The sequence below is a fragment of the Nelusetta ayraudi genome, unplaced genomic scaffold (genome assembly GCF_046127955.1).
Source record: "Nelusetta ayraudi isolate G7.1 ecotype Tasmania unplaced genomic scaffold, CSIRO-AGI_Nayr_v1 ptg000017l, whole genome shotgun sequence".
In the NCBI taxonomy this organism is placed as follows: Eukaryota; Metazoa; Chordata; class Actinopteri; order Tetraodontiformes; family Monacanthidae; genus Nelusetta; species Nelusetta ayraudi.
Genome location: NW_027466067.1, coordinates 7713884 through 7852917, shown reverse-complemented (window position 1 = coordinate 7852917; position 139034 = coordinate 7713884). Strand labels below are relative to the sequence as shown.

The 139034-nt window shown below is 42.2% G+C and overlaps 12 protein-coding genes across 24 annotated transcripts; 8 read left to right on the top strand and 4 right to left on the bottom strand.

Moving 5' to 3' along the window:
* Positions 1-3422: 3422 nt before the first annotated feature.
* Positions 3423-21253, bottom strand: nisch (nischarin). Its single transcript, XM_076025162.1, has 28 exons — positions 21013-21253; positions 20203-20286; positions 19744-19926; positions 18764-18812; positions 18235-18398; positions 18035-18130; positions 17607-17702; positions 17369-17521; positions 17186-17254; positions 16511-16696; positions 16077-16205; positions 15726-15854; positions 14961-15171; positions 13680-13795; positions 13087-13169; positions 12459-12791; positions 11984-12300; positions 11133-11341; positions 9751-10184; positions 9134-9309; positions 8958-9021; positions 8417-8555; positions 8109-8259; positions 7529-7648; positions 7278-7439; positions 6535-6707; positions 6262-6452; positions 3423-4866 (listed from the first exon to the last, which is right to left on the bottom strand). The coding sequence occupies exons 1-28, from the start codon at positions 21091-21093 to the stop codon at positions 4539-4541; spliced, it is 4626 nt and encodes a 1541-aa protein (XP_075881277.1). The 5' UTR covers positions 21094-21253; the 3' UTR covers positions 3423-4538.
* A 2002-nt stretch (positions 21254-23255) lies between these two features.
* LOC142887478 (uncharacterized) lies at positions 23256-25099 on the top strand. Its single transcript, XM_076025158.1, has one exon. It carries the CDS (start codon positions 23766-23768, stop codon positions 24444-24446), a length of 681 nt encoding a protein of 226 aa, XP_075881273.1. The 5' UTR covers positions 23256-23765; the 3' UTR covers positions 24447-25099.
* Positions 25100-34134: 9035 nt separating this feature from the next.
* Positions 34135-39481, bottom strand: hgh1 (HGH1 cochaperone). Of its 5 annotated transcripts, none has more exons than XM_076025155.1 (11): positions 39345-39481; positions 38140-38265; positions 37603-37741; positions 37374-37511; positions 37124-37275; positions 36848-36948; positions 36564-36662; positions 36246-36337; positions 36037-36159; positions 35045-35349; positions 34135-34934 (listed from the first exon to the last, which is right to left on the bottom strand). In XM_076025155.1, the coding sequence occupies exons 2-10, from the start codon at positions 38247-38249 to the stop codon at positions 35107-35109; spliced, it is 1197 nt and encodes a 398-aa protein (XP_075881270.1). In that variant the 5' UTR covers positions 38250-38265; positions 39345-39481; the 3' UTR covers positions 34135-34934; positions 35045-35106. The 5 variants fall into 5 exon arrangements, with proteins under 5 accessions (XP_075881270.1, XP_075881271.1, XP_075881269.1 ...); XM_076025156.1 differs by having other exon boundaries at positions 38140-38262; positions 39345-39466; XM_076025154.1 differs by having other exon boundaries at positions 38140-38297; positions 39345-39453.
* Positions 39482-40142: 661 nt separating this feature from the next.
* LOC142887476 (transmembrane protein 263) lies at positions 40143-45487 on the bottom strand. Its single transcript, XM_076025152.1, has 3 exons — positions 45160-45487; positions 42448-42535; positions 40143-41507 (listed from the first exon to the last, which is right to left on the bottom strand). Exons 1-3 carry the CDS (start codon positions 45166-45168, stop codon positions 41221-41223), a joined length of 384 nt encoding a protein of 127 aa, XP_075881267.1. The 5' UTR covers positions 45169-45487; the 3' UTR covers positions 40143-41220.
* A 1891-nt stretch (positions 45488-47378) lies between these two features.
* rbbp5 (retinoblastoma binding protein 5) lies at positions 47379-53892 on the top strand. 3 transcript variants are annotated; one of them, XM_076025151.1, is made up of 14 exons: positions 47380-47528; positions 48239-48264; positions 48415-48587; positions 48815-48955; positions 49120-49282; positions 49644-49753; positions 49901-50020; positions 50378-50531; positions 50661-50732; positions 50883-51000; positions 51291-51360; positions 51484-51719; positions 52061-52138; positions 53491-53892. In XM_076025151.1, the coding sequence occupies exons 1-14, from the start codon at positions 47510-47512 to the stop codon at positions 53541-53543; spliced, it is 1533 nt and encodes a 510-aa protein (XP_075881266.1). In that variant the 5' UTR covers positions 47380-47509; the 3' UTR covers positions 53544-53892. The 3 variants fall into 3 exon arrangements, with proteins under 3 accessions (XP_075881263.1, XP_075881266.1, XP_075881264.1); XM_076025149.1 differs by having other exon boundaries at positions 52061-52288; XM_076025148.1 differs by having other exon boundaries at positions 47379-47528; positions 52061-53892.
* A 1589-nt stretch (positions 53893-55481) lies between these two features.
* Positions 55482-72787, top strand: ippk (inositol 1,3,4,5,6-pentakisphosphate 2-kinase). 2 transcript variants are annotated; one of them, XM_076025145.1, is made up of 15 exons: positions 55482-55704; positions 57365-57424; positions 61219-61314; positions 62867-62933; positions 63170-63288; positions 63498-63587; positions 64107-64165; positions 64437-64509; positions 65030-65182; positions 65339-65459; positions 66049-66184; positions 66482-66584; positions 67807-67898; positions 69663-71500; positions 71557-72787. In XM_076025145.1, the coding sequence occupies exons 1-14, from the start codon at positions 55624-55626 to the stop codon at positions 69904-69906; spliced, it is 1494 nt and encodes a 497-aa protein (XP_075881260.1). In that variant the 5' UTR covers positions 55482-55623; the 3' UTR covers positions 69907-71500; positions 71557-72787. The 2 variants fall into 2 exon arrangements, with proteins under 2 accessions (XP_075881260.1, XP_075881259.1); XM_076025144.1 differs by having other exon boundaries at positions 69663-71504.
* On the bottom strand, positions 70803-124526 carry cenpp (centromere protein P). The gene is made up of 9 exons (XM_076025146.1): positions 124371-124526; positions 123816-123974; positions 123505-123656; positions 123339-123427; positions 120779-120864; positions 118827-118923; positions 73848-73927; positions 73679-73770; positions 70803-72982 (listed from the first exon to the last, which is right to left on the bottom strand). The coding sequence occupies exons 2-9, from the start codon at positions 123971-123973 to the stop codon at positions 72840-72842; spliced, it is 897 nt and encodes a 298-aa protein (XP_075881261.1). The 5' UTR covers position 123974; positions 124371-124526; the 3' UTR covers positions 70803-72839.
* ecm2 (extracellular matrix protein 2, female organ and adipocyte specific) lies at positions 74025-88971 on the top strand. Of its 5 annotated transcripts, XM_076025139.1 has the most exons (13): positions 74025-74765; positions 75990-76190; positions 79117-79251; positions 79490-79651; positions 81951-82139; positions 83782-84552; positions 84736-84851; positions 85022-85154; positions 85538-85695; positions 86394-86533; positions 87126-87238; positions 87383-87596; positions 88481-88971. In XM_076025139.1, the coding sequence occupies exons 3-13, from the start codon at positions 79119-79121 to the stop codon at positions 88647-88649; spliced, it is 2298 nt and encodes a 765-aa protein (XP_075881254.1). In that variant the 5' UTR covers positions 74025-74765; positions 75990-76190; positions 79117-79118; the 3' UTR covers positions 88650-88971. The 5 variants fall into 5 exon arrangements, with proteins under 5 accessions (XP_075881254.1, XP_075881256.1, XP_075881257.1 ...); XM_076025141.1 differs by lacking the exon at positions 74025-74765 and having other exon boundaries at positions 75328-76190; positions 83821-84552; XM_076025142.1 differs by lacking the exons at positions 74025-74765; positions 81951-82139 and having other exon boundaries at positions 75331-76190.
* Positions 93678-100566, top strand: aspn (asporin (LRR class 1)). The gene is made up of 8 exons (XM_076025134.1): positions 93678-93955; positions 96351-96673; positions 96769-96881; positions 97549-97762; positions 98444-98554; positions 98740-98833; positions 98979-99117; positions 99408-100566. The coding sequence occupies exons 2-8, from the start codon at positions 96394-96396 to the stop codon at positions 99603-99605; spliced, it is 1149 nt and encodes a 382-aa protein (XP_075881249.1). The 5' UTR covers positions 93678-93955; positions 96351-96393; the 3' UTR covers positions 99606-100566.
* ogna (osteoglycin, paralog a) lies at positions 112359-117333 on the top strand. The gene is made up of 6 exons (XM_076025147.1): positions 112359-112618; positions 113573-113639; positions 114247-114411; positions 114669-114871; positions 115512-115604; positions 115833-117333. The coding sequence occupies exons 1-6, from the start codon at positions 112463-112465 to the stop codon at positions 116001-116003; spliced, it is 855 nt and encodes a 284-aa protein (XP_075881262.1). The 5' UTR covers positions 112359-112462; the 3' UTR covers positions 116004-117333.
* A 357-nt stretch (positions 124527-124883) lies between the features above and the next one.
* On the top strand, positions 124884-132532 carry nol8 (nucleolar protein 8). Of its 2 annotated transcripts, none has more exons than XM_076025135.1 (18): positions 124884-124996; positions 125459-125601; positions 125729-125791; positions 126229-126307; positions 126508-126664; positions 126827-127125; positions 127373-127632; positions 127896-129154; positions 129302-129511; positions 129686-129802; positions 129934-130033; positions 130216-130354; positions 130473-130553; positions 130915-131228; positions 131307-131445; positions 131847-131908; positions 132053-132135; positions 132395-132532. In XM_076025135.1, the coding sequence occupies exons 2-18, from the start codon at positions 125481-125483 to the stop codon at positions 132452-132454; spliced, it is 3543 nt and encodes a 1180-aa protein (XP_075881250.1). In that variant the 5' UTR covers positions 124884-124996; positions 125459-125480; the 3' UTR covers positions 132455-132532. The 2 variants fall into 2 exon arrangements, with proteins under 2 accessions (XP_075881250.1, XP_075881253.1); XM_076025138.1 differs by lacking the exon at positions 124884-124996 and adding an exon at positions 125068-125190.
* A 362-nt stretch (positions 132533-132894) lies between these two features.
* gpr37l1a (G protein-coupled receptor 37 like 1a) lies at positions 132895-138464 on the top strand. Its single transcript, XM_076025133.1, has 2 exons — positions 132895-133924; positions 137276-138464. Exons 1-2 carry the CDS (start codon positions 133316-133318, stop codon positions 138305-138307), a joined length of 1641 nt encoding a protein of 546 aa, XP_075881248.1. The 5' UTR covers positions 132895-133315; the 3' UTR covers positions 138308-138464.
* The last annotated feature ends 570 nt before the right edge of the window (positions 138465-139034 follow it).

Below are 139034 nucleotides of genomic sequence, written 5' to 3'. Positions count from 1 at the left end.
TCGCCCTTCTAACAATGACTCACATTAAATAATTACATGCTGAGTACCATGCTTATACTACTTACTACTCTTCTAACAAAATTTATACGATTCGACTTTATTTAAAAAAAATAAAATAAAATAAAAAGTTTGAGGACGCTGTGGACCATGTTTGTGTTTGCCATCAATAACCTGAGCTGTTTATGGCGAAAGTTAAAGCCCAGTAGGACAAACATCTGAGCTCTGATCATGAGGTCTGTTTGAGAGCCGGCGAAAGAGGGGGGGGGGGGCGAGCTGTGAGGAATCCGCCTTCTTCCTGACAGGAAGTTGGTGGCGGATTTCCCAGTGGGGCGGTGTAATTTGGACGCATTTCCTCGTCAGCTGACACAACTCCTGATTCTTGGAGTGAAAAGGGGTTGGGGGGGAACAAATGCGAAAGCGGGTTTTCTGTCCTGCTTTAATTCAGTCCGACTTGAGGAGCAGCACAGGACAGACACAGCGAGTTCGGTCTGGTCGGCCGGGGAGAAGGTCAGAGCAACAGACAGGAACAATAGCAGGAAGCCAGCGAGCTGCAGCTGTGCTCAAGGCTTTAGTGCCTGGCTCACTGGAGCACCAGTTAAATATATTGTCCCAAAACAGTTTTTTTTTCTCCTTCTTCCGCTAACACTGCCTGTTGATTTTTATCAGCAGCATTCCATTTGGACAAGGAGCCCTGCTCCTATTTTCAGCCACAATCTATTAAATCTTTGTACTGCCTGACAAAATGTGATTCGTATTTTCAGTGTTTTGTGGAAATATTGTCTGAAGACATTAAGACAACAACTGTCATACATTCTCTCATGGGAATGAAGCAATTTTAGACATGGCTGAGACTCAGCAACTTGAGCAACTGACCAGCTCTGTTTGCTAGCACGACGTGTTAATTAATGCGTGATTAATAGGCGCTATAACCAAGAGGTGATGAGAAAATAATAAAATAACATTTTTCTAATTTCCTGTTTCATTATCCCTAATTCTGCTTCTTGGGTTTGTCCCGTATTTCTGAGATGTCTTGAAAGTAAATTTGTTTTTGAGGCAAACGTTTCCATAGTTTGCGTTCAAAACCGTAATCTACGTAGCTGCAGGCAGTACCATTGCGCAATCCATTCACAACAACTGCGTTGTGAATCAGGATCGCTTGTTCTTTTCAGCTTTACTTATTCAATTCCTTTGTAAAAGCCATCCATTCCGCACCTTATTGATTGTTGTCTAAAATATGTTCAATGGAAAAAAAAATGTCATTACAAATTAAACATTTGCATTGGTAAGCAGTTCAAACTATGTGAACCATGTACTTTTTTGAAACGCTATTTTAAGTTATAATTTACCTCTACTGGCGGAGGGGAGGGGGGCGTCCTTTATTTTTCTGAATGAAACTCGGCAACACTAGCAGCATATGAATCCACCTCCATCTGTGAGAGCTGCAGTAAACAAATGCTGTAGGTTATTAAATTGTTTAGCATTGTAATCAAATCAGTAATCAATTCAAATTGAAAATAGGGGCCACATACTTATGGTGTTGAATTAGATTTCTTAGGGCAAGGGACACCTACTGGATAATAAGAGATCCAGACTCTCATCAACTCTCTGTGAGGCAATAGTTGTGGCGACAACGGCACTCAACAATAATAGATGATCGATTATGTATCCCTTACTACTGCGTTTCCCAACTGGTGGGTCACAATCCAAAAGTAGGTCGCAGAGCTGTTTTGAATTGAGAGAGAGACAGAGAGAGAGAGAGAGTGAGAGAGACAGTGGGAGAGAGATAATGTTGGGCATTTATTTTGCAAGACACACAATTCAATTAAATCATTTCAATATTTTATTTACCAGACAATGATAGAAATTGGGCTCGCATTTTTAGTTTTCTGGATTAATTGGAGTGGTAAGGAGTAAATTTGGGTCGCAACTTCGTGATGAGGAAAGGAATGTGGGTCCTGAGATTCTACCCGTTGAGAACCACTGCCTTGCTAAATAGATAGATGAATAGATTGGGTAAAACGGATATTTTGTGACTCCTGAGGGATGACTGCTGCCCTTGACCTTGGAGTCTCACATTCAGCGGAAGAGGACGCACTCACTCTGTGGAAACGGAACCTGCACAATGAAGTGAGGACAACAGATAGAGAAGACCAGGACGAAATAAAGACAGAAACTTTCAAAGAAATCTAAAGGCTGCTAGACTGATTGAACCTGACCAAGGTGAAAACAGGGAGGAGAGAATTGGGTGAGTCAATGCGGTGTTTTCCACAGGGGAGGAGTTGTAATGAGTTGAATTCATTACCACACACATGCTGTCATATTCGCTTTCACATCTTCTCCAACAAATTCCTGACGTTTATCTGATCCACTCTTTGCTCCAACGGTTGAAAAGTCAGCAAAACCTTGAGAGAGTGCAGGCGTCTCCGTGTGTTGCTCACACACACACACACACACACACACACACACACACACACACACACACACACACACACACACACACACACACACACACACACACACACACACACACACACACACACACAGGATGACGGCTCGCGGACTTGTGGAGGAAAAAGGGGTGGAAGGAAAAAAAAACACTGGAGAACAAAGGAGAGATGACCCCCGCTGACCGTCTCAACTGCTCCAAACAGCACCGGTCAGCATTCGGGAGTCAGAAAACAGCTGAACAGGCATGAAAGAAAACATGAAAAGATAAGTGGAAGTGCGAAAGGATTTACTATCAGTGTCACATCCCCGGTGTGTTCCTGGCATCCCATCTGTGGCAGCTGATTACAACAGGAAACCCTATTTAGCAGAATATCCTGAAAGACGGTGTGAGAAGCCATGAGAAGGCCAGGAAAGGTCTCCTGCTGCAAAGTTCACATTTCACTGCCACGTAAAATGTGACGTGGCAAATAAAATCTTTGAAATTTTGAATCATTTGGAGCATAATGTGCTATAATGTGTTTTGAGTTGTGCGACAGTTCAGACATTTCCGCGTGAAAACTTAAGTCGCGTGATCACGAACTGATCGGCAGGGTCTAAAAGTGAAATTCTTTCCCATCAGTTGGCACACGAGAAAAATAAAAATCCCATCGGCCAGTTTTGCTGATGAAACGCTTCCTGCTACAGTATCTCTGTCCTCAGTGTGTTTAGGTCCCCCCGCAAAAGGAAATCAGCTAAATTTCACGATGAGCTGCGGGGACAGACAGGAAATAGAGGAAGTCAAACAAGTTGAAAGGTGACAGTGCGTTTGGTGGCGGCGAAGCGCCAAGTCATCGAAAAATTCACGGCAGCGACATTAAACTGCTGACAGGAAACTCGCAGCACATCTGGACCTTCATGTTTTGGACAAAGACGTTTGTTTATCTGTTTTTTACGGCAGTGAAGTCTGCTGCTAACATGCTTTATAGAAATGATGGTAACGTGTGTTCATATTTATTTAAACAGTGGCATTCCCCATTTAGATGACAACAGCATAATGTAAACAGTAGCGGGGATGTGGCGGGAGGTCTCTTTTAAAAGAACAAAGAAAAGAACATTTAAAACAAAAAAATGACATGACATGATAACAACAGATGTGACATTTGAGAGACTTTACAGCTTTCATGTTTAGTACAAAATGTGCTGCGGGGTGTGAAACATCCCTCTGCACCGAAGTAACAATTAATATAGCATCAATAACAATCAGTAATACTGCTTTTTAATTACAATGTGCAAGAATAAAATGTTTACACATCAGACTATGCAAAGCAATGTGTGTGTACTTGAAGAAACAGAAGATTTCTTTGCCCCGGTTTACAAGGAAACCTTCAAAAATACTCAAAACTGCAAAAAAACAAAACATACATTTTGGTTTTAAGGATAACAAAACATAAATAACGGGTAAAACGGACAACTTTGGATTGGTGAGTGAAGTTTGTATCCCTGTTTCTTGCTTTCTTGCTCTGTGATAAACTAGTCGAAAACGTGACGTTGCCGAACTGATATGCATCTTTTAAAGTCACAATTAAGAGAACAAAAGGATTTTAAGCAGAAAAGACTTAGAAAGTTCATTAAAAAAAAAAAAAGTTGAAACTCCTGTGGACAATCTGCAGCGCCCCCTGCTGCCAACAAAAAGTAAAAGCGGTCTGCGTGAGACTCTTTGCGAAGGGTACCGCTAGTGCGAGAAAACTTGTGTTTGTGAGATCAGCTGCTGTTCCCTCCTCCAGACTGTGGATGGCGCTCTGGAGTCTCCTGGTTCCTGGCGGGCACCGACATCACGTGTCCAGAACTTCATCCCTTTCACTTCTGTGAGACAAAACACTAACTAGGCCCCATTTAGAGTTTGATGGCTGAGAATTTCAGTTGTAGGTGACGCAGCTGTGAGAAAGTGAAGGTTCGTAGGACGCTCAGTGCACGAACGTGTCGTCGACAACTCTGAAGGGCGCTGAAGGTCTCCAGCAGTGCTCCCATGAACTCCATGGGCAAATGATCCCACTCAAAAGCGCCGACCCCTCTGGCCAATCAGATCGCAGCGACCGGCAGTTAGTCCGTCCTCAGCCAGTGAGCTCCACAGGAAGCTCCCGGCTGCACAGCGCCTCCCACTGGCGGGCCAGGAGTGAGATGAGCCTCTCCCTGCTGTCCGCCCCGGGGACGAATACGCACCACTGCACCTCACCCTCTGCGCCCCCGCTGGCTCCGACCCCTCTGAGTGCAGACTCCTCCCCCGCCGCGGCGAAGTGGTCCATGGTGAGGTGGCAGAGCAGGTCCGGCCCCGGCAGGTCGTCAAACACCAGGGTGAGGGCCTGAGGGTAGGTCTGGTATCCAAGCAGGACCCGATCTAAGTCGCGGATCCTGCGGGCCTCACGGAGCTGGTAGCGCTCCCTGCAGGCAGAGCCAATAACCAATCAAATTGACTGAACAGCCTGGGCACCGAGGGAAAGTACCGGTTTGAGACGTGAGACGCATCGCACAAATTCACACTCAAGCCCAAGTCTGCAGCTCAAGCAGAGATTTTCAACAAATTAATTTTCACTAAAATTTCGCTAATTTTAGTGAAAATACCATCCATTTAGCTAAAATACCATCCATCCATCATTGGATTAAATGTATTGAGACCAATTAAAACACCCTCGGCCCTCTATGTGATGTATGCCACTATATATTATTCACCAGCTCTCCATCCCGCTGAGCTCATCTGTAGCTTGATGCGGAACAGTGTGCAGCCGCCTTTGCGGGGCATTCAAGGTGAGCACTGCAGCTGAGTGCGCAATAAAAAAAAAAAAAAAAAAAAAAGACTGTGTGGGAGTGAAGTTCCAGCCCGGCAGATCAACGAGCGACGCTCGCTGTTACTCAATCAACAGTGACTCTATTCAGCTCCACTATGCTGTAGAGCTGCTGTCGCCAGAGTTCAGGTATTGCAGCTCCTGCGTCCTGATCATCGTCAGTGACCTGGCTGATGTTCTGCCTGTCGTTTGAGTGAATGCTGTGTCCAGGAGAGACAGTAGCTGCGTTGCAACCACCCCTAGAATTGCGCAAAACCTAAATATCGCAATGGAATGGTAATGGAAACGCCTAAACTACGAAAAACCTCTCAAATAAGGCTAAAAGGTTTTTATGCTCTCATGAGGTGGTTTTTCAGACAGACTGATATGGAGGTATATCGCAAAAGTGTCATGGCAACACTTTTTTCGCATTTACACGTCACCAGCCGTGACGTACGGAGGTCACGTCACCAGTTCACTTCAAGTGAAAATGGCGCGTCATGTTTGGATGGAGGAGCAGACAGAATATTTTTTTACAAGCAATCAAAGAGAAAAATATAACAACCATTCTTGACAACAAGCAAACGTAAACAAACATAAGCAAATGCAACTCTCATAAAATCTCGTGGAATGAGATTTTACGCTTATGCACTTGACACAATTCAATGGAAACACCTGCAGATCGCAATTGTACTTTGTCAAAATGTTGCAGAAAAACTGTAACGGAAACACAGCTAGTTTTGTTATCTAGGACTGCGGCGTCTACATTTCACACATGCGTGCCTGTCAGTCTCATCTTCTTCCTCTTTTCAGGCAGACAACCACAAAACCCTGAAAATTGGTTCCTTATTTTGTTTTCTGTCTGTCCTCTGAACCATGCTTTTCCAGCCTCTTTGTTAATTTCTGGTTAGCTTTTTTTAATATCAGCAATTCTGTTCTCAAAATGAAAGTCGACGTTTCCTCAATCGAGAAAGTTCAAGCTCAGTGTCGAGGGCGGGACTTCCCGGTGGCTCACCTGGAGGGAGGTTCTTTGGCGAAGTCGGGCAGAGGGTAGCTGACGTAGTCCTCGTCCAGCAGGAACACGTCAGTGCCAGTCAGGATCAAGGTCCTGGGCTGGAGTACAGGGGTCGGGTCAGAGCCAGAGGTTAAGGTGGGGTGGCTGAGGTGGGCAGCGACTTGGCCGGGAGGACTGCAGGGGATCTGGACCTGGCGGGGATGCAACAAGAAAAGTGATCAAGCACGTTCGCTGCTCGCTAAAATTAAAACCACAAGACAGCAGAATTCCAACCTGGAAGACCAGCAGGTACAGCAGGACGTTGAAGGAGCGAGAGGACGAGGGCGCCGTGCTGGCCGGAGTCTTCCTCTCTGCCACGATGAAGGTGAGGTCCCCCATCTCCTCCTCGCTGGGATAAATGAACTTCACCCGGCTGCTGTGGACCAACTCGTAGTTATGCATCTTCCCTGTAGGGGGTAATAAACAAATTCCTGTTGTCCAAAATCAATGATCAGGGTGCTACCAGGTTACCAGAGAGACAATGTGCTCTAATTTCACAAATAGAAATATTATTTCAACTAGAGAAAATCTAAAATATGGGGATAAACTATGAACACGACGACACAGGATTCCTAGAGTCCCCTTAAAGTCCCGATAATGCCATATTCTATTAAATCACAGATTTTAGATCATTATTTTTACTCAAGACTTCAGCAAGCAGCTTCATAAACGATAAATTGTGAAAAAAAAGAGACCTTCCTGATCTCCGCACATCATATTTATCTTCATTAGTAGTTCATTCCCATTTGTTTTGACAAGGCAAAAACAAGGCAGTGGCAGATGTGGTCACTAACTTGGGATGGTATCAATGACCTTTGTGAGGTCACACAGGGAAGCTTCACACCACTTTGTATTTTTGAATATGCATGGAACTTGCTAATAAAAGAAAGCAGGGACCTTTTTATTGTGTCCCTGCAAATCCTTTTTTACTGCCCTCGAGTTTCCCTCGACATCCCCAGACTGAGCTGCACTGTTACCCGTGTTTGTGTTGGTGAACTGAGAGTAGAAGTCCTGATCCGACGGCTCCGGCGGCGGCAGCTGCTGCTGCAGACTCAGAGCCGACATCAGCTCCTGGAGGAAAACACCTGTCCCGTAACTGTCGCGGCTCAGGCAGCACACAATGTGATCAGGTGACCGACCTGCGCACGTGAACAGAGAGGTGGTCAGCTGATAGAGGAACACCCACACTGGCATGAAGAGCCGAAGAGGTGTGTGTGAATCTGCTCACCCACGACTCTGAAGTACTGGTCGAACAGGCCCACGTTGACGGACAGCAGGTCGGACAGCCGGATGGACAAGCAGCAGCACATGCAGAAGTCTGGGTCTCCAGAGTCCATCGAGTCCAACACTAGTAGACAAAGATGGAACCGTTACAGACTTACATGGCAATGGAAAAATTGTTGGTTGACAAATGAGAAGAAATTAGTCCACTGGAAGACATTACTAGCTCCAGTGATTTTAGGTGCAGTCTCAGTTACTTGATTAACTGATCATCACTTCATTAAAAGAAAATGTAATGGCAGATATTCTTTTTCATCTTTTGCGCAGCAACTGTATCATCTATCATCTCTGAATTTGGCATTAAGATGTATGATGAAAATTTATGATGAAAACCCTTGAACAGAAAACATGCTTTGTTTTTTCATAATCAGCCATGAGGTTCCAAGTGAAAAATGATCACCACTTACATACATTTACATACTAATCAAAAATACAGCAGGAATCTATTGAAGTCTATTCACGTCATCTATGGACTTTGTTGATCCATGACCTAATGTGACACCGAATCTAATCACTGCTCATCCCACCTGACTGATGGCCGAGTGCGGAGGCGGAGTCCTCCAACAGGAAGTAGATGGCATCCGTGGAGAGCAGCAGACAGCAGGTGAGCTCAGACTCTGGGGACTTGTAGAGGACCACAGACAGCCACAGCACCTGCCTCACCTCCTCCGACTCAGACTGGTGACAGGAGAGTGACAGGAAAATTCGTGGGAATCACTTTCTGTTTTTGAAATGAGGTAAAATACTATAATTTGCTTTGCTGCTCTCGCCCCCTATTCGATTCAAAACAGGGAAATACAAGTGAAGACACAACTCTGCGTGTGCTGTGCGCTACCATGGCTATATAGTTGTGGAAGCAGGCCAACAGTTGCTCCTTCTGGAGGCCTGCCACAATCTTCAGTCCTGGCGAGAGACCAGGGAGGAGGTGAGGGGATGGCTGATTGTCCTCAGCCTGCAGGGGGGAGGAGTCCCACCTGGGGGGGGGGGACGCGCCAAGCAACCAGAAGAGAGCAGAAGTGAGCGGATGATGTGCATCTGTTTGGTTGCAAAGACGTAGCTGCGCAGGACCACATCTGACTGACAGAATCCACTTGTCAAGGTCACAGTGTTTTTCTATTGTTGCTGATATTCATATACCGCTGATTTTCTGTCACATATCATTGGCATTGCTGCTGCTTGAGCAGGGCATGTGTGTGTCCACGGTAAGATACAATCAGCTGACAATCTGATATCTGATATATCTTCAAGGACGTGTGACTCATAAGTCCAATCTGATGAATGAGGGCCATGATATGCTACATTCTAAATCACAATGATCGGAGCCATCGATGATGCAGGAGAAATTCAGTGGGGTTCAACTGTAGAATTAAATCTACCTGCGGGTGTTGTGCGACATCCTCGTGCAAGTACAACAGCACTGGTGTTTGGTCTTGGAATGACCTGAGAGTAACATCAACAAGAAGTCATCAACAAAAAAAAAACTTAAGAAGAAATTAATTTCAATTTCAATTTCGGCCGTTAGCCGCCAGCGAGATCCGCGTGAGGTCTTCACCTGGTCCGTGCTGTCGCTGGTGCTGCTGCTGGGCAGGAAGTGGGACCATCTTCAGACCTTCCAGGGAGGCTCTGCGCTGGTTCAGCTCCCGCAGGAACGAGCCAGCGTCCTGGGCCAGAGGGAAGAGCAGCAGGAGTCTCTGGCCAGCCAATAGCAACTCCACGGAGTGGCGACTCCTGAGCGCAGGAATGAAACGAGGATAATTTTTAGTTGAATGTGTTTATCATGTTATAGTCATTGAAGTTGACGAACTATGTAGTGTTGGTCTTGGTCTCAAGACCACATTTTAAGGGATTTTTTTCTGAGGCATTTTCACTCTTGTCTTGTTTCGGTCTCAGACTGGACTGACTAGGGATTTTTGATCAAGACCAGTCAAGACTCAGCCAACACTGTAATGACACGATAATAACGAATCCAAAAAAGAATCCAGCTGCTGCCGTTTTACGCTCTGTTTGTGACACACAGAGTGACACTCCCCCCATATTCCTAGTTTATTTATTTTTTAAATTCTCGTCTTGATAATGTCTTGGTCTCGGTTGGTGCGGTCTTCACTATAACACTAGAACAACGGCTTCCAAACTTCTACAAGGAGCCAGATCTTGTCGATGAAAAGGTACCTGTAACGGTGTGCCGGGTCAGCACACCGCGAGCTGCCGTCTCCGTCCCCAACGTGGGAAGTGCTCTGGCCGGGGTGAACCACGACAGAGCCGAGGGGTACGCGGACCAGCCTGCACCAGGAGGAGTGATGGACATCGGGGCTCTTTCTCGCTCTGGCCGTTAGCTCTCGAAAGTCTATTTTCAGCACCCACAGGTGCCTGTGGCTGAGGAAGAGGAGCTGAGGGAGGCCGGGCCGTTCTCTCCCGGGTAAGACGTCGTCGAGGAGGGGGTGGGCGTCCGAGCCAGAGGAGTCGGAGGGAAGGGAAGACAAGAAGTGGGCAGCGTAACCACCCCGGGCAGCCTGGCTCTCCTCCAGCTCCCAGGAGTTGACGAGGGAGCGAGGGAGAAGCTGTGGAGTGTTGGTGGTGGCAGAGTCGGTCTGAGATCCTGCAGCCTGAAAAGATTGATTGAAACATTTATTTCGAAAATTCAGGATTTTTTTTTAAAAAACAGCATACAATTAAAATTTCAGAAAAAAAGGTTTTAATAAAAATGTATATTCAAAAAGGAGTGAGAAGAAGCTTTGCTTATTTTTCCCACCCCTTCTCTAATCCATTATAAATTCATATAACGCACATACATATTAACAATACCGACATGCCAACACAGTACATGCACACTCTCTCTCCTACACACACATTGAATATATGAAGCTGAAATTGTATGTTTTGTTTTATTATATATATATGTAACCATCATTTCTTTTAAATTTCATTTTAAACTGTTTCATGTTTTCACAAGCCTTTAATTCCACTGTAAAACCATTCCAAAGTCCTGCCCCTGAATTTGTGAAACATTATTTTGGGAATAACATATTTTTTGGCTTTGAGCATTATTTGTGCAATTTGGTAGTCCACAATGTCTGAACATTTTTAGCAAGTTTGGCTGTAAAAATAAGGAATTTGAATGTTCCTGGTAACCAACATTGTTTACTGTACGTGATAAGAGAAGCTTATCTTTTTTAATTTACCCCCCAGTGCTATTTACTTGTTACTCAAGACATGCATTGTCCTTGACACAATTGCAAGATGGAAAATATGATAAGAAAAGATAGGATGATAAAGTCTACATAATGCAAAGAGGGCTGAGCACAGAGACCAGAGACTGTGCATGTGTGTGTGTGTGTGTGTGTGTGTGTGTGTGTGTGTGTGTGTGTGTGTGTGTGTGTGTCACTCTACAGGGAGCAGACCTGGTTGTACAATCTGACTATGGCAGGTAGGAAGGACCGACGATACCCTTCCTCCTTCACACACACTGTGTGTTAGGGAGCAAATTAATAATAATAACAGTGCTATAGCACTTCGTTCAGGAGCTCTGCAATCCCTTGTTTCTCTTTGCTGACCTGGATCAGCCTCGTCAGGTCTGCTCTCGTCTGCCAGAGCTCCTCAGCGTCAGAGAAGATGTACCACCGTGTCAAACTGTCCAGGACGCCCAAGGCGAGACAGGTGCTGGGGAGCTCGGCCTGGGAGGGCAGCAGGAGGCGGGAGTAGGGCACCGTGAGCTCCAGCTGCAGGCTGGAAAGCACCTTCTCCATGGGAGGAGGACCCTGGTCTGAGAATGACATCACAAATCGTGCTATAATGAGGCTGGGCTCACACCGAATCAACATCCGTGACAAAGGCAGGCAGGCTAGGCAGCGCTGTGTTTTGTGCAGCAGGGGAGTTCCCATGGAACAAGACCTATTGTGCGACACCCAGATGGAAAGTTTTTCCGCATTATGTGGCCGTCAAACTGCTGTGGCATGTCACTGGCAGCCAACAGTGTGCGTGTCATATTTCAAGAAGAAGTGGAATAAATAAAGGCAAGAAATACAATTCTTGCGTTAGTTGTAAAACTCTGTGTTTGGCAGAGATGTCGTCGAGAAGTCGCATTTTGGGCTCCATCAAAACTAAACAGCGTTAAGGTATAATTAATAATAACATTTTATGTATAAATTTATATGTCAGCTGAACAGCTCAGAGAATTGTATAATCATGGCATTGACAAGCATCAAACTTCAGTTCAAGATATGGAAGTACTGGTACAGTAGTCTTCTCTGAGGGCATTGATTTTTCACTTGTTTATTTTTCTCACATTGCATTGTGAATATGTTGTTTATGGTTCTTTTATTGTGTCTTTTATATCTTAATAAATAAAAAACAAAGGTACTGGGTCCTGCACGGTTAACCTTGGCTGGCTTGACTTTAAGCTCACCTGTCCACGTGAAGTCACCTGGCAGGAAGAGGAGGCCGACCAGCTGATCACACAGCACCACACACGCCTCCTTCTGCTCCACCTCCTCCTCCACCTGGAGACAGTAGCACCACAGGACTCTGCAGACCTTCACATCCTCCTCCTCTGCCTCCTCTTCTTCATCCTCCTCCGCCGCTTCCTCCTTGGCACAAAGCTCCCCCTGATGGCCACTGAGGTCGTTTGCAGGAGGAAGTGTGAGGGAAATGGAGGGGGAGCAGACGTTCTCCTTGACAGACTCATCCAGACTCATCTCGAAGTATCCGTCCCTCGAGCCTTGGCTGGAGTAATGAGGAGAAGCCAGGAGCGAAATCAAAAGAGTTGCCACTTTCTTTTTTCTACATGTTAAAGCCAAACAGAAAAACAAGCCTAGGTGTGTCGCATCCACATACAAAAAACGTGTACTTCCACAAATAACCAAAAGGAAATTGATCGTCACCTGTGACTTTCCACCTCGGTGCCTTCCAAATGAGACTGAACCTCTTGAGATTCTAATATCCTCTCTTCTCGTCTTCCCTCCTCCTCCTCCTCCTCCTCCTCCTCCTCCTCCTCCACCTCTTGATCCCTTATATCCTTTCCCTTCTTCCCCTCAGTAGTTCTCTTCCTGTTCTGATCCCTCAAGATGGAGCCGAGGTGACTGGAGAGCCGAGCGACAAAGAATTTGTTGATGACAGAGGCGGAGAGCAGCTGAGCAGAAGGTAGTGGACAACTTGTGTTGAGGCAGAAGAAGCAGGAGGGCTCAGCGGGCCTAGAGGAGGGGCAGCATGTGCAACTAGTGGAGGAGAGAGATTAAAAAGACGTCATCAATGGATGTGGAATCATTTACTTGTGTGCTTGCTTCTAATGAAATATGTGAAAAACTGTTGCCACTGCTTGTGACAGCTGCTCTATGATTAAACCGATGTGATAAAATACATAGCACATTCTAAAAAAAAAAAATACACTGGCATAATCAAACAAGTCAAATGTTATTGTCTGTGTAAACGGACAGCTAATATTGTGGTCGTCTGATACTGATATAAAGTATTTTAATTCAAAATTCCAAATGGTGGCTCAGTAATACTTACCAGAGATTATTAACAGGAGTTGTAGTGATTGTTGTGGAGGTTCCACAATTAGACTGTTCAGACAGACTGGAAATATGTTGGATCTGAGAAGGAAAAATCAATTTTAACCCACAAAAGATATTGATTATTATGCAATTTTTTTATTGGCATTTTTAGACTTAGACTTTCTTTATTGTCATTGAAAAAAAAAAAACACAGCAGTGATTTCTTCTGCAACAAAATGTCGTAGCTCAGCTTCCGGAGTACAGCAATCTTTGCTACGTTGTATAATTTTAAAATGAAAATAGAAAAATAGAAAACATCTGCAGGTAGAATTAAAAAAAATAGAATAAAAAATATAGCACATCACCAGAGTTAAACTTCTTACTAATAAGTTAAGCTTATTTTAAACACGAGTGGAGCTGCAGCTTTTCCCCATCTTCATCAGTCCAGTGTTGGCATAGACGTTATTCTATTCTATGTATTTGATGGGAGTTCAAAAAAGGGGATAAAACTTCTAATAGACTTTCACAAATATGACCATAGTCCACAAAACATATTTCCGCTTCCAACCCAGTGTTGTGGCCAGTGTTCTATGAGAACGCAGGCCTAACCTTGGCAGGGGCAGCAGACGTGAGGTGTTTTCCGGTGTTTGGGGTGACAGGGGGCGGTGCAGGGTCCACAGGAGGAAGGACGCTGGGGGGAACGGTATCGTCTCTGCTTGTCACATCTGGAACATCCAAGAAAAAAAAAAGTGGAATGACGCTGTGGATGCTGATGATACACAAAGACTCAGCAAAAAAAAAAAAAAAAAAGTGGAGGAGGCTTAAACGAGATGGGCCAGCAGAAACAACAGCAGCAGGAAGTTCTGATGTCACAGTATCTTGGAACACATCACTCTGTGGTAGAAGTGAGGCTCTAAGGAACTTAACATCACACTTATCACAAATGGATGACTAATAGGCACTAGACACAGAAACCACTGACGGTGATGGGGGTGGTGGTGGTGGAGAAAAGAACTAGGACCAGGATCCTGGCAATCCTGAATAATGTCAGCCACCCTCTGCACTCTGCCATCGCACAGCAAAGGAGCAGCTTCAGCGGCAGACTGCTGTCACAGAGCTGCTCCACTGACAGACTGAAAAACTCTTTTGTTCCCCGGGCAATCAGGCTGGACAACTCCTCGGGCAGGAGGGGAGGGGGACGGGTGGAGGATGTGGGTCGCTTATCAAGCACTTTAGCGCCACACGTAATATGCACTAAGCAGCTCATGTTTTTACTTATTTATTATAGGTTGTGTCTGTTTCTTTTCATTTTCCTTTTCGCTGTTTGTTTTTTACTGTTGGATGAATGTATGCAGCCGACCACCACCTGAATTTCTTTCGGGATTAATAAAGTTTTTATCTATCTATCTATCTATCTATGGAAAAACCTCTTAAAACTGTGAGAACAACTACAACAAACCCAGCAAACTATTAGTAGAAGCAGCTGCCAGACACAAATTTGTTTCTTCTGACAATAATCTTCAAATGGTTGCTCTTTGGAGGTCTGCCTCGCAATTTACATTTACTTATCTTTAAAGAAGCCAGAATAGCACTAATTCACTGGTACTACAGCTTGGTTACTGCAGGACCACGCAGAGGTTTAAACTATAATCGCTGTAATTGCTTGAATGGCGTGTTGGTTTGTTTTCGGTGCCTCAGCTGGCTAAGATAATTGTGTGCGTCTTGCAGCATCCAACACGCACCATCAGCCGTTGACATGGTGATTCCAAAGAGCAAAGAGCAGGAACAAGTGCTGGGGCGTTTGGCAGCTGCCTCAAGACAAAAGTCCTTTAAAAAAAACACCCAGCCCCTCCCACCCCGGCCCGCACAGCCTGATACATACATGATTACCTTGGCTGGGGCGGGAAGCTTGCTGGGCCGAACAGGAAGAGGAGGAGGCAGAGACAGAGGAGTCGACAGGCGGCAGAGCAACAGCAGAAGCACAGTAGGAGGAAGAAGAGGAAGCGGTTGAGGAGGAGGAGAGCTGAGGAGGAGGAGGAGGAGGAGCAGCAGGAGGAGCAGCAGCAGCAGCAGCAGCAGACAGCCTGGTCTCCTCACTGATCTGACAAGAGGACAGAGAGGGAGGAGGCCTTTAGGGAGCAGCAAGTCACCGTCATCGTTACTCACAGCAGCACCTCCTCACAAAGCGGAGCACCAGCCAGTTACAGAGCTTTCATTTCAACCGTTCAGGTCTGTGATATTAGTATCGCAATGTTACGCTGCTGTGTGTGCGACACTGCAGTCGGCACAACTATTTTAGCTTGTGTCTGCAAGACAACACCACACGACCAAGAGGGACCAAGATCACTTCCTGTGTGGGTGTCTTCAGTGGAACTATGTCGACTCAGGAGTCAGTGGTCACACTTCATCCTTTCTAAAACCTTGCTTATCCCTGCCTCTGCACAACTGACTGTCTTTTGCACGTCTGCTCTTGTTTGTTGTATGTAGATTGACTTAAATGTCTCTTGTAATTACTGTGTTGTTTATTTTTTGCAATGATTTTAGTGCTGCAACACAGTGTAGTTTCCTCATTTGGGTTCAATAAAGTACATCTATTCTATTGTATTCTACATATGACATATAGTGACTTACAGACTGAACCCCAGCAGAGTGTACCTTCTTGCTGCCGCCGCCTCCACCGCCGCCGCTCTTCCTGTCTTTGACTTCTTTGGCTTTCTGAATGGCTTTCAGCACTTCTACTGTGTCCAGCTCCTTCTCTGTAGTCACCTTGCAGTCAAGAAAAACCTGATGACGAAGAGACAAACAGTGAAGAAAAAAAGGCATGTTACACAGTTTGCCAAAAAGTCTGCAATCAACAACAGCAGGAGCTTACGTAAAAATAAATAAATACATAAAACAGAATTAGTAACAGCAAGAGTCTGCTGGCAGCGTTCCTTCTCTGTAATAGGTGCAGCATTAATGACAGTGGGACCTAAGATTAAGAGCGCACTGGTCTTGTTGATGTACCTCTGCTGCACGGTCTCCAAACTGGGCCAGGACTTTGGTCCTGTAATCTGGAAAGATGCACACGGGATTGCTGGACAGGTTGAGTTTCTCCAGACACGGCAGCGAGCCAATGTTCCTGATCTCCTCCAACTGGAGATACACCACCAAACACACACAAGCATTAGGAAATGGGGCTGTGCTTCTAATGCAATAGACACAGTCAAATGATAGTTTTTCACAAACATGCAAGTCACTTCATTCACTTCCTTAAATTAAAAATTTAAATGTGAAATATATGAATCTGTCCCAACAGTTTTAATGTCTTTTTAATCTGATGTATCTGTATGTAGGTTTCCCTTTTTTTCCTTGCAAAAACTGTGCAGGTGGCATCTGCCCATTCACCACAACAGAAAATCTGAATTTGTTCTGCGTGTGTCTTCACCAATTGAACATACCTGTGCCAGCTGGTTGTGGCTGAGGTCCAGGTTGACCAGAGAGTACAGCTTGGTGAGGCCCGTCAGCTGGTCCAGCTGGTTCCCAGCCAGGTTGAGGGTCTTGATGTTGCCCAGACGGGTGTGAGCAGCTTCCAGGACCCGCAGGTTGTTATAGGACAGATCCACATGGACCAGGTTGTACAGGTGCTGCAAACATCAACACAGGCTTCAGTCTATAGTTTATGGCAAAGCAAACAGACAAAACTGGTGTTAAGCTGCATTTTCTTTTTTTTTATAATGGAGGACAAACAGCAAAGTCGTGCTCATCTGATATGATCAACTAAACAGGTTTCTCAAGCTCAAAAATTCAATCAAGAATGCCTGTGTATCATTTGTCATTTATCATACCTTGCTGCAGCTGCTTATGCAGATTATATTCTAAAAAAATGTCGACTATAGTTGGGACATTGTGCTTCAATATAATATGGTGCTACAATACTTTGTGCTTTTGAAAACAACCAGTTACAGTTTTTGTGTTGTTTTTTGGGGGGGGATCATGATTGTGGTTTAAAAAGGAAAAAGAACAAAAAGAAACATGTGCTGGTTGTAAACAACAAAACAAACTCTCACATCTTGTTGTTGAGAACTCCGAGATGATATAATGATATAATTTTTACAGTGCTGACATGGACACACCTGCAGGTTTTCCACCGTGGAGAGCTGGTTGTGACTCAGATCCAGAAACTCCACCTTTGGAATCAGTTTCTTCAACACAGGGAAAAGAAAAACATTACCATGACCACATAACACACACACAGCACACACTAATGCATTACTTAAAAGGAAAAGAAAAAGAAGAGTCGGATGGGTGTAACTCACCACAGATCGGTCAATGGCCTTGATGCTGTTGTGACTCATATCCAGCGTTGTCAGGTTTTTCCACACAGGGATGAGAACTGCAACAGCACAGTCAGACTCCACCCCCTCAGGTTCCCACTGTGACAGCTCGCCTGCCTCCGGGACCAGGATGGACTGGGGACGGTCAGAACACAACGCACTTCTCAATGCAAGAGATAGGAAACTCGCAGTGAAATGCGTCAAAGGAGTCTGACAATACCATCATCGTCTCTGTTGAGTGGCAGATGCTCAGAGTAGCCAGATTGGGCCGGAGAGATGACAAACCCTGAATCTGCTGGGAGCTGCATTCACTGAGCTGAGGACAGAAGCAGAGAAAGAAGATGATGTGACCTGAGGTAAGAAGTAAAAATAAAACATTCACCACTGTACATCCATCAATCATGAGAAAATAGCCGAGCACTGTAAGAGGACTTCCAACTTCAGCCAGATAGATGGCACAGTGTGGTTCCTTTAAAACGAACCACACAGAAAACACTTTTTTTTTTCCACTTCTCAATTTCAATTCGTAAAAAATGTGCGACTTGCAACTCCCAGTGAAAATACCGAAAGAAAATGTTCTGAAATAGGATGAATTAGGTGGCTAAAATGAGGAAGGAGGGTGTTTGACTGAAACGTGCAGCCACTCACCTCGATCTGTAGCAAGGATTTGAAAATTGACAGGTCAAATGGGAGAGCGCTTTCCAGGATGTTACTGGTTCCTACTGGACCTCTGGAACCACACATCTGACCAGCAGAGGAAAAGAGAAAGAAAGTTAGAACATGTACCTTTGGATAGGTGGCTACATGTTTAGTAACTTCATAAAGGGTGAAACAAGGAAATGTATGACCTTGAGGTAGCGCAACCTGCAGGTGAAGTCCAGAATGTGTCCCAGGTCGGTTCTGGCGTCACCGTTACAGCAAGTGGGCTTGGCCAGGCGAAGCTTCTGGGAGACGGCAAAGAGCTGAAGGGGACAGAGTGAAAACACCTCACCGGCCTGCAGCAACTGCTCGCCTGCAACAGACACACAAAGAAAATCAAAAAAATTAAAAGTAGAAGACTAAATTGAACACAATAGACAGTAGGGCTTATTTAATTATTTATTTCTGCACCGTTTTCCAGTTTGTGAAGGTGCAGATTCAGGGCTCCTTTCCTTGTTGATGGTCAGTTATTTTAGTCTTTTTGCAAACACTTTCGGCAGCCCCTTCTGGCCACATAAAATAATTTTTGCACTGATTGCAGTGATATGCAATAGAAATAAAGATTTGGTACATCATGTCCAGAACTGATAATGTCACCTACAGCAACTGACATATTAATTGTTAACAAAGTAAAACCAAGATTAGAGAATGAGGTCAAAGTTCAGAAAGCAAGCAAACCTTTATGGAACAGCTCCTTGGCGAGTGCTTCTGTGATACCGCTGATCTCCTGACAGAGACAGACAGGAACACAAAGGGTCAGTTTACAGCTAAATATCAGAGATGTGCTTGAGGACTGCCGTAATGTAATCATCTCATTTTCAGCAGTGCTCAACAGACGAGATGTTGTGGTTTAAAGTCTCATGTGATGTTTTGAAGTTGTCCTTCTTGACCCATCAAAGTTACTTGTTGTATCCTTTAAATATGACACATTTTTGGCTCATCACAATGCTAAAAATAAATTGAATTGCATTAATAATGCTGTTGAGCTGTGGATTGAACTCAATCAACTTTCACTTGAGGCAGAGTTAGCCTTGTACCCTGATGTAAAGGATAAGCTGAGCTTTTGACTGTGGCTCATCCTACTGCTGATATACACACCTTATAATTGTTAAATGTATATTGCATAATTTCAAAAAAAAAAACAAACAAAAAAAACAGACCACAATTAAGTATGTTCAGTGCTGGTTCAAACTTATCTGTGACAATCATGTGATGATCACTTTGTGTCACATGAAAGGATTTTGCTCTTGGATATCAACCCCGCAGAGCCTCAAGCATTGAGAAACAAAGTGGTCTGTTGTTGCACAGACAGAATCATGTGATCACAATAATGAACATCACAAGCCACAGGAATATTATCATGCAGCGTCTTCCGAATGCAAAGCAAGTTTGCATACAAGTCAGTAAAAATACAACCAAAAAAACCAAGTTGCCGTGTTTAAAGTATAGTACGAGGTGGGTTGAAATTACTAATAGGACCAAATATTATATATTAAATATTACAACATAGAGCTCACTGCTATTTCGATTACTCTCATTGAGCAGAAGATGCATTTTTATTTAATGAGAGTGTAACGCTATAATTAGGTTTTGTTTGCCATCTAATTCAATGTTTCATTTTTCAATCCTGCACCATTAGGCATGCTCTTATCACTCACATAGAGATGAAAGTGCAGAAAGGAGGCAAGCGTAGAGGGCGTGGCCTGAGGGAACTGCTGAAGGAGGGTCTGCAGGTAGAGCTCCAGATCCTTCTGCCGCCGCTCCACCAAACTCTTTGAGTTTTTCCCAAGCATCTTCTTTGGAGGAAGCAGCCCTCGGTCCACCTTCTTCTCCACCACTAGCTGATGGGAAACATGGAATTGACACAGACAGAAAACATCTATGCATCTGCGTGTTAACTGCCAATTTAAATTCTGACCCCTTACTCGTCTGAAGCAGGAGATTATTTTACATGAATGGAAAACATTGAATTCATTATGCTGCTCAATGAGTCACAAATAAAGAGTGTGACGTTAAGTATCTAACTAAGTATCTACACTGTCCATTTAATGATCCTTATAAACATTTATTGACTGATAAGCAAAATAAGCACCAGTCTCTGGGCAATACTCCCGTACCTTCTCATGGAGGTCATGAAAGTCACTGTATCGATGTTTTACTTTCCATTTATGCTCGCCATCTGTCACCTCAATGATATAAACCTGAAAAAAAAAAAACAATCAGGAATGACATACACACACACACGCACGCACACGCACAGTTCGGAAAAGATCTCTTGCCATTGTTGTTGACGTTACAAGAAAACATGTCAAAAACTTTGTACTTTTACAATTCAAACTGACGTTCTAAGGTGATTTTTTATCGATCGAAATCTACAGATGGATCAAGACCGACGCCGGTGTGAACTGCAAATATGAACTAACGCAACAAAACGTAGTTGTTGTTTTTTTAATTAGGAAGAGAAAACAAAATTGCGGCGGATTTCTGTTCACCTTGAACTCATCCACATCGGTGTACTATTTGCTGAGTAATATTATTTGTTTAGGATAGACTGTGAGCAATTGTATTCTTCTAATTAGTCCATGGCTGTCAACAACCTAAAGTGTTGCAATGCAAACGTTAAGAAACTCGAGTCAGCTAAACTGTCAAATGGTTAACACAGGAAACGGTTCAGTGATGAGGATGACAGCTCAGATGTCTCAGAAGATAGCAGTCAGTTAGGTAGCCACAATAACGAACATGAACTTGTGGCCGCAGAAAACGATGACAAAACACGAGTATTAAGTAAAATAGCAAGTGGGCAGAATATCATCAAATCAACATACAAATCATTTCACACCGCTGTTGTTTTTGCACAACAATGAGCTGTGTCACCTAGCTACGAGCTAAAAGCTAACTGGCGCAAAATGAACCGGGAGGCAGCTCACTGTGTAGTTTTCCACAAGCTCGGAACCGACGACAGACACTTTCCTCTCCGGCAACTCCTCTGGGAACTGTGTGGGTTCCATAGTGACATCCGGATAGCCAAGTGATGCCCGCTGTCTTAAAAATACTGTCTTTGAACAGAGAGTAGAAGAAACTACGCGGAGGCTGTCCAGCGAAGGTTTGCAGCAGCTAGCTGCCTGTCGACGCCATGTTTGTTGTGGTGCCGCCGGACGGAGCAGCTGACTGACGAAAACAGTGGAAACTTTATTTACACAAGATGACAAAGTTCAATACAAACAGTACATACGACAAACGGTAAATATACCATGAATAGGAGAATGCATATAATTAAGTGCATGCGCAAAGAACACAAAAAATGTGCATCGTTAAATAATAACTTTACATTAGATTTACCCTCTGTGTCTTATAAGTGGCTATCATTACCTCGGCTAGATCCATACGTTAAAGGGAGACCTTTGTCAAAAGATCACAAGACACGTATTGTCCATCAATAATGAAACTATTCGCTGCAGTGAGTGAAGCTCATTTAATAAGCCCTCATACTTATGTCAATACCGTGTTCACTTAAGGAAACAACTTAAGTGAAATAACATTTTTCAACGATTGTTAGAGCTACCACGTTAAGTCCCGGGTAATATCTATATATTAAATTAAAAACATAATAATAATTAAGAACAAACACAAAAAACAAGGTAAAAAGGAATCCCTTTGTGTCGGCTATGCCGTTTACAATTAAATTACAAAAAACTACAGGACTGCACAGCTGAAACATAAAACTGAAGTCTATGGCATACCAGGGATTCTTTAATAATAAAACTCTTCATTCCATGAACTGTATTTTCCGCTTCAAATGTTTTCAACTCATTGATGTCAGTATAACATGTTACATTCTTCATATATATATATTTGTCGTAGTTTTATATATATATATATATATATATATATATATATATATATATATATATATATATATATATATATATATATATATATATATATAATATTTACAAAGAATTAAAGATAATTCCGACAAAACAAAAACAGTTTTTATTTCATTGTTTTTGTTTTTTAATGAGGGAAAACCTGGGGTGTAATATAAGATTCCGCCACATGGGGGCAGGAGAGCTGTGTGAAACTCACGGGCATGCTATGACATTTTGAAATGATTGGATGTGAACAGACTTTCTTGGTTAGAATTTAGATACCGTTACGGATCTGACACGAAACATCATCCCCTTAAAATACATGTTAGCAGGTTCCCGTGCTGACAGTGTTCGCCCTAATACTGCACTGGTGTTGTTGTTGTTGTTGTTTTGTTTTATAATCGTGATCGCCATTTTCGTTAGCATGCTAACATTCGCTAATTCGCATTCGCCACACTGACCGACCCTAATGGAAGTGTGCACTAATTAGCTATGTTGGATGCCCACTGAAAACAAAACACAGTGAAACATAAAAAATACAGGTGTGGTATGGTGGAAATGTCTTAATTCGAATAGGCGGCAATCCACTAATACGGATCAGCATTGAAAAGCGGCTTTTATATGTGTCGACCTTTTTTTGGCAATCAGAAGAACGATTTTCAGCTGCAAACACCCCACCCAGTACGTGTTTGAGCGGTGTCAATTTGGACATTGTAGAGTTTACTCTGCGAAATGCCGAGGCCACATCAGCGTACTTCCTAAAGTACGTCCGCTTTTATGGCATGGATAGTTTATGCGATGGCACGGTTCTTTGGGTGAAGCAAACGCTGAACTTAAAAAAATGAAAATAAAAAAGTATGTTCCTAGGCAGTATTTTGACGGTGTCTTTTACAACACAGTTGGCATAATATTATCCACCACTACAATATGACAGTTGCCCGCTGATGAAGGGGCTGTAACAGAATGTTGTTGCAGCATGTTGTTGTCAGGGGGGCGGGCAGTCAGTCAGCAGCTGTGGATCAGATTTCAGCTGCTAAAACTGAAGCGGAGTGAACCATCCCGCCATGGGGGGGAACCGTCTCCTGTGTAAACACATGAAAACGACCTGGGAAGTTTACAAACCGATTTACATGTTGCATTATATTATAATGGAATGTAAAAGCGACGCTTGGCAGAAATCAGCCGTGTTGCAATGATGCCCGAAGCCACACGAGAAACCTGCGAGTTCTGGCCCCCTCCATGTGTTAAACCGCTAAATGGACCGTCCCAGCCCTTTATCCAGGCTGCTGGAAGAGGGCAGAGCCACTCTTGAGCTGGTTAGAGGACAGTGTGATACACCTGATTTTTCCAGACACAGAGAAGAGAAGAAAAAAAAAAAACTACTCTAAAAATCAGCTAGAAGGCGCTTGGATCCCCACTGCAGATCAGCTCGGTTCACCTGTCAGAGCTGTGACGAGCTGGTCTGACTTCATCAGAGGTTTAAGAAAAAGAAAAAAACCCAACAGAGATAGATCAGAGCGAGAGGAGGGCGTGACAGGGAGACAGGCGAGCAGGCAAGCTGCTGCTGCAAGGGGTGGAAGAGCAGGCTATGCGTCGGCCAAAGCCAGAGGTCAAGAAAAAAAGCGAAAGGATAGTGAAAAGGTAGACACTGAGCGAAAGCGAGGTCATTTGTGATCTGGGCCAGAGGAGAGAGAGAAAAAAGAAGCAGCAGAAACCAGCCTCTCTTTGTTGTGTGGGCCTCTGAGGGAGGAGGATGTGAAGGAGTGCAGCAGAGGAAGGAAAGGAGGCAACTGCAAGAAAGACGACACAAGATGCTGTCAGAGATGATGTGCAGGAGGAGCTGCCAGCAGCAGCAGCAGCAGCAGCAGCAGGATGGGAAGAGGGCACCGCAGAGAGACCCTTCCAGCCGCAGGAAGCAGAGCTGGTCCAAGAGCTGCAGGCAGCGCCTGCAGGGGCGGAGGACAGGAGGGGGAGGGCAGCAGCCGAGAGGGCGAAATCATCACCAGCAGCAGCACCCTCAGCGTCACCACCCCTACAGCCATCACCACCATCCCCCAAACTTCCAGAGGCAAGTGATGTCACTCAGGCCCGTCAACGTCAAGGGGAACAGAGCAAGGGGCATGCGAGCCCCCAAGAACACCAACCAGTTCCTGATGCACGAGAAGTACCAGATGCTGCACATGCGCTCCGACTCGGTGGGCAGCGACAGCGGCAGCAGCAGCTCCGACAGCGACACAGAGCTCACCGACATGGACTCGTACCTGGGCGTCCTGGAGAACGCCAGGGGAGGCCTCTTGGACAGTCCTAACGCGCACGGCTCCAAGTCCCCGCTGGGACAGTTCCTGTTGGTGCAGGCGGAGCGTCCCGGGGTGGAGAGTCTGCGGATACAGGAGGACAGCATGCAGTATTTCCCCTCCGAAGACGACCTGATCCAGAGCCAGAACTTCATGCAGAAGGACTTTGTCGAGTTCTGTGACATCCTGACACCCTGAGAGGAAACTTTCGGGGAGCCATCTTTTGTTCCACACAGTGTGAAGTTCAGGCCTTGGACTGAACAGGGTCAGGTTTGTTCTGTTTCATGTACACAGACAAAAAGGTGTTCTTTTTTTTAGTCATTTTGCCTAAAGTTGTACGACCAGACTTTGTTGAGTTGGGGCATTTCTGCCAGTTTCCGGTTAAAAGGAACTGGTTTTTATTTTTTATTTTCTTTCTTGTAAAGGTTGATCCTCCATGACTCTAACGACGAGCTGCCTTACTTGTTTTTTTTGTTTGTTTTTTTTTAACTTTGCAATTCTGGCAGTAATGGTCAGAAAAGGACAAAAGTGACATGATGTCACCTTGCTGGCGTTTTTATATTTGTAAGAAAAAAAAATACATTTCAGGGAATGTTACATGACATTCAGATGTGTTTTCACAGATTTTCTGTTCACGTTCCATGTGTCAGGATGTTGTGTGGTGTTGCCCTTCTGTTGTTGTTACACACAAAGGAAGTCGGCCTCGGTGGTGGGAGTGAGCCGCGCCGGCCAATCAGCCTCCAGCTACCTGGATTACACCGCAGATGATTGGCTGATGCGCTGTCATTTACTAAAAGAAAAAAAAAAAAACTTCTCGTACAAAATGGAAAAAATAAAAACAATTGACTGGTTTAAGTGTGATGATTTGTTTTTGTTTTTTACTCCGATATAAATACTGCATGTGAGTTAGACGAGTGTTATCGGGGGTAGTGTGTCACTGAGTCATCGGGGAAGGAGGGGGTGAGTGAGAGTGAGGCAATAAACTGTAAAACCTCATAGGGGGGGAAAAAAGGCACTTGTCAACCGACCGAGAGGTCGAGTGAAAACAGGAAGGAGAAACAAGCAAGTGCTCAGTACAGTGAAGAAATGCAAGAATAAACAATCACATTATAAAGAGAAAAGACAGTGTGACACAAGTCAAAAATAGATTTTGTATTTGCAGCAGCTCCGGGCCAGTTTGGATGATATTTATAGACCGTTGATGTCAAATCAAAGTGTCACTCGGGTTTAAATTTCTCACCTACTTATTAACTAATCATACATGCACATCCTGATGTTTTTTTTGGTAGTAACTCTCCTTGGAGATTCAGAGCGGAGCGTCGTCTATTTTAGGCTGCATTACGATGGTCGTCGGCCTCTGATGTTCTGTCGCGATTCAGGCACGTCGCCAGTGAGACACACACAGTGACGGCGCGGTGCAAAGCACTCAGAGAAACATGGCTAACGGAGGGGAACCTTTGAATGTCGTGTTTTGTTTCAGCTTCGAAAAGCATTTTCCAGAAGCTGCATATTTAACATTTAAGCAGGAGTGTGGGCGAGATTCGAGAGCAGGGGGAGAGAGTGTGTCCTTGGCCTGCAAGCATAGCACTAGATGTGGATTACACGGAGTGAAGGGGGATGTTCACACCCACTTTGAGTTGGCAGGGAGTTGTAAACCTCTTTGTGTTTGAGTGTCATAAACTAATAGTGTTTAGACCAGGCAAACTACGGACTGCCATATGCAGCCCTTTAAGCTTTTTAATTCGGCCCGCCGAACTTGAAGAAATTATATTAATAGTATGTAATTCATAAAATACCTGTATTTCATCCATTTTTCTGTGTTTTAAGAGTCATTTCAATAAAGAGCTAAATACCGTGGGGCTTCAAAGTTGCCCAAAATACATAATTCTGGATGTCAAAACCGTGATAGCTGCATTAGACACTGAAACAATGACAATTGGAAACTAAATAGATTTGGTGTAAGATAATACGCAATGTGGTAATCATGGTTTTATGCTGCTCGTGGACACTTAAATAAAGTGTTTTCTTGCAGGTTCTCTTGAATACAAGAAAGATGGAAAAATGCACTTCATGCAAGACTAGTACAAGCAAAGTGATTTCATTTAGATCAACACAAATAAAAAATTAACAGGCTAAATATTCAAATATGGAGTCAGGAGCTAAATTAAAATAAATGATGGCATGAACTCCATTACATGTGTTGCATTTGAATGAGCGGATAAAGAGAAAGCCATTGCTGCACTGCCAAACCAGTTTCCAGCAAGATCTGCTTGTTTTTGTTCAACTTTTTGTTTGCCTCTGAAAGCAAATGTTAGCAAAGAGTGTGATAAAACCATTTGTATTGTGAACACATTCATATTGACAATATTGTCCAAGAGCTATACATCTCATAGATTCTCATCCTAACGGTTAAACGTTTAAATATGAATCAATGTAAAGCAGAGCAAAGCATTTTTGATACTAGAGCATGTTTAGATAATAGATTAAAACTAGGAGTAAAGAGAATCTTTGCATTGAATTTTAGCCATAACCAGGCCATTGAGATAATATTGTTTTTAAATAAAGTTAGAGCAATATGAATTTGAAACGTTGTGACAGCGAGAAAACAAAGAAATGCTCAATATTTTTCTCTTCAGGCATAAAAATGACTGAGTAGATTTGAGCTTTGTCTATCATCTACACTAGATATTGGCTTTAAGTTTTGTAAATTAAGATGCTGATTAATCAAGCAAAAGGGTTTTTTTTTTTAATTATTTAAAATGAAGACAGGAAAATCAGGTGTCACCAGCTCTGTGGCCCCGGAGCAACACCACACTTGCAAAGGCTTTCTGACACATTTGCAACAGTTAAAATGTGTTGCATTTTGAGGCCTTGTACCTCATTATTTTGAGGCACGATATAACTTTTGCACAAAAGAATGAATCTAAAATACATGGTGGCCATTTCAAGTCCAATAAAATCAAAAAGGGATTGGGATAGTTTGACCTTCATGGAGTTTCTCTTTGTTTCATTCTCTCCTTACACACTGGTACATAGTCTTGGAAAATATATTTTCACTTTTTTCTGCCTTCACAGTCTTTGAGTTGCATTACAGTTTCCTACAACACGCAACACTAGCGCACGGACAGGTGTTTAGTCGTGTGTGCTGAAAGTTACCAAAAAACAAAGGCTTCTACAAGAAGTACAACAAAACCTCTTCAGGAAGACCTGCAACCTTCTGATCTGCAGCAGGAGACGCATGCACGCACACACACACACACACACACACACATACACTGGCCTCCACTGTGTTTGCCCGCACTAACTCTAATCGTATCAAAAGGTTCGTCTGTGTTGCTGAGGACATGGTGGCAGGTCACTCATATGTTTCTGCCATTCCTATGACTATTGTGGGCACTGTTTTTAATTTTTTTCCATCCAGTGGTTAATCTCAGTGGCTGTTGCGCAATGCTTTCTGCGACTGGCCGGCTGACACTCAGCTAGGAACAGGAAAAGAGAGAGTGAGCACATGCGCACACACACACACACACACACACACGCACACGCACACGCGCACACACACACACACAGGCACCCACTGCAGTGTAGCAGATTAGAGAAAGCAGCTCAGACCTCTTCAAGTACTTCCTTTGCGAGCGACTAAACTGTGAGCTCCAACAGTTTTAAGAGTCATCATTTTTATACTACTGCTTGAAGCCAATTCCACGTAAAACTCGAGAAACCGTTTTATTTGGCCTGCGTTACACTGCCCGGACACATTCACTTTTTTTGGAGTGTGAACTGCCGTACAAGACATCTCCAGTGCAGACAGCTCTGTACGATGCGTGCACAAAGTACGAATGAACACAGTGTTGAGGACACAACCGGCCAAGAACAAGCACGGACGGTTACTGCACCAACCACATTTAAAGATCGCAAGCACATACTCGCACACACAACGGAACACACACAAACTAGCCTTGAGGCTTCCTTTAAAATAGGATTTCTGAGTGCACAAAGTTGAGTAAAATGTTTTGAATTTCACTTTTTGGTTTGGCTTTTACAAGGTTAGGCGAGGGCAACTCAACGGTGCAGCTGACTTAGTGATGATAAGATAAACAGGTTTGTAATAAAACTTTCAGTGGGACAGAAATATGTTTCTGCTTGCTCTTCATGTGATTAAAAAGTGCATACCTGACAAGACAATCCATCTATTTTCCTTTAAGTGTATTTTTTTTTTTATGTCTCTTTAGTCACCAATGTAGAGACTGGGTTAGTTTGAAGTCCTATGAATTGTCTTTATTTCCTAGAAACATTAAAATCATTTCTCTCAGTGGTATGTTAGCCACCTCTAAACTATTAGCAGTAATAGCGCCACAGCTGTTAAGACCTGTTCAGCTTGGTCAGCAGCTTTAGTTGCAAAACTCAAACAAAGGAAGTATTTTTTCTGATCTAAGTTACAACAGTTTAGAGAATGTTTGAGTATATTTCATTTTGATGAAGTTCAGGGGGTGCGAGGGACACAAAGACATTGTTTGACAAGGAGCAAGAAGAAGCTTCTGTTTATCGTATTCTCCCTTTCTTCAATCATATCCCATTTACACTTCCGTAATCAAAACATAATTATATCATTGCAGTCTGTATCCACAATATATTTAATAATAATTTAATAATAAAAATAATAATAATATTAATGTCAATAATGTTGTATTTGACACCTCATTGCAATAATTAAGAAGGACAAGCTAAATGAACTAATTAAATTTAATTGCAGTGTTACATGGGAGCGCTTGGTCCAAAATGAAGAACAAGAACAAAAAAAAATTCTCATGTACCATATATCGCTAAATTGTCAATTTCCACTTTAATGTTTGTGTTCCTTTTTACGATTTCAAACAACATAAATTTGATTTTGTTAAACTTTAAATAAAACTAACTTTCTCGGAGTGCTTTAGCAGGTTTGCACTTCACACCAGCGTTGGTTTTCATCCATCTGTAGATTTTGATGGATAAACAATCACCTTAGGATGTCAATTTCGAACTGTAACAGGACAAGGTTTTTGACATGCTATTTTTAATATCAAAAACAAAGGCAATAGTTCTTTTCTCTGACGCAAACAGAGGCTGTCACTGAGGCTCTGCAAACAACCAAAGACTCTGGAAGAAGAAATCCTCATGCCTGACTGTGCGTGTGTGTGTGTGTGTGTGTGTGTGTGTGTGTGTGTGTGTGTGTGTGTGTGTGTGAACACATGAAGTGATGGACGATGGGAGAGCAGTGGGAGTGGACCAAGTTGGGTTGCTCTCTCAGTTTTGGAGTGGAAAAGTACAGCTGTTTGCTTGGGGGGGGCGGAGACATCTCTGCTCAGTGTTGGAGCCAGCCAATCAGGAGGTAGACAAACAGGATGATTGACAGCTGTGCTCAGCTGCTTGACAAATCAGGAGTGAGGCTTCAACTCCTGGACCGCGTCTTCACGTGAACGTTTGAGTATTAAAAACACAAACAGAAATGTTCAGATGAGCTCATGTGACTTGAAAACAGGTCGCTTCATGAAAGCAAACTGTTTGAATAGAGTGAAGCAATAATTCATGATCACATTGTTCACTGATATTTACGTAAACAACACTAAGTGGTGAAGACAGCTCAGACATTTATAACAAACCTTGTGTACAGGGATTTTGTCATATCAACACAATCTTTGAACCTTTGGGCTCTTGAGTTTTGTCAAAGCTGCCAGACTCTTCTCTCCGTTTTGCAGCCGGACCATGGGCTCCGAGTCACATGACTCGCATTCTTGCGGACTCCACATTTGCGTCCTAAGGTTGCTTTAATGAGAATCGCTGATGAATATGTGGAAGTGGTTGAGCACATTTGCCTAAAAGAATTTTCGACGATATTTGCATGTAAACAGACCCAACAGACCAACAGACCAGCAAACTAAATAACTTTTACAAGATTTTCATGCTTAGTAAGTAGATTTATTATCATGAAGATAATAAAATTCAAATGATGATGTTTCAGTGTCTGTCAATAATTGAATGAGTCACTACAAGGTTTGCACTAAGGATAGCATTATTCACCAAGAGTGAGCGGTCACTTGCAGTACAGTGTTTTAAAAAACACATTCAAAACTTGTGTATCTCCTGCTTTTTTGTTTTTATGATTCTTTGTGCAGACATATTCTGCACTGCAAGTTAAAGATGACAGAACCTGCCCGTGTTCCTTTTCACTGACATTAAAAAGTAACTATTGAGGTTTACACCTGTGTCCAATGAACAAAAAAAACAAAACCAACGCCATAATATTTTGTCTGCATATCCACCATCACAAGGCAACATATATGTGAAACAGTGTGACTGCAGAATCTCAGATCAGAGACAGTTTGGAAAGTTGACAACAGAGTTTGTGAGCTTCTTTCTGCTGGTCCACAAGCATGGCAGGCTGCTTTAATACAGACACAGAGTGCTCACACACGCGCCTGCACACACACATACACACACACACACACACGCACACAGGGTGAGTATCGTACAAGGAGAGAGATCCTCTCAGCAAAGTGGTGAATGTTCCACAGGCCTGACAATCCCTCAAGACACACACACACACACACACACACACACGCACGCACGCGCACGCGCACACACACACACACACAGGGAGGGGGGAGAGCTAGAGAGAGATTCCATTGGCTGTGTGAGATTAGCCTAGAGAAAGAAGAAGGGCAAAAGGACTCAAGCCTCTGTATTGTACTTGTATTTTATGGATTGACAGTTAAAATGAAAATTGTCTAAGACTTAAAAATGCAAGAAACAGGTTGACAAGTTTTTATCATTATGTCAAGTGTGAGATAATTGTCATAGTTTATTGATTTATTCTTCCTTTTATTTATTTTTTGAAAAAATAGAAATGTTTTCCAGAAGTTGATGCAAGAACATCCTCACACTTGTTTTGGTTGTTTGCATGACAACACTAGTACAGCCACTTTCAGAGTAAAAGTTATTATGTAATATATTACAGACACACACCTAAATACTGTATGTATGCTTATGTTGACTTTTTCCAAGAATTTAATTTGCCCTCTGGTTAAAACATAACAGGTCGAATTAAGTTTCTGAAACATGACTGACCCTTCATTAAGCCACTCCCTTTAACAGTCATTGTCTAATCCTAAATTATACACAACACTGCCTCCTACAACCAAGTCCACCATGTGCTGTTGCTGAAATGCATTACCGTATCCATTTTACTCTCAACATAATAGAGGAGTTGTTTCTCTGTAGAGTTGTGCACGGCGTGTTGTGCATAGCCTTTACCGAATTCTGTTGATTCAACATCTATCTTCCCTCAATTTGTCCGTGTTTCTCCTTTATTCTACTTTGGACCCTTTTGCACCAGTCTAAATACAGTTTCTGCCTATGCCAAAGCCTGTAACACTGTGATGTCTCAGCAAGACCAGACAGAGATTGTAGTCATCGATCCGACTTTTACGATGTTCGTCTGACAGGTCATCCCTTTACCAACAGATGGCCGCTGATTTGTTTTGGCCAGATGATGTAAATTTCTATACATAGGCACAACCTATTAATATCACACTGCACACTGACACTGCTACTATAAATTAGTTTTAATATAATTCTAAGGAAATCTGACTCCTCGTAAGTGTAATGGCACTTTAAATATCCACTTTACAGAGTAAGCTTATGACTGGATCCCTGTGGCCAGTCTGGTAATGGTGTAATTCACAGTTTCGCCACTGGTTGATAGTCTAAGGGGGGTTGAGGCTCAACAGGTAATAATAATGATAAAGAAGAAACATGACACGGAAAATATATAGTCATCGATCTTTTGGGGGCGGTAATGAAATTCCGTTAGCGCTGACGAGTTGCTAGCAAAACATGCTCTCAAAACGGCGGTACGAGTGTGATCGACGAGCCGTGAGTGAAGCGTGTCACTTCGGCGTTACGTCACAGAGCGCTGCCGTTGGTGTGTAGGTCACGTCCCACTCGTCCTGCATGTGTGTGTGAGCGCGCGCCCGTTCCCAGCGCGTGGACGAGGCGAGGGGGCACAAAGAAGGAAGTGAAACGGGAAACCAGCGGGTCCCATTGGCTGTTTGGGACACACATACACACAAACCTGCCCAGTAACCAAACAGCAACACACGAGTCCATTTACGCAACACAAGAACTTCTGTGTGTTCCACAGACCGACGGAGAAACATGCCAACGGAAGTTGTTGTTAACTCGTTACTTTTAGAACAAGTTGTGTGTCTGGGTTACAACAAGTGAAAATTGTTGTTATTAGCTAAGGAAGTGTTTTTGGTTTTTCACTTTTTATTAGTGTGTGAATTCAGGCCAAAGTGAGTTGAATAACTCAGCCACAAGTACCGACGAACAGTTCGGTCTTTCCGCAGTCCTCGAAGTGTGATAACGGATGTGTTTTGGTTTAAATTTTAGACTGTTTGACCTTGGTCTGAAGTGGAAAAAGAAATAGACACTGATAACGAACTCGTTTGCGCGTGCGCATCACTGTATTTGTCAGGACTTTACATTGATCTCTACTAATGTTCCCGTCTTTGCCTTGCAGCCTAACCCAAACCTCACCCGTGATTAACTGCAGTACTGCCTCACCCAGAGCACAAAAGAACCTCGATTCATGTCTTTCCTCTAAAAGTGAAGTTAAGCAACACAATTTATTGATAAGGTCTGTGAACGAGCCAACATGTCCCAACAAGTTAAAAAAAAAAAAAAAAAAATGTCACAGCAATGACAGCCTGTCAAGAGAATAGAGACGTGTACAAACAAACGCACACGGCCGCAACATTCTCTAAAACAAAACAAAAAAATGCTCAGAGAATTTTAACACGACAAAACCAGGATTGTTTGCAAACATCTCAAGGGTAATTTGCTGGCAGTTATATATATAAAAAAGAAAAGAAAAGCCTCTTAATGCTGTACATACAGTAAGTAAGTTAGTAAGCTCCTCAGGAGCACTTAACCCTTTAAGTCAAGCCTAAAACCACTTCTGAATCCTCTGTCAACCCGTCTTCAATTTCAATACTCAACAAAACAAATTGTCACTGTTACAGACCCAGAGAGAGAGAGAGAGAGAGAGAGAGAGAGAGAGAGAGAGAGAAGTTAAAAGAAAGTTTTCGAGTTCACAGTGATGTGCAATTTGAATCACATGGCCAACGTGTAACAATCGGATTATTTGTCCACACTGTTTACACTGTCACACTAATTTTTACTTACCAGTCAGACTGTGACACACTAAAGTATCTGTTTGGACGGAGGAGGGAATAAGGAACAGCAGCAGTTGCAGTTGGTGACGAGTTTTCTGCCTTGAGAAAAATCTGAGCCGGTCGAAGCCCTGACGCCCCCTTGTGACCGTTTGCTGATATTTATCAAGGAGCCTTTTGATGCGGGCAAGATTATTTCATGTGAACTTGAAAAGGCTCTAGGGAGGATATGAACGTTGCAATAACGAAATTAAAATGCAAATTCATTTGAAAGAAACGCGGGTGAGGCTGAAAAGCTATGTCCCCCCCCCCCCATTACTACAATTATTATTGTATTTGCAGGTATTACACTGATTGAACAAAAAGTGGGTCACCAACTCAATATACAGGATAAACCTTGACCAACCAAGTATCAAGGACTGGACGTCCAACTGCTCTTTGTCATGAAACAGTGACAAGACTAAAGTGTAATAATATTTGCAGCAACGCTACACAGTGAGTCTGTCGCACAAACCTCCGTCCTTAACGGTCTGCAGTGATCTCATGAGTCTCAGATTTCATTTTTACTACTCCAACTCCTGTTCATCTTTAACTGTCTAGCACAGGCAACAATGCTATCACAGTGCTGACTTTGAGTCAATTTTAGTTCAAAAACACACTATTTTAGTTTCAAGTAAATTTTGTACAGCTGTTTATTGACAGAACTCTTGACACATTTCCCACACGGGAATGTAATAACCACACTGACAGTATGTACAAAACAATATTCAGGCCTATTGTCGTTGCACTGAGATAGAGCCACATGACTTCTTCACAGCATTAGCTGCATGGACCGGTTGTCTAACTGAGGCTATTTTTAGCGCCCCATTCCCTTGATTTTACCATATCCGTGAAACAATTATTTTGTCCAATAGCATTGTGGAAATATTGGAAATGTTAGTGAAAAACACGTTTGTACACTTTAAGAAGGAGTGAGGTGTCACAAGAAGGCGAAACAGTCACAGTCTCCCATATAAGTTTGCACAAAACTTTGTATTGACAGTGGCAAATAGACTGTGTTTTAATGGAGGGCTGATATGTGACATGTTTCCTCCTCTCACGTGAAGTCATTCAAAGAGTCTCAGCGGTGGATGGTCTTTCCGCATGCCATGTTTATGGCAACTGCCACCACTTCACTCGCTGCATTCAAACCGTCACCGTCTGTTTCTTTCCTTGATTTTCGACGGTTGAACAACGGCTTCTCAATGATGTTACAGCTGCACTTGATGCCGCTCCCTGTCTCATGGAATCTTTTTTTAAATTTCTCGTATAACTTAAAACAAGTCTCCTCCTCGACTCACATACACCGTGCATTATCATGCGACTTTGTGCAGACCGTCATGTGACCCTTAAGCGAGGATGGGTGTTTTCACTGCAGTTCTGCAAAAATATGTGCTGAAATAGGTCTTAATGCCAGAGTAAAAACCTTTTCCCTCTTTCCCCTCAACTGACACATTTCCATTTGGAGTATTTTTTTGTATTATACCATAAATGTAACTGCATTAACAGGCGGAACATTTACATCCCAACTTAGCGTTGACTGACAGCTCACTCGGTCAAGTGTTGTGATGCCTTGCTGCTGAGTTTGTCTGAAGTTGGGTTGCCATTCAGGATTTATGGCATGAGTTCAGCTTCCTTTCTTTTACATCCGTTTCACTTTTCTTCGTCTCCTCCTCCTCCTCCTCCTCCCCCTCCTTCTTCTCCTCCTGCTGCTCCTGCTCTCTCGCCTCTTTCTCCAGTTCCTCTTGTTCTTGAATACTGGCTCGTACCAGTTTCTCCTCCACATTCTCAGGTATTGCCACCTCCATCAAGTTCTCCATTCCCCGCTCCGGCTCGTCTCCAATCAGCACCTGGACATGAAGATGTTTTTTTTTATTTTATTTTTTTTTAAGTAGTCCGCTGGTACTTTCACCTCTCCTTCTACTGCTCTGGAATGTACTACTGCCCCATGTAAAAGGATCTTAGGTCGGGTTTCCACTGAAAGCGTCTGCCGCAGCCGCAGCTACGCAGCAGATCGCAGCAGATCGCAGCAATTCAAGTCACAACAGGCACCGCAGTGTGTTTCAAAAGCGAGGTGCCGCACTGCTAAATATATTCTACTATTATACTATTTTTCCCGCTCGACACTTGGAAATCACGTCACTTTTAGCAGATTGAATCGATCAGCTGGAAGTCAATCATTGGAAAGTACAGTGGATTCAGTCAATTTTCTATTTAATATTATACTATGAAATATATGTTGTTTGTTTCTTTCTTAAAAGCAGCTTTCAGTGGAAACCCGGGGTCATTGTTGCAGCTGAAACTGTTTTCAGACAGTAACGAGGTTGGAAAACCACCAGTCAAATTTTGATGGTAACTAAACAGATCCAAGTATTTTTCTTTAGTCAAAAAAAAAAAAACATCAAACAAAAGATAAAAGACTAAAAAGATAGATGAACAGAGCTCACAAAAAACGTATAGCCGATAAAACATACAATGTAAAAAATGAAACTTGCACGAGGCCGTAACACTTAAATTCGCTTTAATTTGCGTGCTACCTGGATTAGCTTCTCGCAGGATGCTCCGACATGCACGTCTTTCTCCCATTGGTGGAACTCTCTCATGATTGGATAGACATTCTTTTCCTTCAACATCTGTCGTCCAGACACGGTAGCCGTCAGCTGCACCAGAAACACACAATGAAGACCTCCGCGGGAAAAAAAGGAGTCATCACTGTTTGTTGTGTACTTGTATGTGCTTGCGGTACCAGAAACAGCGATTCCAGCAGCATCTTCCTGATGTCAGGGTCTTCTTCCCTCTCCTTGTCATCTGGGAGATACTGTAGGTCCACAGGGAGACCTGGTCATCACACCAACATTTAGTGTCAACGGCAAAAAAGGGCACATGACTGAACTAATAGATGGAGCTAATAGATCGTTGACATGACAGAAGGTCAAAATACACTCTTAGAAAGGAAAAAACTGAGGTCATAAACAGAGTCAATACCATTTTAATTTAAACCAAGAACAGCGTAACATTCCCAGAAAGGTAAGTGTCTCCCTAACTAAGAAACAAACACTCTCACCATTATTCTCTTCCTCTGACAGCTCCTCCGGTCCAGCCAGCGGAAGCAGCAGGAAGGGCAGGATGTCCACATCATCACTTAACAACCAGGTATGGTGCACTGTCCAAGGTTTAGAGAGATTTCATCACAATTACACTACATCCGAAGTGACACGTTAACCATTGGCAACTTGGACCAAGGTCAGTTTTTTTAGAACTTCATTCAATCCAGCCAATTGCATTTAGTTTACTACATGTGTAAGTAAGGAAGTAAAAAAAGTATGTAAAGAAATAAAAAAATCTCACTGTGGTCAAAACAACAGTTCCGCAAGGTGCCTATGACTCCACCCCTCCTTACAACTGATGCTTGGTATTGAGTAAAGGGCAACAACCTCTGGATGACACACCTGCAACACATGGAGGGGAATGTCAGGTAAAATAGACTGATCATTGATAGATTCAATAGATGGCTAGAATAATGTATCCAACAATGTATCTTTTAAATCATACGAACAACCACAAAAAATTAAAATAATAACGATAATAAAATGTTTTGCCCTTCTACATGCTGTGCGCACACACCTGTCCTTGTCCAACATGAGGTTCCTGGCCTCAGGAAGCTGCGTCAAGTTGGACAGCAGGGTTGCCATATAATTGAGCTTTGCATGCTTGTTGAAACCTTCTGTACAGAATATGTCCACCAGCTTAGGCAGACCAACCTCCTCCTGAAGAACCTGGAAAAGACAAAAATCAGACAATCTGTCAAGATCGCAGCTCCCAAATACGTGGAAGAAATGCCACTGCCCTTGGTTTAAATGTGTGCAATAGGCACCTTGAAAACCGTCTTGCAGGTATCCTCGTTGCGGCTCAGGTTGGAGAAGATGGAGCAGATCTGATCAGAGAACAAATAATCTGGATCCATGAGGTTTTTATACAGCTCCGGCAAAACCTTGAGATCCTCAACCAACACCTGGGTCATAAAGTGAAGAACCAATATCTGTTAATGCCCGTTTCAAACACCTATCACATTGGATCATTGAGGTGATCCGCAGAGCAATCACCTGGTGCGAGGCCTCGACGGCAGACAGGTTGACAAAGATGAAGTAACACTGTTTCACCACGGCTGTAGATGGGTCATGGGTCAGAGCAAACAGGGCAGTGAGTAGGTCGGGCTTGGAGCAGAGGAAGCTGCAGCCATCACTAAAAACAGACAAAAAAGATAACAAAATTTCAAAAGAAAAAAACCTCAGTATGGAAATGTCTTGAAATAAACCATTTAGCAAGCTTTATTTGTATTGTTCACATTTCCTCTGATACATTACATACATCATTAAATATGCTTTGTTTCAAAATATACGTTGTTCTACATGTGAAATCTCACATTTTACAACTTTAAAACTTTAGCTCATTATCAGAGAAAATTGAATAAAAACAATAAATGTTCATATATCATAGATTGGGGAACTTTTTGGCTGCAAAGTGATTATGGAAGGTTTTTTTGTTTGTTTGTTTGTTTTAACTTTATCATGATAAACTCAAAAACCATATTGTTACTAATAATGTTATAACCCCTTCTTTACCATCATCACCATCCTCACCTGTTGCCCGACAGTCCCAAGAGGTAGCCAGTTGCCTCATCTTTAACATCGGCACGCGTCCCAATGGTTAGAAATGAGAGCAGCTCTGTGATCTTCGAATCATTCAGCATCTTCAACCTGTGTCTGCTGAACATGGGCAAAACCATCAGCTTGTATAACTGCATAAATGAAACCAGACGTTGGATTGTCAAGCTACAAAATTATGTTAAATCTCAAATGTGTTTATGGTTATTAGGATACACAACAAAACATAAATGTTGAAAATGGAAAGGATTTCTTTTTAAGAACACACAACACAAGACACGCACACTTGGGATGTACAAGCTAATCCATTTTTGTCAAGTTATAGCAAGTGATAAATGAACTTCAATGTGGCAAATCTAATGTACAGGCCAACTTTTGTGCCACCTAAACCCAATGCAAAAGGTAAGGGAAATTTGTATTATTTCTTTGTTGTGAAAATGCCATTTGCAGAACGAGCAGCAGAGCTGAATGTGTGCACTGCACCAGTGACAGACTTTCTCAGCCAGTGCCAAACAGGCTCTTCTGTCACTGACTTCTTGCTTGGTGGTGAGTCATTTCACAAACAGGAGTACCTGCGGTGTGTGGATGAACCACACTATTTCACCCTCTCCATTAAAAAAAAAAAAAAATCTGGCCCTGTGAGGATGAGCATCGTCATCTTGGAGACTGACACTAGTTGCAGAATCTAACCACACACTGGTCTCTGCTGCTCATCCCACACCTGCATTTTCCTTACAGATGTGGAAACTATTTACAAGAGTATAAAAGTGGGGGATGTCAAAGTGTATTAGTTCAATAGCAATTGTTGGTGCAAAATCAATGTAGGAAAACACATGAGTATTTGCGTTTGGTCTCACGTTTACTTCAAAAGAAATACTGTGCGGCTGGCTGAATGTTGTCCCACTATTCACTTCATGCTATATCAATAGGAGACTTGACAGTAAAACTGAAGGAAAGGTAAAGGTTGGAGCCTTCAATTCAAATGACAATATGACACCACAAACAACAGCCGATTAACATTAGTTTTGACTTCTTACCAAACACGAGGTTTCGGCAGACGCATTACACGGGGGCTGTTGTTGGGGGAAACTTCTGTCACTGTAGCCGCTGTTAGCTCATTAGCTCTTCAACTCGACAGTCGCGTTTATAAAGAACTGCCACCCGGTTTGGAAACGCCTTACCTTTATCTTTAGGTAACAGCAGGACTAACAAAATTCCTCCGTCCGTTGTCGTTACTCGCCTTTCGACATTCTAGGGAAATGCGCATGTGGTTACGGCTCGCGACATTTCTTCCTCTTCGTATTCATGTCAGTTGTTAGGTTTCCTATTTCTGAGAACTACTGCCCTCATCTGGTGCGGAGTCTGTGCCAGGAACAACAAAATGTGAAAATTAAACCGAATCCAAAAAGTAAGAAGAAAAAGAAGAAGTAATAATTAAAATATGATCAATACGAATATAGAATTTATATCTTTGAGACATAAACAATATGGCAACCACTGCTATCTGAACTTATCTGCAAAACAATTATACCATAGTCCAATTTGAAGGGAATGTGGATATTTCCAACTACTGGCCAGTAGCTGTCGCCCTCACCTTGTCCTCACTATGTTGTTCTGGTTGCCACAGCTCTGACACAACCACAGATCATCATTTGAAATTACTTAACTTTTATGAGTTTTAAATTTTTCTTTGGCGTACATTTTGAGTGTTACATTCGCTTCACTTGCGAAAACGGATTTCTTCAATGTATGGCTCATTAGATGGTGATAACATTTCATAACAGCAAGACCTTTAAGCTCCTGCTGTACCTTCTCTTGAAAAGTCTGCATTTTAAGAATCCTTTCCTGCAGGTGAAGAAAAACACTCCTTGTCTGAATGATGGAAAGATGAAGGAAGCAGAAAATCCACACATTAACCTATGAAAGGATTAAAAAAAAAGTGTGGAAGGTGGGGGGTTATAAGAAAGAGGCAACACAACTTTTTGAAGAAAACTTATTTATTAATCTTTCAAACTACTTTATTGAGAAATCCAAAATACAAATACAATACAATTAAACAATAAGGTCCCATCAGCAACAGGTCTCACTCACTCATAATGTTGCATTGAAAAGTTCATATTGCATACAGTCACAATTGTTGCCTGCACAGCTCTTGTTAGTATTCGTTTCCCCTTAGAAGGAACAGTTCAACTGGTTCATACAGCTGCAACAACGGGCACTTTTCTTCTTACAAACAGCAAACACATCTGCATGTTGTTGTTTTTTTTTAAATCATATCTAGAAAAATATTAGCTCATTGAGATCCAAAGCAACATTTTAATAATAAACACGCTGAAAACTTTTTCATCAACAATAAAGCTCTGGAAAAGGCCAGCACCTAGTGTTGACAGAGGAGCACTGTGGATCCATAATAACCTCAGTCTGACCTGATAGAGATTATAAACTTAATGTTTGCCATGGTGGATTTTTTCTTTTAGTTTAACGCACATGGTTCTTCTCACACAGAATTACAACATATTTCAATACCTGCACAAAGACTAAAACATCAGCATGTGAATCCAATAACATTTTTTACTAAATATGTTACTTTTGAATGACCAAAGGGAAGGGGGAGTACTGCTACAGCATTGGTCAGGATTGTAAACAGACAAAAAAAAAGAAAAAGAAAAAAAAATTGGGAAGTCCACCCTGTGCTGAAATGGATCCCAGTCCGTGTATAATCTGCCCAGAGGCACATAACCACTTTCAGACACACAAAAACCACTCCAAGCCTGGCGAGGAACTTTGTACGGAGCTCGTCAGTGACTTGTATTACGCTCTAATAGCTAGACGTCGTTTGTAACATAGCGCTGCGGAATTCTTCGGTGCTGTATTGTTGGATTTTGCGTGTCAAAGTCAACGATCAGCGCAGAGGAAAGGCAACAGAGGGCGCTTTGGGGGTTGGATTTTCAGACAGAGGTCGGCTTTCTCCGTTGGCTCAGGGCGGGGCTGGTCCGTGAATATCACCATGGTCAACCTTCAACATCTTCTTCTTCTTCTCCTCCCTCCTCCTCGTCTTCACTCTGCCTTGTCTTTGCTTTTTTTCGTGAACGGGACCCTGTTGGCTACCGTCGAGCCCACCGTGGACACGCCCCCGGCCACGGCGGAGGCGCCGCTCTTCACTAGCCCAACCCCCATGGAGGGCACCGTGGTCACGGCCGACTTGGTGATCTCCAGGCTCTTGCCGCCTACCCAGGCGACTCCGCCCACCGCGGCCCCGACCACTCCCTTGGTGACGTTGAAGAGGCCCCCGGTGACCCGCCACACCATCCCGGGTGGCGGTGCCTCTTTGTCCTTGCCGGAGTCTGAGAACATGGAAGGAAATGGAAAAGGTGAAAATGAAAACTCCACCCATTTAGGCTGGAACGGTTAGAGATACGTTTTAAGTGTTGCATTGTTCATTTAAGAGAGCAACCAACAGATGTAGCAGAGACATTGTTACAGTGTGTATGTGTAGATGTGCTTCCCTACATTAGTAGTATTGAATAAACTGGGCTAATAGCTGCTCTGTAAGCCATAATAGCCAAGAAACATTTTAAACAACTACATACAAAACAAATGTACAGTAAAACAATACATTTAATTTAAATTCTTAAATTCTAATGAAATAATCCAATATTATCCAATTAATTAGTTTTAAGTCACTGTAAAACGTCTCTCTCTCTCTCTCTCTCTCTCTCTCTCTCTCTCTCTCTCTCTCTCTCCTCTCTCTCTCTCTCTCTCTCTCTCTCTCTCTCTCTCTCTCTCTCTCTCTCTCTCTCTCTCTCTCTCTCTCTCTCTCTCTCTCTCTCTCTCTCTCTCTCTCTCTCTCTCTCTCTCTCTCTCTCTCTCCAAGTGAAGTTTAGGGATTTGGTGCTTTTGGTTGGATGAAATAATTGAGCATTTCAACCACTGAAAGATGTTAAATTGGGCCATGCAAAAGCAAATTGGTGATTGGGGTGAATTTGAGATGACAAGCTTTGGCGGCATGAGCGCATCTTTAAAATCTGGATATTGTTCCACAACCGTCTGACGGATTCTGATGAGTCACCTGGTGAAACACCTTTAATGAGGGCTGTCACTTGCTCTACCGAGACAAGTGTTGTGTACTGGGTGCTGCGGCAGGGGACTAGACGGGCGAAGACAGATTCACACACACACACACACACACATACACATACACAAATAGCAACAGGCAACATGCGAGAACAGATTGCGCCATATTCCCCCGCTGGTATTCTAGCATTTAGAAACAGGCCGACTCACCCGGCGTGGACGGGCTGTTGGTGAACTCTGTGTCGTCTAAGGCCACGCTGGTCCCAGGCTGGGGCTCCACGTTAACGTTGTTCACATTCTGAAACACACAGAAAAACACCCCGCCGACTGCATTTACTTCGAACCTTCATGAAATGTCCTCAAAGCCTCAACCTTCACTGTGGCAACATGTTGAGTAACCTGTAAAAACACACATGGCCATAATTCAGTGCTGAAAATGTTACATTAGATGATTAGTTGCTGATTTTAATCTCAATGTTGTGGCCACAAGACAGGATGACACAACTTTAGACCAGATTGCAAAGGGAGACACGGCTAATTTGACACATCAGTAAAGTGGTCAAACTCGCTCGCAAAAGCTTTAGCTTGAAAAAAAGATGACAAAAGAGGGGACATGTAGTGGGTAGTACAACTTGTCAGAATTAAAGGGTCTTTCGAAAATCCTGTTACATTGTGGTTAACGGGAATTTGGAATAAAATCAAAGAACCATTTTGAGTACTAAAAACATTTTTCTCAAATTTTCAGGTGTGAAAGACTGGAGTGTCCACTGACAACCAAGAGAAGAGGGGAACATGGAAAGAATCCAAAATGGGATCGTGTTGACTCAAATGCAATACAAATATTATGCAAAAGGGTGTATGGGCTTCATTTACATGACGTTGAGTTGGAATACTTTAACACATACTGATAGCACGTTCCTTTTATTTAATCCTACACGTGAAAATCCTGACTGGTGACTCTGGGTTTTGCATCATGTCACAGAAGTTTCTTGACAATGTTTAAATTGTTTCAGTCTTAAATATGTCAGTCTTTGATTTCACGATGAACGACTCGCCATTCAGCAGTCGACATATGAGAAAATTTAATGTATATGTATTTGAATTTAACACATGAATCACTCAGCCCTAAAGCTCTGTAAACATGCAGATATATAATTATCCTCAACAACCTGCACTTATCACACAGCAAAAAGTGACACACATTCTGAAATTTGTGGCCTGGAGAAATCCTGTGGCCTCAAAGTATGTAGGTCAATTACCTGAGTCAAAGTGGAGACCCTGCTGTTAAATATACTAGAATACAAAACATGTATACTGGAATAAAGTCTTCATAATTGATAAAGGCATATTTCAGAAACGCCAAATAAAAAGGAGATTGTATTGAGATTTCTTCAATACAGTAAAGAAAATAAAAATATTTAAGTTTCTTATAATGTTCCCCTTGGTTTTGTGCAGTATCTACAACAATTCTTGTGAAAATTCACCTACAACCTTGAACAATATGATGCAGTAAAATGAAGTATTTTGTGCATCTGGGAAGCTTCTTAACCCTTTCAAGAACTTTGCAACAGTCACACAAACACAGCAGTAAATCCCATTCGACAAATTTGACCCCAGAAGCCCCAAAAGTTCTCGAGAATGTGCAAAATGTCTCTCTCACTGTCAACAACCCCGTTGTTCAGAAGCAGCTTTAGCTCCTTGGCTTAAATAAACAAGCTACCTTTTAGCCACTGGGTGGGTAGGTAGCAGTTTAGCTCTGATTCTCCTCATGGTGCTGCGGGCAGCTTTCTAAGCTCACTGAAAATATTTGCCCATCACAGTTTGAGAGTCTAGTGAACTAGTCCGGCCAGCTCCATCTATAGTTCTTCTGTCTTTTCAGTTCTCTCAATTTTTACAGGTCAATTGTTCTGGAACAGTGAAGATACCTAGACAAATATTACCTCAGAGTTCATTTACATTGCTACATTTTAGCTATTGATTTGGTATTGAGCTTTTTTTTTTTTTTTTTAAATATTTGCTTTACAAATGAATACAAGAATTGACAGGAAACTTACATTTCCATTATCTTTCCTATAATTCTAACAATTTGATAAATACTGCTTGCAATGATGAACATGATCATTGGTCTCGCTGGGCCCCTCGAGGCTCCCACAGAACTTTTGCCCTTCCAACCGCTTGTAGGAAGGGGAGGGGAAGCTGTACAGCTTGACAAAGATTTTCACTCCTATTCTGAGAACATATGGAAGTTGAACCACTAATTTATAAAAACACAATTATTTCATGTGTAAAGAAGGGTCAACGGGTGCCCTCTCCCACACGCAAACCTTGGGCTTGTCCACGTTTAATACACTAGGACAGTCATCAAAGTTGTTGCAGGTTCTCGTTCACTTAAAGCACATCCCCCCTTTTTTCTGTTGTTTTGAGAACCAGATCAAGTCTGTCCTTTGATTTTTGGATGAGATGTTGAATCGTACTATAATGGCTACTTATAGCAAAGCCTAAATTCTGGGATTGGCAAAACAAGAAAGAAAGAAAAAGGGTGGGAAAACTTGCATAAAAATAAGTCAACCCCATATGTTTTTTACAACGTGATCCACTGGGGGAAAAGGGCCCAGATCGTTTAAGTGCTGCAGGAATCATAATGATAAAACAAATAACAAAATCAATCAAAAAAACAAAAACAAACAAACAAACCTCAAACTCTTATATATAAAACAGCATATTAGGGAGCTTGTCCTCGCAATAAGGTGGCATTTTGTTCCAAGTTGGCAGGAAGCTGTGACGCAAACTGCCCGCTCACAAACTCCACATCATCACTTCACTGGCGACACCAAGACAACTTCAAGTGGTCAGAAAACACGACGAGCGCGACGCTACTGTGCCATTCTGCTGACAGATGTCAGGGCTGCGCTCCTGGCTTACCTTCACCATTGTTCTGCGCTTCTTCTTCTCCCGCAAACACGCACCTGGCCTGGCAGTGGAGGAAAAAAACTTAGCTCAAAACGTCCGCTCGGGCGCACGAACCGAACTCTGTTGCACGTTTCTGGAGTTTCGTGCGTGCGTGATCGTGCCTCGGAGCTGCTGCTGCTGCTGCTGCTGCCTTGCGCTCGTTTTTCTTCTTTGGAAAATGCGGCGTTTTTGCAACTTGTCCTCCTCCTCTCGCAGCTCCGGGCGCTCCGTTCACAGCAGGCAGAGCGGCGCTGCTGCTGGTGCTGTTGCTCGCTTTTTCTCCCCGCTGCTTCTGCCGACGTGGCGCACTCACGCGCACGCGCCTGCGCACTCACGCGCACGCGCGCGCACCACGCACACACAACTCAGACTTCCGTTCAGGACCGTCAAAATAAAAGGAGCATGCAAGCAAAAAGTGTCGCGCGTACGATTGTTATTTATTGTTATTTATTTGTTCAATGCTTTCATTTTTGACCTGGGTCCGATGCAGAGAACATTGGGATATCACATGCTTACTTTATGTAGCTCTGTGACAATTAGTGGGACATTCACAGCAAGAAGACAGAGGGTTCGAATTCTGGGCCTGGGACCTTTCTGTCTGGAGTTTGCATGTTCTCCCTGTGTCTGTGTGGGTTCTCTCCGGGTTCTCGGTCTGCCTCCCACAGTCCAAAAACATGCAAGTTAGGTGAATTGATACTTCAATTGATACTTTGCTGCAAAGAAATGTTGCTTTTCCATTAATGTATAGAAGCAAACTTGAATTTAAAAAAAGAAAGAAAAAAAATAAGACACTGGTCATTTGTTCTGCCGTGTCTTTGTCTCGGACCCCACATGTCTTAATCTTGTCTCAATCTCTGTACTCTCTAGTCTTGATAATGTCTTAGTCTCAGTTGGTCCAGTCTTGACTACAACACTATCAAAGCCAGAGTAGGTTAAAACCCACTGCACACTGTCTCTATCCTGTTTGTCTAGTTGGGGCTTTTATTGTGACAAAAGGAAATAGCTTGTGACCGGATCCAGCTCCGGAACCTACAGTGGGTGTTCAGTTACATATGGTGTGTAAACTCTGTGTGACGTGACAGTCAGTATCTCTGAAGTTTGGAGTTGGGGTGGATATGTTCTGCACATCCAGGTGTTCACGCAGGCTTGTAAAAATTGATGCCATGAATGTACGTGAAAGCCATAAAACTGAAGACACTGCATAAGTCAAGGGTCATGTTCTGCATGTTGACTTTGGCAGTAACGATAAGTCACAGAAGCATATAGAAAAGATTAGCCACGTATAATCTGCTACCTAAAGAATGGTTTAGGCGGAGAAGCATATATGATATTTTCAAATAAAAAAAAAGGCTCCGTGAGTCGTAGTTATAGGTTCTAGAAGTAGAGTCAAAATTAGTCCTGACCCTGATGAAGGCTACAAAAAGTTGTGCTCCTTACTACAAGTATTACTGGAGTTCTGTGCACACTCACGTGGACAGGAAGAAAAAAAAAAACCTTCATGATGTGTAGCTGCCGTTTCAGTATTTCAGTGGATAGATATAAATATTCTAAAAGTAGAATCTCATAATTTAGTTCAACCAACACTTTGGAATTTTTGTACCTTAAAATTACAGGTTTCATAGTCCCCCCGATCCCCACCCCAATCCACAGGCTTGGAACAGGGACAATGACACCCGTCCATTTGACACAGCTTGTTGTCTGGAAGTTGGGGTTTGACTTCACATCCCCGAGTCTGCATGGGTTCTCCCCGGGTTCTGCAGTTTCCCTCCACAGTTCAAAGACAGGCACATGAGGTGAATTAGGAACTTAGGTGTGATTGCACACACGGCGACCCTGACTGCTGGAGAAGTGGTGATAGAAAAATTCCATGAGATAAGATGTTTGACTGGCCCTTGAGAACTAGAACAGACACGAGTTGCATAATTTTATATATGTGTAGATAAATATACAATAGACCAATGGATGACTTTTTTGAAGTAGAAAATATTTGGTTTTAATAAGGATAATATCCAGTGGATAAAAATGTATATGAAGAAAAGATTATTATTATTATTATTATTATTATTATTATTATTATTATTATTATTATTATTATTATTATTATTATTATTATATGTAACGGGCAAATCAATTTCTGTCCATCTGTCTTCATTTCATTCAGGCATATTCTTCGGCACATTGTTTGGGGTCCTAACTTAGAGCTCGGCGCCCGCCTGTCAGGGAGTAGAATAGCTCCAGGAATCAAATACGAGTGAAGTTTGGTGGTGTATTTCATTGAAAAAAACCTAATACTGAGGCAGTTTGGATCGTCGATTACATAGCCATGAATCTCGAATTGCTCGGTAATTTTCTAAACACATATATTCTTTTGAAATAAATGTAACTTTTTGTACATCGCTAACATCAATGTCTTTGACTTGTTGTGGTTAGCATTGTGTATTAGCATTTTATGCTAGCAATAACCGTTAGAGTCTGTTAATATATTTCCCACAAAGTAAACAAATCAAGTTTCATTGCTGTAGTCTGCGATAAAATACACTGCAGATTGCATCTAAAAATATCACGCATCTTAAATCGGGAATTTTGATTCTAAACATGCGAACGCGAAGGCAGCGGCTGTTAGCTCCTCTGATGCTCTTTTTGTCTCAATGTTGCGCCTACCATAAAGACGGTTGTTTCGCTTCCCTCGATAAATAACTGCCCCCTCCAGCTTATATCCAGTTGACTTTTAGCTAACTTGGCCAAAGTTCTGCGTAATTTTCCGAATAGTATACTTTTGGCATCATCGCATGTCACGCTTGGACCGAAATGTGTGTTGCAATTTACTAACACATGTAGACGCTATCTTTATTTTGATATCTAAACATCGATTTAAAGCAAACGTTCTAAAAGGTTTTAAAAGCAATTTAAAACCAGTCAGAGCTACTGCTCACCATCTCTGTAATGTGTGCATGTGTTCCCTGAGACCAGCTGTAGCTCGTGTTTAAACCTCTCACCGTGTCGGCTTGTTGTTGTTGTTGGTTTTCATCCCTCTTGTTTATTTGTCTTCCAGAGTCATTCGGGCAGAACTATCCCGAGGTAAGCTGTCAACGTTTTCTTGTTTGTTTCTTTAGTGATTAGTCAAGTCCAAAATGTTCGTCACATAATTGTGCTCTTTCTGGAAAGCTGGAGTGATGATGCTGGTTGTACGGCTGTCTTTGATTGTGTCTGCCTAATTTGTGTTGTCAGGAGGCAGATGGCACTCTGGACTGTATCAGCATGGCCCTCACCTGCACATTCAACCGCTGGGGGACCCTGCTGGCCGTGGGCTGCAACGATGGCCGCATCGTCATCTGGGACTTCCTCACGCGGGGCATTGCAAAAATCATCAGCGCGCACATCCACCCAGTGTGTTCTCTGTGGTGAGATGCTTTGTGCTGTAAAACTTTTGATAAATTGTCAACGTTCAGGGCTGTTTTCAGACACCCCCTGTCCAAAAGATTTTTTTTTAACCTTATATAAACTTATATAAACCTGTGTCCCTTTTTTTTTTTTTTTTTTTTTACAAAGCTTTGCAGTCAAAATTTGAAAGTTAAGCTTTCTTTTGTTAAGTGAAAAATTAAACATTTGTTTGTGTGTGTGTGTGCAGTTGGAGTCGAGACGGCCACAAGCTGGTAAGTGCCTCCACGGACAACATTGTTTCGCAGTGGGACGTCCTGACTGGGGACTGCGACCAGAGGTTCCGCTTCCCCTCGCCCATCCTCAAACTGCAATGCCACCCCAGGGACATGTGAGTGATACGCCAGCATCTGGCTGAGCTCTCTAGTCTGTTAAATACACCCGACACCAGAAGCTTTGGCTCCGTTTATCAAATTTGTCTCCACCACCAAACAATTGTTATGTTTTTTTTGTTGTTGTTGTTTTGAGTCTAAAGGCATTTTGTTTGTGTTTTAGGGACAAGGTGTTGGTGTGTCCCATGAAATCAGCCCCGGTCCTGCTGACTCTGTCTGACTCCAAACATGTCGTCCTGCCTGTGGATGACGATTCAGACCTAAATGTGGTTGCAGCTTTTGACAGACGGGGGGAGTACATCTACACTGGCAACGCCAAAGGAAAGGTTAGTCCACTCTGTGTCCTGTTACTCCATCTGAGGCCTCTTCAGCTTGATTTCCATGGTAGATATTTCATTCATTCAAAGGTCAGCAGGTCTTTCCAGCTGCTCTGTTTTTTTTGTTTTTTTTATTTTCTTGAGTAAAAATCTGGATTTTAAGCCTCTTTGCAGCTTTTATGTAGCTTTTATTAAGTTTCACCTTGTTTTAAACAAAGAAAATATTTTTTTTAAAGTTTTCTTTGAAAAAGTTATTTAACAGTTTTCATATAGCTTTCACACTGTTAATTGTTAATATCATCCATGCTGATTTATTTTTATATTTAATATTAATACAGATGACTCAGTCATGTTCTGTTTGTTGTTGCAGATCTTGGTGTTAAACACAGACACCCAGGAGCTCGTGGCTTCGTTCAGAGTCACAACCGGCACGAGCAACACCACTGCCATCAAATCAATTGAATTTGCACGCAAAGGCAGGTGAGAACCAGCAGGTGGTACATTTGTGCACCCAACATGGATGTGTGGCTTCAGTCTATTCTGGTTGGATTCATGTCTAATGTTTGTTCTCTCCATTGTCTCTTAATTGTGTTCTGCTTTTGCTTCTATGCCCTCCTTTGTGCACAGTTGTTTCCTCATAAACACGGCGGACCGTATCATCAGGGTATATGATGGCAGGGAGATACTGACCTGTGGCCGAGACGGCGAACCAGAACCCATGCAGAAGCTGCAGGACTTGGTCAACAGGTACTGCAGACAAGAAATGAATACACAACAATTTATGTCTGAATTTTAAAGGTCCCATATTATAGCCACATTCTGTTTATAAGCCCATTGCAAAAGCAAAAGCACACAAAGTCAGTCATTTGGGAGCGATATTTTCCCTTTTGTGACATCATGAATGGTTGATATCTAAAACTGTAATTTTTAAGCTTGTGACAAAATGAAGAAATGATAACTGAGTATAATAGGCCATTGAAACATTATCAAACTACTGTTGCTTCCCCCCCGCCATGTCATTGGCTTTCACGGATACTAAAGTGACCCAGAGTTTTGGTTGGCGGTGCATTTTGTGTTCATATCGTCTGCTCGCGCAACCTTCAGGACTCCCTGGAAGCGCTGCTGTTTCTCTGGCGACGGTGAATACATTGTGGCCGGTTCAGCCCGGCAACACGCCCTCTACATCTGGGAAAAGAGCATCGGGAACCTGGTGAAGATCCTTCATGGAACTCGGGGAGAACTTCTGCTGGATGTTGCTGTACGAGATTTGTCATTTTGCTCTGAAATTGTCATTCTGTTTACACAAAAATACAGGATAATCATTCAAGGAGTTGGCTGTGTCTAATTGGATGTATTTCTATTTTGCTTTGTCTTTGGCCTCCGTCAGTGGCATCCTGTGCGTCCAATCATTGCCTCCATCTCCAGCGGTGTTGTGTCCATTTGGGCTCAGAACCAAGTGGTGAGTGACGATAGACTAGAGCATCACTGTACACAGATGGACAATATAAACTCATGGAATATACTGATGCCATGTAGAGATTTGGGTCCCTGTTTAACGGTCCTTAATGAAGCCCAGCTGCATGACACGAATACTTGACTGTTTCTGCAGGAAAACTGGAGTGCTTTCGCTCCCGACTTCAAAGAGCTGGATGAGAACGTGGAGTACGAGGAGAGAGAGTCGGAATTCGACATTGAGGATGAGGACAAGAGTGAACCGGAGCAGACTGGTAGATAAAAACACACCTGTTTAGAAAGTGCAAAAACAGTTGGTGCTGTGATTTCATGTCCAGTCGACACAAGGAAAAGACATTCAAAATACAAAATAATACTACATTAGTAAAACTAAATTAGCTCGTCTGATAATCACTTAGTGTGCCGGATATGTGGCATAAATAAAAAAAACAACTAAAAACACAACTTGCAGTGTCACACACACTCACTAATCCACCGCCATCACCGCCTCTGGTCTCGCATCTCTCGGAACGCCTCAGGCAATAACGTCATGTTGTGGTTGCAGGTGCCGACGCTGCTGAGGATGAAGAGGTGGATGTCACTTCAGTTGATCCCATTGTTGCTTTTTGCAGCAGGTGAGGACGAAAAACAAAACCAGAACCATAAAATATCACAATACAGTCATTTTGATTCACTGCACAAAGGCCGACTTAGAGCCATCTGCTGACACCTCCTCCGTCCCTGTTAATCTCCTGCAGCGACGAGGAGCTGGAGGACAACAGGGCGCTGCTCTACCTCCCCATCGCCCCTGAGGTGGAGGATCCTGAGGAGAACCCCTTCGGGCCCCCGCCGGACGCCTCGGGCCAGGCTGCCAACACAGACGAGGCGCTGGCCGGTGGCGACAAGAAACAGAGGCAGCCTTCATCTGACGGAGGCCCTGCCAAGAAGAAGGCCCGCACCACCACCATCGAACTGCAGGGGGTGCCGAGTGACGGTGAGCAAACATCCTGTCATGTCGTGTATATGTGAGGCCACTGTGAGGCTATTTCCAACTGTTGTGGTTCTGTGTGATACATATCCCATGATATATGTTTCCTCCTATGAGGTGGGTCACCAAAACACTCCATCTACTGCTGCTCCGGCCCCTCTGTCTCATTTTAGAACCCATTGTGGCCCACCAGTCAAAATGTTTGCCCAGCCCTGAACTACACCCATTGCTCAATGCTGAGCAGTGGGGTTCCCAGTGATGGGCATTAGCAATGAGACACACTGAAAAAACACTTGAAAACTAGCCTGACCTGCTCTTCCTCTGTTTTTTTTTTCTTTTTCCTTCAGAGGTACACCCCCTGCTGGGCGTGAAGGGGGATGGCAAGTCCAAGAAGAAGACCGCCGGCCGGCCGAAAGGCTCCAAAGGTAAAGACAAAGACTTCCCCTTCAGGCCCAAGCCCTACAGGGGTGAACGGCCCTCCTTCCCTTTGGACACCCTGGGCAGCTCTGGCTCAGTAGGAGGAGGAGGAGGAGGAGGAGGGATGAAGGGCAGAGCAGAGGGTGGCCTGGCCACAGGTAAGCATGCCCACCGCCCCGCTGCTGCTGCCGCTGCTGAGTCTGGGGGCTCTGCTCACACCGCCTGTCTCCAAGACCTCCCACCCCAAACCCCTCCCTTTATGTAATGCTTCCACCCTCACGTGAACTCCCCACTCCCACCACTCCAACACCCGCCCCCCCCCAGCTCACCGACATACACCCATCCGTCATAAGGCCACAGTCTGGCTGTCGCCACGCAGGTCAATTGTGAGAGAGAACCAACTTGTGACTGATTTCTCTCACTTCCAAGCAGGGAAAGACAAAATCAACCCCTCCTGACACTGCCAGTCAAAAGTTTGGACGCACCCTATTAATTTAATGTTTTTCTTTCATTCTCATGACTATTGACATTGGTGTAATATAATATTAGCGTAGTTTCCCAATTTGGGATCAATAAAGTACATCTATCTATCTATCTATTTCGATTTGTAGCGTATTTTACCCACTCATTCCAATCTCCCCCTGCCATCCCAGACTGTGGCTTTATGATGTCATGACCTCTGCTAACCTCAGCCTCACTCTGACTCTGGACTCATCGTCATTGGATTTCTGCCGGAGTCGGACTGTAGTTGGCAGACGGGTGTTGATGTGGCTACCAGTGGGCTTTTGGTGCAGCTCGTTGTCGCCCTGCCAGCTCGCTGGCTAGTCTGCGTCTACTTCCTGCTTGGCCTCTGACCCTCCTGCTCCCACTTCCCTGCCTCACTCCTCGGGCTTGCCATGTGACTGACTTTGAAAGTGTGGCAGTGCTGCTCAGGTCCTGTCTGCTGTGTTTTGTGTGCGAGGCGTTTTTGTTGACATTGTGTGTTTGTCTAGATGGTGTAAATGTCGGAACTCCTCCAACCTGCAACAAACCATGACTTTTCTCATGCCTAAAAGATGATTAATCATTTGTATAATCACACAATGGCTGAAAATTTCACGTTAAAGTTTCTCTTTTTTTTGTTTCATTATTGGAATAATCTCTTCCAGTTTTTTTTCCAGTGGTTTTGTTTTTTATTCTTAATGACAAAAAAAAACCTGACAGTGCTCCATGAGCCTTTTCTGCACTTTGTGCTTAAGAGTTTGAAGGAGTGAAAATGTAAATACAATATTGATGTGCAGGTTTTTGTTTGGCTTTTATTTTTAACACATTGTCTTCCGGTCCCATTTGTTTGTCTGACTCCACCTGTGCTTCCCATCAGGGTCTCTGGTCTCTCAGTCGTACAAGCAACACGACATCGGCGGGATGGACTGACGGCGGTGGGCGCGCAGCCGCGAAGAATCGCCGAGCAGCCTTGGAACGAAGGGACGCAGAGGCTGACGCGTTGTACAGAACTGTGTGAATGAACGGCCTGTTCGATGTGTGTGGGACCGTTTCCTGTTGCTGCCGGAGCTCAGCCTCACAGGAAAAACTCTTCAGTCCGGACGACTGCCCGAAGCCAGCCGAGACAATGCAAAGCAGCACAGTTTACCCCGTAGTGATCACGAGTCCTCGCATTTATGCCTGTTGTGATACTGTGTGTGTGTGAGTGAGTGGGTGTGTGGGTGCGTCGTCTTTCTTGTAGTTTTTATACACAATAAAAAAAAAAAGGTTTATAAATAACTAGCAGCTGTGTGGTTCTCTGTGTAATGAATAGGTGGTGAATTTATGAATGAACCTGTATCATAATCTCTGCTACACTGACAATGACAAAATAAAAAAGTAGAGTAACAAAGACCTAGATAAACAAATTCAGATAAAGGGATGTAATTCATCCATAAATACAATGAAATCTATTTTTAATTGGCCTCTCAAAAAGTTTTCCATTTGCTTCCCCTCTGCTTTTGATGTAGTTTTACATCAAGTTTGCCTGCATATTTGATTTGAATGTTAAACAAGGATGTTCTAACATGACGTTATCACATCACTAAAGAAATAACTGCATTCACTTTGAATAAATTGATTCTTTCTTGATTAAGTTACAGATATCCAAATTTTCTTTTGAATGGTGGTTGTGTGTTCTTGTTGGTCGTCCATGGCTTTGGTCCAGCAGTAGTTTTTTAAACACTATAGCATGGGCAAACTACGGCCTGAGGGCCAAATTTGGGAATTTAATCTAATCCGGCCCGCCAAACTTGAAGAAATTATATTAATAGTAAGTAAGTAGTGAAATGGCAGCATTTCATCATCCCCCCCCCCGCCCCCAGTGTTTTAAGAGTCATTTCAATAAAGATTTAAATATTATGTGGCTTCAAAGACACGTTTTGTTGTAACACTTTTGTTCATTATTCAATTGATATTAAAGCACATGTTTTCTACATATCTCGTGATATATATATATATATATACATATATAATACCCCCCCCCCCAAAAAAAAAATAGAAACCGGCCCCTCAGTCAGATTTTAGAGCCCATTGTGGCTTCAAACGGTGTCAGAAGACGAGACAAATTTAAAATGAATTGAAAACCTGTAAATGTCCCACTCCCACTCCCGCAACCCCAACTCTCCTTTTTCTTTTTCAAGAAACCTGTCTATTTCTGGGTGTTTATCACATGATCTGCTGTACAACTCGGATTTTTGAAAATTCTGAAATGACAAAGAATGAGCACATTTTGAGAACTTTCTTTTTCTTTTTTAAATACATTGTCGCGATGTCAATAATCGGACCAATCATAATGCAATGGGCGTGACAACACTTACACGCGGGACGTTACGTGGCCCATTAAATTGTCAATCCCATACCTACAACGTTGGAAAGATTACCGCAATAAGAATAACCGGAAACGCTTTAAAAATAATAATATGACAGTTCCTAGTAATTCATAGCAAACTTTTACTTGGAATATTAAGGTTTCGTTTTTTTCCCCGGTTATTATTAGTGCTCAATTTACATAGTTGTACTTTTAATCGCGGTTAGAACGTTGGTTGACATTTCATAACTTTGATCTTCCTTGAAAATACTTTATTGAAATTCAATCTTTTTTATATAATAAAGTGATCATGGTATTTAACCACTTAAGTATAACAAAGTTTAACAAACACTTTAGCAAATATTAACTTCACCAAAAAATATAGATATATTTTCGTCTTTCTCTAGCTTTTATTTTGAAATCAAACACGGAAGCTACAGATTGGGACGGTAACTTTTTCTCATGGGGTTGGGCAGAGGCGACCCGTCGTTCTCATTGGATGACGCCCCCTCTCCACCACCGTCGCCGCCACCACCACCACTACTTCTGACTTAACATTAGCAGCCTGTAGTACCAGTCTGAGTCGGAGTAGTTCTATGTTGGCGTGTCCCGCTCGGTGTATTGTCGTGTACGGGGGAGCTCGGGCTTGTCTACGTCGTCGTAATGGAAGTGGACAAAATGGACGAGAACGACTGGAAGTACCACGGAGAGGGCAACAAGAGCCTGGTGGTCTCACACGTACAGGTGACTGACTGAGTGACTGGGCGAGGCTAGCGACAAGCTAAACCAAGTTGGGGCTAACAGGAGCAGGAGGAGTGTGTCTGCGGCTTTAAGAGAACGCACATCGCCCGCTTCGCACTTGTCTATCTTTTTTTTAAATTTAAATTCACGCCACCTTTTGCTTTAGTTGCGCATTCGAGATGTCGGAAACACTTTCCAAAGTATGTCGGCAAGTCGGCGTTGAAGTGTCAACCGTCAGAAATGTCACGTTTCGCCGTCACCGTTGAGCCCGTGTGTGCTAGCTTACCGCGGTGTTTCGTCCATACTGGTTTCCGCTTTAACCGGTTTCCTTGCCGAACAGCAGCAGATGTCCTGCGCCGCCGTCAGCAGATTCGACACAAATTCACAAATATGCACAACATATTAACATTTTCTTTATATTATTATTATTTTTTAAAAATGTAACTAGCGCTCATTTACAGAAGCATATTCGCTGTGGTAGATGTGGGCTGCGACTTTAAGTTCTCCAGTAGTGTGTTGCGCCTGTTTGTGAATTCGTGTCGAATCTTCTGCCGGCGGCGCCGTGTTCGGCAAGGAAACCAATTCAATCGGAAACCAGTAGGAACACAACACCGGGACTTGCTAGGCAACGGCTAAGAGTTCACTTAAATGTCGCTGCAGTCAATGAAGGAGGGGGTGCAAATGCTTGTTTCCCCCATTGGCGACAACAACACATTTAACACTATTGGTCAAGAGGAATGAAAAGTATTTTAAATTAGAGGGTTGAGCTGACTTGGTGTGGTTGGTTCTAATGCAGGGCTGGCTGGAGGCTAGTTGAACATTTAGCAGTTCCTCCAGCAGCTGCTGAGTTCAGATGAAGTTCTCCCCACTCATTCATACTGTTGTTGGGGTTCTAATGGGGGTCCACCTGGTTGTGGTCTTCAGCCCGCTTCTTTTTTAGGGCTCAACTGTCTGCGGCCTCATGCAATGCATGCATGCATGACTGACTGACTGACTGACAGGGGCAGGGCGGTGCGTCACGGTCGCATGTTTAATACAGATTGTAATAGGAACAGTTGAGCTTTCTTTGGTTCTGAGCGTTTACAAAACTGCATTAATGCAGCTCATTGTTCACTGATATCTTCATATACATGTGGTTCCCCCCTTGAGTTGCTACAGGACACGACTGAAGTGAAAGTGACTGCAGCAGTAAAGTAGCACATTAAATAATCTGACTTGATGTTATTTTTCGGGGTGGTTGCTCAAGATTTGACTGTAAAACTTGAGTGTCTGGTCGCTGTCTGTCAAAGTGTTTCAATGACACACAAATGAGAGTTGGCAGCAGTGATGGTAAGAACAGCACCTGTTCAACCTGAAGTGCTTGCTGTCTGTGCTGGCTTGATAATAATGTTGGCGGGGAGGATCTGTCAACGCATTCCCAGGTGTGAGAGCAAGAATGTGAGTTTGTTGAGATCACTGCCGTGCTCTGGAATAGTTAATGGAAACTGAAACGCTCTCTCCTCTGTGATGCATAGCTGTAGTAGTCTGTTCAGTTCTTATCACCGTTATTGTCGCCTCCCCTTTGTCACGAGTGCCACTGGTGCGCTGTCTTGCCTCGACTATTCAGGTGTGACTTATAAATCTGACTTCCGATCATAAACTCACCCGACTTCTGTCCCCGCAGCTCTCCAGGGTTCTCCGGCTGCTGAAGTACCCCGCCGAGGACTCTGAAAACCCACCACAGGTAAATGCATATATTTGTATTTGTGTCTGTCAGTCTGTTTATTGCCTGGTCAAATTTACTGCCTTTGTTTTGTGATGCATAAAACATACGTGGACGCAGGAACGGCTCCTGTGCGAGTTATGAAGTCACAGCTAAACCCTGAACAAGGGTTGGGCCATTCACAGAAGTGTCGTCAGTGTCTTCTGAAATATCAGTTTACATAGCAGGCATCAACATGCCTTTTGCGTCACTGCGTGGTTTTTCTACCTTAAAACCATTGATTTCTTTCTGTCTTTTTAATGAGTCATTGGCTTACAACAGGGAGAATGGCCTTTAACAGTGTTCCCAGCCTGACTGGTGCAGGACTGTGTAGCCGGTGCTTGTCCAGGCTGGACAGGTGTGTTCTCGCTAGACCAGGGGTGTCCAACTCAAATCGGCAGTGGAGCCAAAATGTAAAACTTGGATGAAGTTGCAAGGGCCAGAGTTTGACACCTACGCACTTTGAGTGTTGCTGGACAGGCATAGTTGTAGCAGTCTTGTCGCAGGAGAGTGAGGTGCCCTGTGTCACCGACGGGATGATGAACAGGTCAGCGAGTTGCAGAAGTAACTTTAAAAACTGCTTTACGGTAGAAACGACACGGTTTTGGGCCTGATGAAATATGAATCCAAGGACGATGCAAATTTAAACCGGTTTGAACAGAGGTTGGGCGGCTACAGGTGAGCCGTCAAGCGGAATGTATGGAACGCTAAAAGCAACTCATGGTTTTTTTGTTGTTGTTGATGACAGCATTTCACGTTTTTTAAATTAGACTATTGATGTCACTGAGCTTAGCAAGGCTGCAGTATCTTTTTTTTTTTAAACAGTTTTCAGAGACTTAATACAAGAAAATATTTGATAAAAATGTGTAATTCGACTGCTTCCAGGTGCACTTTGAAAAAAATACCTACATGTATACAAAAACCGCAAACAAGGTGAAAACAAACGGAACCTAAAACCAGCGACTGTCTTCAACAACAACAACAAAGTCCTCGTCCCCCAATGTGTTTCTTTTCAAATGTTGCGTCGTATATATTGTGTCAAATTTGCCCTCATCCACTCGGTGGCTCACTGAGAGTAAATTCAGAGTTTAATGGCTGCTGCACATTTCAAAACAAGTGGAGACAGTGCCAACAAAGGACTCGGAAAGCAGTAGAACGCTCAAAACCACCTGTTCGGAACAGTCCACAAATAAACAGGGTCTCTGGTAACGTTGATAATATCATGAGCAGCGATGAAAGGCTCATCCTGGGGAAAAAAAGGCTGAGCTGTTCACTCGCGGGTACAGAGGGGCTCGCAACGTTCTGTGGAAAAACACGAGCGCTAAACTTCAAAACCTTTGGCGGTGAACACAGTTTGTTTGGAAAGAAATGATCGCATTCTGCTTTTTATTGGGGTTTCGAGCGTCGCAGCCTTTTCAGAAGCAGGGGTACAAAGAGTTTTGCAACAGATGATGAATGCAGCGAGTGGCAGTGAGTCGACACGCTGCCGAGTTGCAAGCCTAAAATAACGAGTGATAAGCAGCGTACAAAGCGGACGTTGAGATGAACATCTTGGCCAATGTTTGTTTTATTTTAGTTTGTTGTTTTTTTTTTTAAACGCCAATGGTGGAATCACAGAAATGCGGCCGCCTCCCGTAAAATAGCATTTGAATGTGATAATTGACCTCATGGCTGATCTGTTAACTGAAAGTAAGTTTGCCTAGTTAAGATATCGTTCAATAGAAAAGAGGTTTGTTCACACTGCACGTGGTCTGTCGATGATCACATGAGCTCTGATAACAGTCGACTAATGGAACACGTTGCATCAAAACTCCTCCCCTCCCCCCCACTGTGATTAAGTCTGTCAGCTGGTCTCTCGGAAACGGGGGCCGATTGCTGACACACACACACACGTGGAAGAAACAGCCTCATAGCTTCACTGGGTGGAGCCACTTTGACATTCTGTTTCTAGACCAGGCGTGGGAAAACTACGGCCCGGGGACCATATACTGCCGATTGAGCTTTTCAAACCGGGCCCGCCGAACTTGAAGAAATGACATTAATAGTGAGTGCGACATAAAACGCCTGTATTTCATCATCAAGAGCTAAATACCGCGGGGCTTCAAGGACACACATTTTGTTGTAACTTTGCTTTGGTTCATATCCAGTTGACATTACAGCACATGTTTCCTACATATCCCATGATGTGTTTTTATCTCCTATGAGGTGGCTCACCAAAACACTCTCAACACACTCAAATTTTTCGAACCCACTGTGGCCCACCAGTCAAAAAGTTTGCCCGCCCCTCCTCGAGAGTGAGGAAGCGTCAGCTGGCAGTGGAACATAAGAACTGATTTGTCAAGCCTCACTGGTTTTCTTCCAGGAGGCGGAAACTGAGCATAAAGCTGCTTTCAGTACTATTCTTCCTCTTTTTTTTTTCTTTTTTTTTTTTAAAGAAAAAAATCTGGACCCGCATAGTTTGTTTGCCTTTTTGTGGGTAACTTTTTTTCTTTGTAAATAGCTTCTCCACCTTTGGGTGCAGCCTTGTCGCTCTTCTTAACCCTTAAGACTTAAAGTTTGTAAGACCCTAAGGGTTCCCTCTGAGCACAAACCTTTGAAAATAAATCTAATCTTCAGCTGTTCAAAAGATTGCGTAACGCATCGCGACGCAGTGAAGAAGTGGTCTGGGTGTTTCCACCTGCACAGACAGACAGACAGACTGACTGACTGACTGGCTGACAGACAAAATGCACTTACTCGTCCCACGACGGGCCCTCTTCCAATTTGCTCATGCAAATCGAGAGTGGTTGCATTCTTTGCTGCTTTTTACAATTGTCCCTTTTTTCGCCAGGATTTGCAAAAATGTCTGCGTGGAATGCAGAACGTAGATTTACTCAGTCTTCAAGTTTTCCGAAGGCTTAAAGGGGACCAAAGTTGTTTCTGGGGGGTTCTGCTCCGTGGCCGGACCCACCCAGCACGGGACGCCGTGTCCAGTTGTGAAGGAAATGGATAGGAGCACGCACTCTCAAATAAAGATATCAAAGAGGTGCAGGGCCCTGACAATTCGATCAGAAAAATGAAAAAAGCGGCCAGCAACTCTCCACTGCGGTGAAGGAGACTCACAACCAGGTCTGTGGATCATCACCAGTCATGAGGTCGCAGTTCCGGGAAAGACACTCTCCGCTCAAATGTATTTTTAGTGCACCAGCAAAGTGCCGTTGTTTAACATTGTGTATGAGAATAAACAGAGCCGCAGTCCACAACATGACTCGGCAAAAACGGCCCAGATGGAAAAAGAAGACTTTCCAAGATTTTGTCAGCAAATCAGCCTTGTAACCTTTAGTGCGTATGTGTCTTTCTTGTAGTCTTTATACACAATAAGAAATATAGTGTGTGTGTGTGTGTGTGTGTGTGTGTGTGTGTGTGTGTGTGTGTGTGTGTGTGTGTGTGTGTGTGTGTGTGTGTGTGTGTGTGTGTGTGTGTGTGTGTGTGTGTGTGTGTGTGTGTGTGTCATCTCCTGATCAGTCAACCGTGTGGGAACAATGACTTTCTCTGCAGCAGCAGCAGCCCACGGCCAAATACCTGCGAGTGAGTTTGAGTTCCAGCGTTCGGCTCCACAAGGCCGAACGCTCGGCCGTGAACTCGCTGCCAAACGAGTTGCTCGGCATCGGTCGGAATGAGCTCGTCTTTGCTTGCTGTGGAAACCTGAACTTTTCCAGTTGACCGACGTGCATGCTTAAAGCGGATCGCCGAGCGATCGGGTGTGTGACTCACTGGCCGTGCGCTTTGCCTTGCAGACGGTGGAGCAGGCCTTCAGGCAGATCCAGAACGTCGTGGACTTCAGCTCCAACATCATGAGCAGCCTGCTGGGGGAGAAGTTTGTCCACAGCGGGGTCAGTGCTCTCATCCTCTACTCGGGAAAATCAGGTTTTATAGCGTCATGCTCACAACTTTGTCCCGAGGCTCAAGAGAAAAAAGAAATACAGTTGAAGTTTCCTGAACTCTGCAATAATAAAATCCAGAATAATCTAGAACAGGGGTCGGCAACCTGCGGCTCTGCAGTGGCTCCCTTTAGCGTTGGGGAAAAAACAACAACAACAACCTAATAACATGGAAATACAGTTTGGCCATTGTAGCCCGTTTTTAGATTTCACGAAGCCGTCTCCAAAAATATCCACATGTACACGGAAACGCTGGGAAGTACTTCCGCCTGGCCCTAGGTGGCGCTGTGGTTTTACGCCCTGAATGCGGAAGAAGAAGACCTGGAGCCCGGTGGAAACACCCCCACCCCACACACACGCACACACTTTATTCAAGAATAATATATACAAACATTTAAGGCACATTATTATAATAATAGGAAGCCAACGTTGGGGCAGCGAGGCCGGTGAATTTACAGAAGTAGCAGCTCGCTAACATAGCACTGGGAAGACCATCTTTGCGCCGTATCCACAAAGTTTTTTATTTTTTATTTTTTATTTTTTTTGCGCTAATCATATGCCGGCGCAAAAGCGCCCAGAAATGTGGCACACGATGAGTCAGAAGCACAAATTGCGCTCTTGTAACCCTGCCGCATTTTGCGTCACTCACCGGACGTTTAATTTCCAACGAAATGCGTTCTTAATTCATTTATTTTTTGCTGGCAAATAGGCTCCGGATGAACGTTATTTGATGGAAGATGGGGCAAGATGGCTCTTTTGACAATGAAGGTTGCCAACCTGATCTAGAATACGCTGCAGTTTTAATAACTAATGGTGGTAATTTTGTGCCACAGCTGGTTCACCTTAAAAACCTACAGGTGGACAATTATAAATAGTGTTTCTGAAAAGTATTTTCTCACCTGAAGCCATGAAAGCCAACAGACGGCAGGATTGTGAACGGAGGATTTGGGGATGATTTCCTCACCGCCGCCTCCACAGAGCCGATGCCGCTGTTGTGAACGCAATAGAAAAACGCTTCTTCATGACTCGTCGGTGAGCAGCAGCACAGCTCTCATCGCATTAACTGTTCCAATCGAAGGATTAATCTTGTCCAAATAACATCTAGTGTTCCCAGGAGACTATAAATACACAGCGGCAGCACACGCTGCTGCTGCGGGGCTGCACCACGTGTGCAGTCATTGTGCGTTCATAGTAGAGCGCTTTGCAGTTTAGTTGTATTTGTTTTGTTTTATTTCTGATTGATAAAAGAATGGATTGGACGTGTAAAGTAGTTTTGTTAAATTTGTTAAATTACACTCTTATTGTCTGTGTATGACTGTAATATACATAATATGTAGTAAAGACGTGAGCCGTGCACTTGTGTTTATTAAAACCATAGTAATTAGAATAAACAGTATGCCGTGTCAACACTGCGAGAGCAACATCATCGGCTCGCGTTCCAGCAATCCATCAAAATGTTGTTTGCATACGTTAACAAAGCTCACCAACTTCCTCCTCTGTGCAGGAAGTGGTTAAACTGCCACTGGAGTTTGTGAGACAGCTGTCAATCAAAGTACAACATCAAAGACCAGGTACTCGTACACACGCAAGTAAAAGGCTGTTTCGCATCTTCTTCTTCGTCCTCTGGATGTTCATGCACGTCGCTAAAAGCAGTCAGCCTGAATATTTTTGATCCAATATGTCAACCAGGAGAGGCTGACTTGAGTTGTGATTAGTCATTACAAATAATCACACAAACCAGTCGGCCTGTATTGAACTGAAGTAACGAGCCGAACACACGAATGACGACAAGTTTCTCTTTGTTCAGCGTGGCGCTGTGACAAGGTGATGGACATCTACAGCGGCTGCGCTCTGTGTCTCCCCAACCTGACATATCCGGTCCTCTACCAGCCGACACACACTCCTCCCCTCTGCATCGAGATCAAGGTACTTGGGCTCGCAGCGCTCTCGAGGTTCTGCAACGTGCAACGTGTTTTGAAACGGTGGTTTTTCGGAGGCTGCAGTCTTGAAGACGCGCGACTTGTTCGCGCGGGCAGACGAACCGGATGCAACGTCACACGATTGTGTGACTGTGATTGTAACTCAGTTTCTGTGTCTGTGTGTGTGTCTGTTTGTATTGTGTTCTGTGGTTTCAGCCCAAGTGTGGCTTTCTGCCGTCCTCCAAACACGTGAGCAAAGACATCAAGACCAAAGTTTGTCGCTTCTGCATGCACCAACTTTACAAGGTAACGCAACCCCACTGAAAATGTCAGCAGTGCAGTATGAATATAGAAAATTATTTTGCGGCAGCGATTCAAAGTTATCGAACTCAGCAACTATATTCAACACTTACACACTCAACATTTTTGTGAGAGCAACCAGCTCCCACTCGACTGACACCATCAACTCTACACACTCGAGTTAAATTCATCCCTCGCCAGGAATTCAATAATAAATCTAGAATAGAACTAGTGAAAATCTGATAAATGATGTCATATTTTATAATGCAAATAAGAGAATGCATGTTGTTTTCCCAGTTGCTTCTGGGTATTTTGCAGGGTCAGATTCATAAAATCACCTTTTTTAAAAAAATCAGATGCATTCATTTGCGAGACCCATGATCCATCAGTCTCACACGTCAGCTGTAGAAGTGAACACGTGTTCATCACCGTCAGGCTTCAATCAGACCAAGGAAGGCAACAAAGCGTAAACCAGTCTCCGTCCGTGTTGCCTAAATGTCAAACCACTTGTGTGTCTGTGTGCAGGTGGCCAGTGGGAAGTGGAAGAGACGCAGCCTGTACTGTCCTCTGGACCTGTTCTCAGGGTGAGACAAAAGCCGCTGGACAGCGAAACAGTGATCATGCATGAAACTAGAACTTTAAATTGTGGTCAGTTTTGGCTGCTCTTGTTTCGAACATTTGAAGAAAACACAGGAGAATAGACGTGCAGACAGAGACGCCATCTCCACTCGGTGCAATGTTAAAGACACAGTGACCATCGTGTTGGGCAGCAGCAGCAGCAGCAGCAGCAGCAGCAGCAGCAGCAGCAGCAGCAGCGTTCTCCCCCAGCTGATCCTCTCTGCTTTCTGTAAACAGGAGCAGACAGAGGATGCACTTTGCCATCAGACAGCTGATAGAAGAACCTCAGAACAACTTCAAGATCTTCAAGGTGACACAGACTGACGTGACTCTCTCTCTCTCTCTCTCTCTCTCTCTCTCTCTCTCTCGCTCTGTCTCTCTGTCTCTCTGTCTCTCTCTCTCTCACACACAAACACACCCACCTGTGGATCTCTCTCTCTCTCTCCCTCTCTCTCTCTCTCTCTCTCTCTCTCTCTCTCTCTCTCTCTCTCTCTCTCTCTCTCTCCCCCTCACAAACACACCCACCTGTGGATCTGTCTCTGTCTCTGGCTCTCACTCTCTCTCTCACTCTCTCTCTCTCTCTCTCTGTCACACTCACACACACACACACCTGTGGAACCAGTTGTGTTTATATGAAAACATTAAGTTGTATAAGCAACACAGCATCATCCAGTCACACTGCTTCAAGTCTTTGCTAAAATGACAAGATATGATCAGACTGGACATATTTCTTCAGTTCGGCTATTGTGAAGATTTACATATGTAATGTTTATACACGTTCTATTGAGATTGTATAACTAGAGTCATTTGTGTGTGTGTTTGCGTGTCAGGGTGGTCAGTGCATCTACAGCAGTAAGGAGGGCAGCGACGACTTGTTGGACATGAACTCTCTGCTGCACCACCTCAGACCGTACTTCCTGCACGGAAACAACCGGGTCAACGGTCACCTGACCAGCAAAGCGCTCCTCAGCGACTTCGTCCAGGTAGAGCGCATCCACGAAATTCATCCACTTGCGATTGGCCAATTCAGTTGCGCTGACAAGCAACAGGTGTCGCCAGGGGGAAAACCCTGCTTTTCCTTCAGTTGTTTAAAGAGCTGACGCTAAAGTGGCGTTTGATTGGGGCTGTTTTGTCTGCAGGTCCTGGCCAACGCCCTGCTGAGCAGCAAAGGAGGAGAGGGAGGGGTGGCGACGGACCGACACGGAGAGGCCCGGAGCTTCTGTGAAGCCAGCCTCTTCAGCAGGGAGAGGAGTCGTCACGGTCAGAAGATTCTTCTCTTCTCCTCCGGTTCCTCTTTTGGAACAGTTGGCATACTTCTTCTTTCATGTTTGTTTTACTTCCTGTAAAACAGTGTGTGTGTGTGTGTGTGTGTGTGTGTGTGTGTGTGTGTGTGTGTGTGTGTGTGTGTGTGTGTGTGTGTGTGTGTGTGTGTGTGTGTGTGTGTGTGTGTGTGTGTGTGTGTGTGTGTGTGTGTGTGTGTGTGTTTTTGGCCCCCTCCCTCAGAAATAAATCAGTATTGTCATTTTAAAAGTAAAGTGAGATATCATAAGTTAAATATGACAAGTAAAAATATCATAAGTCTTAAATCAGTCTGAGCCGTCACTGTGTGTGTGCCTGCCTGCCTGTGTGCATTGCTTCTCTCACACACAAAGACTCTTACATAATCAGCCCCCCTTTTCAGAAAACGTCTCGTCGACGTGTCGCTCAAGACATCGGAATCCGATTGCGTAAACGCACGGACTCGAGCAGCCGACTCTTAAATAAATCCCTCTCAGATTTTAACCATCAAACAGCCGCAGAGTCGCGAGTTGTAACTTTTGGTCTTTCCTGCGTGTTTCTGTGTCTGCAGGCTCTCAGAGTTTGCCCGGCGACAGCGTGCTGTCCAGGATCCTCCAGGCTCAGATGCTGGACACGCACGACATCGAAGGCCTTTACCCGCTGTACCGCCGCGTGGAGAAGCACCTCCAGGACTTCCCCAAGGAGAGGTATGGCAGTGGGTTGACCGCACTTCGGTTTCTTTTCCCCAAGTAGAGTTGTAACACTCGAGATTGGTCTTGGTCTCAAGACCATTTTTTAAAAAATTTTTTTTTAGGATAATTGTTTTCAGTTTTTTTTATTTTTCTTTGAAATATAAAGTCTTGGTTTTGTCTTGGTCTTGAAGCCCAGATGTTTTGGTCTCAATCTCGATACTGTGCGGTCTTGATAATGACTTGGTCTCGGTTGGTGCTGTCTCGACTGCAACACTACTCCCCGAGTGTGAAATCACTTCCTGCCTTTGTCAGAACTCGCCTTCAGATGGACGGCCCGTACGACGAGGCCTTCCTGGAGAAGATCCAGAAGTGTCCGGCGGAAGACGACGGTTCCGTGGAGTACGCCGTCGCCAAGGTCGGTGGGAGTCCTTCCTGAAGCCGCGCGGTCACTCCAGAGCCGTTCAGATTAAAGGTCCAGTGTGTAAAAAAAAAAAAGAAAAAAAAAAAGAAAAATTCAGGAAGGCCTCCTTAAGAAGTGGCAGCTCAAGATAGCAGCTAACTAGAAGAAAGACGCTTATTGCGCTGTGTGTTCTTACATGCATGACAACTGGCGGAGCAGGAACAGGTTCGGTGATGGGTTCAGCGTTTCATCACGACGTTGTGAAATGATGCGTTGTTCGCACACACAGAGCTGCAGCAACACGGCCGCGTTACTGCCTGAGGGAACCTCGGCGGCAACGTGTTGGTGCAGGTAGAGCCGTCTTGCCTCACACTGTTATCACTGAGGCACAAAAGGCGTGTTTTTTTTTCACCTCATCTGCCGTGGTGCATCTATAACCCTCTGACAGGGAAGGAGTTACAGATGTAACCCTGCTTCATTTTAACACTGTGAGCGTGTCAAGTCAAATGCAGGGGTCTCTGTGAGCAGGTGTAGCTGCTGTTCTGACGCTGGCTTCAAAAGTTAAGTGCACAATATTTGGAGATTTTGAAGAAACGGCGACATGAAGTGGTTACATTTTAGATTGCGGCATCTTTCACGCTCTCTCTACCCCTCCTAAGCTTGCCAGTGAGCTACCCGTACCAAACCTCGATTCCTCGTCCACCTTCTTCTTCGTTGGTTTATTTGAAGATGCCAGCAGTCACCCTAATTACAAAACACACCGTCAGGCCGCTGGATTGTCCACACCAGGCTTCCTTAGAAATGTGGCGGTGCAAGATGGCAGCTAACAGAAAGCAGACCCTTGCTGTTTATCTCACATCATGAGAACCATTCTAAGGGTGGGAAAACCAAATGACCTTTATTGTACTGCGATTACACAGTTTTATTAATGTATTTATGGGCAGTATATTCAGCTTTTACCTATAGGAAAATCACAAATCAAGCCAAATATTACACACTGGACCTTTAATAAAGCTTGCAAATAGACTTTTCCTGTTCTGCTTCCACTGGCGGTCGTGGGTCGGTAGTAACATCTAGTGGCCAAAGTCGGGACACCGCTGTCTAACCCGGTCCATTGCTCAGGAAGAAACCTCAGATTGTGTTTTGTTTAAACCAAAATAAATGGAAAAACACGTGGATGTGATGCAATTTCTGTACCTCTTATGTATTTTTTTTTTGACCTTGGCGTTGACCTCAGGTCCATCAGTACCGCATCGCCATGACAGCCAAGGACTGCTCCATCATGGTGACCCTGGTGCCCGGCAGTGAAGAGGAGGAGGAGGATGAAAGGTGAGAGCTTGGATCACACAGAAGTAGGCCTGGGCGATATGGCAATTTTTTTTATCACGATATGTTTTCTTATATTGCTTGATGTCGATAATTATCACGATATGAATTTTTTTTTATCAATAATAGTTTTAATATTAGTATTCTCCTTGGACCGCAAAGAAACCAGAAGGATTATTTTTATATATTTATTGTTAGAATGTATGACAATACAAAACATTCAACAACAACCCGACAGAACCAAGACATTTGTATTATGTTTTACATCTTAGATGTACTGAAATAATATAACTTAAATGTTGAGGATTATGTGTCTTGTTTTTAACATCTCTCAAACATTTTAGAGGTAGTGTACTAAACTGATTAAATAAAATAAAAACAAAAATAAAAATAGGTACAGACAGACAGTACAATATTGCACGTCACTGCTCTGGTTATGTTTCTGTACCGCATCGATTTTTTTTCTTGAACGGGGTAGCTGCGTTAAAGGCTGACTGTATTGTTGTTTGACGAGCAACTGTTTGCGGGAGTATCACGCAGCACGCTCCCCCTGGGCTCTTGCAGCAGTGCGTTGTCTTTAGCGTTACCTGCGGGGAGGCTAGCAATAAAACGTAAACTCTGGCTTTCATATCATTCTTTATCGTGGTACTTCTTGAGATGTTGAAAGAGGTTCGTGGTGTTTCCCGTTTTGCTTGGGACTATTCTCCGACATTATTTGCAGCCTAACTGGTATTGCCTTTCTTCGCCACTATTTCATCCTGCTGGATGTTTTCAGATTCCTCCTCACCCTCGGTGTCAGGGGTACAGTTCTCAGGCACATTTTGGACAGTTTCTTCACTTCCCTCGACTTCTGATTGCTCCTCGCTACTCATTTCTACATGTTCCTATAACTAGCTTTAGCGGACGGCTGTGTGTGTGTCTCCCATCTGAGTTGTTGTGAGCGAGAGGAGGCGGGTGGAGGGAAGGAGGCACGCCGTTGTTTCTCTGCTGGGATTGGCTGTTCATTTAGCACGCTCTTGTTTCTCTCCTGTGGGATTGGTTGGGTTATCGAAATAACAGCTCATGCATTTATCATCGTTATCGTGGAGTTTTTAATCGCTATTATCGTAATCGATTTATCGCCCAGGCCTACACAGAAGTGTATTGGCTTGGCTCCAAATCAAATCAAGCTTTCTTTATACAGCACCAACACAAGGTGCATGACAAAAATAATATTAAAAAATGAAACATTTAACAGAAGAGCAGCAGTTAATTTAAACCCTCCCCCCAAACAGTGGTAAATGTGGCAGGGCACCGAGGAAGCAAAAAGAGGAAGCCGCCACCCATGGGTGTGCAAGTTTATTAATAAAGCTAAATAAACCTGTCCAGATGTTTCCCGTCTCTGCTGATGTCGCCTCGCTGACGCCCGAGAAATTGCTGTTTTGTTTCACGACCCCATTAATTCTAATGCAAGTGCTCAAACATGAGTGTCTGTCAGCTCATTGTGCGACTGATGTTCCTACTGTAGTTCTCATCACTTCAGCCACTTGTGGTGATTTTTTTTCTTCTTTCTTTCTTTCTTTTTTTTTTTTTGCAAATCAGAGTGCAGTATGCAATGAATTCCAGCAGGTGGAGCCAGACATCAACCTAAGCGCGTTTAGTCTTTTCTCAAGAATTTCTGTCAACTCTCTCCTTTTCTTCCTCTACCTCTGTCCCCACCCTCCTCCTCACGCTCCTCCTCTACCCCCCAACCACCTCCTCTTCCTCCTCTTCCTCCTCCTCCTCCAGCCCGAGGCGACTCAGGGACTTCCCGTCACCCAGGCCTCCTGCTTTCTCCCCCCTGGTCTCCATCTTGGATCTGGACCCCAAGCCGTTGGACAGCATCCCCTGCCAGCTGTGCCTGGACCAGAGGATTGTGTCTTTCTACCTGAGGACTGGCGGCGCCCTGCCGAGAGGCTCCCTCCCGCCGCTGCCGCCCATCTTCACAGCGGTGGAGAGGGACGACTGCACGCTGCTCTTTCACCCCGTGTAAAACAAAAACAGACAAACAAAAAGGACTTTGACGTCGCCAGAGCTCCTCATCCGAGATGTCACTGCAGCACTTTCTGGTCATCGGCTCTGCCTGCGTCCTCTCTCCGTTCGGTCACCTTCACATCCTCCTGCTGACGTTTCTGTTACTGATTCTAGAGCCTTGTTGCGACCGGTCGCCCTGAAGCTCCCACCAGAAGGCGGGCGGCAGCGCTGCTACTTCCACCGCCTTGCTGGACCTTCTTGGTTTCTTCAACCTCTCCCGGTGGGACTTTGGAACCGACTCCCCTTTAACAGTGAGGCTCTAGGGCGCATCTTCACTCCGAGATTCTGCAGATCAAGCAGGGCCCTGCTCTTCACTCCCTGCTGTTTCCGGGCGATTAATCACCGACTTCAGAAAAAGGAAGCGGCTTCATGGAACTGTCCCGTTCAGGTGCTATCGGCCGCAAGAACTGAGGTCTCGGATCCTCTGGAAGTTCTAGCAGGTCGGGAGAAGGAAAGGGGAGCAAAGGTGTGGGAGAGATCAGCAGATCTCAGCGGCTGTATTGAATGTAGGCGGGGGTCTCTGGAAGAACCAAAATGGCCGATGGGATTATTTAATGGTCTGTGGAAGGCGGAGCAACTCGGAGCTTTGGATCCTGGAAGGAGCTTCAGTTCAGATCGGCGACTCTGTTTTGAAAACCATCAGCCTTCAGATTTCCTGCTGAAATGTTCCTCCTCCAGCTGCGTTTGTGCGGCGGCTCCTTTCATCCACATCTCTCCGGAGGCCTTTTGTCCAAAGAGGTTCGAAGACATCAAAATTCTGCGGAAGAGCGAATCCCGCCTCAAAGTATCAAAGCATTAAACTTTTCAGTTCAAATACAACCCTCAGCCATCGGAAAGGTTTTTTTTCCCCAAAACTCTTTAAACTGTTCATTTAAAGAGTTTTGTTTCTTTTCTCCGTGAAGCTGAAGCGGACTTCTCAGGCGCACGCCATCATAGAAACGTCAAAACTCAAGCGGTGTCTGGAGAAGAGGAGAAAGCAGATCAGCACAGGAGAAAATTCCCTTCAGTCTCTGACACTAGCCGAGGTGAATTTCCAGCACAATACTTGATCAACATCTCGACGTACTTTTACTGATACCAGTTTGCACGGAGCCGCTGGATCCGGATCGTATTAACCTCAACAAGTCCGCCTGCGGCCGTGCGGCCGCGCTCGAGTCGTGTCGGCGAACCGACGCGTCATTAAGTTGTTACCGGTCGACTCTGCAGCCGTCGACTGACCTCACACTTCAGTGCGGAGCTGCTTCCTGCTCACAAACGTTACTAATTCCCACCGATCCTACGATGTCATGGCTCGTCGCGTGACTTCACCAGCGGGGGGCGGGGCGGGTGGGGTGGAGCGTGGAGACGGGAAGGAGGAGCGGGAAAGGCTTGTCCTTGCGTCTCACGGGCAAAGGCTGCTGGGTAACTCGAGGTGTAGCTTGCGTGTCACGTGATGCTCTGCTGGATTTTTGTCGTGCCATAAGTGGCTTGTTGTGCGTTTGTCAACGTGCCTAAATGTCGTGTGTGTGTGTGTGTGTGTGTGTGTGTGTGTGTGTGTGTGTGTGTGTGTGTGTGTGTGTGTGTGTGTGTGTGTGTGTGTGTGTGTGTGTGTGTGTGTGTGTGTCAAAAGCTGCGATCACAGCTGAGATGTCAGATTCTTACAAGTGCGTTAGTTACGTCGCCTCTGTCCAAGCTGACCCCAGGTCAGATCCAGATCTCTGGGTGGGTCTGACGAGCTGAAGGCAGCGCAGGCAGGCTTGGTTATCAGCTGGACGACAAGCGACGCGTCTGGAGGACGACGAGACCCGATGAGAGCGATCGCCCCCACCGCGGTCCGCCCAGGGCTGGCTTCCGTTCCCCAGCCTGCGATCCAACCGAGTCCAGATGTCTGTTGTTTGGCCGTCAGGTTCAAACTTCAGCGACGGTGAGCTCATCGTCCTCCAGACGCAGCAGCAGCAGAGGCGTCGAACTGGCAACCCTTCAGTCTCGCTGTCCGACCTCCAGACTGTCAAAAAGCCCAAAAACACGCTGCGACTCACAGTCGTCCCTCAGTCCTTCTGATCGTCGTCCTGACTGTCAGCGAACAGACGTCAGGACGTCCATCAGAAAACTAAAGCAACACCTGGCTGCTTGTTAACCACATCCACCTGTTCAGACTGAGGTTCAAGGCCGGGGGGCTGGACAGCAGATCCACTTCAGGTCCAGCAGGCAGCGGGATGGGAGCACGAAGGGGGGCAGCTGGCATTCAAACAAAGGATTCATTTGGTTTTCAAACTCGTAAAAATTGGTCTGAACATGTTGTACGTTCTCAACGGAGACAAAACGAGAGCCGAGGGAAGGAAAAAGTCACCCGAGTGATTTTATTTTGTTACTTTCTTACTAAAACTATTTTTCACCTGGTGGTCTGCTCGTGTGTTTGGTGAATAAGGGGCTCGAGTTTAAAGTCAAACATCGTAGGATTTGAGATTTTTTTTTGTTGATAAACTACACTAACTGGGGGTTTGAAAACAAAAAGTTGCACTGGAGAGATTTTAAACGATGACGGAAATGGTTTCTGAAATCACGTGGAAACGTTTGGTCAGAGTTTGAGAAGCGGTGAGCTGGACTGTGATTGGCCGTTTGCCTCCTCCTGCTGCCTGAAGGACAGAATCGCTGCAGCGCTGTGAGTCCTGCAGACTTTGCGACGAGTGTGTTTGTAAATAGCGCAGAGAAGAAAACTATGAGAATACAAAGTCGACACTTTTGTCTGGCATTTTGTATTTAAATTATTTATTTTTGTAGGATTTTGACCGACGAGCTGCTGTCACAGTTGTGCTCTTTCTATTGAATAAAGATTTCTAACGGACTAAAACCAAACCTCTGTTCTCTTCATGTGTCCATCAGTTTTGCTATGAAAATAAACTTGTCTACTTGTCATGCTGAGAGCTCAGTGGGCGGCAAGAGGCCAACCGCCCTGATCATCGACTCCAAGGCGGCTTCAGGTCCCAGAATCCTCAGCAGGCTGTGAAAAGCTTCCGCAGCGCCGCCTAGAGACTCCGAGGGGAACAACTGCAAAGCTGAAAGAAACAGAAAAAGTTTTTTCTCACCCGGATTATCAAGAGATAGATGCTGCATTGTGGCCTACCCTGATAAATCCAATAAACTGAGAAATAAAAACAAAACATTTAAAAATGCAGAGGGAAGATGTGTTTAATGTGTTTGCTATATGTTTTCTCAAACACAATTGAAATATGAAGTGCAGGCATTGGTCAAACAAACCACACATCACCAATTTGATGAGAGTAAACGTTTTAGTGAACAAATTTGCATTTAGAATTTAGGACTAAACCTCTACCCAACAACTAATAAATTATATGTAAAAAAAAAAATCTAATCAAACATTTAAAGGGTCCAGTGTGTAATATTTGGCTTTATTATTCAAATAAACCAACAAAGAAAAAGGTGGACAAGGTATCTAGGTTTTGGTGTGCAGGCCACTGTAGCTTACTGGCAAGCTTGGGAGGGGGAGGGAGAGTGAAAGACACTGCAATCTAAAATGTAACCACTTGATGTAGCTGTTTCTTCGTCAAAATGTCCAAATATTACACAATTAATTAACACTCAATTCCCCAGTAGATTAAAAAGTGTTAGGACAACAAAGGTCAATATTTTGAAGGGAAAAACTTGTCTGCAGTTAAAATAGTATTTCAGGCACACAGAGGTTCGGCTAAACGTTCTTCCTCCAGACGACTGGAGTCAGACAGTCACCTCACCTTTTTCTGGGATCTTTGTCAGCAAGTTGATCTTTGGAGCGACCTCGCCCTCTCCAGAAACCTCAACCGACCAATGAATGAAGATGACGCAGCTGCAACCAAAGGCAAGGTCAAAGGTCAACAGAAGTTTCTTTGAGGTGGCTGTTACAGTCGGAGCCAGCGTACTTACCCGGGAAGCTCAGGGTGACTGAGGGTCATGACCTCTGACCTGTTGCCTCCAGGAAGAGAGACGACAGACGGATACTTTTCCTGTGGACGGACACGGGGACATACAACGTTAGTCTTTATATTTGTGACGATGGGAGATTGTTAGAAAACCTGCAGGGTCAACATGAAGTTTTTATCGTGTATAATTCATTACATAATTGCTTCTAAAGAAGGTCAAAGCCCCTTCAGAATCCAGACAGAAACACTGTGAAAACTGAGGACAGAAAATGCCTTCAGTCTGACTCTGATTATTTTTTGAGTGAGCAGTGGATGTTATCCTGCCTTACACATGGCAGAGCAGCGTCAGAGCCAGCGTCACCGGCCAAGCAAATGTGCTCGCGCAAAGAAAAACTAACTCCTCCATCGAAGCTGCACTCAGGTTTGGGATTCCTGGCGTGCCCTTGTGCACGATTGCCCGGTTCACGCGTCACCTACCTGACCAAACACCTACTCAGACTGAGCCTCGGCTCATGCATCGCATCACATCGCTCAAATATTACCGTAGAGAAAAACACGGAGAAGATTTGATTTTGAATTCAAAACTGCCTCTGCTGACTTGCAAATTTCCTGAAATATGTGTTAAGCCCTGAGGAGGGCGCTAGAACCTGACCCAACCGAAACACAGGACCCTCCTCACTTCAAAATGAGGAAACTTCAGTGTATTGTGATAAAAATGTAATTCTTCCAGAGCGAGATATGTTGTATGTCCTGTGAAAACTGACATCTTCCATTATTTATCCTTCAACAAACTGCAGCAAAGATCCACCAACAGCCGGAGCCAAAACAGGGTTCACATGGAAGGAATCTGTGCGCGAATTTACACAAAAAGACTAAACAAGTCTGGAGCGACGACAGAATCGTTATTTGATTGTTATACACTGTGAGATACCAAGTTTTTTTTTCATGCAGCTCATGCAGCAACAGGATTTGTAACTCTCTGCTGAGGTTTTAACCGGGATATTTTGCAGCAAGGTGATCTCTAATAGGAAGCCAACAAACAAGGTATCTTGGCAATAGTGAATCCTCTTTCAGTTTACTTCCTGTTGATTCCTGATGACTTACAAACAGGAACGGGTTCTTGATTCACAGCCTCTTATTTATTTACTATGATGGCAAAAATATTCTTCTCTTTGGGCAAAAACTGAACCGGATTCCATCTTAATGTGAAGTAAACCTTTTGTGAATTATGTGGTTTTTGCATCAAGTAGTTCTGGAAAAAACGTGTGTTGGAGGACGCCAATATAGGCAACATCCCATCATAAAATACAGTAGAGGTTACAAGCCAGATATAAAACAGGAAGCAGTAGCTCAAGCAACGTACACTTTGCCCGGTTTCACTTGGTCTGCAGAAATGACATTCAACTTGACAAGTTGTGGCTCCACCGGCTGTGTTTTAACGCTCCCACTCAGCTCAGCGTTTCCAGCTTTCAGTTTGACAAGTGTTACTTCTTTTGAATGTAATTAAAGAAACTTAGTGGGTGTATACATTTTTACTGCTTCATATTTTTTCTCTCTAAACAAAATTGAAAAAGCAGATCAAACGGGGCCATGGAAACCCAGCATCTGGTCTGCATCAGTAGGAATATTTTCACTTTTTATGACACACTTTTTTTCGTCTCCAGGCACCCATTACGTGCCGTTATTGCCTCGGTTAACAACCTTGAATTTACTTTACACATTTCCATCTTCCATTTGTCTCAGGACGACCCTCGGCAACATCATGACTCAGTGAAAACTGTGACGCACTCAGCAATTTGAGTGGCTTCAAAACTTTTCCTTTACTATGTTTCCCAACAGACGACCGTTAGTTTCCGCAAGCTTATTTTCATCGACGGGGAGGTGGAATGTTTGGTCTCATCTGGTCTCATCTGACCCCTGACCTCACTCCGACTCTCCTTTACAGCTGACTCTAGCAGATCTGACGCAGCATTTGTGTTTATGCATTTAAAGAAGACATTTTTTGATCTCGGCCCGATTTTCCACTTCGGTCACTCGGCTTCGATGAAACTCTCCAGCCGGTTGACGGTGTCATCCCTCAAGACAGGAAGTCAGCCGTTGGTCTGTCTCTCCGTGCTCCACTCTCTCACTCCCTTCCTTGTCCCAGCTGCAGTTCAAACCCTGGCTTACCTCACAGCTCTGTTCGCCTGCTCCGCTCTTCACTACTGCTCCCTACTCTGAGACAGGCGGCCAACAACAGGCAGCCACACACGCACACACATCTCCTGGAGCTCCTGTAGAACCAGAGGAGGTGGAAAGAGGGTGGAAGAATTTGGCCTTGTGTCCCGCAACTGCCTTCGAACTGCTGGTAATGTAGAGTTAATGTCTTTCTGTCTGTCTGTCTGTCTAAGCTCCTCCCCTTTCTGTCGGTCTGTCGGTCTGCCTGCCTGGAGATGACAAGTAAATACTTGTTCCAGTTGCTGCATATCACCTTTCTCATAGGCTCAAAAGAAAACGGAACGGTTTGTCCCTTGGACTAAATGGAACCTGTTCAGGATGAGTTTCAATGTGACCCAGACCTGAACCAGACGGGAACATTTACTCGCTGCGAACTTTACACGGCCGTGTAGACAGAGCGTTTTATTAAAGGGAGGATTTTATTTTTTATTTTTTGCATTTTCCCCAAAAAGAAACTGATATCTGGTAATCATTTACATCTAAACAGGAAAAAAGGCTAATCAAAAGCTGACAAGACTTAATAACTTAACACAGCTGCACTTGTTTAAAAAAAAAAAAAAAAAAAAAAAAAATCTCTTTACAGTCCAAATTATTCACCTCCCTGGACATGTGAACCAGATGTGCTCTTTGTTTACCAATTATGTCTGTTAGATGATAACAAAGGAAAGACGGCAATAGTTACACTTCCTGATGATGACACTGAATCGTTTGGCAGAGTGTTAACAGGGTAGCTGAACGTGTGGGCGTAGAGCTACAGGATTGGTTAGGATAGTCTGCAAGGATGGTGATTGGATAAATCCACTGTCTATTTTAAACAAAACAGCCAATTCTGATTTTTAGGCTACAACTGGAATAAGTTGGTAATAGCGCAAAGCTTCCTATCGGGAGCTTCTTGAGCTCGTACCAACTAGACCCCACCCATGGGTACAGCCCTGTTCTCCTAAAAAGGTACTGATTGGACTGCCAATATTACAACCTGCTGAACTTAAAAAAAAAATGGGAAGAGTTCACGATTAGATCAGTCAAACTTCACAAGTAAATGCTCAGCAGCTGTTAGACTGAATTCCATTTATAGCTTCCAGCATTCTTTTTTGGGTGCGCTACAAATGTAAGAGTACTTCAGCATAGAGAAAATAAAGGACCACAGTATTCAAGTTGAGGAAACTGAAATGCTAAAAAGTAAAGAACTCTACAGAGAAACCGTTGCAAAGATGAACAGAAGGCTTTGAGCTTGGGGTTTGGCGCTTGACAAATCAACCATCAAACATGTTTCAACATGCAGGACATAAACTTGATGATTCATCTAATTGGCTTGTTTACTTTTTAAGGTTTTCGTTATTTACAAGACCAAAAAAGTTAAACTGGAATCAGGATCGCAAGGCAGAGTGGGGTGGGAAAGTTGTAAAGTTAATTGCATCAGTGGGCTTTTGGGACAAGCATTTTCTTAAAAGGTTCCAGTGTTTGGGATTTAGCTGGATCTAGAAGTATGAAGTCAGAAGAAGAACAATTTCTCCATATCAAGTCATAAGCAAAACACAAAGGGAAGCACCATACAAACACCATCACACAAAGCGATAAAGTAAACACAGTCTGGGTTGTATTCATCTCGACATAAACCTCCAGCCTCCAGCTGTACTTTCACTCTTTGTTGGTGCTTCTGGGAGTCTCTCCATCTGAGCCTGCTCATCCAGAAAGTGAGCTGCCGAATATTTTCCATTTCTCTCCCTCCCTCCTGTTGACTTTCCTCTCCCTCAGCACTTATGGATCCCTCTATCCGCTGGTCAGTGCCTAATTCTGGACCGCTATTGGCTTGCAATGAGAGAAGGGGGGAGGGTCTCAAGCGAGCAGACAGTTCAGAGCTCCACTTTCTCGGGCTGCAGACACGTGAGCTTTAAAAGATTGACTGATGTTTGCTTTGGGGAATAAGTGCCATGTTTTTTTTTCAAACAGATGCTACTGTACTACTGCATCAACTCTTTTTTCTCTCTCTCTTTTTTTTTTTTTTAACCTCAATTGAGTCTGGATGACTCCAGATTTACCCAACTAAAACCCAACTAGTGGATAAACATTCACTCAAGGAGGCTCCAAAAATGGCACAAAGTATACGATGTTTCCTAATTTGTTAAGGTGGGGAGTTTTTCAGGGATTCTAAAAGCCTAAGGATTTATCTGGCATCATAAGAGCTGCCTGAAACGTGTCCAAAAACCTTCTGATTTATGACTATTTTGATGGTAATGATTGATGATAAAGCAAAAAAACAAAAAAAAACAAAAAAAAACACTAAAAACTACTAAGTCAGTGAAATTCAAGTCAGAGAACCCATGTGGCTTTCACACATCCACTAGTTCAAACAAAACTGGGGCCAAGACTTATGGCTATGGATTTACATGTCACTGGATTTTTATTTATTTATTTATTTTTTTACTTAAATCACATCTAGGTCTTCATCATAACATCTAGGTGTTATTTTATTGATCAAACTATTTCATCTAATATAATGAACATATCTTTTAGCATGTAACTTCGAAGAACGTTCTATTAAGATTTATTCAAGGTGTCACAGTTGGTTAGTTCTCGGAATGTCTTGAATTATGTTCACAAGAAAACATCCAAACAGCCGAGATCTATCCGGATCAAGCCAATGGCGTGAACTACAAAAACCTCTCTGGACTCCAATAAAAGGGAGAATAAAGGCGAGAACAAACTATCAGTTGTGTGAAGGTGTGTGTTGGCAATGGATCACCGCTTTAATAATAACAGGACTGCCATGAGTAAACTAGTCATTACACACACATACACACACTTAGGGAACCCACCATTAAGACCCCAGCAGAGCTATATGAGACCCATGAATGGCTCTCAGAGCTCTTTCTGTCTGTGAAGCTGCAACAGGTAAGTTGGGTTCAAGCCTTTTTTCTTCATGGACAATGACACAGAGATGACCGGAAGCGCGAGATGTTGACAGCATAGTGCCTACTTATGTTGGCAAAAGGCATTTCTCAGAGGAAGTCTAGATGTCTAGTTGTCCTGTGAACTTGCTCTATGATGCTGTGCAGGGATGAGGTGGTGGCTGGTGGTGGCCAGTCTGTGGCTGCTGGCAGCTTTGACTGTACCCAGCGTCCAGGCACGGAACCGACCTCGGACCAAGGATTCTGCTCCCCACCGGGGAAAGAGGAGGAGAGACGGAAATGGTGAGTAGGCTTCTTAGAGAAAACCTTGGGCAAATGTATCTGAGGTGGGTTCATGGACCCTCGGACGGTTGGTCAGGAAGGATTTATTTTTGATGGAGCACAAAGATCAGGTCATAAAAAGTTTGCTTAACTAGGGTATTTTGGTGTGACAAAGACTGGATAAAGAACCTTCTATTTAAGATTCATGTGAATATGGTTAAACCAAAACCACAGTAATTATGTAAACGTTGTTTTGCAGGTCATGGGGGAGCCAGAGGGAAGCAACCAAAACCTTTAGGGTTCAGACCAGTTCCTGGTCCCAGCATTCTGGTGGAGCCTGAACAAAACCAAGGCCAGACCTTTTTCCTGGAGTCCTACAAGGACATTGAGGGACATCATTCGAGCTACAATGTTATTCCAGGTCAGCAAGACCAGTGACTCATACATTAGCATGAACACAGTAACACAATAAGCCAGAACCAGTTGAAGACAACAGTAACAAAAGCTTTCTAACCAATAATGCAGCCACAACCAAGAATCAGACATTTAATGATTGTAGCTCTTATCATTTCTGACACACAAATAATGGACCCAACAAATGCCGTCTTGCCCAGCTTCCCAAAGGTCTTTGTAGAAAGATCCAATATTGGATTGTATTAGAACGTTTTGCTCAGGCATTGAACCATCTACTCTCACAGAGCTTCATAATTATGTTATGTTGTTTTATGGCCACATTACTGCATGAGAGGAGTGTGGCACAAAATCTCTGAACTTAGTCCGATCCTGACATGCTGTTTCATTTGGAAACTAACATTCTGTAGAGATGTTTTTGCAATTCAAAGCTTTGTTAAAGTTGTAGAAAACAAATCCTATCTCAAAACAAAAAAAAAGAAAGAAAAAGAAACATACAAAATTGTAGATTTATAGTATTACAAACCTTGGCCATATCAAAAAATAATCCCTGATTAAATTGTTTTCATTGGGAAATTAAAAACATTAAAAGAATAAACTTGAAACATTCATTATGTATTTATATCTATGCATTGTTTTCAGCATTCACAGACTTATGTAAACTAAAATGGAATTAAGCTTTGTCTCTGTAGAAAAAACAATGTTTTAAACAAACTACAACATTCAATGTATCAAAACAAAATCTTCAGCCAGGTTATAGCCTTTATTTCAATCAAACTGAGTGCACTAGTGCAGTAAAGGTACGTCTCAACCCCAAGAGTCAGGCTTGTTTCATAACAAAGCTGCCTGTCAATGTTAAATCATTGCATTCCTGCCTGAAGAGAATGGAAAACCATCTGTGGGAACAGACACTTAGTCAGAGCTGGTGAAAAAAAAATTCTAGACAAATCCCACAAGACTGATGAGGACAGGCGTTTCAAAGAAGACCCTTAAAGCCAAAGCCACTCATCTTAAAACAAACGAGTCAGCATTATGAAATTAGGGGAAAAGAGGGCGTTGGTTTTGGCATTTTCTTAGGAATCCACGTGTAAAGTTTTTTTGATCGTGTCAGGGTTCAAGAACATGTCTGATAGTATTTTTGTAAAACCGAAAAGTCACAACACAACACATTTAAAAGCAGTTTTCAGAAAAGTCCCCCATACAAATCCCTCTTATCTGATACACAATGCAGCTGTAGCATCTTAAATATTATCAGTACCTTATTAAATAGGCCCAATAATTAGAAGCCATATGAAGCCATTGGTTCAAAAACAGGACCTACATACTCTGCTACAGCAGGTGGCAGTATCAACCTTACAACTTGTTTTCTTCCAATAAAAATAGGGGATAAATTGTCAAATTAAAATCTGGGGCTTGAAGGGGCCAAACATCTGAGATGGGTTGCTCCCATTCAGATGATGACCCTGCAGCTGGCCCAATGGCAACAGAGGAAGTGTGTCTGTCAGTCAGAAATGCCCTGCAAGCAGGAATGCGCTTCAAACATATTGCTAATTTCAACTTCAGCGTAAAGAAATACATTTATTTTAACAGTGCGCATAGGCTTACATGAACCGAAAACCAGGGACAGATAACAGGCTACAGCGGTCTGATGGGAACAGTCCTGACATCAAGTCGACCATAGTGAGAAAAAGGAAAACCTCTGAAGTGTGTGCACTCTTGCAGAGATGACAGGGTGTCAGCCTTACAGCTAAAGGTAAAGAAGAGAGTAAGAACAGACGGTATTTAAGAAAAGTAACCCAAGCCTTTAAACTACACGCGGTTCTTCCCTAACGAAAAGCATACCATTAGTTAAGATAGATGACAGATGAGGAAGAGCTGGAAAAGAGACAAAGCGCCTCTAGCTGCCACATCATAGTCGTTTGCAGTCCTTTCTACTGACTCACTGCCTGTTGCAGTTTTGATCTGCCCAAGGCTCCATGTTGGAAGGTGGAGTCAATGCAGAAAGAGGGGTGGAAATGGTCCTAATCACTGCTTTGTCCAGTTCTGATGATAAAGTACAGGCTTTAGATTTGGCAAAACTCACACTGCAATTACTGCAGCGGGGTCTGTTGTTGCTGGTGCAGAAGAGAATGACAAGCATGGCCATGTTTCACTCAAGCTGTGGCTTAAAGAATATTGGTTTCAGTATCTGCGGTTCTTGACATCTGGACCTTCACTGGTATTTTCCCAGTCAGAGGCTATGTCAGCAGTGGACCTAACCTGCCGATGTAGAGATGTTTTAACTCTGAATGTTGTCTTTTTGCTTTCAGGTAAGCAGGGCCAATGTGTGTACCAGGGCCTGACCATGTTCGACCAAGCCGTGTGGTCTCCAAAGCCCTGCATGACTTGTCTCTGTACCGGAGGGCGCGTGGTTTGTGACGAGATCACTTGTACCCAAGTGGACTGTCATTTCCCCTTCACCCCCGCTGGGGAATGCTGCCCCACCTGCATGGAGCCAGGTAGAAACACAACATGTGACAGAGCCATGGTGCAACATGACGGGGTGCCTCAGATGAGGAACATTTTCAGACCATCATAGCCCAATATTCTATAAAACCAGAATTGTTTCTGCTGGATCAAATTAGTCAGGGGCAAGGCAACAGTGCTCTAATCGCTTTCTTTTTAAACAGATGAGGGTCTCTCTCTTATTTTCTTTTTTTTTTTTTTTTACCATAACCACAACAATGTGGGAGTGGAACTGATGCACACGTTTAACTTATTATCCAAACCAATAGCCTACACTCTGGTTTTGCTCTTGGCGTGCAGCTGAGAATGCAGTTAAAAAGTTGAGGTAAAATTAAACAAATAAATAATAAAATGGCTTGAGCTAACGTTTTGCGACAACAAGACAAAATTCAATCCCCTGAATGGCTTGACGCACTGTTCAATCTGAACCTCCTGGATTTAAGAAAAGGCTTGCGGTAGTAATTGGTTGTGGTTATCCAGTGGAATTATGATTTCCATGAAGTCCTGCAAGGCTGATTGTTAAAATGGGTCAGTTTCCATCTCTGAGGCATCAACATGTTGTGTCTCATTTTTGTCATGGCTCTTAAAAATGTGTTTTTCACATTTTGGCTTTGTTCCACACACATGTTGTAATGTTTAAACTTGTCTGTACGTTGGGAGATGGTTGGTTTTCTACCTTACTGTCAATTCAATCTGATCAAAACTAGAATTACATTTCCAGCATTGTAGGCATACATACAAAGAGCCATTCATTACCTGTATAGATACTTGGTATCTATACAGGCTTCTGAGTAGTATGTACTATAAGCTGTTGTTTTTTTCCTTCCGATAGACAATGCTAAGACATAGCTAGGCCTTATGTTGACTCATAATTTGGATTTAATCATCTGTTTAATTTTTTGTATTTTATGGAAATGCACAAATAAATTGTTGGTTACGCCATTTTATTTCTAACAATTTCCTTTTTCCAAAGTAGCCAAAATTTTGTTTTTTTTAGTTGCTGAAAAAAATTATAGGAAATGGAACAATTTGACAACTTAAAAAAAAAAAACTCACCAGAGAAGTGAAAGTTAAACAAACCGACGTAAATGTTTGAGAAACAATGACATCTGTGTATTCCTAAACCAAGTCTGAGACCTGTAAGATACGGTTACGTATACATGTGGAGTCAACATTTCCATCTTCTGTTGGGATGATATGTAACTTCAGGCAGCAAGTTTCCGCCAGTTTGTCTTTGTTTTATCAACTAACGAGTATAAATACAGGTTTAATGCAGGCTGGCACAGACGTGGAGAAACACAATCAGAACAACTTTATACATACAAATGGAGTCATATAGCTCTGCTATGTAACTAAAGTTGTTAAATGTGAGTTTCTGTTGCCCTGTTCTCAGCACTAACACAGAGCTCTCTGTCTCTCTATCTCCTTTTCTGTCTCCTTTATTGCCAACATCCTTTTCTTTTCGAAAATCTTTCTTTTTTCTTTATATTTTTCTTGCTTTTTTGTCTCTTGTCTTTTCTTCTGTTTTATTTGCCTTCTTTCCTTGTATCTTTTTATACTGCCATCATTTTCATTCCCCTGACCAACTCGTACATCCTCATTGGTTGCCCCCACACTACTGTATACCAAACATAGGGCCTGACCTTAGTCTTGACCTTTCTGGTGACTTCCCAGTTCCTGATGACCCTGACAAGCCGCTAACACCACTGACCCCAGAGGAGATCCAGAGAATCCTCCGGCACGAAGAAGAAGAGCATCGTAGGGAAGAGGAACGTCTCAGGAAGAAGGATGAAGAGAAGAAAAAGAGGAGGAAGCAGAGAAAAGAGCAAGAAGAGAGGCAAAGAAATATAGTGGAAGAGAAGAGAAGGGCAGCGGAGGAGGCGTTGAGACTCCAGCTGGAGAAAGAGGAGGAGGAGTGGAGAAAACAGATTGAGGAGCTGGAGAGGAGGAGACAGGAGCAAGAGGAGGAACAAAGACGAAAGGTGGCAGCAGAGAGAGAAGCAAGGGAGAAGGAAAGAAAGCTTGAGGAGGAAATGAGACAGAAAGAGGCAACGTTAAGAGAAGAACTACTGGCTTTCAATGAAGAGAAAGAGGTGCAGCAGGAGGGGGAGGAGGAGGAGGAGGAAGTGTGGCTTAGGGGAGATGTGTTTCAGATGCTCCCAAAGGAACCCGAAGAACCAGACCTTATACCTTCTCCAATCCCAAGACCCCCTGCTGCAGCAGAGGAGGAGGTTGAGAAGATGGAAGCTGAGGAAGATGAGGTGGAAGGGGGTGAGGCAGGAGTGAACAGCAGAGGCCTCCCTCCTGGTTGTGACATCTTTGATGTTACACTGACATGTGACAATGCCAAACTCACATACTTTCCTCCTCTGTCCATTCCTGAACTTAAATCTCTCAGTTTGGAGGGTAAGTCACAAATACAATCCAACAGGAGCTACTTTTATGAATCATTACTGGTTTAAAAACACCTTCATTGTAATAATAGTAACAGTACAGTTTCTACATTGCGCAGAGTACAGTCTATACTATTAACAGAAAGTCTTTCAACATTTTCAGTCTCATGATTAACTACTAAATTGTAATCCCCAGGCAATAATATTACAAGCATCCCTGCCAATGCCTTCAACGGCATACCCAAGTTGGAATGGATTAACCTCAAGAAAAACAAACTCACCTCAGCTGGCATTGATGCGACAGCTCTTCAAGTAAGGCACTAAAGCCAACCACCTGCTCCTTCAGAAATTTGAAATCTGTGCAATTCACCTGCCATAATACCTTGATAATTCTGATAGTTCACAACTGTAAGTAAATCATACATGCCATATATATTTCAATTTTACTGATTTTCTGTCTTGCTGACTCCTTCTTTTCTCAGGGTCTTAAAATGCTAAGGCGTTTATACTTGGATGACAACCTTCTTGAGACTGTGCCCAACCTGCCCCCAACTCTGGAAGAGTTGAAGATCAGTGAGAACGGACTCAATGGCATTCACAAAAACTCTTTCAAAGGTACTGTCCCTCCATCCCATCATGGATCGACATAATGATATGTAGATAAAATGAGATCATTTATTTGACTCAACAGTCCATTACACTTTGCAATTAGGAAAGTCCAACAGAGTCTGTCACTGACAAGTATTTTTTTTACTATTACTACTATTCTACTATTGTAATTAAATATAATACTGGTTTTACGTATCAGGGTGACATGAAATGGAAGCTACTGCAAAACTAATCAATGATGATGATGATGATGATGATGATGATGATGATTCTTCATGTGAGCAAATGGGTGAAGATTAAATGCTCTTAAATTATAATGAACTGCAGTTTTTGCTGTAAAGATTTCAGGGGACAAGCAGTGATGTAATGCACATTTCTTTCTATCAAAGGTCTGAGCAGCCTCATTACCCTTGAATTGGAGGGAAATCTGCTGAGTGAGGGGAATGTGGATCCCCTGGCCTTTACTCCCCTCATTCAGCTTTCCTACCTCAGACTGGGGAGAAACCACTTCCGCACTGTCCCACAGGGACTTCCTATGTCACTGCAGGTATGAAGTAATACTTCAGTCTCCAACTATAACCACAGTCTCCACACTATTTCTCTTCTAGTTGACCTGTAACACTTTCAAATAAATTCCTACATTTCTTTGAACTTTCTTTCCGCTGTAGACAAAAACTGATCATGGTCATTCAGTCACGACTATGTAATTCTTTCCGAAAGCTATTCACATTCTGGATTTAGGCTTTTAATTAGCAACAGTTATCTTGTTAATCTGGGATTATTTGGCCCGTAAAACTTGTTATAAATCTTACGTAATAGAAATAAAGATTTTATTATTCAAGCTTTTGCCAAATGGTACAAGGATTTCAGCATTTAAGAGTTGTTTTTTTTTGTTTTTTTTTTTCAAATAAAGCTAAGAGTAATGCACATAAATATAAACAACCTTGGGCAGTATCTAAGTGGTATTCCCAGTAACAGAAAAGTGAAAACTAACAAACAGGGTTTTCTTTTGTTTGAGAGGGCTGCATGTTTAAAACCTGAAACAGATCCTTAAAGCTGTTCCACAAAATGTCTGGGGAAAAAAAAATCAGAAAAAGCTCAGTCCATGACAGACTTAAAATTTACTACTACTACTACTACTACTACTACTACTACTACTACTACTGACAATTAGCTTCCCATTGTGAAAACATTTTGCTTCACTACCAAAAAAGTGTTAACTTTTCCATTTTGGCTGATGTGCAGGAGCTCTACTTGGAGAACAACCTAATAGAGGAAATCTCAGAGGCAGCTTTCAATCAGAGTCAAAGTCTGAATGTGATTTCTCTGAGACACAACCGACTGGATGAGACACGGATCGCCCCGTTGGCATGGTTCAATCACAGGTTGGACAAAAAGAGCAGTCTTCATACACAATGTTTCAAATAACTGTCAATACAGTCATGCATTTTCTTATGTGTAACAGTCCAGCACAATTTAATTAAAAATTAATTAGATTTTTAGATTGTTGGCCTCGTCTGCTTTGCCCGTAAATTCCCATTTAATAATTTTTCAATATGTCCCAATATGTTTTGCCACATGGTCTTTAACTCCCCAACCAAAAACACGACAACTCCACAGCCACAAATAAAGCTTGATTTTGTGGGAAAGACTGCCATAACTGTTCATGGTCAGGAATCGTCCGACCATGTGTTTAAAGTGCTTTCAAGACCACACTACCGTGCAGTTTCCAGTGCCTGATGTGTATGGATTTAATGGAACACAAAGTTCTTGTTTCAAACCCATGAGTTCACTGATCTACACTTTATTTAACAATACTACTGGGTAAAGTTGCGTGCTCTGTGACATACCCTATAAAAATACATTTAAATACAAACAAAATTGAAGATACAAATCAGTTTGGCAAGACAGTATGAGCCATTCAGCCCCACTATAATTATTTACAAATGTCTGCCTTGTCTTCCTGTTTGTCTGTAGAAATCTGGAATCACTCGACCTTTCAAACAATCAGTTTTATCTGGTTCCATCCTACCTACCTCTATCTCTTGTGCATTTGGTCCTGGTTGGAAACAACATAGAAAGGATACCTGGTAGGTGGACAATCGGGAGGGAACCCTCAACCAGTCTCAACACTGAGACACCTCTCACTCCTACGAGCTTAACTTTTGCACTCACTTCCAAGTGGGACTAGGGAAAACACCCTTGGTCATTGTTTTCTTCCAACTACTGCACAGGTTTTGTTTTTGCCCATATGAACCCTGGTCTGGAATATCTGTACCTCTCCTACAACAAATTGGATGGTGAGGGAGTTGAGCCTGAATCGTTTTTTGGCTCCTTCAACTCAATGGTGGAATTGTGCCTTGATCATAACCAGCTCATCACTATACCTTCTGGGATCAATGAGATGACCAACTTGCACTTCCTCAGACTCAACAACAACAAGATTAGGTATGATATCAGCCCCATGAATGATTATTAGCAAGGAAAGTTGACAGAAATAAATGTTGCCTGATTTACATCAATGTTTCTACTCTTGCTTTAAGTGGTTTCCACTAGAATTGATAAACAGCTGATGGCAACAACTGTGTCAAACAAGCACTTTCATATCTAATGTGTAACTCAAGTTACTTCACGGCTTCATGAGGGCTGCTGTGTGTCAAAACTGTTTATAAACATCCCCAAAAGCTGTTATTGCTGAGTAATGATTAACTGCCATGTAAACGCAGCCAAACAAAAACCTTTGGCGACTCCAAAAACTTCAAAGTGTCAACAACAAAAGCTTGCACACATATGTTGTAACTGATGAGCCAATAGACAGTTGATGATCAAAGATGATGTAAAAAAAGAAAAGAAAAGGAGGGAAAAGCGAGGGAAAGGGTATCAGAACAGGAAGGGGAGATGGAGAGACCTGAAGCTAATGAAGAACATGAACTGGGAACAAGCTCTCATATTACTGTTGTGAAAATGTTTTGCCTCCAATACTTTCCTCACGGCCAGAAAAAAGGACAGTATTAAGCAGCCAAATTAGCAACACTGTCTGCACTGCATTTCCAACACGTAAAAAACCTGTATGTGAGCAGGACGCATTGGGGTTGGAGTTTCTTGTCAGCTCTCAGAGGGCATTGAGAGAGAAGCGAAAACTCACAGTCAACAGCTTTGCCTGAAATGTTTGTCCTCACTGACCATGAATCATCATCCTTTGACAACATCATTTGAATATCATGTACTTAAATATATAAAGTCCTTTGCCAGACTATAGAAAAAGGTTGTATTGACAGATGAAAAATAACTTGTTTATCTAATGGTGTACATCCTGACGCTGTGTCTTTCAGGAGCATTCCCGACGACAGCATTTGCCCCCCGGAGCACAGTGGAGATGCAACTCTGGTGGCTTTGAGGTTGGAAAACAACTACATAAACCCTGTGAAGGTCTCTCCAACTGCCTTTTCTTGCGTACGCTCTTCCTCTAGTGTCATCTTAAAGCCTCAGAAAAGCAAGTGATCTGGAATCACTCATAACATAAAGGAAGACTGAATCCATTATTATGGTGTCTGGGATTCATTTTATGGGAATGTTCTCTTCTTTCGTATCCTTGGCTGACTTCTTACGAACTGCAATTGTTATTTATTGGATACTACAATAGGGTTATACAGTCTGGTTTGCCATTTGACATTGAGTAAATTTAATGCCAAAATTAAAGGTAAACAGTAAAACTTCAAAGCAAATCTGTCTGCTATGCGTCACTTAAAACTGAACTATTTCAAAAGGGGAAAAAAACAAATACGCAACTTGGAGTGCAATTAAAATACTAACAAATAGACTCCTGACTAAAACCTGACTTGCTAAATGGCCATCTACAGCTCTGTTCCATCCAATACTTTCTTTCTGTGACTCCTAAGGATTCTGGTGACATAGCAGTTTCAGTGCGATTGAGAGCTGGTTAATGATGAGCTTTTAGTAAAAATGGCATACGATTGGGACAAGACTGCAGGTTATTATTATTAATATTGTTATTACATCTGCATATTTTATCTACTCTGGAGTGAATAGATTTAAAAATGAGTCTTTAGTTAGACAGGATCTTTATTGACACAAGTTGTTTAAATGGTTTTGTTAATCTAAATGTGGAGTACACATTAATCAGTAACCAGTAACCACCTAATTAAATGCCAGTAAGCCTCTTGTAATTATATTTCCACTTTTCCAAAAATGATGTGTTCAGTGTTTGTATTAAATATTACTTCAACATGCAATGCAACTATGTTTATGCTGTAAGTATCAACCTGTGTACATTGTATAATTTCTTAATAAAACATCAGCAACAAAAGCAAATAAAGAATTCTATTTTTTAAAATGCAGTGACTGATTATAAATTCTCCTCCAACACACAGTCTATTATTTTCAAACATGCTATTCATAATTTCTGTCTGGTTAATAAAATCAGTTCTTAGCCATGGGATATCTTAAAAAATAGTGTCTCCTTGAAATATTGTGAAATTAAATACAGTGAAAAATGTCGTTACGCAATAAAAACAAAAACTGGTAATGTCTGGTCAGTTTCTGGATGCTGCAAATTCATTATGTTGCTGGAAATTTTCACTCAACAAGACAAGGCTCAACAATCAAAGTAGATTTTTTCCCATCGAGGAGAGAGTATTTGTCTTTTCTGCCAGCATGAGCAGCTGCTTCAGTCGTCAGCCTCACACGTAAAAACATGAAAGAATAATCGGATACTCCTGAGTCACAAGGCCACCGTTGCCTTGATGCAAAAAACATACAAATCAGATATGTAATCAGGCATGGAGAAACCACATGACGCCACAGTTACTTATACCACGTTCAGTACTGCCAGATAATTATCTAATAAACACAAATGAAAAACTGGAGGTAAACAGTCCAACAAAAAAAAACAACAAACAATATATCTTTAAGGGTAGAATCCGGTTTGTGACATTACGCTATGCTTAAAAAGCAAAACCAAAAACCCTAACCTCACCTTTTGTTGCTCATGTCACTTTAATTTTTTTTTTAATTTATAGCCTGTGTTTAACATCAAAACATCAACAATATCAGCAGAATATGTATCCTGTTAAAATTGGTCATTTTTACAAAATAAACAAATAAAGATGCAATGAACAACACAGGGAGAGGTTATTTTTTGAGACAGAAATCCAGGTTGAGATTCTCAGTGTTTTTCCATGTACCGTCTTGTGTTTGCTTAACTGAGTCTATGATGATTACTATAGCACATGGGTGCTCAAGCACCAAGCACTGACGGTTTTGAAATGTTCTCATACAACCACAGGTAATCAGTGTCACATGTTCCCCCGTCAGGTGAGCTGCTGAAGTGAAGTCAGAGTCATGTCTGAGGATGGCGAACGCCAGTTGGTTGTGCAACTGTCGCAGCCCCTGAAATATTTCCTGGCAACAGGACGTTAATGTGCCATTTGACAGTAGTGAAAAACACAAGACAACTCATCAGTACCACTGGCCTTAAAGTTGCACCGGTGAATCACACTCTCAAAGTCACAGCTGGAAGGAATTCATTGCGAGCAAAACAAGCTCCAGTCAGACCAGACGTTTCACACTTCTGAAAGGATGGAAAGTATGAGATGCTGACAGACCTCAGCATCCACCTACAATTAGGAAATGGAGGCTACCTCCCATCAGGAAATAATCTCTAGCATTTAGTAGTCTCAAAAGTGTAATGTCATGTCTCATCCAACAACAACCCAAACACAAAAACATACAAACTGGTTTTCCATCTGTCGATTAAAACTCCCAACAAAAATCAATCTTCTTGGGCAAAGCCAGCAGCTGGGAAGTATTTTATGAGCACAATCTCCACAACAAGATAAGAGCTGAACTTTTAACGTTAAAGGTTTGGCAATTGCTGGACTGGGAGAAATAGAAAGAACCATTAACATAAAGTAAAGGAAAAAATAACTGTCCTTTGAGTGAAAACATTGGCTATGTCAACAGAGAGCAACAGCTCTTGAGTAAGTTTGCATCAGGGTCTAATCGTTGCCATTGCCATTTTTGAAAACGGGATTCTTTGATCTTAAAATCTGGCTGCTGTATCAGCATAGCCACGGAACTGTGACGGAACTATGCTAGAGCAATCAGAAAATGGCAGCCAGCAAGTTATTTTTTGGACTGCTAAGGGAAGAGATTAAATTCAGTGAGGAAGGTTCTTGTGAGAGAGGCTACCTGCTAATGTTTGACTTGGCAGGTAAACCACACCAGCGCTATTGTGTTGACAAGGATGTATGGTCCTGAGTGCTGAGGTCAATTACAAGAGGGACCCTATTACGGCCATTTCAGATTTAATTAATTTGTTTTGGTTGTCTACTTCCAACAATAAAGGTCTGTTTGATTAGAAAAAGAAAAAAGAAAAAAAACTGTACAGGCTTCGTGTTTCTCTCACTCAGCCTGAGGAGGTTGTTCTGTCTTTCTTACCCACTCCCTGACCTGCTCCATCCGTGGCTCTGCCTTGGAACAGCCCACTCCCTTGTGACTGCTAGCGTGAGCCAATGGGGAAGGTGGCTGCTAGCTCTCATGCAGTGAGTCTGCAGAGCTGCAGAGAAGTCAGCCTGACTTGCGATGTAAAAGTCAAGCAAAATCCAAATAGGCTTGTTGCAGTGCAGTAACACGAAAACTTGTCATTTTTAATGCTTGGTGTGTTAGTCAGCATGCCAGTAATGTAAAAAGACATGTTAAAGAGATGAAAAAGTCCTTTTAGAATAGGAAACATTTAAGGTAAATTATGATAAATGTGTCATTATTATTATTTCTTGGTGTGCATTTAGCCGTTTTATTTTGGACTAATAAAGAAAGAAATTGATTTGTTGCAGGAATGTTTTTGAAAGATGGAATCTTTAACCATCTGTTTATCTGGGTTATATATATTAGTTTTACAAAATCATTAAAAGACATTGTTAAGAGTAAGTTGATAGAAAAAAAAACATTTTTAAGTGAAAAAGTGAAATCATTCAGAACAAATTCTGCCAGGAGTATTTAAGGTGTTGGGCAGTTTCTAATTTAACATTATATTGATGTGAATAGGGAAATCTTTGCCCTCAAATGAAGCGGGGTGAATAAATATAATTTACTTTCTTAGGTGAACGTAAAATGATAACAAGGGATCTTGTTTTGTTTGAAATAAGTTTGAGAACAAACAATAGCTTTCATCCACCAATTACTTTCATCAATGATTGATAGGAGATCGTCAATCATTAATTCTAAGGTGAAATATTGTAAACTACTAAAAAAAAAACAAAAAAACACTTCACTGAAGATGTTTAAAGTTCAGGAGCACTTAAGAAGCACATCACCATTTTGAGTTCTTATGGTTCCTTGTTGATGAGACTATCATTTAACGAGATCGCTGATGTATTTGGAAAATATGACTTCCACATCGAGAGGATGCATTGAAACCAGAACATAGACGGGCTTCCATTTCGGTCAGCATGACTGCCAAACCAGGGCATATTTGGATTGTCTGGCTCAGCAGAAAATATCAGCACTGAATGGAAAAAGGAATAGTGTAACACGTGAAACCCTGAGGGAGCAAACCCCTGTTAACTTTTCCATTCTTGGGAGGTATTTCTCATTTGTGCCACAAACGTTTTAAGGCTTTCCTGCTGTGCCTCATCAAGGCACACACTATGCAGAACGGCTGACTGGATGTAACAAAGTATCGCGTCTGTTTTCTTCTTCCTCTTCTGCCTCTTTCAGTTAACACATCAATCACATCCAACAAAGAATTCAACCAATCCACAAACGTCGCAGAAACATATGGGCAATGAAACAGAACTTCACAACTATTATTTCAAAAGTATTTGGAAAGTGAAACATTGAAGTTGAGGTGAAAGAAAATTGAAATTGCAAGGTTTATTTCAGACTTATTTCAAACTTTGTACACAGTATGTCCTTCGTTAAGCATCATACCGGAATGCACTACAGCTGAAAACTAAAAAAAACTAAAATGTAGCTTGAATCTATTTGTTTGCCAGATCTTTTTGTACTGTCTCTTTGTCAAATTTCAGTCAATCATTGTTGCTTCGCTTGCATTCTGTTCTGCCAACAATTTGTCAGAAACCTTCAACGTGGCAGCCCAAACTCTTTGTTTGGGAAAAATCAGTCAGCGTGCAGCCAGATGACGGAATTCTTCAAACACAACGGCAGATAAGTTTCATTACAAAGACCTGGCATCGAGAGCTCAACCTCTATCATCACTGAGTGAGAAAACCCAAACATCCACAGCAGCTGTATGTACCCTGTATCCCTGTTTAACCCCCAGTTATCATGTCCCATTCATGCTGATGTGGAACATCATTCATGGCAGATGGTTGTAAAGAGAAGTGAGGTGGCGGACCAAAAAGTATGATTTGATTCAACTGTACGAACACTGCAGTTATAAGCAAACTATTCTGGCATCACTTCAAAGTTCCTGATGACAAGCACGGACAGTCAAATAATACTTCTTTTTTTTTTTTTTTAAACTTGCCCTTTGCATATGTCATAATCACAGAAAGAGTGAAGAACTCTTTGGCAAACTGAACCTCTCATCCAAACAGCAGTGTTTTCCGTCAGTGGGGGGGGGGGGGGTGTTCTGTGGGCTGTTTAATTTCAATTTCTGGAGAGGGAGAGAAAGAGAGAGGGGGAGAGAGAGAGAGAGCGACTCTGTTCTCCATTGACTGGGAACATACAAAGTACCGAGGACCTAATTCTCTCCCTCCATCTGGATCCTGCTGTTGTCTGCTAACTGCTGGGGTTTAAACCAGGACACAAACATCGGGAGTAAGGTAGGCCCCGGCCAAGATTTATGAGGAGAGAGACAGAGAAAAAACAAAAATAAAAAAAACTAACTATGTTTGTGTGTTTTAGTCAATGCATCTGGTGGTTTAATATCCATGGATGCAGCATCTTCAAGGTGTTTTGGTCAGTTCACAGGTATACAATGTCATCAAAAAAGGAGGTGAAAGCTTTTAGGTCGTGCAACAATCTTACCTTAAAATTCTTTTAAGCTAGATAGTTAATTATGATTTGGTTTGGATTATTGTGAACAACAAAATCAATTCCACCCATTGTTCTTGTGTTTTTGAATTCTGTGTTTTCATGTATTACTTTCTAGGCGCCTTGGTTTATGTTGATGTCATATTTAAAGGTTTTCGATTAACTTCAGTCGAAACAACTTCTATTGAAAGTGCCATCATTGTGTGCAACAACTAAATTCAATTAGACTTAATTAGAAAGCAAACAGATATCCCACATTCGATCTGTGATGTAATAAAAGAAATTACAAAAATATTAATTTATATTTATTTATCACTTACCATAAGCATTTTTTTGAAATCTTTTCTTTTTGTAATATAAATTTGAGAGCATATGAACAGGACATGCAATCAGAAAATTAGCATTAACTGGAATTTGACAAATAATAGTATTAATTTAACTGTGGTTTTGGTCACCGTCAACCCCATTTAATGCAATCACCTAACCTCCACAAAGGTGGTCAGAATGAAGTCAGAATTAGTTGTGCTCAAGGTTTAATCATTATTGCCTTGTTTGATTAACAAAAGAGAAATACTGTGCTGAGCACCAAGAAAAAGAAAACATACTAATCAGGCAGTACTTTTTAATTCTAATGAGTACATTTGGAAGAAAAAGAAAAGTAAGTAAGTGGTTTGGGAAGAAGGATCTGTGCTGTTTTGGTATTTGCTGTAGCAGCAAGAAGCTCAACCACTACTACATATTTGTGGGTGGATTTACTGCTTAACTGAAGAGCTAAAAATCAAGATTACCTAAAGAACTGAGGCTTTTTCAACTCTCTACTTACTGTCTACAAAGATAACAGCGGAGGGAATAGAGATTATATTAATTAGCTAAGCGCCTGAAAGGGTAGAGATGATAAATATTTATCTTGGCAGCAGATGCCCAATTCCAATATGGTTTTAATGGAAACACTAATGAAAGAAACAAACCAAGTGAATCCAGCCAAGGGAGGCTGGATGACCTTTAACTTTTTCAAGAATGAATTCACCTCTCCAGTTGACAAGCCAATACAAGCTTGCAAAAACAAAGAAAAACAAAAGAAATGTCTTTAGGTAGTGGGTGTTTAAACTACCAGCGGTGTAATGAAACAAAGAACCTTTAGAAATTGTTTCTCTGCATTTGAGCCTTTGTATTTGTAGTTAATCTTAACTATATGTGCTAGGAACAGAGGCTGCCACGGTCCCAAGCTCAAGAGCCTTCAGTGGTGGCAGCGTTAACAGTGGGGACAAGTAGTGGCCAATCTCCCCACCTACATCTCCTGTTGGTCCAGGAATTCGAACCAATGACCAACTGATCACAAGTTTTCGTTTCCAACCTCTAGGCTATCACTACCCATTTATTGTAATTATTCAATTCTATACTTTTCGATTGATTTTACAAATTTAAAACACTCTTAAATTCTAACAACCAATTAAATTCAAAGGTCGCTTAGGAGGAATGTTTTGTGTCTATCCATGAACTAACTCTCCCCTGAATGCTGTGACACAAAATGGATTGGTTTCAGAAGCCAACTACAAGATGTTGTAAGGACATACTATAATAACGTGGGACTCCAAACACATGCCAGATGATAGCTAAAGATACAGGTACATCTCTTGGCAATACTGGGGTTTATACATCTATTTGGATTTTTCTAAGACTTGGAATATATAGTAGTGGTATTAGTGATCATTGATGGATATTATTAATCTCAAACAAAGTGATGGTGATTTATGTACTAATAAACTATGTAGGATACTGATTGTTATTTAATATAAGGCTTTTCCAATGGAAATCTTAAACTTTAATACTTGTGGATTATCCATTAAACAAATATGATTAACAGAGTACAAGAGTCCAAATAGGAAAGTTTTCTTTAAGGTTTGGTATTAATAGCTATTCTGAAATATGATGACAAAAAGTGACTGACGATTTTTTTTAGTATTGTAGAAAAAACACAGCAGAATTAGTTAAAATGAAAAGTAACATTTCAAATCTAAAATCAATCCAATTTTCCAATGTGTCAAAATTGGAATACAAATGGCACGGCACATCTCTCATCTCATAAACTGAATAAAGCTTCCCTTTTTAGACAGTTTTCTTCTTCCTCAAAATTTGTTATTTTAAAATAATCTTACACCCGTCCTTTTTTTCCCCTCCCCACAGCTGTCCCCTGCTGAGGTTTGACTGAAATCCTCAGATAACAACCATGAGGGTCTTCCTCTTGCTTTGCCTACTGGCACTAGGCAGTTCCAAGCCCTACCAGCCAATCAATGTAATGGACTTCATGAAAAATTATGAGATTATGATGGGAGATGCAGCTGATGATGATGGTGACGATGAAAAGGATGATGTGGATGACAACAAAGTTGATGAGGACGATGAGGATGATGACGACGACGATGACAACGACGATTACAAGGCTAATGATGATAACTGTCCAACTGGTTGCCAATGCTCACCCCGAGTGGTCCAGTGTTCAGACCAAGGTTAGAACACTACTAACTAAATCAGAATAGACGTTGAATTTATCATTCATCTACATTATTAGAGGAAATCTGACATTTGTGTTTTCTCTTAACAGCCCTCATTGCTGTTCCTGAGAAGATCCCTGAGGACACCGTGCTCATTGATCTCCAAAACAATGACATCACTGAGATCAAGGAAGACGACTTTAAAGGCCTTAGCAAGCTTTATGTAAGAGATCTCCAGATGTGGTTTGCTTTGTGCATAATAATGCACACCACAACTCATGTAAACACCAAACAGACACAAACATGAGGCATGTTAGAAATTAAACAAGTTAGGCGTAACTTTTAGCCTTTTTAGTCTGTTACTTATCAGTCTCAGGACAAGGAAAAACAAACTGAGAGGGCATGACTGACTGAAGATGTCTGTCAGCCATGCCCTCTCAGTCTCTTCTGTGGGATTCTGAGGAATGCCTAGCTTTCCCTACATGACAAAATTTACAAATAACAAACAAATACTTTGTACCCCACACAAAAGAACAGTTCAAGTTGGTCCCATTTCTGTCACTGAATTTAATTCATAGCAGCATCAATTATGATTCAATCAAAGTTTGTGGTGTAGCAAGAAAAATAATCAATTGGTTGAGAACCACAGAATTGAGAAGAAAATGTGAAGAGTAACCATCAAAAACAAGCAGTGTTATTCTGCAATCTTGTGCAAGTTGACGGAAGACTTCAATTTTGTTTTAGACCAAACACTGTATTAAACCATAATAACAATGTGCAGCTACTAATATGTTTGGATACTGCAACTGCATCGTTCTGTGGATCAAAACTGGATTAAAATGTATTGTTTAAGTTGAGTTTGATTTGTATTCCCCTGTCTCTCACAATAGGGCCTGTTTTTTATCAACAACAAGATCTCCAAAATTCACCCCAAAGCCTTCAAGAACATGGATAATCTACGACTGCTGTACCTCTCCTACAACCAGCTGACAGAGATCCCAGCAAACCTGCCTCCAAATGTCATCGAACTCCGTTTCCATGAAAACAACATAAACAAAATCCAGAAGGACGCATTTCGTGGCCTAACAAAGCTTCATGTTCTGGGTATTTATTTTACTTTATTTTATTTAAAAAAAAATGAGTTTTACAGTAATTTATTGTTCATGTTTTTAAATGCTATGGATGGCAACAAGTAAATGTTTCAGGCGCAACTGTGTAGATTGTCAACAGCAGCCAAACTAAATACATGTCAGAATTACGTGAAGGGAATACATGCACCACCTCCAGAACAGCATCGGCATCTGTTATCCATATTCACATCTGATGTTGAGAATATAAAGTATTTAATAGATGTTCCTTGCATCCATCCTAATTAATTACTGGGCAAAGGTCTATTTAACTATAGTTTCACACGCAACAGGGCTGGGGGGGTCATCTCATTAACAAAAAATGCAAAATTACATTTTAATGGAAAACACTTGCTTGGCAAAGCCTCTACAGCAGACAGCACTGACAGAGTGTTATTCACAATAACAGGCTGGAACGTCTCATTTCCAATGAGCCAAGTTTTCCTTTTGTCATTAATAGATGTCTGAGATGACTAATGTTGGGGTAGTTCTAGAAAGTTTTTTATAGAACTACCCTTAATTGTGTGAACAGCTTACCTAATTTCCATTAGCATCTTAACGTTACTGCTAAAGTTTGCTCCATACATGTATCACGGTTATTAGGACATATGATAGATAATGTAAAACTGAACCATATGTCTTGTGTTTTTCCCTTTAGAGCTGGGCGCCAACCCCCTGCCCAACAGTGGAATTGCATTGGGAGCTTTTAATGGTTTCTCCACACTATATGTCGGCATTGCAGAGGCAAAACTAACTTACATACCGAAAGGTAAAACATATTATTGTATTGTGATTATCAGTTACACATGAACGGTCTGATTTTTGGCATGTTCTCTCCAACAACAGGAAGAACAAACTCACTGTTCAGGATTATTAATATGAAGCCTTGACCAAAGAATTTTCGTTTCCATCAACCACAGATTACCGTACGTTTTGCATGTGTTTTTTTTCTAGATCTTCCCTCCTCCATCACACAGCTGAACCTGGATTACAACCAAATTTCTAAGGTGGAGGTAGAAGACTTCCAAAGATACAAAAATTTACAAAGGTAAAAATGTCACAGTACAAAAGAAGAAGTGAAAATTTCTTTTGTCACTTGCTCTACATGTATAGAGAAAGATGGTAACGTTTGTTGAGCAGTTAATTTTAGTTCAAAGTATTGGTATTTTAAATAGCCTTTATCAATATTGCAGATTAGGGCTGGGTTTTAACCAGATCAAGTCTGTGGAAAATGGAAGCCTTGCCAGTACACCAAACATCCGTGAGATCCACCTGGACAACAACCGTCTGAAAAAGGTCCCACCAGGCCTCAGCTCCCTCCGTTACCTCCAGGTCAGACACAGACCCGACCAACCCTGATATTCTATGTATTGATAAATTATAGAAGTGCAGTGAAAACAGGACGCAACGTTTACTGACTCTTTATAAAATGCAGGAATTTTGCAGCAATGCTAAAGTTGACAAAAAAACTATGCAAGCCATCATTTTATGGTTCTTTTAAGAATTCAGTTGATGAACAAGAGCTTAGAATAGGTCATACAATAAAAAATTCACTGTTAAAGCAAATTAGGTCAGAAATCTTGCGCTACATCTTTTTCATTTGTATTAAAATCTCTTTCTAGGTCATTTTTCTCCATGGCAACAAGATCAGCAAGATCGGAGTCAACGATTTCTGTCCTGTCAGGCCTGATGTCAAGAAGAACCTGTACACAGGAATCAGCCTTTTTGCCAATCCTGTGAGATACTGGCAAATCCAACCACTCACCTTTCGCTGTGTGAGTGGAAGGAGAGGCATTCAGATTGGGAATTTCAGAAAGTAAAGCTCAAGAGACCAAGTAAGACAGTACCAAGTAAAATAGGACAGATGTAGAAAATGACAGATGTTAATTAAATAAAAGGTCATGAAACTGATTGTTCTCAACACCATTTTATCTTCAAACGCTGTCCAAAGGGACTTTAACTTTAAAACTACAGTCTCAGTCAGGGAGAAAAATTGATTCAAAAATCTGGCCTGAATGTTGTTTCTCACAAAATGATTAGTTGTGACACCAAGACTGCGTTAGAAAATGCAATTTTTGACAAAATAAAGTTTAATACAAGAGCCGATGCACACCTTCATACCTGCTGTGTAAACTTTTGTTGGAATAAACTGCCTCCTTCTGGCTGTTCTTGGAAAAACATCCATTGACTTGTGTAGCATCTTCACCAAGATTTGTTTTAAGAGAGAAAATATTGAAGTTCTTTATGTAAAAGATTTTTTTCAAATAAAGAACTACTCTAAGTTTTCCTCTGCTTATTCATTGTTTTATACATATTTTATTTACATTTTTAAGTTTAATGTAATTAATAAGTATTTGTGCACAAATGTTCAAACATTGCAAAAGCTTGAAACCTGTTCCTCCCAGCAGATGACTAAACAGTTAAATACTGTTGACTGCATAATATGTTGTAATAAGTCAGTTAATAGCTCATTGTGTTTTGTTTTAAATATCATCTCCATGCATGCCACAAATGTGTTTTTTAGAAGCTGAAAGCAACATGTCTCATTGGATGCTACATTTATGCTACTTGATACTAACCCAAAATGTAACATTGTCTTAATATGTGTATCAAATTCAGGTGACCTGTAATTTTTCAATTCATAATTTCAGTGCAATTGTATTTTTAAACTGGAAAGTATGAGATCGCTTTCACTTCAATTGTATTTTCTCATTCAACCTCTCAATCTAAAGAAATGGTGCTATATTTATTGGGAATGTCTTAATAAAACATTGAAAATCATGGTATTTTTTTCTGTCATGCTTTCAAGATTATATTTATATTATCCTCAATATTATGGAAACATCTCTGTTAACCTTTTTGTTCACCAGTCACTTGTACCCATTTTGAGTTCTGGAATTGTCCTTCTCTTACATTGAGCCTTAATTTTTGATATCATACATTTAACAAAGATTTTGGTCCATAATGACCTCACAAGATCACACAGTTGCTTACAGAGTTGTCGGCTCTGCATTTATGCCAGTGTACCGTTCCAATATGTCCTCAAGTGGCGCTGTTGGATTAACAACTAGAGATTGTGAAAAGCTCCGCACAATTAACTGGACTTCAAGAAGCCAGCTTGAGAAGATTCAAGCTTTGAGATGTTGCATTGTCCTGTTGGAGGTAGCCACCAGAAGATGGGTTCATTGTAGTCATAAAAGTTGGCTGGGGTGCCTAAATCGAACTTAAGGGCCGGAAACTTACTAGAAAGAAGAAGTTTACTAGATTGTCTCTAATTTGCTAGTGATGACGATCCCAAGCCATTGAATGTATTTCCAGAGTCAGAAGTGACTGAAATAGTTGTAGTATCTAAGCTTTGACGTTGACCAAGTGTTATACATTCATAGACCAGCAGATGCCACTGCACACTAATTTAGGTACAGTTCTCTTCAATGAGTGAAGGACAGACAATTGTGGTGCAGGAAAGCAGAGGATACTCAGGGAGTCCCATGAAAAACAGGCTTGCAGATTATTTCTCCATGCCTCAGGAACAGCAAGAAAGTGTGAAAAAGACAACAGGTAACTTTGGAAAATGTTTTTTTTTTCTCTTCCAAAAATTCAGTTTTGATGATTAGTGTTGCAAAGTTATTATGAAGTATCATCATAGTGTCTTTTATTTGAGGCGGGTAGACTTGCAAGGGTATGCTGATGATTTGACAGTTATTGAAGAACTTTGCACCAATGAGAAAGGAAATAGATGTAAAACAAAGCCGCTCTCTGACACAAACAGTTCAGAAATCAAAACACACACATATGTTTACATGGCGACAGTGGTAAAGAAAGATTAAACATGCCAGATTACATGTTTACTGTCCCTGCCTGCTACAGAAACGACAACCGCAAGATGCGGAGATAAAACCATGGCGGTTGCAAAGAAAACATATCTACAGTTGAGAAGATTATGCAGTGCTGTGAACGATTAGGATCTCAACTGTTCTGCCTTTTCAGATGGGGACTACAGTGGGCGTGGAGAAGCCTCTCTCTCAATCCAGGAAACATATGGAACAGATCTGCAGGTTGGCCAAGCCTTACTCTGCCACGTCTCAAAGAGAGAAACACACGCACACGCGCACGCACACGTCTTGACTACAGGGCTTTCACCCGCTGCATTTAATCTTCCAATTACTGGCAATTCTCAAGTCAACAAAAGCGATTTCAACTCTTCCAATGTCTACCTACATCCAAGACATTCTCTCCTTGTACAGAAAAGAAGTATTTAGCTTGCAGTCAGTCACACAAATAAGAAAAAATATGATGATGATGATGATGATGACAATGATGAAAAAGTCTTATGTTGTGGAAGAACATACATATTTTCTGTGCAATTTCATTTTTAAGGTTCCTTCTGACACTAAAGTAGAACTTTACTGATGCTAGTATATGATGATAAGTATTAATGATTAATTTGTTCATTATTTTAATATTGTTCTGATAAAATGTAATCAAAACTTGTACAGGTGTTAACTCGTAAAATAAAAGACACGGCGAAAGCCCAGTAAACCAGAATACCAAAAGTAAAGTGTTTTTAAAATGACATTGAATGCCTGGATCTTTTGGGATTTAGTAAACAATGCACTTAAGAAAAAAGTAATCATTATCATCAAAGTCATTTTTAAAAGAATAACCCCAGAAAAAGGTAAGGCGATAAACGGTTAATTAACTTTTACTGTAAGCAGCTGAACATACTTTATTGGACTTTGTAATGCCTTCACATTAACTTGAAGTTATTATTCCAAGCAACTGCACTGTTGTGTTGATGCAACATTCCTACAGCTATGTGTTCACAGTTCTAAGAATAGTACCTTATTCCTATAGTTGTTTGTTATGTATTCACGTTTCTATGACAAGTAAGACAATGTCTTCTCAGACAAGTACCTTTTTTAAGATAACTTCAGATACACAAAATGGATTAACTTCGTAGTTTTGGGGAAAATAAAGGGATACGTTATCTTTTCTTTCAGTTAAAAAGTCGGAAAAACACAACATCCTTAAACCTTACTTTAAACAAACGCAAAACACATGACGCACCTTGAGACCCCAACTGCACTGGAGGAGTTTAGAGAAGAAACTGTAGCATGCCAAATATCACAGAAGAAGGCTTAACACAAGCAGAACACACATAACCAACTAAACTGGACTAGAGCCAGTATTTTCAAAACAACCATTGAAATTAAAGTGGAGGTGAGGGACTGAAAGGCCTGTTTGTTCCTGTGAGATAATCCCAGGAGACTTTTTGCACGGAAAAGACAGACTTGAAAATGGGTGCAGAGGACAGGCCAACTGCAGTCTGGCTGTGGAATGGAAAAAGCTGCTTCATGATGAATTTGTGTTGAAGAGGGTGAGTGTAAACATGGAGAAAGTAGTTGTAAATGAAAGCATTGAAATATTTCAAAACACTGGGGCACAGACTAATAAACCAATGAAACCATACAGATTATGCTTTATTAAACTTTTTTTTTTAAAATAAATATTAATAATAAATAAATAATATAATAATATTAAGTACGAGTTACAAGAACGAAGTAGAGTACAGGTTTAGTTTGCCACCTGGAAATCAGATAAAGTATCAGGATGAGTGAAGTTATGATTGAAGCTGGGGTTTTCAAACTGTGAAATTATGCAATTTAAAGTATAATGTTACAAAAACATGACAACAATCTGTGCTAGAAGTATGCAGCCAGCTGTGTTCTTTTCAATCGGTATGAGAGATGAATCAAATTAAATCCGAAAGAGCAATTACCTTTCCCATTGATTTAAGAATTTAACCATTTGAGTGTGTGTAGGACTATGATATTAACAGATATATTGTGTCTGTTGCAATGCATATCAAACATTGTATTTTTTTAAATCCAATGTGATTAAATTCCAAATAATATATTTGTTATCATAAAAGGTAGATTGACTTGAACTCTAATATCAAGCATAAATGCAAACTCAACTTCTTGTCGCTTATAAGCAGAGGCAGCTGTGACATGACTAATGCTGTGATGACAGTTTACCTGAATTGAGCAAAACTTAATTTACAGAAGACTATGACATTGCGCTAATGGGTTTTCCTCATAGCTCGTATTGGCAAGAAAAGGAATGAGACAAAATGATAACCCATGCTGTTGTCAACTAATCAGATTGGTCAACATTGGAGGTCTGAGCAAGAAGACTTGTTAAGTCACCTTCCTAAACCTCCAAAAGGGGACTCCCCCTTTCCAAATGCTTTCCACATTCACTTTTCCAGACGGATATATGAAATAAACCCCATGGATTTCAGAAAGAAAAGAATGGGGGCAGGGGATATGTTATTTGAATAAACCTTTTAGGCATCAATCAAGTATCATAAGCAAAACAAAACACAAAGACCTACATGAGACATCTAGTGTAAGACCCTACCCCCCACTGCCCATGAAATATAAATGGACAGATAGTCACAGACAGTTATTTAGCCAGTAGTGATCAGTAAGCAAGAGCTTTTGAAAGGCTGTTCATTGTGGAGATATTTTATCCAGATGTCCGGTGCTAAAGGCATAGCAGTGTTCCCCTCATCACAATTAGCAGAGAGGGAAACAGTCAAGACCACAACGTCCCATTAAGGAGACATAATTACATTAACATGGGAGCTTCCCAGAATTCCCCTGCCTCACCCCACGAAGGAAAAACACATCAATTTAACCCACCAACAACAATGGAGACAAAATATGTAGAAGAGAGCGCAGTAGTAGATTACTGTGAATGCGACAACAATTTGTTTTAACCTGGTTTCACAATTGAAGAGTGTTACGGCTGCTGTCTTTTGCCGTATGTATGTTGGTTCGTGTGTGTGTGTATGTGTGTGTCTCCCAACTCCGTTTGCCAGGTGGTTCCCCGAACAACAGCGGCATCAGCGTCATCAACTGGGGAGTTCCTGCCTCCGCCCACCGTGATTTGCTGATCGCCGCCACCTGCGCAATTGGGAGTCACCGCTGATAAAAGCGTCCGTGTTACGGAACTCGGGGGCGCAGTCTGATTGTGGCTGTTAGCTCCGTACCCTGTCTGGGGCGCAGTCTGAGGGTGGCTGTTAGCCCGCATGTTTGTTTAGGTTTAATGTTCGATACGTGCAGCACTCGTCCCCTGTTAGTCTCTACGTGCAGCACTCGTCCCGTTTGTTTCTACGTGCAGCACTCGTTACCCTATTCGACTCCCGTGTTTGTACTAGGTAGCACTCGGCACTCGTACCCTTACCCTGTTTTGACCCTCGTGTTTATGTATTTGTGTGTTAGGATTTTTGGGCTCTAGGTTTAGTTTTGGGTTTTCTTTGGGGTTTAGTTTCCCCTTGTTGTTCTGTAACCTTTTCTGTTTAGGTTTATGGGTGGTGTCCCTTTTTTGGGACGGTTGTGTCTGTCTCGATAAGTATAATTTGTTTTCATTAAGTTATTGATTTGGTGCCACCCGCTGCCCTTCGTCTGTTGTTGTTGTGTGTTGTAATTATTCTTTGTTAAAACCATTAAAAACATCTTAATTTTGAAACCTGTTCGCAGAACTTGTTTGGTGGTCCCATTTTTGTTACCAACCATTTTCCCCTAGACGAAGTGGTTCGTAACAAAGAGGTAATCAACAAGTAATCAACTGGTGGATTTATTGTGCTGAGAAAAACAAAAAATATTAGTATGAACATCACTATTTCAGGATTGCAGCAGTCAGATAAATGTCAGAAAGGAAGGAAAGAAAAATAAGTTTGCCAAGAGTGAGATTCAGGTCCTAACTGATGGGGTACAGTGGAGTCTGAAAACTGAAAGAAGAACATCTCTTTGAAAGGGATGGGTATTGCACTTGGCTGGAGTGAAATTTCGGTAGATAAACTTATTTTGAATTTATATGAATACAGCAATTATTAAATTGTGTAGGATAAAATCTGTGATCACATCACATGGGATACTAGTATGGATCTTGATTTACTCAGTCACAATACATGGCAGTCAAGCAAGTTTTGTTTGAGTCAGCAGAAAGCAAATACTCAACATTTTGTTATTTCTACGACAGTGGGAGCCAAGCCGCTCTTTAGCTGCCGTGCGCCTTGATCTGAAAGCTAATTATGAATAATTATCAGCTTTGGAGAGCCAATCTGAAGATGAATTAATCACCCTGAACACTTTAAAAACTATAGTTCACTGAGATGATGAAGGTTTGCTTTCGACACACATCTCATGTTTCAGTAGATGTTAATTCAGAGCCAACAATCTCCAGCCACACTTTTTTTTTAATAGCCTTAATTTCCTTTTGAAGAGGGGATATGCCAGGAAGGGTGGCATAATAATTCCAGTCGTCGTTTCAGAACAGAGACTAACCATACAGCCGCACACTGAAACTCAATCAATCAGTAATACGCTCCATATGTCTCATAAAGGTTTAGTCCAAGCTATCATGTCTCAGGCGACAGCCTAATCGCAGCCGTTTTCTTGTCCAATACCAACAGACACTATCATCAAGACGCTTAAACCACAGACACGACACAACGCCAAGACAGTAAAAAAAAAAAAAGACTTTTCGGGATATGAATGTGGTAAATGATACTTAAATGATAATTAAACTGAGCAAATAATACAATTTAAAAAACATATTCATAAAATTAGTCAAAAATAATTGTATAATATATATAAAAACATATCTCTATATATATAAACATATCTATATACATATATATATCTATATACATATACATATATATATGTATATATATATATACATATATATATACATATATACATACATATATATATATATATATATACATATATATGTATATATATACATACATATATATATATATATATATATACATATATGTATATATATATATATATATATATACATACATACATACATATATATATACATATATATATATCCACTATACAGTTTCAAACAACACAATTGGATGTGAAAAGGGCTTTCTAACTTGTATTGTTGACCGAATTTACTGCTTTGAATGAAACGACACTGAAGTTTGTCTCCACGTTTCAGAATAAAGCCTATTAATTGTATTTTGCATTAAAATACACCCAAAGGCATTTGTTGTTTAGGTTGCAGCTGAGAATTCTTCCCATATATAAATATGTAAACCAACAGCAGTTAAAATTTACACACAATTTTATGAACATCTTAAGGGAAGGTACACATCGAATTCTGAATCTGATCAAAGGCAATGGACTGGGAGACAACAACAGCAGCATAGAAACAACTCATTCTTGGCCACTAGTCCTATTCTGATGGAACCAAAGCCTCCTTCCAAGTGCTTGGGAGGGATTGGGAGCTTGGGGAATGTTTTGCTGGAGCAAAGACCTGACAGTAAACCTCATGCTGAGATAAGAGCTTCCAGGCTTATAGTACTACAAAAGTATAGTGAGCAATAAACAGCTCAGAACACACAACAAACCCCCAAGCAACCCACAACGCGACATGAACCAAAGATCAAGTGTGACTAGGCATACCAGAAGTGTGAAACTTCTGATGAAGTACAAGACAAACCTAGATCAGAGGAAAACCAACTTTGATTTTTAACTTGACACCATGAGGCCTCCTTTAAGCCTAATGGAATAGTATCAACAAGGAAAAGTATGATATTCCAAGAAACACAAATATAAACAAAAATAAATGAAATCACCAGAGATTATGGATCAAAAATTAAAACCAGGGCAATATTCTGGCATGGAATCATTGTCATGTCAAATGTATTAGGAAGTAATTGAAAGCATGCTGCAGTCAAGGTCTGTCATAAATTTCTAAACTTACACTTGTTTCAACTTAAGGAGCAACTTGTCAGATGTCTCACAAAAAATTTGTGTTCCATGACAGAGTTGTAAGTATGTGCTACGACAACATGTTAGTACCCCTGGCCCCCACCACACCCCTTGGCATTGACAACATCTGCTCTGCATCTGGCCCTGAAACCTCAAACCATACATAAAAGGAAGGTAAACTCTAGTTTCCAGCAGTAGCCCCACAAAATTACAAAAATACTTTTGGGGAAAAACAAGGCATAAAAAGTCATCACAATTTGATAAATGCTGTATGTATAGTTAAATTCAACCAAATGTTCTAGTCTAAAAATATATATATATATTTTGGTTCCAACAAAGCTACAATGTGGAGGAGGCCCCTCAACTGAGCACAAAACAATACAGTCTTTGTCTTTAACTCCTAGACTTTGACAGGCAGAGAGGAGAGGGAGAAGGAAAACATTAAAATTGCAGAAATTAAAAACTAATCTGATGGTTTTTAAACCAAAGTGGTGGTCTCCTTGAGGCGGCTACAGTCACTCTGTTTTAACCATCATGTTGCATGTGTCCTCTGGGATTGAATTCCAAGGACACGTGCCAGTATTCAATCCAAAATCCTCCATGAGGAAAAACATTCACATTACAGTAAATAATAAGATACAGTTGGTGTTGATTGGCATTTATTCCAGACTATGCTTGACTGAAAATTCATGTCCTGTTAATTTCAAGTCTGAAAAGTACAACTTTTGTTATAATAGCAGGCAAATGTGGACACAACTACGGGACTGAACATAAAACAATACATGTTTTGACCATATCCCTAGATGTAGGAGAGAAAGGAAAAAAAAACATTCCATCGGATGGGATTAAACACTAATCTAATGTTTCTACAACCAAAGTGGTGGTCTCACTATCTAAAGCATTAAATTGTCCTCATGGTCCCTGGTGCTCAACTCCAAGGCAAGGTGCCAGTATTCAAACCAAAGAAACACATTTACTTTACTGTGAATTGTAAGGCAGTGCTTATTTTGCTACAATACAAATAAATAACTACGGGGAAACGCAATTGCCCAACAATAATACAGGCCTCAGAAATAATTCACAGAAATAATCCTCAGAAATAAAACAAAGCTGTGCACACAGTTGAGCAATCATTTTCTACACATCAGTGAGAATTGCCTTTTTAATATCAAATGCACACCAAACTTAGATAGATAGATAGACAAATACTTTATTCATCCCAAAGGGAAATTCACTTATTCAGCTGCTCACTGGCACACACCCATAGTCACAGCTAAGAAATAGAATAAAAATAGTGGTAAAGTCTACCATTTAGTTTTTAAAAACATGCAGCAGTTATTGCATAAGGAGTCTCTTGGCTGAAACAAATAAAAAAGAAAACAAACATTCAAAAAAACCTCTCACTGTCATGTCTACAGCCGCTGGCAGCAACCTCAAACACACAGCTTTGAAAGCCATGGGTTAATACATCATGTCAGTTGTCAGCCAGAACTATGCAGACAGAGGCCATTTCATGCCAAGCCAGGTGGTCCACTGTATGGAAAGCTACTCTCCAGTCAAATGGGTCTCTGTGTGTGGAGTAAAGTCACTGACGTAAGTTGTTTTTGAGAGACTTGCTTTAGCCTCCTGTTAGGCATTGCTCGCAGGCACCTGTCATTCCATAACTTTGCTCATAGTTATACGCAACAGCAATCCTCTAAAGCGTACTATTAAATAACAAGGTTCAAGTGTAACAAAAGTGGTATTTTCAGATTAATCACCTTGGGAATAACAACACAAGATAGTTTAACACTGGTTTAACCAAGTTAGGATTAAGATTCACCATTAGCATATCAATGAGATGTTATTGAAGTCCACAGCCTGTATGTTCTAAACTGGGTAAGTTCTGTGCTTGTAGTTCCTTGGGACTGGGGTATGATGGGCCAATAGTTAACTGAGAACACCTGGCCAACATTCCCAGTTACTCAAGCGCTTTTCATAGCTGCCCATAGTGTGGTGTGGCAGTCGTGACAGCATGCGCTGAGCTCCATGTGCTCCATTTCTTTCTGTGCTCTCATATTTCTTAGCCAAAAAATGCATAACAGGTTACACTCTGTATTCACGGTATTGCATCGTGCATAAATCCAGGCAGCCACATTATTTCTCATAGGTCTGTTATAAAAACATTCAAAACAATCAAGATGTTGACTCTTCTTCTTCTTCTTCTTCTTCTTCTTCTTCTTCTTCTTCTTATTATTATTATTATTATTATTATTATTATTATTATTGATAATCTGAAAGTGGTTTCATAAATCTTTCTCTTATCTTTTAATTTGGTAGGGACAATTGATTTTTATGGGACCGAATAAAAAATATTGAGTCAATGGGTTGTACAAAGAGTTTACAAGGAATGAAATCGCATTCAACCTTTTAAATTCATAAGCCAATATAGGATGTTCTGTTTGGAACCAGTGAATGCAAACATCAATTCTTTGCCCGCAATACACATTTTTAAACAAATTGGCAATTAACTGGTGTTGACAGTAGGGACATGAATATCTAAAAGTACATGAAAGTTTTTTGTTTTTTTTTACTTTCCATTTGTGATACAAATTTGTATGTGTTCTCAGTGGTCATGAACCACCAGAATTTACAAGGATGCCAACAGAGAGAAAATATGGCAAAGAATATTGTGCGCTTACAGTGGACCCAAACATATAGTTTGGGTCCACAAACCACAATAAATGGGTCCACAATAAATAACTATTATATTGTGCGCTTACAGTGGACCCAAACATATAGTTTGGGTCCACTGTTTTTCTTGAATATGCAGTGGAATACCAGTGAGACGAGTCTGACACCAAAGTCTGATACAGAAAATAAGTGACGGTAAGAAAGTTCTCCTGCCTCCTCCCAGAGTTGAAAACTCGGTAAGGCTTCTCTCACACCCAACATCTTGATAACTAAAATCAAAACAATTTCATATAGATCTTAAAAGCTGTCAAATAAACTAATAACTGATCAACAGTAAGTGTCACTTATTAACCATTCTTTCTAAAGTAGTATTTTTAAAGTTTCCATCTTTAGAGTTAAGGTTTTCCAGTGTTTTAGCAAAAATATTTACGGATACCAAATATATAACAGGGATAGGACAAGCACTTACTAAAAGAAGCCATGCTGACTTAAGACAATTAATTAATTGACCAAATGCCAATTTAAAGTGATTACATAAAGTGTTTTAATGTGCATCAAGAGGAACATTGCTTTAGAACACTTATGAAAGCAGCACATTTTGAAACAACTTCCTCGAATTTGCACAAAAGTTTGCCCGCTCGCTTGCTAGATTTTGTTTATTTGAATCAGACCTAATGTACAACATGTTTTTCCGAAGAAACAGGTTTTCCAAATAAATAAACTCTAATGTAGCAAACATTCTGCTCACGTGAGCATGTGTGCGGTCTCTCCCATGTGTATGGCACATGTTACATTTGTAATGCCACTGCTGTACACACTAGATTTTTAATTTTGTGTTTGTCTAAGAGTAGCATTTGTCATGGTTCCTCAGTTGTCTCATGCTAGCTAGGGAATTTGAATTGTCAAAAGCAGCAATCTTGTGACTTTGTAAGGTCTTGAAAAAACACAATTGCGTAATGGAGTGAATTGAAAGGCTGTTTTCAGTTCAAGACGTAAACAACAGCAGGGGACACAAGACCTCCCACTGTCAAAGCAGTTTGGCAATCAGCCTCAGTGTGTAACAGCACCATGATGGTATTACACAGATGCCAAATGTCGAGCAAGTGATTAAATAGGTACACTTTATTTTATGACACATATGCAAATATTAAATGGGACATGCACAATCTGCAAGATCACTGTGACAACCCAGCGTGCACATGCTTGTACATATACATGTGCATGAATATCACAGAGATTAAACCTTTAAAAAAAAAAAAAAAAAAAAAAAATTCTGATTTTCTATGAATCCAGTCAGTTCAATGTCATTTAAAAAAGCTGCCAAATACCAATGCTTAACAAGGAATTATTCCATATGACTGATAGAAACTTCACCTCCTCCACCTTAAGCAGCAATTGTCTCATAATCTAAAGAGGGTGCTTTATAGCAAAGTACAGTGACTTCTGACAATTCTCGTTTTGCTGCAAGCTGCAGCTGCATGCAAAGGTTTGGGCAAGTGATAAGAATGAAGCCTAACAGAGTCCACCTGGAGGTTTTCTTTTCCATCCAAGTCCCATCTGGTTATAGAGAAGAACATCTGGACTGTCTTAAGGCCTGATTATGCTGCAACAGAAATCTTTTGTGTAAAAATTGTAATTGTAATAATAAAAGTTGATTAGTCAAGCCTAAAGTAATCACATGAACACAATCATATAATATTTTTGCTAACTGCTGCACGCATTGTGAAAAAAAATAAAGGCAGCACAGCAAACAAATTCTGGCCAATGAAACACAGGCTCATAACCAGACTGGTTATGAGCAGTCATTTCTGTGAAGCCAGGCAGAGACAGACTGTGGTTGACAACTCTTTTTTCGCCTTTCCAGCAGTTTTTACAGCTTGTTTTTTCAAATTTACCACCATAAACAGACACACCAGTCCCTCTCCAACTTCACATTATGTGCCCATTTCAGTGTTGATGCCACTCCTCCAGATCCTGACTGTTTCCCGCCCTCTTTCTCTGACTGGGTAGTTAGGAAAGGGTTAAGTACCTCTTCCATCAACTCTGCTTTAAGAGCCTGCTGGAAGCTACTGGTCCAGCCTTTAAATACAATCATTTGACACATCCCAACAGGGAAAAGAGGAGAGCAGCTGTCGACCCAAACCCAAAGAGGCATTTGGTCTGAGCTAGTGTGTTGGTTTCACACTGCTTTGGACAAGATGAGGACTCTTTTTTTCGCCTGCATGCTGATGATATGGCTGGTGGCGGCATTTGCATGGAGATCTGGCCATCAATCACAGCTGATACCTGGATCTCTACCTGACAAGGAGTTGAATCCATACCTCATTGATCATATGCAATCAAAGAGGGCAAAGGTAAGTTTCTTTTCATTTAAATATAATGTGTCCTTTCCTTTAAATCCTCTCTGGTAGATATTGTAAAGTTTTCTGTAAATATGTACATATTCAGGTCTAGATTTACAAACCCTAAAGTTTAGTTGTTTTTTTCTTGTTGAGTATAGTAAGAAATTTGGCAGAAGTTGTGACTGATTTTCACTCAAGATTTAGTCACATCTTGGTCACAATTTAGATAAACACAAGTGCATCAATTTTTTGTTGTTGTATTAATTGTGTTGTAAAAAAAAAAAAGACCACACTCAACTTACCGCAGTAACCCCACAAAAAATATTTGGATGACCTAAAACCACAGGCACAGATAGTTAAGACACAAATGGTGTGTGGGAAAATGCAATAAAAGGGACACAAGAAGTGTGTGCCTTTGAAAATTAGCACCTGCTTTAAAATAGTCAGTTGCCATTTTTTTGTGGTGACGGGCGGGGGAATTAATTCTACTAGTGCCACACAATTCTGTGACTTATCATATCCATTTTACTTCTTCCATAACTTGACATCAGCTTTATACCAACATTTTTGATACACAACAAGATAGCTGCTTGGAAGACAGCTGATTTACTGGTAGCATACAACCTCTTTTTTTTTTTTTTTTAGTTTAACAAAAAGCTTATTTGGTTGTAGCTATGTGTTTAATAGTCAGGTCAAAAGGTGAATGATAAAACATCGTTATGTTACCCTGACATCGAAGGTAAACAATCTGAAATTTCCCTGGAGCCTCAGCCAGGTTAGATCAAACCAATCCAATCCCAAATGGCCACTAAATGTGTTAAAACGCACAACCTTGACAAAGCAGGGGCCCTGCATAATGCAACATAGCCAAATTTAGCTAAGTTTTACATAAACTAAATTTTCTGGTATGACAACAAATTACAACAAAACAGGCCATTATATAAACAGGATGTTTTGTATTAACAGAGAGCGCTGCCACTTGCTGATGAACCCGATGACACTCCAGTACCTTCACAGGAAGGTGATGCGGCTGGTGAGAAATTGCATCTGGCTATACGCATAGAAACACCACAGTGAATTTACAGTGAGATCTCACATGCCAATTAAAATATTTTGACTCATTTTATTTATTATTTGAATGTCCAAGGGTATTAGTGAAAGACTTCAACAAACACGATTTGAGTCTGGTCTAAACTGGGGAGAATATGATGCAACACATCCAACTGTTTCAAAACTACAATTTTTCTGACACAAAACTTTAGTGAAGGCTAAGTGAGCTATTCTTGCTAGAGTAGCATCACCAAGGTGACTAAGTTGTTAAAACTGTGTTTGCAACAGAATAAATAACAACTGAACATGATCATAGACAATGTTAAACAGGCATTGGGAGACTTCTTTGTGAAGATGAACATGTTCTAATTTATTTTTGCAAAACAATAACTTCCGAGTTATGCATCTCATGAAAAAGCAAGGAGCCTGCAAATAAAATTTGCTGCAATGATAATTTTGGAAAGGTGATGAAAAATAAGGTAAAATTCGTGACACAACTGAACACCCTCGGTGTCTACAATCATCAAAAGTCACTGTCACTTGTCTTTAAAGCAATAATATGACCTATTGTTTGTTTGATGCCTCTACAGACCTGCCTACATGCCTGCTATGTGTTTGTCTGACTGGTTCGGTGTATTGTGAAGAGGTCAGTCCAGACATGACAAATGTTCCCACCCTGCCAAAAGAGACTGCCTACCTGTATGCCCGCTTTAACAAGATTAAAAAGATCCACACCAAGGACTTTGCAGACATTGGTAAGTCAAAAAATAGTCTTGCAGGCTTTTAAACCCTTTTGCTGCCCAGTGAGCAAAGAGTCCACTAGATTATAACTGGAGTACTATCAGTGAAAAATGTGGCTTTGTTAGTCAAATCTATAGGATAATGTTATATGCTTTATGATGCAGAGCTTGGAAACTGGTCATCTTCTTTGTCCTGTCTCTAGAGTTCACTTCTAAAGGTTCAAGGCAGTCGCATAAATCTCACACTTTATAATGCCTCCTTCTATCAACAGTGACACTGAAGAGGATTGACCTTTCAGGGAACTCGATTTCAGAGATTGAAGATGGAGCCTTCTCCAAGCTAACAATGCTGGAGGAACTATCTCTGGCTGATAACAAACTGGTCAAACTTCCCATGCTCCCTAACAAACTTGTGTCTTTCAACGCCAACTACAACCAGCTGAAAACGAGGGGTGTAAAAGCTAACGCTTTTAAGGTACATGCCAAAATGTTTCTGCCTTGACAATAGAAGCCAAACCTAAATGCCCTCCTTAAATGTCTTGGATAATTCCTTGCAGCTTAATTTCCTGTGTACAATTGTTAAAGCAGAGCTTTGGCAAACCTATGTTGCTCAACAGACCACACAGACAAGTTTTTGGTTTCTACCAAGACTAACATCATACCTCATACAACTACTACTGTTAATTAGCAAAATTAAATGAAGCCAAAGCTTTGCAAGCCTTACTCACATGTTCTCATTCACTACACCCATAAATCTGCTCCTTGGTCTGTCCTGCCTGCCAGTTCCAACCTCAGCATCCTTCAACCAATATATCTGCTGTCCCTCTGTACATGACCAAACCATCTTAGTCTGATCTCTTTGGCCTTTATCTGCAAACCGTCCATTATGCAGTGTCCCTTTGATGTATCGGTTTCTTATTCTTTCCATCTCGGTCACTAGTAATCTGCCACTCACAAATTCAACATTTTCTTAACCTCTGTTACCCTCCGGCAGTGCAACTCTAAACCATACAACATCTCTCTTCTCATTAGTGTTTTGTATACCTTTCCTTTCTGTTTAAACATGTACATGTTAAATTGAACCTTTAACAGTAACTGTGGATGTATTTCCACAGAAACTGACAAGGCTGGCCAACCTCTACATGGCTGAAAACCTGCTGGAAGCGATTCCTTTCATACCTGAAAGTGTTCGCATTTTACATTTACAGGTTTGTGTTTATGGGTCTAGAGCTTAAACCTACATAAATCTACTGATTCTAGAACCTAGGATGGCAATTACAGCTTGATTAGGCCATCCATTTCATTTGTCATTACGGCTGTACTAAAAAGTTGAATATATTATTTTACTTCAGTTATATTAATGAATCATGCTGCTCTAGACGCTATGGTGTGATTGACTTTGTTAGGCCTCTTAACATTCTTTTCTTTTCTTGCAGAACAACAACATCACCGAGGTCAACATAAACACCTTCTGTAGGGGCAATGACACCTACTTCTTAAGACCAAGCCTAACTCAAGTCCGTCTGGATGGAAACCCTGTGGTGCTATCCAAGTATCCAGACAGTTTCACCTGTATGAATGTACTACCCATTGGACAGTATCGTTAAGGAGACAAGAAAAAAACTGCCGTCACCTTCTCCCATAAAAGGTGCCGTTTTCCGAAAACAAAGCACTAATTGTGTTTCAGTGACATTCTGGTATTTGGAGTTCTGATGCCATGGTAGGAGTAACGTTTTGAGCCATTTTACTTGAGCAACCAACAGCATGAAACATGGTCCGGTTGAAATTATATGATGCTATTATGGTGAAACTTTGCTGACTGATTTGAAAAGAGCATATGAAATTCAGTACAGAGGGTTTTGAAGACCAGTTTAGAACTTCTATTGCTTGGTCTCAAGTCAGGGTCACCAAGAAACAGTAACGATAACCTTATTATGGCTACCATCCTTTGCCTCTTTTGCCTCACCTGATGCTGCAGATATAGTTCTTCTTAGATGGTTTTAGAACAGACGTTACTCCATAAATGCAGTAAAAACAACTCATTGTTTCATTTTGACCTCACACTACAGTGTAAACATACATTTCATGTACTTAAATGACACTAAAAAAAAGGACACACAGGTACAAACCAACAGGATCTCTAATAAATTTCTGTACTTACCCGTTTATAACATAACAAAACAATTTAGAATAACCTTTAAAAAAAACTTTTCACTAAGTGGTAACAAAATATAATTGCAAGTTATTGTTTGTATCCATTGCTACGCTCATTCTATTGTTTCACACTGAAATGCAAATACAACACGTGTCACTCTATGTCATACAGTGCCAAGTTTTCATCATGTTCATTGTGTCATTAAGAATTAGACAACTTTGCAATATAAGTCAAGTTTTCCATTATGTGTATTAATGCTGCTGCATGCTCCATTTTAAGTTCAAGTTTCCTGTCTTTATTGCAAAAAGTATGCTATGATTTCATTCTACATTTGATGCTAACAGCTAATTTAATTTTTGACAATAGTTCATAATTGAACAATGTTAGTTTAAAGAAAAAGATATCTTTATTACCCAATTACAAATGAAGTCCCAAAAGAAGAAGAGTTTGTTTAGTGAGGGTTTGTGAGATGTACTTCTAATTATAACAATCTGCAAATGTATAAAAATAAACTGTAAAACTAAGAATTCCTTAGAACACTGTTGGATTAAATGGCACTCTGCTAGTGTCTAATATCTTGAACCACGCAGTATTGTGAATGTTAGTCTTTTAAAACTTTGTTTTCTGTTAGTTTTCGTTTGTGTCCATAACTCTTTCCTCCCACTTTAGTTGTTTTTACTGATGTGAATAAGACAAGACAATGGTGTACAGGAAGATATGTATGTCACGTGGTAATATCTTCACGATATTTTAATAAAGTCTGAACACTTTTTTTAATGAAAGTGTTTCACTTTTGTTTGCTTTGTCTTGTTACTGAATATGTTCCTTTTTATATGTTCCTATAAAAACGGGTGGGTGTTGCAACTGTGTTTGCAGGCTGTTAGTTTATTTTTAGTTTCTTCATTTTCTACAGCCAACAATCATCAGAGGCTGAGAGATGAGACAACAGGGACTAGCAAAGTGCTTCAAAGTACTTTGGTAGTTGGTTTACGTGCATTCTTTTGGCCAAAACTTAAATAAAGTTTAAATAGCATGGCAAAGCTCAGCAAGCATCAGTATCACATTTTTTAACAATCTTTTTATTTCACAATGAAAAATTGTGTTTTCGCTGGCAGACCAATACTGCTCACCTTGGCTACCAGACTAAACCAATTGCTCTGAGTGTCCGTGTTTGCATGTATATATGCTTAGAAATTGTCTGGAATTGTGTGCTCACTCAGTAAACGCCCATATGGCTGTGAATGTTGGCAGTTTGAATTGGTTGTGTAATATCATCTGTCTTTCTGAAGCCACTGGCTATGCAATGTGGTGAATCTTGAGATGTCTGGTAGATGATTTACTATTAATTTCTGTTCCCTAATCAATTATTTGTATTTCTTTGTCATTAAAACTGCCAAAAAGGTTTAAATGATACTGCTCACACTGCAGTAGAGAAGTCACAAACCGAACCACATTTTTCCATAATTACGCTGAAAGAAAGAAAAAGAAAAAGAAAAAAAAAAAAAACTGCAACCAAAGCAGAGAAAACGTCTAGAGCAGGCTAATGGAAAATGTGGGTTAATTCTTTACTGTCCTGCCAACTTGGCTGTATGTTATTTTCTCAGAGTAAACAGTAGAATACGTTCCATATTGCCTCTGCAGCCGGATTCATCATTTAAAATTTTACTGCCAACCTTTGTAATTAAGCTCCACCAGCTTCTATTTACCATGCCTGAACTAATTTTTAGTCAGACCAAAGCTTTGCAATTCACAGACGTTAATTTAAACATAAACTTGCTTTGCCTTGTTTCATTGAGTATGTAAAAGATCATAGCTACACTGACTAAGGACATGAGTGACATATTAGATCAACTGTGTAACAAGGGTTCTCTAGTGAGGTTGGAAAGAATGGCAAGGGCAAGGACCTTGTCAGGATGTTGTGAAATCTAAAACCTGAAGTCAATCTCTTTCATGCCTTTCGAAGGGGAAGCCTGACAGCCGATCAGATGACATTTTCCCAGGAAATATTAACTTAGGCCGGAAAGGATGAACACATGTTTGGTGTAGATTATTTAATTGCTTCTTTGTGATAAAACATAAACAATCTTTCTCTTTCATATGGCACATTTCTAGGGATGCGTTTGCGTGATGAGCAGCTGAGTATGTGGTTTAGACGTGTGAAATATCACCTGATCAGCTGTCAGTCTTCCACAAGAATTTGACAGACGTCCTTTGTCCCGTAAGTGATGCTAACGCAGAAGCAATTTAAAAGACGGCGGGTGTCAAACCTACTCACCTGGAAGTGCTGAAAGGTTTTGGAGCGTTGGTCACATGTCTGTGCGTAGTTCCTAAGAGTCCTGAAGAACAGCAGTATATCTCGGTTTTCCTCCACCCTGAGTAAACAAAACATTTTTTGAAAGGTCAGACTAAAGTGAGCAAAACACAATCAAGACCATCAACAAACAGAGCACGTGCATAAATAATCAGAATGATTGAAGCCAATGTGATTTCCAAGTGGTATCAACAAACCCAGATTGTACCACATTCCTGGATCTACTATCTAAATATTCCTTGAACACATTCTTCGAAATATGCCTCTGCAAGCTGCGAGTGTGGGATATTGTGTTTTTTTTCCAGAGTTTTCCATGGGGGCCCAGGGCTAAACGGCAGCAGGGTGAAGTTTCCAGATGACTGTTATTTTAAACGGAGCTGATGGAAACATGAAAATACGCTTCCATATAAAATACACCCCTACCTATAACAGAGCTGGGCAAAGACCGATCTCCTCGTAGTTGCTGATTATTTGCTCTTACTTGGTTGTGAATGCTGATTTTTAAATGTGGAATATTTAGAAAGCAACACATTGCAGAATACAACTGAAAAAAGTTTGTGCAATGATGAGAAAAATATGATAAAAACACTTTTTTTTTATTTAACCTTTATTTAACCAGGTCAGTCCCACTGAGATACAAAGACCTCTTTTTCATGAGAAGCCTGGACATACTGACTGCAGTGAGAAAAATGGATGGACAAGAAAATATTATTCTAACAGACAATCTGCTTTGAGGACAGATTTTCACAATTCATTGTTTTGAAAAAAAGAACACTTTAATTTTGTTAAGATAAAATAAATTAAATTATAGCACTTAGTGCTCTGACTCATTTTGGTCTCTGTTTATTCAAGATAAAAACACAAAATTCAAAGAGTCTTGGGGATAGTGGTGGAAACATTTTTTTTTGCTTCATTAACAAAAAAGAAAAGAGATTAACATTTTGGATGGGGAGTTCCACTGCCTTATTTAACAAATGCTGGCCAATGTCTCTGGCTCCCAGACAGACAGAGAAAAGAAGCAATGTGGCAGAAGCATTATCCCCAGTATTTTTCCATCTGCTGGTTGCCAGATTCTGCATTCTGGATCAAACTATCCAGATGTTGTCTGGCCTGAGATATAGAGCAAAGCAGATCTCTGCTTTGTGGTGCTGATCGACTGACAACAGGGGTCTTGTGCCAGACTGCGACTATAAAAAAAAGGTAGAGGATGTACTTATAAACACTATAGCGACAGCATATTTAGTCCATCATATCATCGACAATAGCTTTCTCAGAAATAAATATTCTGAAATGCTTTTGCTGCTGAGGCATAGATTTTGTAAAAAGTTCCAATGAAAGATCTAAAGACAGACAAATAGATAACAATGAATTAAGGAGGACTACTAATGGCTTAGCATGTCTATATCGATGTGTGCTGGTTTTGTCACACACCTAAATGGAATGCAGCAATTATGAGAGAAATTGGTTCCACCTGTGTTTTACAAGTGCAAAGTGTGCCGTAAGAGAGGCCTGTTTACAACATAAGAGTGCCGCCACAGTTAAAAGAAGTGGATGTTTGAGTGATGACACTCAGCTGGACGACAAACGTTTGCAGTCTGGCATATTGGCCTGATTTAATAAACACAAGCTCAGTCGAACAGACAACTTGATCATGACAGGGACAATATCCTGTATAACTTGAATATGTCGAGTTGGACTGAACAGAAAGTGTCAAAAGCAAAGCATTTTTCGAATCACGCACAGCATTTTGGGGAAAAAAATAAATAAAAAAAAAGGTTTTCTGAAGCCAACTTTCATCTGATGGCAAATGTATCTGCGGTATGATAATCAACCAACTATGAAAACAGAGAGAATAGAGCTCCACAGGTAGGGAGGATCAGATGAGATGAACATTGTTCTGCAGTCTTAGTCCTTACCTGGTCAGAAAGCTGCTGCAGTTCTGAATGTCACCGTCCATGACTACTTTCAGGTCACTGATAGTCCTGACAGACTCCTGACCCTCCTGCATATAAACACAAAGAGCATGAGTCTCATTCCATACCTTGCACCATCCATCTTAATGTGTGATTTTAAGAGAGAAAGAATGTCAGCACAGCTTAGAGAACTGTTCAAAACATTTTGTCGGGCATCAATGATGTGAATGGCTTTTAAAGGCTTGTAAAGACAAAGGGTTTAATAGGGACTTTGTCCAATCTCCCATTGTGTGGAAATGAGAAAAGCATAAATCCAACACTTATAAACATTCGTGAACACCTTCACAAAAACAATGTTTCCATATTGTACAATTTCGTCATTAATGTCTTCATCAGAAAATTTATTTTATATGCAAGTCAGGAAGAAAGAAGGGGAAAGTTGAATCAATGAGATGGAAATGTTTGGTTTCTCCCATTTGCACCAGAAAATTGGACATTGCTTGTGGGACGGTATGTCTCCAAAGGTCCTGTGATGACTTGAAGCTCCATTTCATGGACTTAAATTTAATCCCTAAATCCATTATTGTTTAGTCTTTTCCTGTGAACCACATGAATTCTTCGCCAGCAGTTTGACAATTCCATTAAGAACCTCTTAGACTTTTATAATCCCATTGTGAGGCTCACACCTGCTTTTTCTAGTACGTATTGTGCTGCAATGTCAGTCTAAAAACTGATTGTGCGGAGAGATAGCTTTGCTGACACCATGTGAACCTCGGTCTCCAGTGAAATAAACTCACCAGAACCAGCCAAATAGCTCAAACTTCGATTTTTTTTTTCTCTATAAATGAAACCAGATGCTCTGGGCCACGTCCAGTGAGACTGAGCAGCAGGAGACTGTTGGACCTGCACGCGTTTACACTGATCACAATCCTGCAGAATGTACGACAAACTACAACCAGTACTGGGATCTCCACTGCCCTCAGACACCTGGACACGAAGACTCTTATGTTAGAATGCTGCTCACAGACTTCAGCTGAGCAGTCAACACCATCATTCCCCAACAGCTGATCTCTAAACTGGACCAACAGGAGCTCAACACCTTGCTGACGGGGAGACCACGGGCAGCACGAGTCGGCGGCTACACATCCAGCACCATCACGCTGACCTCCGGCACCGCACACTCGGCATGCTTCTCTAAGCATCAACTGTGCTGCTGTGGAGAGCAGCACTGAGTTCCTAGGAAAGCATGTCACTGAGGGCCTCCCCTGGACCGACAACACCTCACCGCTGGCCAAGAAAACTCACTAGCGTCTCATCTTTCTCCGCAAGCTGAGAGGAGCCAGAGCGTGAGCCCTCACCGTGAGCTCACTCTACACAGGAACCACGGAGAGCATTCTAACCAGCTGCATCGCTGTGCGGTACGAAGGCTGCACCGCATCCTGCCGCAAGACCCTCCATCGCATAGTGAGGGCAGCTGAGACCATCGTTGCAACCCCTCTCCCCACTCATCATGACACTCACAGCGCCCGCCTCACCCGCAAAGCCCTCTGCACTGCGGGTGATGCCAGCCAGCCAGCCAGCCATTGCATCGCTTATTCGGTCTGCTGCCTTCAAGGAGGAGACTGCAGAGTCTGCAGGCCAGGACCAGCTGACCTAATCATCCACCAGGCTGTCAAGGAGCTGAACATCAACTTTCTCTTTGTTTTGACTTGTATTTTTATACAAAATGTTTACTATAGCACCCTAGGCCCTTGATGAATGCAATCTCAAACCTCTGTATGTTACATATACATTATATGTTATATGTTACTTGCAACAACACAACCCTAAAGTTTAAGATGAAAAAAACTCAGAGACAAAACAAAATCTCCAAGATTGTGTGGCGTCTTAACGTAAATTATGTTCTCGACAAAGACGAACCTGAATGATACTTCTCTTGAGGAAATTGGATTAATGGATCATAGGACTGTTTATGGATAAAAAAAAAAAAGTGAATTTCTGTTGGAGATGAATAAAGTATTAAGTATCCATTTACCTAATTACTAAAAAATAAATAAAAAAATTAAACGCTTAGGTTTTAATGGAGATATTGAATTTAAATATGAGTGACAGAAAGTTATTATCTAATCAAGTTGGCACTATCAACTGGACACTGATTGGTTTATTCTTGTGACCTATGTACGGTATTTACTTCTAAGATCTCAGGGGCTTCTGACTCCTCTTAAATTCAGAACTACGGATGGCCAGGCACTGCCCTCTGCTGGCTGAAATTATAGTCAGATTGAGAAATAGAAATATCTAGGCTAGAACGGTACAAATTAACAATGGTTGAATTATTCAACCATTAAAACAATCCCGGAACGATTTTCAAGAAGGCTGGCACAACTTAGGGAACTATGTTTGTAAGCTGGTTTATTTCTTTCAATCAATGATGGCATTTAAAATCATAATTACAAACAATAAAAAAAAGGACCACTGAACTAACATAAGTCAGCAACCATGATAACACAGACGTGCCCTGCCAATCCACTAAATCATCTGACACACCAATTAAGTTACCCACCTTGTCTTCAGAAAGATGGAATTCCACCTGGAAGACAATGTCCGAGCACTGGCCCGATACAATGAAATGCTGGACAGGAGTACCGCTGCCTGGTCAACACACAAAAGTGCGATTAAAGAATTGCATCACGCGGATTCAATTCAAGGGAGAACTGCCGTTATCTTACTGTTCTTTGGGTTTTTTATGGTGCAGCTGTTCAGGCTTATGCCATTCATCTGTGCCTGCCGCTTCAGATCGGCCTCCAGCTTCCCCAGCTCCTCTTTCAACCTGGACAGCACCTCGTCTCTTCTTTCTGGTCTCTTTCCATACATACACAGCCTGTATATGACAACATATACTATTAGTTAGTCCCAAAAAATGCATTCATGATAGCTTGACAAGGATTCATAATTTAATATCACATGGTAACTATACCTAACTACTAAAGCTTTGCTATAATAGTAAACATTTCTGTGTTGAATATCAAGTAAAACGCACATAGTTTCTTCTATTTGGCCGCTGAGGTCTAATTTCATGTCCTCTTGGTTGTTTTGTAGTTGGACCTGCAATGACGCAACTTCAGCCTGGAGACGTTTGATTTGGGTCTCCAGCACTCTCTCCTCCACAGTGGGCCCCTCATTCATCTTTTCCTCCATCCTGCAAGACACACAGACTTTAACCTACCAAAAAAAATATTTGACCGACACAACTAATATCCAGGTTTCAGTGAAAAGCCTGCAATAAGATGTTTATAAACACAGACCGATGCCAGTGTGTAACGCATGAGACTACATAGATTATTAATACGACCACAAACGAAAAGAAAAGTGAGACATTTTGTTTGTGTGTTACATTTCCCAAACCCTAAAGCGTTATACCGGCATTCTTGCAGAAGAGGCGTTAGCTTGAATTACGTTGGCTATATGATTAATTAGGAAAATTGCCAACGCCTGGCTAGCTTGCTAAATTAACAACTACGACTTCGTCATAAACGCAACACTCGTTCAACTAAGTTAAACAAATTGTTGCTTAAGGTCATTTTTACTTCGTTACCTTATGGCTTGATGTTATGACGTCCGATAATTCTGACAGAAGATACTTTCCCGGTAAATAATACTGCGCCGCGTTGACAGCCTGACAAACTTCACTTCTTTTCCCGTCAACCAAAACAGTTTGGAGCTGGCGCCCAGTGGACTGTACCACATTTCATGAGCCCGGGTCGGATATTCTTGTTGGAGGAAGGCTAATTTGACTGTGGGTGCCTCTTTCACAGCACCGATATCAACGATGTTTATAATTGCATACTTTTATAGTCTAATTTAACACCTTAAAACGATTTACCGCACTTAAAGAAAAACAAGGCTACCAGAAAGTGAAGTCGGACCCCTCAATATAAAGGCATTTTGGATTACGTTTGTAGCACTGAGATAAACGAGAGGAAGGGTGATTTTAATTGTTTACGCCATATAAATTTGACAAAAAATACCTCTGAAAAAGTACTTATATTTATAATGTTTGTTTTTGTAATTGTTTTTGTTTAAAACTTGACAATATTGTCTTAAAAAGGACGGTGGTGGAACGTTCCCCTTCAGCGGAAACAACTACGGAAGACAAAGTCGACAGGAATGTACCTTCGGACATATTTGGCAGTGACACCCCGTGGGACCAGAACATGTGAGGTAAACATTCGCTGCAATGTCTGATGATATATATTTAAGCATTTGTTATAAGTGTTAACGCTGTTAATATAACGTTAAGGCGACTTAATTAAAGAAATGTCGTCCTTTTATACTCGGGTTTTCGCTCAATAAATTCGTCAAATTTGAATTCCGTTAAGATGATTCGGCTCAGTTGAACGAAGTTATGCGGACTGGTACATGCGTTACTTACATTTTAATGTGATGTTTAGTTGAGCTTTGCAGTTTCTAATCAAACATCACAAATGATCTACTACGAACCCAAAATAATGTCCATCTAAAAATTGCTGCATAAAAAAAGATAAAGCCTGTCATATTGTTCAATTATGATTTATATATTTTTTCTATTGCAAAGTTGTGATTAAACCTGTTTAATTATTAAGATGATATACAGACAGACATCAGATAACAAGGTTCCTGTTTTTTTTTTTTTTTTTTTTAAAGATTGATTCGTTGGTGTGGAGCGATGCAGCGACTTTACATTGGTGGGTTGAGTCACACCATCACGCAGAAAGATCTGAAGGATCGATTTGGAAAGTTTGGAGATGTGCAGGATGTTGAGCTGCGAACCAGGAGAGATGATGATGGTAAGGAAACCTTTAATGAAACTATACCTTTGTTCCAGTGTTAATGATATATTGTTTTCTAAATTGTATGTATTTGTGTGTTGTAAGATTGTCCAAAATGGTTTAAATGTATTCTGTTCTTCTGCAGGTGTTCCTTACAAAACTTTTGGCTACATCAACATCAGTATTTCTGAGGCTAACCTAAAGAAATGTAAGTGAAATCTCTGCGCTCTGTTCCAACTCATTCATTCATTCATTCATCTTCTATACCCGCTTATTCCTATTCAGGGCCACGGGGGTCTGCTGGTGCCTATCCCAGCTGTTTTAGGGCGAAGGCTCTGTTCCAACTCTACAGCTCATTATGCAATTTAGAGTCCTTCATACATTCACATATGGTTTTCTAAATTGAGGATCAAACTGTGACCATTCTGTTGATGTGTCAATCAATTTGCCTGATTGAGATGAGAATAAATTACTTGCTTTGGTACATGATGGAGACAGTAAGTTTTTTTCTTGTGTGGGTTTAACTTAAAGTAAAACTCGTGAGACAATTAAACTTATCAAAGTGTCTTTTGTGTTTACCATAACTGTTGTAAGTGTTCATGTTCAATACTCAATGAGTATACGACTCTTATGATGTATCTTCAGGTATGACGGTGTTGAACAAGTCAAAATGGAAAGGAGGTACTCTGCAGATAGAAACAGCAAAAGAGAGTTTCTTGACCAGGTACAATATTGTTGGACTCACTGAAGTTTTTCTGTTATTAGAGCGAATGTTAAAATGTTTATTTTCTAATCAGTTTTCTCCTAAAACCTTTCAACCCTTTTAAAGTTAAATATTTGTCATTGATAAGTATGAAGCATTAATTTGCCACTGTAACATTCCAGTTTGTTGTTGATAGTGAATCTGTGGTTTTTGTCATTCAGACTGACTGAGGAGCGGCAGGCGACTGCAAAGCAGCAGCTTGAGCAGCCAGCACCCGAGGACAAGAGACAGAAGATGCTGGACTCACTGAGCAGCGCGGGTGTGGACAACTTCACCATGAAAGCTGCAGTTCCTGGCAGCGAAGTGCCAGGACATAAGGTAGGAAAGTTTCTGCTTGTTGTGTGTGGCTGTGATAAGTATTGGTTGGCATTGAGAAAATCAGAAGCTCCAATCTGGAGGCCTTTCACATACACAGTAAGTCAAAGGACAGCATGTGTGTGAACAGTGGCGTTGACTGCCCTCTGGGTGTTCTGGTTTCAGGACTGGGTGGTCAGTAAGTTCGGACGAGTCCTCCCCATCCTGCAGCTGAAGTGCCAGAAAGGCACCAAGAATCGAACCGTGACGTATGACCCATCCAAGTACTGCCACAATATCCGGAAGCTGGACCGGTCCACTGAAGACCAGCCCACGCCTGTTGACCATCTCACCTGGGAGCTGCAGGGAGGGGACGACGACATCAGCAAGAAGCGAAGGGGAGAGTTCCCTCCTTATGAGCCACCCAGACCAAAGAAATGTCAGATAAATACATGCAAGGGGCAGGATACTGAACAAAACAGCAGGTAAAAGACTCAAGGATTTCGTTTTCTTTTTAGTTTATCAGAACTTCTTGATAGTTTCCTAGGTTAGTTGTTTATTTTTACCTCTAGTATAGATGTGTCTGTTGGATATCTGACTAAAATGATGTGTTTCTACACCAAAACTCCATTCTAACATGGATCCTCCAAGAGTTGTTGTTGGTTGCCATCAACTCCTCATAAAACTTCATCTTTCCCCTGTCTCCATCGTGTCTGCTTCCTGTTCTCACAGGTTTAAACCGACAATCAATGCTGTCCATCATATCGATGGTGTCACTAATGGACGCCAACAGTCCGTCAACCTGAGACCACCACAAAGGAGGTGGGCGCTGACTGGCAACGATGTGGATTCTGACGAAGAAATCCGCAGAATGGTTGCAGCTCTGGACGCCTCCCATGCTGCTCCGCGGCAGGAGGTGGACGAAGATAACTTGGAGGTGGTTGGACTCGATTATTTGACAAAGTCTGACCGTTCCTGCCAGCTGCACAATGGTAATGAACATATTTTAAGAATCACAATATTTTCCATTCGTTTTCCCTCATAATGAGCTGCAAAATAGTATCTTTAGGAAGAGTGGCTGAGAGAGTTAAAGGGTCAGTTTATCCACAATGCGTTTACACTGTGCTGGTTGCAATTTCTAATTGTTTTCTGAGTTACATCTCTCGTGTAGCCAACAAAACATTCGTTGGTTCATTTGCTTTATTAGTTTTCTTACTGTAAATTTGTCTAAATCTGGTTTTCTTTTGGCCTTTAGGTCGTGCAGGAGATGTAGAGCTGAATGACTATGATTCTGCTGACACAGATGAACTCCTTGCCTCCAGCAAACCTCCTCCTCCTCTGCCACAGGAGAGACTGACTTCGCCCACGGAGCCAGACGAGACAAGTAATCACAAAGAGAGGAAGAGGAAAACAAAAAAGAAAAGAAAACCAGAAGAGGAAGAGGATGATTCTGCAGATGAAGAACAACACATCACCTGCAAAAAACCCTTGTCCACGCAGCAGAAACGCCAAGCAGCTAAACAGGGCAAGAAGATGAAAATGTCCCCCGTCATCGAGCCTGCTGTGTCTGAATCGGGTGACGATGGAGATGAGGAGATGTTGAACTCTGATTACAGTTCAGAGTCTGATTACGACGCCATGTTTTCTAATGTCACCCATCTGGAGATCTCCTTCGCCGATCTGCAGAGGCTCGCTGAAGAGTCCGAGCAGGCCACAGCTCCCGGCAGCTCCAGCTCCTCCCCGAACCACCAGAATGCATCCAAACCTGCCCCCAAGAAGGGCACCACGCCAGAGGAGATCCTCGCTGCCCTTCTGGAGGAGAGTAGCAGTGACGACGAGCCGAAGAAAAAGAAGAGGAAGCGGAAAGCCCTCAAGTCGGCTCCGCTGGCCGCATTCCAGGGAACAAGTGCGCTGAACCAAGGATCAGAAACTGAAGAGTGTCAGGAGAAAGAGAAGGAAGTGAAGGAGAGAGGAGGAAAAGAGATGAAAAAACAGAAACTGGACACGGAAAGTTCAGAGAGGAGTGAGGAGGAAGAAGATGATGAAAAGCTGTCAGCGAAAACAGCAAAGAGTGCAGAAAAAGTAACAACCGGCTCCTCTCCTGATGATGATGATGATGATGATGATGATGATGATGATGATGATGATGAGAAGGAGGAGGAACCGCATTCTTGCAACATTCTAGCAGCTAAAGTTGCCGCAGCAGCTTTGCATTCATCCTCTGCTTCCTCAAGCAAAGAAGACGATGACGAGCAAAAGACCAAAGACGCAGCCAAAGCAGCACCTCTCGCTGCTCCTCCCAGTGACTCTTCATCCACTGACGACGACGATGATGACGAGGAAGAGGAAGAAGCAGAGGAAGTAATGCCGGCTCCTGCTCGGCCCCCCTTAAAACCTGAGGAGGAAGAGGAGCTGCAGAAGATGGCCAACTTGAGAAGGCTGGCCGCCGTCCAGCAGAGACAGAAGGAGGCCGAGGAGCAGAAGAAGCTGATCCAGGGAGCTCTGGCCAAGCTGGTGGGTGCAAACATGGTTTCCACATCACCACCACAGTTCTGCAACAAAGCATCAAGAATGTTAAGTTGTAGGATAAAAAGTTAATGTGTAGCATAGTTTTGTGTAGCTCTGCCTTTGTGAATCATGCAGAATGTTCCTCCTCATTAGGACACTCCCACGGCAAAGTCAGGAAAACACATTGTCTTTGGCTCTGATGATGATGATGAGGAGGAGGAGGAAGACGACACTGAAAAGAAGCAGCAGACCGCCTCAGAGGTTCCTGAATCAAAAAAGACGCTATTTGAGGACAGCGACTCAGAGGAGGAGGCCTCAGGTGACAAGACATCGGCCAATAAGAAAGGCGCTGCTAAGGAGAAGGTGAGTGAAGAATTTAAGATCAACCTGTGAATGAATGGAAACTCGTTTTTGGAAACTCAGCCTTTTCTAATCGGCAAAGAATTGTTATGTTTGAGGACGACAGTGCATTAAAAATAATGACCTCAAAAAACAGAATTTGAGTGGGGACTTTGTAAAACTAATTTTGCTTTTCAGGTGCAGCAATCTGGTCCTCAGCTGTTCAGTGGCAGTGAGGATGAGGAGGACAGGAATGAAGAAAATGACAGCAGGTTTAACATCAGGCCTCAGTTTGAAGGTCCAGCTGGACAGAAGGTAAGAAAAAAATTAATTAATGCTATTAATCATGATATTAATTTTTGATTCTTAGTTTGTCACTTTTTCAACACTTGAAAATGAATAAGGGATCCAAAGAGTCACTCTGATGTTATTCCATCCTTGTCCAGCTGATGGAGCTACAGTCTCGCTTTGGGACTGACGAGCGATTCCGGATGGACTCGCGCTTCCTGGAAGATGAAGATGAAGAAGACAATAAAGCAGTGTCAGGTGTGGCCACCTATTTAGACTTTGTGTGAATGTGTGCGTGTGTTGTGGAGTTAATGATGGAATTATTACTAATGGAATTATTAACTCCAATAAATAATGGAAGTAGTAGTATCAACATGAAATGAAACCACTGAGCATCTTTTCCTCTTGAACAAACCGACTCTTTAATTTCTGCAACACAGAAAGGAAAAGGGACATTACGGAGGAAGAAGAGGTTCTGGAAGATGAAAAGATGAGAACCCTGTCCATCCTGCAGAGCGTCCTCGGAAGCAGCCAACAAACCTGCAGCAACAAACCCTCCAGCAAGGCCAAGACCTTTAAGTCAGTTGCCCATAATCATGCATAACATACACATGCTCAGTCTGTGCTTTTCTTTACAGGAGTAGTTCATATTCATCCAGGGACATATGTTTAAAAGTTAGATTTCTCCTGTGTGCAGGGATGTCTCGGCTCTGCATTATGACCCCAGTAGAGAAGAACATGCGGCTTTTGAGACCAAAACTACGGATGTCAAAGAAAGGTACATGAATGGAATTCACATTTTTCAATTTTTATTTCCCAGACAGATGGAATAAACTCATATCTGAGTTTCTAGTCTCAGGGTAATACAGCTAATGCACTCAAGTGCATAGTTTTATGTTAAGAGTTTTATGAAATAAAAACGTTCTGTTGGAATATGCCATTGGATTTTGTTAGTTGATGTTTTTATCCAGTCAGCAGTTGAAGGACCTTATTCATTTTTAAATTTTCTTTTTTTTTTTTTTTTTTTTTAAATATTTGTTGGATAGTTTGTGCTCAATTTATTAGACAAATTGTAAGTTTCTCTCCGGTGCAGTCCCAAATACTCAAGTTAGATTCTTCTCTGTTTGTCGACTTCACAGCAAGTCAGCCAGGAGGAAGAAGAGGGAAGAGGCTCTCAAGCTGCCGGAGGTTTCTAAGGAGATCTTCTACGACGTATCGGGGGACCTGAAGGCCGTGTTTGGCCAAGCAAAGGTTGAGGGCATCGCTGAAGAAGAAAACGCAGGTTGGGACCAAGTGGAAGAAGAAGAAGAGGAGGAGCAGGACGGGAAAGAGGAGCAATCGGCCCAAGCCTTGCCTGTCCTCCCGGGTGATCCCGGAGGAAAGCAAGAAGAGTCGTCTGGATTTAAATTCTCCTTCTTTGGAGATGACACAGACACAGGAACTGCGGAGCCGGGTGAGCCAGCTGTTTCTCGGCCACTGACGTTCAACACTTTCCCCTTCCAGTTCTTCAAATCGTCCTCTCTGCCAACAGAGTACAAAGTGGAAAGCATCCAGGCGCCAAAGGTGTCCTGGCAACAAGACCCACGTTTCCATGACAGCAGCTCAGAAGATGACGATGAAGAGTTGGAGGAAGAGGAGGAGCAAAGCAACATCATTTCTAAAACTAATGAGTAAGAAATATAAAGTTGGAAGTCCTGTTTTTAAGGAATTATTACTCGAGATTTCTATTGAGACATTGATTTGCTGTCTGTCTTACATTGAGAGATGGCACCTTTTCAATCCTTGTTTTATGTAAATGTGAGTCCAATCAGGACCTTTATTTTTTTGTATTGAAAAATATTTATCAAGTTTATAACGTGTTTATAACGTGTTTATAATCCCCCCCCCCTGTTTTACTAATTTGTATTCGGCACCAGGCAGCACCTGTTGAATCTGTACATCGTCTTAAAATTTCCTTTTAACTCATTACGCGGCAACAAAGTACTGACTGTGTGTGTGTGTGTGTGTGTGTGTGTGTGTGTGTGTGTGTGTGTGTGTGTGTGTGTGTGTGTGTGCGTGCTCCCATTTACAGAGAAACAACAACGTCAAAGTCAGACATGTTCTTCTTCTCAGCAGAAGACAGCAGGTTATCAGGTAGGATGAGGAGGATGTACTTGTCTCACTAGTAGCCTCACGTCTGTCTGTCGTGTGAAAATGTTATTGTGTGTCCTCCTATCAATTGATTTCGTGCCATTAGTTTTTTTTTTCCTGAATTGTCTTTCACCGTCTGTCCACCAGAGGGCCCAAAGTTGTTTTGTCGCCCCTCTCACCTGGAGGAGCAGAGGGAGCAGTGGGAAGAGATGAGGAGCATGCTCAGACAGGTGCGTGTTGGATATAAATGAACAAGTTCATAGGACTACAATCTTCTTACGTTATATCAAGGGTGAATCAGTTCTTAAGAAGACATGTTTTGAAGCAATACTTCTGTTCTTAAATATAATATGAAATATTAATATGTGCCAATTGGAGTTTAGGGTCTCTTGATGCAATGATAAATTCATGTACACCCTGTGCTTAACATAAAAGCGGGGAAAGGTAGCTGAACATTTCTTTTTGCTGTTGCTGCTTCTATTTCCATAGGAGTACCGCAAGAAACATAAGGATGCCAGGAGGAAACTGAAGTCCTCTCAGAAAAGCTGATGATTGTGGGAGGGTGAAGTGGCTGCGATTGAGTTTGCAGTGGGCAAATGTTGCTGACGGTCACAGCTTGAAATACGAAAAACGAGAGCTAGATTATCAGAGGAGTCCAATTTTTGTTTCTGTAAAAACATGTGAGGTTTGGTTTTACCCATTAGTTGAGATGAAACCATACTGTAAAGTATTTTTTTTTTTTTTTGAGATTTTGCAGTTTTGGACCAGATGACCGGTGACTGTAAAATAAAAATAAACAACCTTAACATCTTTTGTTTTTTAATGATTTCTTATCAGTTGTAGTTTTATGTAACAGCACCTACTAAGTTTGTCTTTTACTTTATGTGAGAAGAATGGAGAAAAGCTTATTTATTTTATTTGTTTATTTGATTCTCTGTGGAAAGGGGGGTGGGGGGTAGTCTATAACTCACTTTTGTTACTCATTCAATTGAGTAAATATCTGAAACAGATAGCTTTCATTTTTCACACATATTTTATATGGTGGGAAAGCTTATCTTGTGAAAGTAGATCAAACTTTTCGTTCAAAAAACAAAAAAAACAAACAAAACTGAAAGTCTGAAAGTCTGAAAGTCTGGCTAGAGATTTTCCAATTACAAGAATTTTAATGCTTTATTTTGAAAGCTGTAACCGGAAGCAGCGATGTATTGTCCAGAATATCGTTTGAGCGCTCATTGCTGATGAGCAAGTGAGGAGGAGTTGCGGGACGCACTCAACTTCTCCATCCACATCGTATAATTGGACGGAGACACTTTACAGACATTTATTTTCTCTTTGCGGAACGAGGTGTTTGTGTTTACCCCATGCCCGTGAGAGCAGAGCTCACCTGGATCTAGTTGGTCAGGAAAAAACATGAAGCAAACTTACTTGTTACTTCTCCTACTTTTTGCGTGGACCGCGGAGCCGCGTCGTATCCCCACCGGCCGAGAGGAGGCTGAGCCGGGACTGTGGCTGGAGGAGCGGGAAGATGCTCCTGCTGGGAAGACAAAGGAGCCTCTGCTCCAACACGACGGTCCAAAACTCCCGAACCTGAAGCGGGTCGTTCGAGGAGCCAAAGACCGGCACACGCCGAGCCTGCGAGAACACCCGCGGCGCCGCGACGACCCTGACCGCTACTTCACGACGCCGGCCGGCAACTCCTCGGCTGCGGGGGGCGGGAACAGCGGTTCCCCGCGGCTCCTCAACCCGCTCTTCCCGCTCACCGACGGCTCCTACTGGGCCTACGCCATCATGCTGCTGGCGCTCGTGCTGTTCGCGGCGGGCGTCGTCGGGAACCTCGCGCTCATGTGTATCGTATGGCACAACCTGTACCTGAAAAGCACGTGGAACTGCGTGCTAGCCGGACTGGCCTTCTGGGACTTTCTCGTGCTCTTCTTCTGTCTCCCCGTGGTCGTCTTCCACGAGCTCACCCTGAAGAGGCTGCTGGGAGACCTGTCCTGCCGCCTTGTGCCCTACCTCGAGGTGAGGGACTGATGATGCTCTTGACTCGTGACTGAAGTGTTATATGCTAAAGTTCACCTCCCGGTAGTTTATTTATTTATTTATTTATTTTTAAGTTTTAACTTTATTGGTAGTTTGTGAAAACAAAGTGTTCTGCCCAACATTTACATAATAATAATAATAATTATAATAGTCGTAGTAGTAGTAGCAGTAGTAGTTCAAATTCATAACACTTTATTTATTCCATTCAGGCAATTCATTTTACAGCTCCCAGTTATCACAAAACCACAACACAGCACATTTTTACATTTGTACATTGAAAAAAATCCCAAGGTACACCACCAACCAAAGATATAAAATTAATAATGAGAATTTAGCATCTTAATCTACTGATACGATCAATCAATTTTCAATACCTGCTTCTTCTTGCACTCAGGGTTTGCTGGAGCCTCTCCCAGCTGTCATAGGGCAAAGGCAGGGTGACCTCCTGCCAGTTCATCACAGGGTCACATAGAAACAAACAACCATTTGCTCTCACATACTCACACTGACTTACGTTCACTTTAGTTTCCAATTCACCTCCCATGCATGTTTTTGGACTGTGGGAGGAAGCCAGAGAACTTGGTGGGAACACACGCAGACACAGGGAGAACATGCAAACTCCACACAGAAAGCTCCCAGGCCTGGGAATCGAACACACAACCTTCCAACCGTGAGGCGACAGCGTAAAGAACTTTTTAGCCTAATAATGACAATACAGCACCTTTGTTTATTGATATTAGTATAGCTAATTGTACTACTATTAGATGCACACTAAGCTGGTATCTTGGGAGGAATCGAGGGAGCACAGTCAGCTCACATTCCTTTAAAAGCACAGTCACTCCACAATGGAATGTTATTGTTATTATTCTTTACACCGATTAAGTGAAACTGGATCATTTTCACGGTACACTAGTGTGCCACTGCAATGTGAATAAGTTGGCACCTGCTCCTTCTGTTTGAATCTCTTGTGTTCAAAGCTGGCTGAGGCTGTCTAAAAACAAACAAAAAACAGAGCATCCTCTTGTGTGGGAGCCAAATTCTTTGAAGCGACACAAGCATCTCGTCATTTATCCCCTGTTAACTTAAACCAACTCAAGTATGAGTTTAAATCTCTGCTCCAGGCCCTCCACACTCACTCAAGTGCTTAAAGTCTGGCCAGAGATTTTCCAGTTACAAGACAAACAAGTGAAGCAGTTCAAACAAACAACTCAGTGTGATGATAATGAATCAACCAGCCTTTCATGGGCATGTTTGTGAATGTTTTTCCCGTTTGACCCAGACAGCCAGGCTGGTGATGAATGGCCTGTTTGTGTCTTGTTTCAGGCACAGAGCTGTCTTTACTCTCAACAAACGTGCCGCTATGGTCACTTAAAGGCTCTTTGGTTATCTGCAAGGAGCCACTAGGCTCCGCATCAAGGAGGAGAGAGCCCAAAGTGAAACCTCTGATGCATTGTCTAAAGGATCCATACTGCAATACAATAATCAATATGATATACATAAACAATGCACTCCGCACCCTTCCCTTATTGAACTTATTGACTACTACTTAAACAGATTGAAATATCACAGATGACGGATGGTAGATTGCCATTAATAAATACACTTAAGTGAATAGTTGACTCCCAGGTTGTTGGATCAGTTGAAGGACCTTCAAATGTGTTCAGTAAAAAAAAACAACCAAAACCTTAATTTACTGGATAAATTGCTGCGGCCAGCTGCTTTTCAGTAAGCGAGCGAGTCTCTCGGTGCGATATTGTGAAACTCTCCCAGCCTCCAGCTGGATCTGCATTAGCCTCACGGTCTCAGCGCAGCCTGTGAACTTCTCATTTTTGTCTCCAAACGCTGCTTTAAATCACTGAAGTGCAATTTTGCTAATTTGTAGTAACACCCCAAAGTGCCCCTTAACAAGGTCAGCCTCCCCTGTTCTCTCTTGCTTCACCTACTTTGATGCTAATGGGTGCATTTCCTTACTAATTAATTGAGGTTTTTTGGGGTTTTTTAAGTGCTGTTTTGTACCCCGTATTGAGCTCTGCTGAAAGCAGGTCAGGCTGCCAGCTGCCAGTGCGCAGTGTTCAGCTATTTTCATGCTAATTAGAGCTCTGTGTTAATTATCTTGAGTTGTGTCTTAACCGTTTGAGGTCGTTAAGCACCCGCAGAGGAGGGACAAGACTCGGCAATAATAGTCTGTATTGCTGGCCAGCGCTGCACTTCTGAAGGCTTGGAAGTGTAAAAATGTAATGGTTGCCTTTCCCCCCTCTGAGGTTCCTTTTATTCTCCTTTTTTCTGCCGTTCTGAAACTGCTCGTTAGAACCACAGTCTTATTGTTGTGGTTCAACCGCTCATTCACCTGGAGGCAATTTGCATATCAATGCACAGGAAAGCCTTAAAGCTGCTCTTAGAGCTAGAGAACGCCATTACGTGCTCGACTTGAATCGACTGCAGGAAGTCTCGTATCCGTTCAATCCCGCTTGTGCTCGCAGGCATGAATGACTCCAGTAGAAGCAACAAGCAGCAGGTTAAACGGCTGAGCATCTCCACTGAAAGATTTGGCAGCACATTAATTATTACTCCCATAAGCACTCAGGCCTTTGCAAATTTCTTGAAGACTAAAATTCTGAGGGCTCATCTGCTCAACATGTTGCTTCTTGTCTTATGTCTGACCCTACAAAAATCAATTAATAAACTTAATGAAGAAAACAGTCAATCAGTGATGGCCAAGCAAGCAAAGAGACAAAACTAATAATATTTTAATAGTAACTGCTGGGAATGCTTTGCATTTAGCCCTAAAATGGTTCACATGAAAGATTTCCCCGTTGACCTGGCAACCCTTCAAAGGTCCAGTGTGTAATATTTGGTTTGATTTATGATTTTTATATTATAGTAAAAGTTTAATCTACTGCCCATAAATACACTGATAAAAGTGTATGATCGCAGTACAACAAGTACTACACAAAAGTAATTTTGTTTTCCTACCCTTAAAACTGTTCTCATCTATATATATAAGAATATACACAGAGCAAGTGTCTTGTTCCTAGTTAGCTGCCATCCTGCACTGCCATATTTCTAAAGTGTGGACAATCCAGCCCACCTGACAGTGTGTTTTGTAATTAGGATGTGCAGGCCACCGTAGCTCACTGGCAAGCTCAGGACGCTTATGTAGAATGAAAGACGCTGAAATCTAAAATGTAACCACTTGGTGACATTGTTTCTTCTTCAAAATCCCCAAATATTACACACTTAACTTTTAAACACTTGTACAGTGGACAGAAACCACGTCTTTTTCCTTTCCCGCTCTTAACCTTCGCTCCCACTTGACTGTTCCCTCGCCAGGTCACCTCGCTGGGCGTGGCCACGTTCAGCCTCTGCGCTCTGAGCATCGACCGCTTCCACTCTGCCACTGGGCCCGGGCCCCTCCGGACGCCCAAGGCGGAGCCCTGCCGCTCCATCATCTCCAAGCTGTGTGTCATCTGGGTGGGCTCCATGGTGTTGGCGGCCCCCGAGCTGCTTCTGTGGCAGCTCTTCCAGGAGACGGTCAGCCCGCTGCCGCTCGTCCCCTTGGACTCGCAGCGCGGCCGGCCGCCCGGCTCGCTCATGGCCGCCCTCAGGGCTGGCGCTCAGGGCAGGCTGGAGGCCGACGTCTGCCTGCGCGAGCCGTCGGCCGAGCTCCCGGACAGCATCTACTCGCTGGTGCTGACCTACCACGAGGCTCGCGCCTGGTGGTTCGTGGGCTGCTACATCTGCCTGCCTCTCCTCTTCACCCTGGCCTGCGACCTGGTGACCAGGCAGGTGCAGGCGCAGCAGAAGCCCGCCCCGGGCAAAGCGACCAGCAAGTGCTCCTCCCTCACACCCTCCACATCCCCCTCAGCCAATAAGAAGAAGAAGCAGCAGCAGCAGCAGCGTGGTCGAGAGCAGCGGCTGCGCTCCACCGTGCTGGCGCTCACCGGCCTGTACGTGGTGTGCAACCTGCCCGAGGGCATCTGCAATATCGTCCTGGCGTACATCCCCGAGCGGGCGGTGGAGGCACTCCCACCCATTGTGCTGCCGGCCCTGGCCCTGGCCGGCCACTTCCTGCTGTTCGCCCGCTGCTCTGCATCGCCGGTGCTGCTGCTCGTCCTGTGCCGCTCGCTGGGCCAGGCCTTCATGGACTGCTGCTGCTGCTGCTGCGAAGAGTGCCTCCCCGACGGCTGCAGCTCCTCCTCCTCCTCATCATCCTCATCGTCGACCGCGGCCTCCACTGCCGTCACCTCCAACCTCTCGTCCCCTGCCTCCCCTTCCCCATCGTCCCCGTCCCCTTCCAGCAAGGAAGAGACCAGGAGCGCGAGAGCCAAAGACTCGTCAGTGGGTCTTGGGACGCCCTGCTGAGGTTTGCGCAACTGTAGTCGAGCACGTTTGCCTCTCGAAGGATCCACCGTTCATTCTCTTTGTTAAAGTAGAAGGGTTAATTAAGTTGGAGCAACTGGACTTGCGATCTTGAAGATGTTTCACCTCTCATCCGAAAGAGTTCTTCAGTTCTGGAAAAAGTATTTAACCCCAAGGAGGTTAAATACTCCTGGGGGTCTGGCTGTTGGTACCTTCTATTCGCCAAAGGTGTTCATTTTTTCGCACAAGGTGTTGATTATCAATGAGGTGTTGATCATGCTAGTAGAGCGAAACTCTTGACACCTAGCCTCAAGGGAGCCTAACTACTCACATGATGCTAGGGCGGGAGGAGGAGGCACACTCAACTGAAGGAGCCTTTCAGATGAGAGACGGAGCGTCTTCAAGATCGCAAAAACAAGTCCTGTTGCTCCAACTTAACCCTTCTACATGACCTGGATGACTGAAAACCTTCGCAGACATTCTCCTTGTTCATCGTTTCTGTTACTCATATCACAGAGAGCGATGTGCCAGCCAGCATTGGAGAGGTTGTTAAACAAGTCATAACATATTATCCGTCTCAGGACACAAGTGTGTGGACGCCTCTGTCTCAGGCTGATTCGTCGTGCTTCCAGGGTTTTGGCATTCATTTAAAGTACTATTTTTTTTGCAATTGTGTGACGCCGGGCCTGGCGTGGAAGAACTAGAATTCTGACCTCAGCCCTCATCTGCC

Coding starts and splice junctions, on each gene's coding strand:
- ecm2 (XM_076025139.1), top strand. CDS start 79,119: ATGAGGTGGTGGCTGGTGGTGGCCAGTCTGTGGCTGCTGGCAGCTTTG. Junction 79,252..79,489: donor GAGGAGGAGAGACGGAAATG/GTGAGTAGGCTT, acceptor GTTGTTTTGCAG/GTCATGGGGGAGCCAGAGGG. Junction 79,652..81,950: donor GAGCTACAATGTTATTCCAG/GTCAGCAAGACC, acceptor TTTTGCTTTCAG/GTAAGCAGGGCCAATGTGTG.
- LOC142887478 (XM_076025158.1), top strand. CDS start 23,766: ATGCTGTCAGAGATGATGTGCAGGAGGAGCTGCCAGCAGCAGCAGCAG.
- ogna (XM_076025147.1), top strand. CDS start 112,463: ATGAGGACTCTTTTTTTCGCCTGCATGCTGATGATATGGCTGGTGGCG. Junction 114,872..115,511: donor TAAAAGCTAACGCTTTTAAG/GTACATGCCAAA, acceptor GTATTTCCACAG/AAACTGACAAGGCTGGCCAA. Junction 115,605..115,832: donor TTCGCATTTTACATTTACAG/GTTTGTGTTTAT, acceptor CTTTTCTTGCAG/AACAACAACATCACCGAGGT.
- aspn (XM_076025134.1), top strand. CDS start 96,394: ATGAGGGTCTTCCTCTTGCTTTGCCTACTGGCACTAGGCAGTTCCAAG. Junction 98,555..98,739: donor ACTAACTTACATACCGAAAG/GTAAAACATATT, acceptor TTTTTTTTCTAG/ATCTTCCCTCCTCCATCACA. Junction 99,118..99,407: donor GCTCCCTCCGTTACCTCCAG/GTCAGACACAGA, acceptor ATCTCTTTCTAG/GTCATTTTTCTCCATGGCAA.
- rbbp5 (XM_076025148.1), top strand. Junction 49,754..49,900: donor GAATTTGCACGCAAAGGCAG/GTGAGAACCAGC, acceptor CTTTGTGCACAG/TTGTTTCCTCATAAACACGG. Junction 50,733..50,882: donor TTTGGGCTCAGAACCAAGTG/GTGAGTGACGAT, acceptor CTGTTTCTGCAG/GAAAACTGGAGTGCTTTCGC.
- ippk (XM_076025145.1), top strand. CDS start 55,624: ATGGAAGTGGACAAAATGGACGAGAACGACTGGAAGTACCACGGAGAG. Junction 55,705..57,364: donor TGGTGGTCTCACACGTACAG/GTGACTGACTGA, acceptor CTGTCCCCGCAG/CTCTCCAGGGTTCTCCGGCT. Junction 66,185..66,481: donor CAGGACTTCCCCAAGGAGAG/GTATGGCAGTGG, acceptor TGCCTTTGTCAG/AACTCGCCTTCAGATGGACG.
- cenpp (XM_076025146.1), bottom strand. CDS start 123,973: ATGGAGGAAAAGATGAATGAGGGGCCCACTGTGGAGGAGAGAGTGCTG. Junction 73,928..118,826: donor AAACCTTTCAGCACTTCCAG/GTGAGTAGGTTT, acceptor GTCCGTCCACAG/GAAAAGTATCCGTCTGTCGT. Junction 72,983..73,678: donor GACAAAGATCCCAGAAAAAG/GTGAGGTGACTG, acceptor TGTTTCTTTCAG/CTTTGCAGTTGTTCCCCTCG.
- nisch (XM_076025162.1), bottom strand. CDS start 21,093: ATGGAACCCACACAGTTCCCAGAGGAGTTGCCGGAGAGGAAAGTGTCT. Junction 17,255..17,368: donor AGGCCATTGACCGATCTGTG/GTGAGTTACACC, acceptor CCTGTGTTGAAG/AAACTGATTCCAAAGGTGGA. Junction 7,440..7,528: donor CCAGTACTTCAGAGTCGTGG/GTGAGCAGATTC, acceptor TCACGTGCGCAG/GTCGGTCACCTGATCACATT.
- LOC142887476 (XM_076025152.1), bottom strand. Junction 41,508..42,447: donor CAACAGCCCGTCCACGCCGG/GTGAGTCGGCCT, acceptor CCATGTTCTCAG/ACTCCGGCAAGGACAAAGAG.
- gpr37l1a (XM_076025133.1), top strand. CDS start 133,316: ATGAAGCAAACTTACTTGTTACTTCTCCTACTTTTTGCGTGGACCGCG. Junction 133,925..137,275: donor GCCTTGTGCCCTACCTCGAG/GTGAGGGACTGA, acceptor TTCCCTCGCCAG/GTCACCTCGCTGGGCGTGGC.
- nol8 (XM_076025135.1), top strand. CDS start 125,481: ATGCAGCGACTTTACATTGGTGGGTTGAGTCACACCATCACGCAGAAA. Junction 125,602..125,728: donor AACCAGGAGAGATGATGATG/GTAAGGAAACCT, acceptor GTTCTTCTGCAG/GTGTTCCTTACAAAACTTTT. Junction 126,308..126,507: donor AAAGAGAGTTTCTTGACCAG/GTACAATATTGT, acceptor TTTGTCATTCAG/ACTGACTGAGGAGCGGCAGG.
- hgh1 (XM_076025153.1), bottom strand. CDS start 39,226: ATGCGTCTGCCGAAACCTCGTGTTTG. Junction 38,266..39,200: donor CTGCCGAAACCTCGTGTTTG/GTAAGAAGTCAA, acceptor GCCCATGTTCAG/CAGACACAGGTTGAAGATGC. Junction 36,160..36,245: donor TGCTGGAATCGCTGTTTCTG/GTACCGCAAGCA, acceptor TTTCTGGTGCAG/CTGACGGCTACCGTGTCTGG.